The following is a 144179-nucleotide window of genomic DNA, read 5'->3' on the forward strand; positions in this document are numbered from 1 at the left end:
ACCTCTTGATCCACCCGCCTCAGTCTACCAAAGTGCTGGGATTATTGGCGTGAGCCACTGTGCCCAGCCCCATAAACACCCTCTTTTTAAAGAGAATTCATCTTCAGGATGTTTTTCGATACTTAGAAAGGAACTCCTAATGAGGATACTTCTCCAACTTTTCTTTCTCCTTCTCATCTGAGCCTTATTATAATTCAAGCCTATACATTGCTTCTGACAGTGGTCTCTTTTCTTTACTTCTTTAATTAGTACTGTCATTTTTAATCCACTGGAAAGAAGAACGGGAGATTGAATATCCCAACAGACATGTTATTCTGAAACTCCAATGGTGACAAATTCAAAAACTCATAATAAAGATTTGTTTTCCTATGCTATCCTATTAGCTCAGAGTAGAGAGACTTAGGAATATTTTCCTCTTTTGGGGGCTAATTCAGAGCCATTCGTGGTTATCACGCATAAGATATTTTAAAACCGAGTTGTCAGGTTGTTAAATGTCTTTGCCATGGAGTGTTCCAGTAATTCAATCCCTCTGAGTTGCTCTGGGTGTCTTAAATGTTTTGATTGCAAATACAGGAGGGAAACTGCTGTCCTGAAGTCTCCCCTTAAATCTTCTTATGGATTAATTTGCTGTGTGGCCTGAAATAGGTCAAAAGGTTTTGGCTCAGGAGTAGAATTCTAGAAATAATCACCCTATAGACACTCTAAATCAATCATAATTAATGCACTTGCCCAGTCCTGTCAGCTGATTGCTGCTAGAGGGTGAAATAAAGAGACCCTTTCTAATACAATTTGAAAAGAGATCAAATCTGTCATTTCATCTAATAATTGAGCCAAATGAGAAAAGAGAAGGGTCAAAGTTCACTGGATGACCTTATGTAAACCCAATAATGCATAATTCATTTCCTTTTTATGGAATTTATAAGCTTCTGTAAATGGACAGGACAGAATCATCTGCCCTCCCTGGCTTCTCCCAAACTCTCCTTGCTTCTCCTAAAATGCCTTGTAGAGCTGCCCAAACTTTTCAGTGGCATATTCTGGCTGCATAATCCCCAAACCTTCAATACGGGCCGGCGTTTAATTCATTCTTCCAAGCGTGTGAAGTTAATAACTGAATAAATCACTGGCAGCTCTCTCTGAATGATATAAAACCTGTAATTTATTTATTGAGTGTTACAAATACAGTTACAACATGTTTTCATGCAAAATGCTTTCCCTCTTTTTAATATTATCCAGAGAAAGAATCTGGGTTTTGAGTTCTGGAAATGGAGTTTGGAAGACAGCATGTTTGTGGATTGTCCGTTCTTTCCTGGTGTAGCGATGTTAGGAAACTGGGTCTCTTCCCAGCTTTGGCACCATTTGGAATGAGGCGAGGGGAGACAGAAGGAAAGTGTGTTTCAGGAAACCTTCTAGCCACTGCTGGGGCTCCCCCAAGCATCTGTACTCAAGTTTACCAAAGCTCTGAACTGCGTGTGAACAAAACTCTTCTTTTAAATGCACACAGTCAGAGTTCTTGTCTCAAGACTTCTTGATAGGCCGGGTGCAGAGGCTCATGCCTGTAATCCCAGCACTTTGGGAGGCCGAGGCATGCGATCACTTAAGGTCAGGAGTTTGACACCAGCCTGGCCAACATGGTGAAACCCCACCTCTACTAAAAATACAAAAAATTAGCCGGGTGTGGTGGTGTGCACCTATAATCCCAGCTACTTGCCAGGCTGAGGTGGGGGAATCATTAGAACCCAGCAGGCAGAGGTTGCCGTAAGCCCAGATTACACCACTGCACTCTGGCCTGGGAGACAGAGCAAGATGCCGTCTCAACACAAACAAACAAACAAAACAACAAAAACTTGATAGCAGCCAGCCAATTACTTTTTTTACAAAACAAAACAAAAAAAGTTCATTTCATCAGATGGCACCATTAAAGTAGGATGCATTTGATTTTTGTGTGTGTTGTATGAAGGGATCGTATACTTCTCTCTAACGAAGTCAGCCCAAGATGCCTCCAAAACTTCTAGCCGCTATTGCATGTTCTTTTCACAGTTACCACATTGGACTGTTTAACTGAAGCCCTTCAGACTGGATGGAGAGAATCCCAGGGACCTAGCCACCCATCCACTCAGCGTGCTACGTGGCACTCACGACATTCACAAAACGTTTTTTTTTTTTTTTTATCTGTTGCTCAAGTCTTCCAAAACGCTGTTTATTTATTTGCTGCTTTTGTATTGCATATTCCTTTGCACCATTATGAGGATAAGCTTTCTAAAATACGGAAGTGATCTTGTCAGTTCCTGTTGTTGGAAACTTCCGTGTACTGTGAAAGGACAAGTCTAAATTGGCTCCATCATTCCAGAGAATGCTTTGTTTGACATTATGTAACAAAATTGAAATTTTACTTATTCATTGACTTTCAAAGTTCCACTTTTCATAATTTGCTCTAAATAAATTATGAAAAACTGATAAATATGGATAAATATATATATACTTACATATGATGTTAATTGTAATTTTAGAAATAACCTAAAGTCTCATTATTAGGAGATTGTTAAGTAAATTATGATAGTTGTAAATTAAAGGAATACCCTACAGACATTAAAAATGACGTCCTCAACCACATGGAAAGAAATTCTGGACATATCTTTAAGGAAAAATGCATGTCTGCGTGTCATAATACAGCCTGAGAAGTATGATCCTATTTTGCTTTTAGAATATCTTTCTTAATAAGTAGAGAAGAAAAAAATGAGTACTTTGTAGTTTATCATAAACAAATGTCACAACATTGACAAGAATGGGAAAATGACACACACTAAGAAGAAACCTGGTTTATAACTGGAGTAGCATTCCAATCTGTGGGGTGGATGATGGGATCAAAAAATAAATGATGTTAGGATATTTGACAATCCATAAAGAATCCATGATGAAAAAAGCTATAGAAAAGTCCAGATTTCAAATTTTGAAACCTGAAAAGTATATTTATTCTGTGTATATTATGTGTATATGTGCATATGCACACACACATGCAGATAAAATACATATACATACAGATTGATTTGCCAACATGTAATTAAAATTTTTAATATGACATAAAACAGCACAAGCAAAGTTAAAAGACAAGCCGAAGACTAAGATAATGTATTTTCAATAAATATCACCAATAGATGATATATAAAATCCTAAGATAAAAGAAATAACTCAATAGATGAACAAATCATGAAAGACTTACTGGCAATTCACAGAAGAGAAAATTCAAAAGACCCATGAACTCATGAAAAGACATTCAGCATCCTTAGTAATAAAGGGAATGCACATTTTTGAAAATAGCAAAGTTAGTGAAGTCTGCCAGTGTCAAGTGCTGGGAAATATATGGAGAAATGGGAACTCTTAAACATTGCTGATGGAATTCGCTTCACATTAGACAGCAATCTGGAAACAGCCATCGAAGTTAAGTATGTACTACAACCCAACAATTCCATTTGCTGGTGCACATGTTAAAGAGATTCATTAGGTGTACAGCACAAGGAGACAAGAAAGAGGATGTTCATAGTTGGGGAGAGCAAAAAAATGAACAATCTAAGTGTCCATGGATAGTGCACTAGATATATAGCAGTGGTATTTATACTATAAAGATACAATCGCTGGGGCAGACCCTTCAGGTTCAAATCCAGGTCCCACCATTTGCTAACAGTACAACAAAGGACATTACCAAACTGCTCTGTGCTTTACTTTCCTTATCTGTAAAATGGGAACAATAATAGCGTAGGATGAATGTATCTTAATGAAGAACAAAAGGTTAATGTGTAAAGCATTTAGAACAGTCTCTGGTACATAGTATCACATGTGATTTACTATTGTTATTATAATAGAATAATCAAAGTAAAAATAAAAATCCTAGGTCTTCATGCAACCACATTGTTAAATATCAGAACTTAGTGTTGAGAAGAAAAAGCAAGTTGTAAAATGATATGTATTGCATGGTACCTTATGAAAACATCTATGCCATCTTTAAAAAAGTACATAAAGCAATATTATTTGTTGCTATGACAATACTGATGAAAGAGAAGTATCAGAATATTCACAGAGAAATTTAATCTGTGCTCAGTTCCGGAGAGAAATGGGCTAAATCAGGAAAGGGTACTGCTTTAAGTATATCTATGTTGTTTTACTTTAAAAAAGAGAGATCTGAAGCGAAAAAAAACTAGTAGTGATTATAAAATTTCAGTGGTGAATATACAGGAGTCTGTTATGTTATTTTCCAAACTTTGTTTAAAGTTGAATGCTTTTATTTTGAAATAATTCTAGAGCCACATTCAGTTATAAGAAATAATACAGAGATATCCCATATTCTCTTTTGAAATTGGCTTCATTCACCCAACATATTGCCCTAGAAACATATCCAGCTTGTTGCATCTATAAATAGTACATTCTGATTGTTGAGTAGAGCTGCATAGTATGGATATACCACATTTAGTTTCACCATTCACCCGTTGAAGGATAATTAGGTTGCTTTCAGTTTGGGGATGTTATAAACAAAGCTGCTATAAACATTTGCGTACAGGTGTGTGTAAACAGTAGTGTTAATCTCAGATGAATGCACAGGAATGCAATTGCTAGACCCTATGGTGATTGCATGTTTTGTTCTTAAGGAAATTAACTGTTTTTCAGATTGGCTGTGCCATTTCACATCCCCACCAGCAATGTATGAATGGCCTAGTTTCTCTGTATCCTCACTAGCATTTGATGTTGTCATCCTTTTAATTGTAGCATTCTGACAGATGTGTAGTGATATCTCATTGTAATTTTTCTAATGGCTGATGATGTTGAACATCCCTAGGTCTCAAAGGTTATAGCCTTTTATTTTTGTTTTCTAAGTGTCGGCCAGTCACGATGGCTTACATCTATAATCCCAGCACTTTGGAAGGCCGAAGCGGGCAGATCACATGAGGTCAGGAGTTCGATACCAGCCTGGCCAACATAGCGAGACCCTGTCTCTACTAATAATACAAAAATTATCCGGGCATGGTGGCATGCACCTGAATCACTTGAACCCGGGAGGCGGAAGTTGCAGTGAGCTGAGACTACGCCATTGCATTCCAGCCTGGGCAAAAAGAGCAAAACTCCGTCTCAAAAAAAGTTTCATAGTTTTACATCTACATTTAAGTTTGTGATTCATTGTTTTTGCACATTTATTAATTTTAATTGAAATATAATTCACAAACCATAAAATTTACCATTTTTAAGTACACAATCCAGTGGTTTTTAGTGTATTCACAAGATTGTGCCATCGTCACTGCTATCTAGGTCTGGAACATATTTTTTGCCCCAAAATGAAACTCCACACCTGTTAGCAGTCACTCCCACTCTCCTCCCCGCAACTCCTGGTAACCAGTAATTCTCTTTCTGTGTCTATGAATTTTCTATTACTTGATATTCAAATAAATATAATTATGTGACATGATATGTGACATTTTGTGTCTTACTTCTTTCACTTAGCGTGTTTTCAATGTTTGTAAACTATAGCATATATCGATGCTTCATTTTTATGGCTGAATAATATTCCATTGTATGTCTATACCATATTTATGTATCCATTCATCAGTTGATGGGCATTTGGGTGGGCTCCACTTTTTGTTTTTCATAAATAATATTCTGTGATATTCTATGAACATCATGTATACATTTTTGTATGAGCATATGTTTCCAATCCCCTTGGGTATAGATCAAGAGTTGAATTGCTGGATCATATGGTAATTGTTTATTCTTTTGAGGAACCAACAAACTGTTTTTCACAGTGACAGCACATTTTATATTCTCAGGGTATCAGGGCTTTATTTTTTCCATATTCCTGCCAACGCTTGTTGTCTTCTTGTTGTTTTGTTTATTTTATGAGTGCCTGTGTTTGGGAATGCACTGTGGTGTCTTGTTGTGGTTTTGGTTAGCATTTCCTAAGGACAAATGATATCGAACAACTTTTCATACTTTTTGGCTATTTGTAAATTACCATTGAAGAAGTGTTTATTCATATCCTTTGTTCATTTTAAAATTTATTTTATTTCTTTTTATTGTTGAGTTGTAAAAGGTCTTCATAAATTCTGGATACTAGACCCTTATCAGAGATACGATTGGCAGATATTTTCTGACATTTTGTGTATTATCTTTTCACTTTCTTGATTGTGTCCTTTGATGCACAAAAGTTTTAAATTTTGTTGAAATCTAACATGTCTATTTTTCTCTTTGGTTGCTTGTGCTTTTGGTGTTGTATCTAAGAAACTGTTGCCTAATTTAAGGTTGCAAAGATTTAAACCTATGTTTTCATCTTTATTATTTTAGATCTTAAATTTAGATCTTCGATTCCTTTTATTTTCTTTTTTCTTTTTTTTCTTCTTTTTCTTTTTTTTGAGACAGACTCTCGCACTGTCACCTAGGTTGGAGTGCAGTGGCGCGATCTCCGCTTGCTGCAACCACTGCCTCCTGGGTTCAAGCGATTCTCCTGCCTCAGCCTCCAAGTAGCTGGGATTACAGGTGCCCACCACCACGCCCAGCTAATTTTTTTGTATTTTTAGTAGAGACGGGGTTTCACTATGTTGTCCAGGTTGATCTTGAACTCCTGACCTTGTGATCCACCCACCTTGGCCTCCCATAGTGCTGGGATTACAGGGTTAAGCCACCACGCCTGGCCGATTTATTTTCTATATATGATGTGAGGTAGTGGTCCAAATTTTTTTTTTTTCCCCATGCAGCTACTTAATTGTCTTATTGCCATTTGTTGAAAAGAATAATCTTTGTCCATTGAATGGTTTTGGTATCTTTGTCAAAAATCAATTGACCATAGATGTATGGGCCCATTTCTGGTTCTCGAGTCTATCAAATTGATCAATAGGTCTATCCTTATGCCATTACCACACTGTCTTTATTACTGTAAAATAGGAGTAGGTTTTGAAACTGTAAATGGTGAGTCTTCCAACTTTATTGTACTTTTAAATCAATTTATTCATTTTTGAGACAGGGTCTCACTCTATCACAAAGACTGAATGCAGTGAGATAATGACAGCTCACTGTACCCTCAACCTCAAGCTCAAGTGATACTCCCACCTCAGCCTCCTCAGTAGCTGGGACTACAAGCACATGCCACCATACCTGGTTATTTTTAAAAAATTTTTTGTAGAGACAGGGTCTTGCTATGTTGCCCAGGCTGGTCTTAAACTCCTGGATGCAAGCAATCCTCCTGCCTTGGCCTCCCGAAGTGCTGCAGTTACAGGCGTGAGCCACCGGGCCTGGCCTGTTTTACTTTTCAGGTTTTTTAAAAATTCCATATGAATATTAAAATGAGCTTATCCATTTCTGGAAAAAAAGAAGTTGGAATTTTGACAGACAATACATTGAATCTGTATATCAATTTATAAAGTATTGGCCTCTTAATAATTTTAAGTCTTCCAATACATAAACATAAATGTCTTTCCATTTATTTAGGTTTTATATTTCTTTCAGTAATATATTGTAGTTATTAGTGTATGAGACATATGAGTCTTACACCTCTATAGTTAAGTTGATTCCTAAGTATTGTATTATTTTTTATGTATTATAAATGAAATTGCTTTTTTCCCTTCGCTTCCCTTCTATTCTCTGCCCTTTGCTTCCCTTCCCTTCCCTGCCCTTTGCTTCCCTTCCCTTCCCTTCCCCTTCTCCCTCCCTTCCTCTCCCCCTTCCCTTCCCCTGACTTCCCCTTCCATCTCTTCCCCTCTCCTTACCTCCCCTCCCCTCCTCTTCCCTTCTCTTCTTTTTTTGACAAGATCTTGCTCTGTCACATGGGCTGGAGTGCACTGCCATGATCATAGCTCACTGCAGCCTCAAACTCATGGGCTCACAAGATCCTTCCACCTCAGCCTCTGGAATAGCTGAGACTACAGGCATGCACCATCATATCTGGAAAAGTTTTCTATTTTTTGTTGAGATGGGGTCTGCCTATGTTGTCTAGGCTCAAACTCCTGGTCTCAAGCAGTCCTTCCACCTCAGCCTCCCAAAGTGCTGAGATTACAGGTGTGAACCACCATGATTGGCCTGGAATTGTTTTCTTAGTTTCATTTTCAGATTATTCATTTCTAGTGTATAGAAATACAATTAACTTTATACATTAATCTTGTTTCTTGCAAACTTGTGGAACTCATATATTAGCTCTAATAGATTTTTGGTGAATTCTTTATGGTTCTCTATATACCAAATTAGGAGAGAGAGAGTTTTGCAAAGAGAGATAGTTTTACTTCTTCCATTCCAATCTAGAGGTCTTTTGTTTCTTTTTTCTTGCCTAATTGCCCTGACTAAAACTTCCAGTACAATGTTGAATAGAAGTGAGAGTAGATTCCCTGTACTGGTGCTGATTTTAGGGGGAAGGATTTTACCACCATGTATGATATAACTGTGGGTTTTTCATAGATGCCCTTTATCTGGTTGAGAAAGTTCCTTTTTATTCTTAGTTTTCCAAGTGTTTTCATTCTGAAAGGGTGTTAGATATTGTCAAGTGCATTTTCTACATCAATTGAGATAATTATGTGGTCCCCTGTTTATTCTATTAATATGCTATATTGTAGTGATATATATATTGGTATATACATGTAATATGGTATATATATATATATCTTCATATGTTAATCAATTTTGCATTCCTGGAATAAATCCTACTTGGTTATAATGTATAATCCTTTTTATGTGCTGCTGGATTTGATTTGGTGGTATTTTGTTAAGGATTTTAACCTATATTTAAAAGGGAATTGTATCATTTTCTTTTATTCTGATGTGTTTATCTGGATTTGGCATCAGGGTAATGCTGGCATCATAGAATGGGTTAGAAAGTGTCCCCTTTTCTTTTATGTTTTAGAAAGAGTTTTTGAGGAGTTAGTGATAATTCTTCTTTAAACATTTGGCAGAATTTGCCAGTGAAGCCATATGGTCCTGGGCTTTCTTTGTATAACATCTTTAAAATTACTAACTGAATCTCTTTACTTGTTGGAAGCCTACTGAAGTTTTCTATTTCCTCTTGAGTCAATTTTGAAAATTTGTGGCTTTCTAGGAATATGTTCATTTCATCTAGGCTCTCTAATTTGTTGGCATATGATTTTTCATAGCATTCTCTTATATTCCTTTTACTTATGTAAAGTCCATAGTACTGTCTCCTCTTTTATTCATGAATTTTAGTAATTAGAGGGTTTTTTAAATTGACCACTCTAGCTAAAAGCTTTTCAATTTTGTTGATCTTTTTAGACAACCAACTTGGTTTTGTGAATTTTCTCTATTTTTTCTATTCTGTTTTATTTAGTTTCACTCTAATGTTTATTATTTTCATGTCCTGGCTTTGGATTTAGTTTATTCTTCTTTTTCTAGCGTCTTAAGGTGGAAGATTAGGTTGTTGATTTGAGTGAGTTTACAATTAGAAGTTTTCTTGGAAAACTTCTAGGAACTACTTTCACTACATTCTATAAGTTTCCATATGTTGTGTTTTCATCTTGTTCATCTGAAAGCATTTTCTAATTACCCTTGTGATTTCTTTTTTAACCTCTTGGTTATTTAGGAATATGTTGTTTAAGTTCCCAAATTTCCTTCTATTATTAATTTCTACTTTCGTTTCATTGGAGCTGTAACACATACTTTGACCTTAACCCTTTTAAACATATTGACACTTGTTTTATGGTCATCCTAACTTATAGTCTAGCCTGGAAAATGTTTTATATGCATTTGAGAAGAATGTGTATTCTGCTGTTGTTGGTTGCAGTCCTCTCTAGATGTCTGTTAGTTCCAGTTGGTTAATAGTGTTGTTCAAATTTTCTATTTCCTTGATGATCTGTCTAGTTGTTCTATTCATTATTGAAAGTGAGGGATTGAAGTGTCCAACCATTAAAGTTGAATTGTGTGTGTCCCTTCAAACCTGTCAGATTTTATGTATTTTGAGGCTTTGTTGTTAGGTACATATATGTTTCATTAATTTTAAAATATTCATTCTACCAATTTCTGCCTTTAAAATTTTCTTTATTTTAATTGACATAATAATTGTACATATTTATGAGGTACAGTGCAATGTTTTCATACACGTATACATTGTGTAATAATTAAATCAGGGTATTTAGCACACCACCTCATATATTTTATCGTTCTCTGTAGTGAGAACATTCAAAATCTTCTCCTCTAGCTATTTTGGAATGTATAATACAAAATTGTCAACCATAGTTGCCCTGTTGTGTGATAGAACATCAGAACTTATCCTCTTCTCTAACTGTAACTTTGTACACATTGAACAATCTCTCCATATTCCCCTTCCTGTTACTCTCCCCAGCATCTGGTAACCACTCTTCTACTCTCCACTTCAGTGAGATCAATTTCTTTAGATTCCACATATGAGTGAGATCACTCAGTATTTGTCTTTCTGTGTCTGGCTTATTTTGCTTTACATAATGTCCTCCAGGTTTATCTATGTTGTCACGAGAGACAGGATTTCTTTCTTTTAATGGCTGAATAGTAGTCCATTGTGTATATATACATTTTCTTTATTTATTCATCAATTGATGGACACATAGGTTGATTCCATATCTTGGCTATTATAAATAATACTGCAATAAATATAAGAATACATACTTTGACATACTAATTTCATTTCCTTTAGATAAATATTCAATAATAGGATTGTGGGATTGTATATTTCTACTTTTAACTTTTTGTGGAAACTTCATACCATCTTCCGTAGTGGCTATACCAATTTACATTCCCACCAGCAGTGTGTAAGTATTCCCCTTTCTTCACATCCATGACAGCATTTGTTATTCTTTGTCTTTTTGATAGTGGCCATTCTAAATGGGGAGAGGTGATATCTCATTGTAGTTTTTATTTGTATTTCCCTGATGATTAGTGCTGTTGAGCATTTTTTCATGTACCTATCCTTCTTTTGAGAAATATCTACTGAGGCCTTTTGGCCATTTTTAAATTGAATTATTTGGTTGTTTTGCTGTTGAGTTATTTGAGCTCATTATATATTCTGGATATTAGAATACATGTCAGGTGCATAGTTTTAGACTATTCTGTAGGTTGTCTCTTCACTTATTGATTGTTTCTTTTATTGTGCAGAAGATTTTTAGCTTGATAGAATCCTGTTTGCCTATTTTTATCTTTATTGCCTGTGCTTTTTTTTGAGGCAGAGTTTCACTCTTGTTGCCCAGGCTGGAGTGCAATGACACGATCTCGGCTCACTGCAACCTCCACCTCCTGGTTTCAAGTGATTCTCCTGCCTCAGCCTCCTGAGTAGCTGGGATTACAGGCATATGTTACCACGCCTGGCTAATTTTGTATTTTTAGTAGAGACGGGCTTTGTCCATGTTGGTCAGGCTGGTCTTGAACCCTCGACCTCAGGTGATTCGGTTGCCTTGGCCTCCCAAAGTGCTGGGATTACAGATATGAGTCACTGCAGCTGGCCTGCCTGTGCTTTTAAAGCCTTATCCAAAAATATTTTTATTTATTTTGTTTTTTATTTTTATTTTTGATTTTTTGAGACAGGGTCTTGCTTTGTTGCCCAGGCATGGAGCACAGTGGTGCAAACATGGCTCACTGCAGCTTTGACCTCCTGGGCTCAAGCGATCCTCCCACATCGCCCCCTCCCCCAACCTCTACTTTAGCTGGGATGGGACTAAAGGCACATGTCACCATGCCTAGCTAAGTTTTAAAACTTTGTGGACAGAGAGTCTCACTATACCCAGGCTGGACGTGAAGTCCTGGGCTCAAGTGATCTTCCCATCTCAATCTCCCAAAGTGCTGGGATTACAGGCGTGAGCCATCATGCTTTGCTGTCTTATCCAAAAATTATTTGCCCATACCAATGTCCTGAAGCACATTTCCAATGTTTCCTTCTAGTAGTTTTACCATTTGGGGTCTTACACTTAAAACTTTAATCCATTTTGAGTTGATTTTTGTGTATGGTGAAAGACAGATGTCTAGCTTTATTTTTCTGCATGTGGATATCTAGTTTTTCCAGCATCATTTATTATCTGACTTTTAATTAAAAACTTTAATCAATTAAAATAAAATTACTGATATGATAGGATTTTTAGGTGCCATTTTGTTATTTGTTTTCTATGTCTTTCTTTTCTGTTCATCAGTTCCTCCACTGTTGTCTTCATTTGTGTTAAATAAATATTTTCTAGCATACCATTTAAAGTTTCTTGTTTTCTTTACTACATATTTTTGAGTTATTTTCTTAGCGATTCTACTGAGGATTACCATTAATGTCTTAATTTATTAAAAAAATTGGATTTGTTTTAATACCAACTGAATTGAAATAGAATATTAAAACTTTGCTCATATATAGCTTCATTCCTCTTCTCCTATTTTGCTGTTATTTTCATAAATTAAATCTTTATATATTATGTGCCCTTCTTTAGATTTATTGCATTATGAAGTTGTCTTTTGAATCAGGTTGAAAACAGAAAATACATTCATACTTTGTCTTCATCGGTATAGTTGCTTTTCTGGTGTTCTGTTTATTGTGGATTCAAGTTACTGTCTGGTGTCCTTTTATTTCAGCCAGAAGGGCTGCTTTTATTATTTCTTGTGAGACAGGTCTGCTGGTGACAAACTCTGTCAGTTTTTGTTTATCTGGGAATTTCTTAATTTCTCCTTTCTCTATGAAGTTTGACCAGATATAAAAAACTTGGCAAACAGTTTTTTTCTTTCAAAAATGTCATCTCAATATTTTCTGGCCTCCATGGTTTCTGCTAAGAAACCAACTGTTAATCTTATTGAGGGTCTTTTATACATAATAAATTGTTTCTTGCCTGTTTCCAAGATTCTGTCTTTGACTTTGAATTTTGCAGTTTGAAATAATGAGTCTATGTGTGGATCTCTTTGAATATATGCTACTTGGAGTTCACTGAGCTTTTTCAATGAGTAAACTAATGTTTTTTCATAAAATGAGGGAAGTTTTTAGGCATTATTTCTTCAAATATTCTTTTTACCCCCTCTCTGTTTTCCCATTAAGACTTCCATTATGCATGTTTGTATACTTGATAGTGTACAACTATCAAGTCCCGTAAGTCTCTGCTGGACTCTTTATTTTTATTTATTCTTCTTTCTGTTTCTTAGCCTGGATAATCTCAATTTACCTACTTTCAAGTTTACCTATTACTTTGCATGCTGAAGTCTGCTATTGAGATTTTCCAGTGAATTTTTTATGTTAGTTTTACTTTGGTTTACAAAATTACTATTCAATCCCCAAATTTCTATTTGATTCCTTATCATTTCAGTCTCCTTATTGGTAGTCTTTATTTGGTAAAACATTATTTACATAATTTCCTTTAGCTTTTTAGACATGACTTCTTTTAGCTTTTCAAACATATTTAAAATGACTGATTTAATGTCTTCTTCTTGTAAGTCCAGCCTCTGAGCTTTCCCAGGGATGGTTTCTATAGATTGCGTTTTTTTATTTTTCTATGTAAGGGTCATAATTTCTTGTTTACTTACAGGTTCTATAATATTTTTATTGAAAAGAACACATTTCCAATTATATAATGTGTGACTCTGGAAATCAGACCATCCCTATTTCCCAAGATTTGTTGTTGCTTCCTGTTGTAGTTGTTACTGTTTTTTGTTTATATGTTTCTGAACTAATTCTGTAAAGTCTGTATCTTTGTTACGTGTGGTCATTGAAATCTCTATTCAATTAGCTTCATGGTCAGCTAATGATTGGACAAAAATTTCCTTAAAGGCCTGGAGCTAATAAGTCTCCCAGTCTTTTTTGATTGGCTCTGTGTAGATGGTAGGGAATGCCTTTTACACTCAGCCAGGTGATTACAACTCTACCTTAGCCTTCACTTCCTGCTTGGGCAGAGACTCAAGGTCAAAGGTGAGAGATTAGAACCTACACTGGTCTTTCATAAGCATGTGCATAGCTGTGCACAGCCCTGGTCATATATGTAGACTTCTAGCTTCTCAGAAATATGTCAATGACCCTAAAAGTATTTCATTTTTCAGATTTTCCTGTCAATCTTTTTTGCTAGTTTATTGTTTTCCCCGACTGTTATCCATCACTTCAGGTAGCTGTGATGTTAAGACATTTGACAAATGCCCCCAGAAAAAGGTGTTTAGCATTGGGCAAATTTTAGTAAGCCCCACCAAAAGACCAGCCTTTCCACTTGGGTATTTTAGGAAGCCTTTAAACAGATGAAACTATAAATTTTGAGGGAATATGGTAGTTCTATTTCCTCTGGTGCTGGGATTCAATGCCTTTATTTTTCTAGGCTAACAAGGAGCTGGAGAGTGGTTAATGGGACTAATATAAGTGAAAATGCCACAAAGCTCACTGTTTTTATTAAGATTCAGCAATTTTTCTTGCCTAAACATCTCTTGGGTTGTTGCAAGCCTTTGGTTAATTTCCAGAGTTCTGAAAAAGTTGATTCTGACCACTTTTTTTTTCTTAGCTTTTTCATTGCTCTTCTATAAAGGGACAAACTTTTGGTGGCTCTTAGGTCACCATTTTTGCTGACATCACTCTCTATGATTTATTTATTCTTTTCTGTAAATTATGAGCCTTAGATCAAGAATCTTTTGCTTTTTCTTGTTTTTTGTTGTTGTTGTTTGTTTGTTTGTTTATGGGTGTCCACTGGTCTAGCGGTGTTTATTGAAAAGGTATTCTAGTTTACTTGCACTTACATATAAATTTTAAGATAATCTAGTTTATACCTACACAAAGTGTTATTGACATTTTGATAGAAATTAGGTTAAATCTGTTCATCCATTTAGGGAGTATTGACATTTTTATGTTGAGTCTTTCAACCCATATATGTGATATGTCTTGCCATTTGTTTAGATCTTCTTTGATTTTTTTCATCTGTGTTTTATAGTTTTCAGCATTAAAGTCCTGTGCATATTTTGTCAGATTTATAATTAATCATTTAAATTATTCTCAAGCAATTATAAATGGTATTGTATGTTTAATTTTGGTGCCTATCTTTTTATTATTAGCATACAGAAATATAACTGAGTTTTGTAAGTGGATCTTGTATCCTGCAACTTTGCCAAATTTACTTATTATTTCTTTTCCCACCTTATTATATTAGCTAGAACTACCAGCACTATGTTAAATAAGAGTGGGGAGAGTGAACATCTTTGACTTTTTCCCAATCAGAGAGGAAAGTATTTAGTCATTCACACTTAAATATAATATTAGGTATAGATTTTTTTACACACATTATCGATGAAATTTCCTCTATTTCTAATTTTTTAAGTGATTTTTAAAATCAGAAATGAATGTTGAATTTAGTCAAATATTTTTTACACATTGACTGATATAATCATATAATTTACTTCTTTCACTTGTTAATGTGGTGGATTACACTGATGATTTTAAAAAATTGAGCTAGCCAGGCTTTCTTCCTTGGAATAATCCCCAAGACCATGGCATATAATTCTTTTTATATATTGCTAAATTCTACTTGCTAATATTCTCTTAAAGATTTTTGCATCTATGTTTATGAGAGATATTGCTCTGTAGTTTTTGTTTTTGTACTGTCTTTGTCTAATTTGGATATCAGGGTAATACTAGCTTCATAAAATGAATACAGCAGTGTTTACTCCTTTTCTATTTTTTATTTTTATTTTTGGCAGTGATTAGGTAGACATAGTGTTAGTTCTTCCTTAAATGTTTCCTAGAATTTTCCAATGTAACCATCTGGAACAAGGTATGTTGATGGCAGCGGATGGGGGGCAGTGTTGGGGGAGGGGCAGCATTAAAATGATCAACTCAATTTCCTAATAGTTATAGTTTTATTCAAATTTCTATTTCATATTAGATGATACAATACTTTGTACTTTTGTGGAATTGCTCCATTTTTATCTAAGTTGTCAAATTTATGTGGATAGAGACGTTTCTAGTATTTCCTTACTATTCGCTTGAGGTCTACAGAGTCTGGATGATATTCCTTATTTAATTTCTGATACTGGTAATTTGTGTTGGTCTTGTTGGAGGATTGTCAATTTTATTGATCTTTTCAAAGAACCATCTGTTAGTTGTAATGATTTCCAATATTGTTTTTCTGTTTCTAATCTAATTGATTGCTATTATTTTTATTATTTCTTTCATTATCATGCTTTGGATATACTTTGCAGTTCTTTCTCTAGGTTATTAAAATGGGAACTTAGGTTATTTGAGAATTTCGCTCTTTTCTAATCTAGATTAATTCATGCTGTAAAGTTCTCTCTCACCACTGCTTTAACTATTTTCTACAAATTATGATGTCATATTTTCATTCTTACTCAGTTTGACTTTTTTTAAATTTTCCATGAGAATTCCTATTTGATTCATGGATTGTTTAAAAGAGAAGTGTGTCTTTTAGTCTTCAAGTGTTTGAAGATTTTAACTTCATCTTCCTGTGATTGATTTCCTGTTGGATTCCATTGTGGTTGGAAAACATGGTCTCCATATAAATTCTATGTTTAAAAAGTTTGTTGGTTTTTTTTTTTTTGTAGTCTAGAATATTATCCACCTTAGTATATATTTTTTATTTATGTACTTATTTATTTTTTTTGAGATGGAGTCTTGCTCTGTCTCTCAGGCTGGAGTGCAGTGGCATGATCTCAGCTCACTGCAACCTCAGCCACCCAGGTTCAAGCAATTCTCCTGCCTCAGCCTCCCAAGTAGCTGGGATTACAGGCATGTGCCACCACACCTGGCTAATTTTTGTATTTTTAGTAGAGATGGGGTTTTACCGTGTTGACCAGGCTGGTCTCAAACTCCTGACCTCAAATGATCCACCTGTCATGGCCACCCAAAGTGCTGGGATTACAGGTAAGAGCCACTGCACCCAGCCCACATCTTAGTATATATTTCATAAACATTTGAAAAGAATGTGTAATGTATATTCTGTTACTGTTGAGTAGAGTATTCTATAAATGCACATTGATAGTGCTATTGAGTTCTTTCTTTCCTGACATTCTATATAGTTTTTCACTAATTTTTGGTAGAGTGATGATGAAGCCTTTCACCATTTCTGTTTCTATGGCTATTTCCCCCTTTAGTTCTATTAAATACGTTTAATGTATTTTGTAACTCTGCTATTTTGTAACTCATTTAGAATTGCTACATCTTCTTGGTGAATTGACCCTTTTGTCATTATATAGTGTACTTCTCCACCTCTGATAATTTTTTTTCTCTGAAGTCTAATTTATATGATATTATATAGCTACTTTGCTCTCTTTTGTTTTAATATTTACATGATGTATTTTCCCACTATTTTGTTTTTAATATGCTTATATCATTATCAATGAAGTGAGTTTTTGTAGACAAGATAGAGTTTGGCCATGTTTTACAATATAACTTGCCAATCTCTGTCTCTTAATTGGTATATTTAGACCATTTACAACTAGTGTAATTATTGATGTGCAGACTTTTTAAAAATAAAAATTCTGCTATTTTATGTTTTCTGTTTATTCTGTTTCTTTCCTCTGTTTTACTTTTCCTGCATTCTTATGGGTTACTTGAGCATTTCATTTAGAATTCCATTTTATCTATAATATTTTCAAGTCTATTTTTAATAGCATTTTAGTGGTTGCTTTAAATATTACATTATGTATACAAATATACATACGTATAGTCTACTAGTGTTATTATTTTACCAGTTCAAGTGATGTGTAAAAGTGTAAAAATCTTGTACCCCTCATATCTCTTTACTCTCCATATTTATGATATAATTATTGTAAATATTTATGTACATTTAGCATCACATCAGGCAGTGCTATAATTTATATTTGTCAAGCATAACATAGATAACTGAAGAGTAGAAGAGGCATCTGTTATATTTTCCCAGATTTTTGTTTAATGTGTACTTTCTTCCCTCCCAATATTCCAATATTTCTTTTTCTATTATTTCCTTTCTGCTTGGAGAACTTCCTTTAGCTATTTTCTCATGTTAGGTCTACTAGTGACAAATTCTTTTAGCTTTTTTGTCTGGGAATGCCTTGATTACCCTTTATTCTTGAAGAATATTTTCACTGGATATAGAATCCTGGGATGATGATTCTTTTCCTTCAACTTTTGAAAAATGTACTACTTCTTTCATTGTTTCTGATGGGAAATATGCTTCACTAAAATTGTTTTTCTTCTGTAGGTAAAATATTATTTCTCTTACAGCTTTCAAGATTTTTTTCTTTAGCTTTGGTTTTCAGAAGTTTGACTATAATATGTCTTGATGTGAATTTCTTTAGGTTTAACCTCAATATGTAATTTGTGTCTTTTGCCAAAATTGGGAATTTTTCAGCTGTTACTTTGAGTACTTTCTTAGCCCTGCTCTCTTTCTTTTTTTTTTTCTCAGAACTTACATGACATGAATGTTAGATATTTTGTTATAGTCCTGAAACTTCCTGAGAGTCTTTTTATTTTTAAAAATCTATTTTCTCTCTGTTCAGTTGGGTAATTTATTTTATTCTATATTCAAGTTCACTGATGCTTTTGTCTGTTCCTTCCATTCTGCTATTGACCCCATCTATTCAGTTTATTATTTTGGTTACTGTATTTTTCAGTATTAAAATTTCCAATTGGTTCTTCTTTACATCTTCTGTTTCTTTGATGAGGTTATTTTTTTGCTTATATTTTTCTATTTTATTTGCTTAAAGTATGCTTGTAATTGTTTGTTAAAACATTTTTATCATGCTTTCTTTAAAATATATTTGCCAGATAATTTTTTGTCATCTTGGCATTGGCATATATTCATTGCCCTTTACTTTCAATTTGTGATCACCCTGCTCTCTTTGATATGATGAGTAATTTTTTAATAAAACCTAGATATTTCATGTATTATGCTATAAGACTTTGGATCTCATTTAGACCTTCTGTTATACTCAGTTTCCCCTGACACTGCTCTGCAGGAGAAGGGAGGATGCCACCTTATTATTGCCAGGTGAGGGTTGAAGTCCAGGTTCTCTGCTTGCCTTCACTAACCTCTGAATGTGTATATATATGAATCCTAGTTACTTCTGGCTGAGAGTGGGAGTTCCAGCTTCCCACTAGACCTTCACTGATACCTCAATGTCTGGAAGGGTAGGAATGCGTCCTTACTGCTTCCCACGTGGTCTCCACCAACACCAGAGTGGAGCAAATTGGGCTTGTTACTACTATGCAGTGGTGAAATTCCTGACTCTCCACTAGGGTCCTCTGATACCATCCCAGAGGAGAGAGGTTGAAGTATCTATTATTGTTGGAAAGAGTTGAAAATCCAGGTTTTCTGTGTGGGTCCCACTGACATTGTGATGGTGTGGGGAAGAGGATTGTTCCTTTCCACCTGGTAAGGAGGAAAGTTCTGGTGCTCTACTTGACATTCTCTGATGCCAGCCCTATGAAAGTATTGGGGTGCTTCATTCCAGCTATATATCTTAGCTCTCCCCTTAGCCCTTGCTGGTGTGGATGAGATGGGGTAACCATTTTTTTCTGTGGTGTTCGGTTAGAGTAGAGTAGTCACTGTCTGAAAGTTTTTCTTTCTGACTACCCACTTCCTGATTCTTTTGTTATGGGATCTTTGGAGTGTCAATTTTCTACCCAGAAAACCCTGTGGCTGGTGGCACCTTTGCCCGAGTTCTTGTCCAGCATCCAGGAAGAATGAGGTACATAGAGAAGTGAAGAGTGAAGAAGATGAAGAAGAGCTTTATTTAGTGTTAGAACAGCTCAGAGGAGACCCATAGTGGGTAGCTCCTCCCTGTAGGCAGGTCATCCCGTCAAGTGTTCAGCTCTCAGCAGAGGGAAGGCCCTGGAGAGGGTAAATCCTCTTTGCAGGCCAGTCATTTGGACCACTCTGCAGGTCTCTGAAACTCTAAGCAGAGAGGGTAGCTCCTCTCTGCAGCTGATCATCCTGTCATCTCTCTGTCCTCTGCCCTCTGCCCTGCTCTACCTGAACCCGAGGCTTTTACGGACCTCAGAAGGGAGGAAGTGCATGCATATTGATCCACGGGTGACAACGGGCAAGCAGCAGGAGGCACTACAACTCCCTATTCCAGTCTGTGGACTGGCAGTCGTGCCCCCAGCCTTCAGCCTTTCCCTGGCCTGAAGGTGAGGCCTTACCCTGGACTACTGTTTTCCACCCAGTAATCTATCTGATTTCTGCTGCCATTCATGGCCCCTGGGGCTCAGTGCCATCTTTGCTTCAAGATTGGAGCTGGCACAGGGAAAGGTGAGAGGCCAGGCAGCAGGAGTAGACACCCCTGAGCCTGCAGGGATGTGAAGGCCCTTCCTGGTCCCCAAGGGAGTAAGCTGCAGAGATGCCCAGGCCCTGTGCTTGGGAGGGCTGCTGCAGCAGCACCCAGGGAGCTTCTACTCTGCAAACTCAGAAGGGACAGGGCTTCCACTTGTCCCCAGCTCCTGTATACTCTGTGGAATGGGAGGCCCAGGTCTGCAGCCATGGGTTGGGCACCCAGGAGGGCAGATCCTGCCTACTCCTGGTTCCCTGCAAGAGCACAGAGAAGCTCGGGATTCACAGCCAGTTTGGGCAGCTACAGCTGCAGTTTGGGGTCTGCAACCTGTGGTTTGGGCAGCTGCAGCAGTACCCTAGGATCTCCTGCCCCAACTCAGAAGGGGTGGAGCTTCCACTGGCTCCATGGAGTGTGCAGACCCAGCCGTGCCTCCCTGCTGCAGCCGTCGTGTACTGTGATCACTTTGGCTAGAAACAGCAACTTGTTATTATTGTTGTTTTCATCTGTATGCATTGACCATTCCAGGGTGCTGGCTTCTTCAGCTTCAAGTCTGGGGTATACGAGACAAAGAGATAGCCCAGGGAACTTGCCATCACGTTGTTCCGTGGGTCCTAAAGTCTCCAGCTTATCTGCCTTCTTCTCTTCAACTTTTACAGTCTTTGTATGTTGGTTTCATGTATAATGCCCAAGGATGTTTTAGCCATAATTAGCAAAGAATAGTGAAATGTTCATCTGCTTCATCTTCTCTACAGGAGAAACTTTCCAAACGTACAAACTTATATTTCAAATATCTTATAATTAAAATAAGTACCAAAAAGTGAACAAGAATTTTGGGGAATTGGGGGTTAATACTAGGTGGAGTGAGGAAGCAGTGAGTTTGATGGAGACAGGGAAGAAGGCCCAGCAACAGTGACAGGAAGGCACATGGAAGAGAGAACTGGTGAAACAGTTTCCAGTAATGGAAACTGACAAGGTAAGAACTGCTTACAAGCAGAGCCAGGTTTTGAAGACTTTGGGGATACATGAAGAATGTTCTTTAACTGATCACTTCTATAGCAGAAACATGGGCGTTGCTTTGCCCCTCAGGGCCTACTTTAACCTCTGTTCTCACCCTTTTGGAGTAACATAAAATGACAGTAATAGTTGAATCCATCGTATTATTTGAGAGTGACCCTCTGACCTAGAGGTCAAGCTTTTTGCTTACCCGTCTGATTAGAACATTCCATAATTTTTGAGGGAACTCATCTCCGGGCCCTTTCCATTAATTAGTCCAGCACTAGCAGATCCTTGAAGAGGAAAAACCAGTGTTGAAGGCTCTCAAATCGCTCTTTGGCGATTAGGAAGTGAGATAAGGAAGGGAAGCTTTTAACAACATGACAGTCGTCCTGCAAGCTCCAGAGAGGCGGCTCTCTGCAATCTGAGAGGAGCCCAGCCACATGAGAAAAGCAAACAAACAAAAATACCTCTGTGATGCTTGGATTTTATAAAGCACTGATATCTGATGGTTAATCTGCCTGGCCCTGCCAGAGAAGACAGTGTTAAATTGCCTTCTATTCTTGGGAAACTTAACTTGTCATTGTTAAGCCTGCCTGCATGAGAACCTTTGAAACAAAATCTGGATGTATAGAAAAGTTGTCCTGGTTCAGGTTAGGTGAACTCTGCACCAGTGGAAGTGGCCTGAAGTTAAGTGAAGTGCCCCCAAGCCAAGTGAGCTCAAGAGAAATCTGCTAGCTGGAAGGCACAGTCAGAAGACCCTTCAAAGTCTACAGAGGGAAACTAGGGGCATCTCTAGTACCTAAGCCCCTTCTGCATTCCAGAGATTCCAGGGAAGTGGTGTGAGACAATGGTGATGCTCATGGCCTTTGAATATACTCACGCTTCAGCCAGCTGGTGACACACGAGAATGACTCCATCTCTTCAGCTTCAGTTTCCACATCCATAAAATGGAAACTATAATGGGACCTGCTATCTCACAGGTTTGCGGTAAAGATTGACTGAGAGAGTTCTTGCATTATACATGGGGAGTGTTCAACGAACAGTAGTTGCTATTACTTTAAAAATCACTGGTCTAATAGAATGTTTACAGGGGGCCAAAAAACAAAAAACAAAAAACAAACAAAAAAAAAACTCGGCCGGGCGCGGTGGCTCAAGCCTGTAATCCCGGCACTTTGGGAGGCCGAGACGGGCCGATCACGAGGTCAGGAAATCGAGACCATCCTGGCTAACACGGTGAAACCCCGTCTCTACTAAAAAATACAAAAAACTAGCCGGGCAAGGTGGCGGGCGTCTGTAGTCCCAGCTACTCAGGAGGCTGAGGCAGGAGAATGGCGTGAACCCGGGAGGCGGAGCTTGCAGTGAGCTGAGATCCGGCCACTGCACTCCAGCCCGGGTGACAAAGCGAGACTCCGTCTCAAAAAAAAAAAAAAAAAAAAAAAAAAAACACCTCATAGAATTGAGACTAACCATTTCATTTTAGAGAAGGGGTAGCTGAGACTCAAAGATGTTGCCTATGATGCCCCCACTCACCCCTCAAGGTCATATGGCTAGTTGGCGGCAGAACTACCAAGAGAACACCATTCTTCTAAACTCTGTGGTCTCTTTCCCTGTTTTTTTCAATTGCCACATCAAATCTAGATTTTAGTTTGTACCTGATGAACATATTATCTGACTTTATAAGAAGTTTCTATTTTAATTTTTCTTTTTGAGACAGGGTCTTGCCCTGTCACCCATACTGGCACAATCATAACTCCCTTCAGCCTCAGCATGCTCAGGTGATCCTACCTCAGCCTACCCAGTAGCTGGGTCTACAGGCATGTGCCATCACACCCAGCAAATTCTTTAAATATCTTTCTTTTCTTTCTTTCTTTCTTTTTTTTTTTTTTTTTTTGAGACAGTCTTGCTCTATCACCCAGGCTGCAGTGCAGTGGCACGATCTCAGCTCACTGCAACCTCTGCCTCCCAGGTTCAAGCAATTCTCTTGCCTCAGCCTCCTGAGTTGCCAGGATTACAGGTGCCAACCACAATGCCCGGCTAATTTTTGCATTTTTGGTAGAGACGAGGTTTCGCCACCTGGGCCAGGCTGGTCTCGAACTCCTGGGCTCAAGAAACCTTCTCTCCTTGGCCTCCCAAAGTCCTGGGGATTGCAGGAGTGAACCACCACACCAAGCTAAGATTGTTTTGTGTGTGTGTTTTAACATGTGTCTCAAGAAAGTTGCACCAAATGAGAAACCAACAAACAACTAAAAACAAAAATAATAACACTAAATGAAAACAACCATCAAAAGAACAGATCTAATTGCAAACACCAGAAGCCATGTCTCAAACAGAAGGTCCTGTGTCTTGTCATAATCACACCGCGCATAATATCGGAGCCTTCTCTGTCTCATGAGGTGAGTGATCCCACGTGCATTCTAATGCATGTTTTATTTCTCCATTGATTTTAATTAAAAGGATATTGTCAAGGTTGCTAGGCATAAATATTGACTGCTTTTGACACTACAGTTGTCCCAGAGGGTCAGGCTTGCTTTTTCAAGCTTCTTGAATCTCTTTCGGTTCCTTGCAGTCTCTTTTTGGTATGTTGGAAATGTCAAAAAAAAAAAAGGAACTATTAGGGCATGCCTGATAGGTTTTTTATTTTATTTTATTTTTTTAAATGCAAGTTGAAAAAGAAAAGAAAGTCCTGGTAATTTGGAATAATCATTCACAAATGAAATCTTGGGCCTTGACTTAGCTAGAATGGTTCCATGAGTGGTAAAAAATTACTGAATAATGATCTTCCTATTCAATCAGTTTGGTCAGTGTATACGCGGATGTATCTCCAAAATCTCATATGGACATCATTCGTGCTTTTAATAAACCAAAGAGATATGTTCTTTTAAAAGAGAATTTTACTAAAAGAGATTCTTGGGGTCCCAACCCCAATCCCCTCATCCAGGCCTGAGTTCCTTTGTAATTTCTAAATGATCACAGCTCCCTTGCCTAAGTAGGCTGTCAGTTCAGCACTGATGAACATTTCTATCTGGAAACTGGAAGGCCTCGAGATGGTGCTGGTATTTCAGGGTTAACTCAAGCAGAGTCTAAAACAGCAGGGGTTTAAATAGGCCCAACACGATATCAGGAAGAGGTGGACTGCCGAGAATAAGTGGTGTGAAATGCATTATGAACATTCTCAGGAAAGAGAAATTGTCTTTTCCTTGTTGATAGTAGAAAATCAATACAGTTGTTTTCTGTTCAGTTTTCAAGGGCACAAGTTGCTGCTACTTCAGGCTTGAGAAGTTCATAGGATGGTTAACAAAATGTCAGCAGTGATTGAGCAGTTCAAGCAAAATTGACATCCCTCTGCCATAAGTCTACCCTAAGTGAACTGGCAGCCATGGGGGATGGCAGAGCATCCCAGGGCCACAGGGAGCAGGTGGGTTAACGCGTCAAGCTAAAAAAATAATTGCTGGCCCCACACAACAGGTGGAAAGACGATTCACATTGTTATTCTCCTTGGTTTGGGTAGCTGACATGAGGAAAGAAGAAAGACTGTTTGATCAATAAAAGGACTGCCCAGAAGCTGATACAACTCCAGTTACCCTAGGACTGTGTGCAATCTCTTTTCCTCATCCCATCTGGCAGCATGGGGATTCTTTTCTTTCTTGGCACTGTCTGGCTTGTCAGATATATTATTTTCCTTTCTCCTCTCCAGATGCCCTTCCTTCCCTACTTTTTCTACTTTCCATCTCTACGTCACCTTTTCTAAGTAGCTGAAGGTCATTACTCAGCATCCATGCTGGTTAAGAGGCAATCTCTGGAGACCCAAAGCCCTTGATATGATTTGGCTCTGTGTCCCCCACCCAATTCTCATCCCAAATAGTAATCCCCATGTGTTGGAGGAGGGGTCTGGTGGGAGACCATTGGATCATTGGGGCTAATTTTCCTTTTGCTGTTCTCGTGATAGTGAGTTCTCATAATATCTGATGGATTTAAAGTGTGGTACTCCCTTCCTTGCTCGCTCTCTCTCCTGCTGGCTGCCTTGTGAGAAGCTGCTTACTTCCCCTTCAACTTCCGCCATGACTGTAAGTTTCCTGAGGCCTCCCCAGCCATGTGGAACTGTTGAGTTAATTAAATCTGCTTTCTTTATAAATTACCCAGTCTCAGGTAGTTCTTTATAGCAATGTGAAAATAGGATAATACAATCCTGAATTTGTCATTTAGTAAAAATGTTTCTTGAGCCACTCCCCCAGCCCCAAGCCTCAGTTTCTTCAACTGTAAAATGGCTGATAATTTCCCTCACTTTATGAGAATAGGTGCTCCCTGTCAGTCCTGCAAGTACAGGGTTGATGCCTGAGAGTGAGCACTTCCTTAAATTATGTGCCGAAGGCATCTCACTCATCTCACCTTCATAGTAACCTTGTTGCAATAACATTGTGAGTTAACCTGTTGATCTCCTTAAAATGTTTTGCACATTGACTGAATATGACCTTTTGTTTGTATAAATTTTCACAATTTTGCCAAACACATTCCCAGACAATCTTCTGACTGTTTGGGGCTTTATCACTTGCTTCCTTTTCCCCTCCACTCTGACTACAGGCAGATAAAACAGTTTTTCTTCTACACCAGGCACTTTAGCAGTTAGCACAGAAACAGTCACTCAGGAGGCACTCACAGAATAGACTTGGGCTAAAAGAAAAAGGTAATGAATAGTCTTTGTTTAGCCAGATTACCAAAGGACTATGCAAATCTTTCAATCTCTTACTCCTATCCAGTTCTATAGACAATGGATCAATAGAACTTTTATGAACAGATGAAGAAACCATGTCTGCAGTACCTCTGTGAAGTCCCAACATGGTCAGGGATATTTCTTTTCTCTTCAAATGTGATGACTGGGTCTTGATTCAAAGGCACTGTTTGGGAGTAGCATGTCTGCATGAGAACAAGCACATATACATATTCACTTTTATGTTTGTACACAGAAGCATGCATCGGTTTCTATGCGTGTGATATAATTAAATGATGGTCAAGACAGTGATTCAAATTTGCTAAGCTCCAGGGTCTCTGCATGACACACAATCTGGGATGGAAGGCTTAGTCTCATGAAAGACCAGTAGAAATAAAATACAGTGAAATGCAGAAATTCAAAATCATCCAAATATGGCTGCTTCCTCCTTCCTTAAATATTTTCCTATGCATGTGAATCTCTCTCCCACCAGGTACCAGCCACCCCCTCACCGTAGCATTTTAGAAAGGCGAAATAGATGAAAAAGGCCAGTCTCAAAGGAAAATGAGGACATCCTCTTAAAAAGCAACCTAAAGCAGAATCCTATTACTAAAGCTTTTCTGATGTTTGATTTTTTTTTTTTTAAGCCAAGGCATTGTAATTTATTCAGTTAGGAAAATCCCTGAGCAATTTCCCTAACTTTTCTGTGGCTTAGAAGCATTTCCCTTTTTTTTTTTTTTCTTGTTGGGTGTAGGGAGTGAGAGGGTATATCTTTGTCTTTTCTCCATACCCAATTTTCCACGACTAAGAAATGGGACATCAAAGGGCTCATTGAAATAGATAAAATGTCCCATCAAATAGCGCTAATAAAACAGCATCTTGATGATTCTTGAGAAGATGGATCAAAGCATATGGACTCAATTTCCCTTGGAAAAATCTATTGGAAAAAAGGAAACCAAGTGGTGTGGGTAAAGTGTTTTCAGTATTTTATTCTTTCCAATCCTGAAATATAGCTCTAATTCTCTGTCAATTAAGGAAGCCCATTGGGAATTCATACCAGCTCTGGATCTACATTATATTTTGACTTCCAAGGAGTCTAGAAAAATAAATTGAGGAAGTCCAAAAGGATGATAGCTTAGTTATAATATATCTTTAAAACCCCCACTGCATTTTTATCTCTAAACACAAGAATTTGGTGTGCGGAGGGAGGACGGGGAGAGGGGAGCAGGATTGTAGAAAGAACTTGGCGTTTCCAGCTTATAACCTTTTGTTCTAGGCCTTCCATCTTCAAATGTCATCAGCTTTGAAATGATCACTAATCTTCACTATATCTCTTGCAATTGTTGACCATTCTTTTGTTTGGTGTCAATTAGATAGGAAAGAATTTTCAATAATTCAATAGTTCTGTATTAAAGGGCAGCTCAACTGCACATAACTTATCTCCTCAGTTATCAATTGTTTTTATGGAACAGCCCAGGGAAGATCACTTGGCTAACTCACCATCCATCCATCAGGGCTCAGATTCATCTGAGTAAATGTAGAGTTATGATTTAATTACCGAAAGGTTGGGTTCAAATACAACAGAATGAGACTTGTTTATAGAATGACGGCTTGTTTTTCTCAGTTACTAATCGTGAGCTTAATTTTTAATGGAAGAGCATTGCTAGCATAATTAACACCCAATTTACATGTGCATCCATAGAACCAATTAATTAAATTTTATTGATGCCTAGTTGCTCTTTAAAATGCTTTCCAAATGCCTCCAAATTGATTTTAAACTGTTGATAGTGGAAGTCAGTTTACACTTTTCTTGGGTTTATGAAATACTAACCTCTTCACTCATTAAAATATGTTTTATCTACTAGAGGCATTCCATAATTTGCTAAGGATACTTTGCATGGAGTGCATAGTGTGGGCTGATGGCACTGCCAGTTTGAACAGCGTTTAAAACAAATGCTGTAGAACTTGGGGACTACAGTTAGACAGCCCTGAGGATCTGAAAATGAAGAAAGAGTACCCTCTGAAAACAGAGCAGCGATAGGCAAAGTCAACCGCAAAAGACAAAAAAGCTCCCAGAACCTCTAGAGGAGACTTAACGTGGAGATTTTTATGCGTCTAAAGAAAAAGTATTTTACCACTAAAAGGCTGATCAGCAATGAAAGCTTTGAAGAGGAGGGCTCTAGAATGTAATTCAATGCTGCAGAGACATACACACACTTTGGGAGATAAACTTGACTTTATCTTTTTGACTTTCCGATTCCTTAGGGATGACAATCATTACTGCAAATTAAAATCTCTGGCAGTCTCAATCCAATGCCAATAGATATTAACTTCACAGAAGTCCTCTTCTTTTTTTTAAAAAAAAAAATGTGTATAAATTTTGGGGATGCAAGCGCAATTTTGTTGCATGGATAAACTGCATAGTGGTGAAGTCAGGGCTTTTAGGGTATGCATCACCCAAATAACATACATTGTACCCATTAAGTAATTTCTTATCATCCACTGCCTCCCACCCTCTCATCCTTCCAAGTCTCCATTGTCTATCATAAGTCCTCCTCTTCTTTTCACCAAGAAGTCTTCTTACTATAATATGGCTTCCATGTGGAGACATAAATATGTTAACAAAGAAGAAATGAGTTACCCCTAAGGAGGAATTCAAGTGTTTTGAATCCCTGTGATGGTGACTTTGCATGGTCAATGAATCAAAACACATTTGGATCACATTAAGCTCCACTAGATGGAAAGAATGACCAAGCATCTTTGGCAGCTCTTCTCTTTTATGAATTCTCCAAAAACAACGCTCCAAATATTGCTCCGATATGATCGTTGTCCTCATCTCTATAACCTTTATCAAGGGACCCTACTGTCTTGCCTGGGCTATTTTAGTAGCCTTTTAATGGTTGGACTCACCTCCAGCCTGGATGCCTTCAGTCTGTTCTCTGTACTGTGGGTGGCATGATTATACGAATGGCCACCCCTGCGCTCTCAACATGCGCGCACACACACACACACACAGCTCCCACACCACTATATGTGATTAATACTTCAATGTCTTCTAATGCTCTCAAGCTCAAAGCAAACTTGCTTAACATGTCAACACTGCCCTATATGGGCAGGCCACTACCTATCGACTTATATATACTCCTGTCTCTGCTCCAGCCACCCTGGTCTTCAATTCCTTGTGCAAACAATCCCCCCTTTTGCTATAGGGCCTGTCAAAGTAACATTTTATAAAGGCAATGAACAAGGCTCTTACGCAAATACAAAGTAAACAGGTACAAAGATTTATTTAACTCATTAAGGAGGAAACCTATAAGCTAGCCCAAGCAGTGTTTGAGAACTGTGTAATTATCAGCACAGGAAAAAAAAGTTAGAGTAAGATTGCTGGTTTAGGTAAAAAAAGTGGTTAATGGATTAAGACTACAGCACTATGAAACCATAACCTTTATTTTCTTTTTTCACCAGCAGAAATCATTTGCATCTCTTGTAGACAAAAATATCTTCAAATTAATCACGACTTCCCAGAGTCTGGGCCTTAGTCAATAGTAAAGAAAATAGCAAACAAAGGTGGGTTCTCCTAGAACAGGGGTTGGCGAACTATGGCCCACAGGCCAAATGAAGCTTGTGGACTACTTTTGTACAACTTGAGAGCAAAGGATGTTTTATTTATTTATTTTTTTCACATGTTTAAAGGATTATGAAGACAATCCTGCGAAATGGGCCAGGCACCATGGCTTACTCCTGTCATCCCACCACTTTGGGAAGCCTCAGCAGAAGGATCGCTTGAACCCAGGAGTTCCAGACCAGCTTGGGAAACATGGTGAGACCTTGTCTCCACAAAAAACAAAAAGCAAAATTAGCTGGGCATGGTGGTGTGCACCCTGTAGTCCCAGCTACTTGGTAACCCGAGGTGGGAGGATGGCTTAGCCCGGGGAGGTCAAGGCTATGGTGAGCCGTGATTGCACTGCTGGACTCTAGCCTGGGTGATGGTGAGACCTTGTCTCAAAACAAACAAACAAACAAACAATCCCCCCAAACAAAGAAGAATACTTCACAGAAATACATATGGTTCGGTTTTAAAATAAAGTTTGAAATATTTACTCTCTGGGCCTTTACATAAAAAACTTGCTGGTCCTGCCCTGGAGAATTAAATAATCCTCAGGTGAGCCTTTTAACCAGCACTCCATTGGGACTTTGAAAAGACAAGCATTTATCCTTTTGCCTTACTTCCAAGTTTTTGGGCATTTTTAAAAAACAGCCTTTGCAGTTATAACCTTTCTGTGTAGAATGTCTTTCCCTCCCTCTTCCCTGAGTTTACTCCTTTTGCAGATGTCAGCTCCAAGGCCATTTCCTCAAAGCCTTCCCTGACTTCGAGACTGAGCCATGTCGCTCTATCTCTAGGCTGTCTTGGCGTTGTGAACCTTCCTGTAGAAGCACATATCATTGTTACAGCTCTTATTTGATTAATACCTGTACCCCAACTAGTATGCTGTCTCCATTAAGGTAATGACAATGTCTGTTTTATTTTCTGTTTTCTGCTATGTCTGTAGTATCTAAGATAGTGTCTTTCTGTCAGTAGGCAGATAATAAATATATGTTAAATACATGAACAAATGTATGACATTATCATGGTTCAAATTAGTGTTCTGGTGTGTAACTCAACTGTGTGTGTGTGTGTTAGTGGTCATGAATCAGTTTCTCACTTTTAGGAACTCTTAGACATTGATATGTGTGATTCTTTGGGCTTTTGAAATACAAGATTAATGCAAGAGATGTTATAAAATAATCAAGAGGTTACCCAGTGAATCCTTCCCCAGTCTCAGCCAACTTTTCTCAGGCTTAGATGATTAGTAGTTTTCTCCTAAAAACTACTGATTGCCATAAATGGGTGAAGACATGGACTGGGATTATATCAAGGGAGCTTTCATGGTATAATCACTGCTAACACCTTGTAAAAGAGGAGTAACACCCCATATTAAGCTGTGACTATGGAATACTATCCAGTACACCAAGGAACATTGGGATTAAAATAAAAATAGAACATGTTAATATGGAGACTTTCATGAGTTTCTCAACAATACGTGTAAGTTTGTATTTGTATGTGTTTTCTGGTCTCCCTGTGAGTAAAGCGGATGATTGTAAAAATGGCATCACTTCACTGTAAGATTATTTAGAATTTAGTGTAAAGCTACTGGAATGTAAATTGCTTTCCTTTGGCTTAGCACTAGGTACAGATCTGAACTTAATAAATATTTGGGGACTCAAGAGTTTCACTTGAATTTATTTTCAAGAGGTCAAAGACAAGTGAAATTTGGTAAGCTCATGGGATTTGGAGGTGGGAAGCCTTCTGAGAAATTCTGTGGCTTATATGGTTAGCTCTCCTTGGAAAACAGAGAGAGATGGCATCACCAGGAACTTCTGCTGGAAGTAAAGGAATTGGGATGTTGAATCTAGACCCATAAGCCCCTTGAAAATATCCTTGAGGAATGAGTTTAGTTGCTTTGTTGAGTTGATGGCCAAAGGCCATCAAAAGGCCCAATAGTTTGCATGACTCAGAGGCAGTAACTCCAAAACGTAAGACTAAAGTGAAAACCTAATAGAAAAGCATATAATTTGTGGCATGATAAGTCTGGGTTTTCTTCCTGCTACTTATACTACGATATTGGACAAGATACTTACTCACTAAGCTTTGGTTTTATTATTTGTAAAGTTGATATGAAAATATCATAATCACAGTATCATTGCTAATATTTGTGAGGAAATCACATGTGAGACATCTAACAAAGTGCCTGGCCCTTAGAGGGTATTCAATGATAATAACTACCTTTTGTTTGGCTCTTATTATGTGTTTAACTTTATACCACTTACTTTACTTAAAATAAAACATAAATTGAAATATGAGGGAGAACAGTAATTTGACAAATAAGAAAATTATATCAGTGGGGTCTGATGGAGAGCATAGTGGCAGAATTGAAATGTAAACACACGTTTTCAAAGTCATTCTTTTTCTGCTGCATCACATAACCTCTTAGAAAATGTCAGTTTTCTTCTTTTCAGCCTTCAGCTTAAGAAGAGTATGTTCAGGGATCTCAGCCCCAGAGCCCATAGGCTTGCTACTCAGTTTCTAGCTAATTTCTAACAAGTTCCCGAGGACCACAGTTTAAGAACCTTTGCCCTATGGCATTGTGGAGCAACTAATGGAAGAGACCTGGGTCCCTGAATGACCACATGCAGCAGAGCTACCCATGATATAGAGATCCATTCTCCCGTGGACTTTTATGCAAGAGAATAATCTTCAGTCTCCTTTAAGCTACTGAATTTGGGGGTCTTTGCTCATGGTTTCCCCCCCCCCCCAGTCTTTAATCCCAATTCTGTCTCAGATTTAAGACCGAGTTAAGTCCCACCTTTCCCCGTTGCTTCTCTACACTGGGATTTTCTCTTTGTTGAACTTCTATCATACTCAGAGTCTATCACAAATCTTACTAATTTGTTCTCCAATTGTTCCAAAAATGTTAATGCCATCTCTTTCCTTCAGTATACTTTTCTATATCTTTCATTCTGTTCAGCACAATTCTGAGCATACGGTAGACGGTCAGTAAAGAGCTCTCAATTAACATTTTAGTAAACTGAGAATTCACGTACACACTGTAAACAAATAATCATTTTTTAAATTAAAAAAACGCACATATTAAAACTGCCTCAAAACACACTCTGTTTCCTTTAATGACTCAGAGGGCAAGAAATAAAGTAGTATTGTTATTATTTTACAAGGCATCTCTCATGCTTTGTAGTTACAACCCACAGACTGGTGATGAGAACTGACACAGAGTATGTACATGCAATGTGCCAATGTGCCTCTTCAGAAGACAAGCAGGCTTGAAGTTAACAAAGAGATACAGTCCTTATTAGCGTGGGCGTATCTCCACTAATATTTATCATGCGTGGTCAAATGGTAAAGCTGCTACACATAGACCTTGCGTTTAACTATACTTAACTTCAAAGCTTTAAATCGTTGGAGATGGAAAAAGAAATTTCAGCCTCTTATTTGAGTTGTCCCTGATTTTAATCACAGAACATCGGCCTTAACATAATGGAAGTTCCAGTTACTAAACTATCATCTTCCTCCCACAAGTGAGTTATCCTTGGAGTTAGGCATCATTCCAAATAAAGGCTAGGGCAAATCCCACATTACTTTTTATCTTTTCATGATAAGGGACACAAATATTATTTTATAATCAAGTTAAAACTTTATAGCTTAATTTAATTTCTCTTAAATGTATCACAAATGATGAGTATTGACAATAAAAAGTAGTCCCTATATTACTTTATGCATATGGTAACAGGGAAAGACTTAGAATTTTATTCAATATGCAGACTGTTTGCAAGATCCTAAATGAAGTGAGGCAATATACTTGAATAAGTGTTTAATCACACACTTATAAATCCATATTAATTTTTGTATACTTTTTGTTTGTGTAGTGTACATGGAAGAGAGTAAAGTTATATTCAATAGAGGATTTATATCCAGAATAAATAAATAATTCCCACATGTGAATAAGCAAAAATATCCAAACAAAACATAAAATGGGCAAAATACCTGAATTCTCATTTGTGAATGTTTGATGGGACAAGCATTCAGAAAGGAAGTTATAAAATAACCAATAATCATATTGTACAACAGATACATTCAAATTAAAACCATGATAAGGGCTGGGTGTGGTGGCTCATGTCTGTAATCCCAGCACTTTGGGAGGCTGAGGCGGATGGATCACAAGGTCAGGAGTTCAGAACAAGCCTGGCCAACATAGTGAAACCCTGTCTCTACTAACAATACAAAAATTAGTCATGCATGGTGGTAAGTACCTGATATCCCAGCTACTCGGGAGGCTGAGGCATGAGAATCACTTGAACCTGGGAGGCAGAGTTTGCAGTGCGCCACGATCGCACCACTGCACTCCAGCCTGGGAGACAGAGTGAGACTCCATCTCAAACAAAACAAAACAAAACAAAACAAAACAAAACAGGAAAACAAAAACCACAATAAGATATCACCACATGGCCACCAGAATGGCTAAAACTAAAAAATAACCCTGACAATACCAAGTATTGACATTGTTGATGGCATATGATGGGAGCCATGATGCGTGCAATGACAAAGCATAAGACTAATCCTGATGTGCTGAGGACAGAGCTGCAGACCGATAGGAGCTAGTTCCTGAGAGCAGCATTGGCCATATTTCTGAGCCTCTGAACCAACACAAGCTCTCACCTCTCCCTGGATCCCTTGTTACGGAAAAACTTAAATCAGTGGACAGATAGCTAGATAGACAAACTAACTTCTGTTTAAGCTACTGTTAGGTCAGGTTTTCTGTTATTAGCAACTGGATCAATTCCTCACTTATTCAGAGGTGTTACTAATTGATAATGGAACTGTGTCCTGGAACTCTTTCTGCACTGGCTTTAGATTTCTTCTAAAGGAAGCATCCTTTCTTGCAGTCCCTTGAACATCCTCTCGCTCATTTCTGACTCTCAAATTTAATCTCTGAGTGGCAATTTAAATTGTAATCCATACAGTAGAGTACTACTTGGCAATAGAAAGAAATGAACTTTGATACACGCAGCAACTTTGATTGATCAAAAGTAACATAACGGAGTGAAAGAAGCCAGATTGCAAATGCACACTGTATGATCCCATGTATACACAATTCTAAAAAATGCAAACTAATCCTTATAGAGGCAAGAAGGAAGGCTTACAAAGAGGCACGAGGAAATGTTTGCGGGCAATGGATATGGTCCATGATGAGTATGTGTCACATGTGCAAATATATGTTAAAGCTTATTAAATTGTACACTTTAAAAAATTGTAATGCACTATAATGCATTTTCCCTCCTTACTCATTTGCACTTATTTGCAGATTTCTTGGACTATCCATATTACCTTACAAAGAAAACTGAGGGAAGTGTAGGAAACAAGGACAAAGAAAAAGGAACAAAACCCTGAGTTCCTACCAGCTAGATGTAACAGCTGCTAACTTTGGGAGATTTCTGTATTCTTCCCATCATTTCTGAATGCATACAAGCACGTATATAAGCACACGAATGTCAGTACTCTCATTGCGGTACTCTCAGTACCCTCATTGCGGTACTCTCAGTACCAAGCATTGTGAGATGTGCTGTGGGAAGAGGTTCTGACGATTTATATACTCACAACCCAACTACCAGAGTTCAGATAGATCTTGACTGTGTTACTTGGGACAAATTTCTTAGCTTCTTTGTGTCTCAGTTTCCTCATCCCATGTATATGGGATGAGGAAGCAAAATAATTGTGCCTTGCTTATAGGGTGGTTGTGAGTAATGAATGAGTTATATATAAAAAGGTTTTAAAATGCCTGGCATATATAAGTGTGAGGTAGGAGTAATTACTCGGAAGTCAGTATTTGTCAAATGAATTATCCATCACCATTCTTTTAATAGTAAATCAAAAATAGGTGGATAGACTAAGGGAGAGAATCTCATCCTCAGAGTTTTAGTGGATGAGCAAGCAGAAATTCCTTCCTTAAATAAAGTCATAGAATGTACTAACTAGGTTCTATACCTTTGTCTTACTGCAGTCGGTGGCCTGGAGAGGATGAAATGTGTGTGTGTGTGTGTGTGAGAGAGAGAGAGGGTTGTGTGTGTGTTTGTGTTATGTGTGTGGTGTCATTATTTTTTTAGACACATGATTTGACCTTGGCTGTGGTCAAAGCCTTATAAATAACAAGCTAGGATACAATGCAATTGTGTGTCCTAAGTACCTTAAAAGGCAAAGGGCTGATGAGGGAGATGTCACTCTTCTGACATCCTCTTGTGAGCCAGCCTTTTTCTCGGGAGAATCTGATGATTGGGAGTTCATGGACACCACAGAGAACATATTGACAAACCAACCATGAGAAATATATCAAGATTTATCATCTCTTGGAGTAAAAATTGACCCCAATTTAACCTCTATTAATATTTATTTCTCAGGTCAATAAATCTAGAATTTGTCTTAGTAAAAGTCAGTATCAGTTGAATTCTGCCTACTCTTCTTAGGGGGCAAAGAAGAAAGGGAAACTGTAATTTGAATGTTTTAAAAATAAAATAATAAAAGCCACACACAACATTCCCAGGGTGGGGGGAAACCCACAACACTCCTGCCACTTCTGATTTTAAAACAAATAGACATTGCACCCCAAACATAAATTGCCTTGATTCCACAATTCCCATCTCTGGTGGAATGGGAGGTCAACCACAGGCAAGAGGCATGGGGCCCATAATGCTCAGACACCAGACAACAGAGACCTTTCTCCCATCATCTCACTGCACCAAGTTGCTGTTTCCCAATCTCAAAAAAAAAACCGAAAAAACAAAAAACAAACAAAAAAATACTGGCTGGGCATGGTGGCTCAGGCCTGTAATCCCAGCACTTTAGGAAGTCAGGGCAGGCTGATCACGAGTTCAGGAGATTGAGACCATCCTGGCTAACACGGTGAAACCCCGTCTCTACTGAAAATACAAAAACAAAATTAGCTGGGTGTGGTGGTGGGCACCTGTAGTCCTAGCTACTGGGGAGCCTGAGATGGGAAAATGGCGTGAACCTGGGAGGCGGAGCTTGCAGTGAACTGAGATGGGGCCACCACACTCTAACCTACACAACAGAGCATGACTCCGTATCAAAAACAAACAACAAAAAACAAACAAAAAAACCCCCAAAATATATATGCCTATCTATATTGTTTTGTTCATTGTGCTTTTCACTTAAGAATTTCATCTCTTTTAGACCAGGTAGTCATCTTTCTTTTGTATGCATTTTACTGACTGTTACTGAAAAAAAAGGTAAAATGATGTCACTCTATTATGTTTTAAGGAAAACATAAATTATTTTTCATGTTTGACCTGATTTACTTTTATTTATTTATTTATTTTTTTCAACTTTTATTTTAGGTTCAAGGGAGTCCATTGCATGTTACTGAGGTTTGGTACACAATGATCCTGTCACCCAGGTAGTGAGCATAGTACTTGATAGGCCATTTTTCAGCCCTTGCCCTCCTCCCACTCTCCCTCTTCTAGTAGCCCCCGGTGTCTATTGTGCTCCTCTTTATGTCCATGTATACTCAATGTTTAGCTTCCACTTGTAAGTGAGAATATGTGGTATTTGGTTTTCTGCTTCTGCATTAATTTGCTCAGGATAATGACCTCTAGTTGCATCTGTGATGGTGCAAAAGACGTGATTCTGTTCCGTGTTTATGGCTATGTAGAATTTCATGGGGTATACGTACCACATTTTCTTTATCCAGTTCACTGTTGATGGGCACCTAGGTTGATTCCATGTCTCTGCTATTGTGAACAGTGCTGTGATGAACATACAAGTGTATGTGTCTTTTTGGTAGAATGATTTCTTTTCCTTTGCGTATGTACCTACTAATGGGATTGCTGGATTGAATGGTAATTCTGTGAAAAGATAAAACTTAATAATAACTAAGGGGCAATATGTGAAGCCAGCAAATCTTCCTTCCATCCTTTCTTCACACTGCCTTGTGCCCTGTGATGATTTGTGTGGGAGGGGTATTTAGATGTCAACAACCACGTGTTTGATGCATTAGCTTCCATACCTCTTGCCAACCTACAAAATCTTCTCTACCTCTCATCCATTACCTGATTCTCATTATTTTCTTTTTCTCCTGGAGAGTAAACTTTAGTCCTCTTGGGACCATCCTTCTCCCTATGCCTCACATCATCCTCTATTACCCATGCTTTGCTATCTAATTCCTACCCAGACTATTGACAAGAAACACCATGAAACTCAAACGATGCAATAGTTGAAAAAACATATTGTAAATGTAAGGCATCAGATAACTATGAGGGCTTTTAATATTTTTAATACTCCTGGGTTAATCAACATGTTTCAGGACTGGCATCAAATAAAGTGGTGTACAGCCAGCACTAAAGGTTGGGTTTTCATGACTTCACTACATACATGAATCAGGTAGCAGATAAATGGAATAGGGAATATGAGCTTCTCTTACCACACTTTTTGAATTAGCCACCTCATCTCTTCCATTATTGCATTATTTTTATCAATGTTCTTTATTTCCTTCACAGAACTTATGATAACGTTCTATTGTTTTAGTTATTTGTTTATGTATTTATTATTGTATGAAAATGCAAGTTTAGAGGTATGGTCTTGCTATGTTACCCAGGCTGAACTTGAACTCTTGGGCTCAAGTGATCCTTCCGCCTCAACCTCCAGAGTAGCTGGGAGTACAGGTGCATTCCACCACACCTGGCTCATGTGTTACATTTTCTGCTCAGTAAATATTTATTGAAAGAATGAATAAAAAAAGAATGAATAAGGGGAAATAAATATATGAATAAATATTTTTAAATTAAAATAATAGATTGAATTAATAGCTCCAATTCTTCATTTTATCCTCTCTGCCTGTCCTTTGCTGTGTGACCTTGAGGTTCCTCCACAAAAGGGGAGACGTATATTTTGCAACCCTTGGTGCTTGGCTTGGCCACGTGACTTACTTTGATCACTAGCATGAGGCATAAGTGATGATATGCCAGGTTGAAACCCAGGCCTCAAGAGGCCCTATTGTTTCTGCTTGATCCCTTTCACTTCTACTAATGCCATGAGAAGGGCATGCCTGGGATAGCCCATTGCTCTCAGGAGAGGATGAGAGACTTGTGGTGCAGAGCTGCCTACAGCCCATTAGTCTAGATCAGCTGACTCCCAGGCATTCGTGGCTGTTTTAAGCCAGTGAGCCATGGGGTTATTACATAGCAATACTGCTGATATACTAAATAAGACAATTAACAATGATAATCATGCTTACATTAACTCAAACCACCTGTATCTAGGTAACGAGCTTGGTTGCTGGAATGTAGATCAAACACTTCTAGAATTGTGATTTTTGGATATGGGGCTTTCAAGATTACTTCATGAAGGCACAGAGTTAGGAAATTCCAGAGGCAAACATAGAGTCCTTATTGCAGCCCTGCTCCCTTTCCTCCTCCCACCTCTTCCCTACACACATATAATTGCCTCAGGGATGACTATTATGCTAGCTGGATCCAGAGCTGACATTTCTGATGGGGCCTTGCATTGTATATAGCAGAAACCAGAATCTTTCCAATCACTCGACTGAAGGGAAACAAATTGTGCTTTGCTATTTGCATTTGTTTTTGCATTTTCACCATTTATGAGATTGAGCAAAGCTAATTTGACAGACATTTATTCATCTTCTGTAATGAAATTGTAAAGAATGTTGTGAATTTCTTTCCGCAGGCCTCTGAGAACATTATTTTCTAAATGTGTGTGTGTGTGTGTGTGTGTGTTTTAATCACCTAAAATGTTTATCTGCCCTGAGGTTTTAAGACTGAAAACTTGGCATTCTAAATCATCATGAAGAAAACCATAATAAATTTACTATTAATTGGAGAGGCAGGAAAGTAGATTATAGAAATATCCAATCTTTTTTTTATCAACCTTTTATATTATAACTACCCATTTTTCTTATCATCTGGCATCCAACATTTGGTTTTCGAGCACAAACAATGTTTGCACTTATGCATTTAATTTACTTTCTGGAATCTCCTTTTTGTTTGGTTCTTAGAGCATTTTTAAGAAATATCTCTGGCTTCCATCTAAACTGGTAATGCTTTAAAACTTTAGAACATTTTAATTTAACTAATGTTGCCATGACAATAGTGATGTTTCTAAAATGATTTTCTGAGTTCAAGAGGTAAAACTGTAAGAATGAAGTCACTTCATGACTGAGAAGTTAGAGAGAAACCCAGACTGATAGTGCCATATGAAACTTTTCTCAGAAAGTGATGTGTATGTAGGGAAAGAGGTTGGAAAGGCTTGAAAAACAGGCCCTGAGGCCCTTGCCAGAAGCAGATGCCCAATCTTTAACTTTCTTTTTTGGATCAGAATCATGATCCAAAAATAAACCTTTTTTCTTTATAAATTACTCAGCCTTGGGTATTCTAACAACACAAAATGAACCAAGACAGTTACTAAATTTTATTTTCAAACTTTAACATGCTGTGCATATTCAGAAAGAGCTTTTTAGGCAGCTTTATCCAAAGTCCCAAGCTTGGCTTCTATTGCCTCATCATAGGTCACATGCTCGTCCCTGAATGAAACCATAGGGCCAAGAGGATGAATTCCTCTGATTGGCCAGTCTCCCATTTCTTGTTGTTTCCTAGAGGCCAGAGAAGATCAGCCCTAACTAAATTATATATAGAAAGGGGACGGGTAGTTCCCCAAAGAGAGATAGCTATTATTATCAGAATTAGGCAAACAAAAACTCTTGTTAATAATGTTTTTTCTATTTTCTGGGTCTAAAGAAAAAAAAAAAGCACTATAGCACTATTTGGGTAGTATTGGCTCTCTGCAATAGACTTAATTATGTCTCTATGTCCTCATTCCTCCAGGCTATGATTTGAATGTTTGTGTCCCCCCAGTATTATTATGTTAAAATCCCAACCCTCAAAATGATGATATTCAGAGGTATTGCCTTTGGGAGGTAATTAGGTCATGAAGGTGGGACCTTCATGAATGGAATTTATGCTCTTACAAAAGAGACCTGACAGGAATCTCCTGTTACTTCCACCATGTGAAGATGTCACAAAGAGGCACTGTGTCTAAGCCAGAAAGTAGGCCCTTACCTGACACTGAATCTGCTTTGCCCTTGGACTTCCCAGCCTCCACAACTGTGAGAAATAAATTTCTGTAATTTATAAACCATCTAGTTTATGTTATTTTGCTATGGCAACTTAAGGGACTGATACATTCCATAGTAAATTAGTGTAACTACAGCCTTATTTTGTCCTTAAAGTGGACAGAGTAGCCTTACCTACTTCTTGACCTTGAATTTAACTATGGGATTTACTTTGGCCAATGGGACATTGGTAGATGTGACAAGCATAGAAGTTTGACATGTGTCAGTGTGTTTGGCTTGCAGTCTTAACGCCTGCCACCACCATGAGAAGACCATGTCTCAGGTACCTGCCAGCCTCGGGAGAGTAGAGAAATGGAGAACATACCTGAATCTAAATTGTTGCCCAGAACCAGGCCCAGCTAGGTTCAGACAAGATCAGCTCAGCTCCGATCAAACTACAGATGGATGAGTGAGAAATAAAGCTTATTATTAAGCGCCATTGAGACTTTATGGCTCTTTCTTACATCGCAATAGGCAACAAAGATGCCTTCTCACTCACATCTAGCCATGTAGAGGAATGAGGAATTGGAACATACTAGATTGTTTCTGTCTGCTAGTGGCATTTACGGGAAAACCATCCATCTTCCTTCTCCTTTGTCAGTCTGGACACCATCCACGAAGTGAGTAAAACTGATTTCTAATTTGGTTGAGCAATTTCTCACCATTATTCCCCCAAATTAGATTTTACTTCTATTGTCTCCTTTTCTATAAACTTCCCCCAAACTCTAAGAGTTTATAATTTGTGTTCTGAAGTGTTTGACGTTGAACACGATGCTATAAATAATCCACCGCTCTGAGCATGTTCAATAAGAATTACAACACTATTATTATGACTACACTTAGGCATTTACAAATTTGCCTTTAAATAGAGATTTATCAGGGGTTTCAGCTGCTCAGTGATGGAACAATATTAATGTCTTCACAAGGACAAATGAGTTAATCCAATCTTTCTATATGCTTGGAGACTGGCGATCTCAGTTTGGACAGCTGGGTTTCTAGATACAGTAACTTCTCTGTTACATGGAAGGGCTGGGGGATGGGCTGTTTTCTGTGTGTGTGTGTGTGTGTGTGTGTGTGTGTGTGTGTGTGTTTTAATAGTTACACAGGGCTTGATGTTGCAGAGAAAAAAACCACTAAGATAAAAACCATTTAGTCTGAGGTGCAGATATTCAAAGAATATCTGCTTGAAAAGGGGCAGAAGTGTGGACCCTAAAGGAACATCATCAGCTCCACAGTCTTGTCCACACAAAGCCATATTTTCCTCAGTGAACTCATTAGGGAAGGCACCCCAGTAGTTAGAGAGTGGACTTTGGAGTTAACCTCATCTGGGTTTGAATCCCAGCTCCAAGCTTAGCGGACTTGAGCATTTACAAAAATTATGTAGTCTGAATGCAGTGGCTCATGCCTGTAATCCCAGCATTTTGGAAACTGAAGTGGGAAGATTGCTTGAGACCAAGAAGTTCAAGATTAGCCTGGGCAACATAGCAAGATCCTGTCTCTACAAAACTTAAAAAAAATCATCCAGGTGAGTTGGTGCCTGCCTGTAGTCCTACCTACTTGGGGGCTGATGCAAGAGGTTTGCTTGAGGTCAGAGGTTGGAAACTGCAGTGAGCTATGATTATGCCAATGCACACCAACCTGAGTGACACAGTGGGACCCCATTTCTAAACTAAAGAAAGAAAAATAAAGAAATAAAAAATTTAAAAACTTATTTACACATTTATTTTATCCACTGGTGCACTTATGGTTTTAGGTCATGCTCCATAAAAGTGGAGTCTGAGAGAAGGATTAAAATGCCATTTTTTAATTGAGGGAGGGACTGCTCTTAGGAGAAACCTGAAAGGGAGAGAAGAGTACCAGATAGGGGAGAGGAAGAGCCGAGCAAGGATGTGCCAGGTAAGGTCTAAAGTTGGCCTGATCAGTGCGGGATGCTGGAGCATGTGTCCAAACACAGGGCCATCTTTGCCTTGAGGCAGCAAAGTGCCAGCTCTTTCTAAAAGTTGTCACATAATAGCAAACAAATGGAATCAACCTAGGTGCTCATCAGTGGTGGATTTTACAAAGAAAATGTGGCACATATACACCATGGAATACTATACAGCCATAAAAAGGAATGAAATAACATCCTTTGCAGCAACATGGATGTAAGCAAATTAATGTAGAAACAGAAAACCAAATACCACATGTTCTCACCTATGAGTAGGGGCTAAACATTGGTTACAAATGGACACAAAGTTAGGGTAACAGATACAAGGCATTCTTTTTTTTTTTTTTTTTTTTGAGATGGGGTCTGACTCTGTTGCCCAGGCTGAAGTGCAGTGATGCAATCTTGGCTCACTGCTGCAACCTCCACCTCCTGGGTTCAGTGATTCTCCTGCCTTAGCCTTCCAAGTAGCTGGGACTACAGGTGTGTGCCACCACACCTGGCTGATTTTTTTGTAGTTTTAGTAGAGATAGGATTTCACCATGTTAGCCAGGATAGTCTTGATCTCCTGACCTCGTGATCTGCCACCTCAGCCTCCCAAAGTGCTGGGATTACAGGCATGAGCCACTGTGCCCGGCTGATACTAGGGATTCTAAAAGGGGGAAGGGGAGGAGGGGAGCAAGGGTTGAAAGCTACCCATCTGGTACTAGGTTTGCTGCTTGGGCAACAGGATCATTAGAAACTCAAACCTCAGCAACACACAACATACCCATGTAACAAACTTGCACAGGTACCCCCTGAATCTAAAACAAAAAAATTGTTAAAAAACAATACAAATTGTGATAAAATATACGTAAGATGAAATACCATTTTAACCATTTTAAAGTGTACAATTGAGTAGTAGCATTAGGTACATTCACAATGTTGTGCAACCAGAATCACTGTCTAGTTTTGGTACTTTTTCTTCACCCTAAAAGGAAATCCTATATCCATTAGTTTTCACTCCCATTCTCTCCTCCCTTCAGCCCCTGGCAACCACTCATCTGCTTTCTGTCCCTATGGATTTGCATATGTACTCATTTCTTTTTAAGACTGAATAGTATTTCATTGCATGCATATGCTACTTTTTTTTTTTTTTTTGAGATAGAATCTCACTTTGTCACCCAGGCTGGAGTACAGTGGTATGATCTCAGCTCACTGCAGCTTCCACCTCCTGGGTTCAAGTGATTCTCGTGCCTCAGCCTCCTGAATAACTGGAATTACAGGTGTGCACCACCACACCTGGCTATTTTTGTATTTTTAGTAGAGATGGGGTTTTGTCATGTTGACCAGGCTGGTCTTGAACTCCTGACCTCAAGTGATCTGCCCTCCTCGGCCTCCCAAAGTGCAGGGATTACAGGTGTGAGCCACAATGCCCCAGCACATTTTGTTTATCCATTCATCAGTTGATGGACATTTGGGTGGTTTCCACATTTTGGCACTACTGAAAGTTCTTCTATAAATATTTGTGTACAAGGTTTTTGTTTAAATACTTCTTTCAATTCCCTTGAGTATGTACATAGGAGTAGAATTGCTGAATGATATGATAATTCTACATTTAACTTTTTGAGAAACTACCAAACTGTTTTCCACAGTGGCTGTGCGTTTTACATTCCCACCAGTAATGAATGTGGGTTCCAATTTCTCCACATCCTCACCAACACTTGTCATTATCTATCTTTTTCATTGTAGCCATCCTAAAGGGTGGAAAGTGACATCTCCTTGTGGGAAACCAGCTTTTTGTACTCATATCAACAGTCATTAGCTTCAGACTGCTCTAGGGCATTTATTCTTCCATTGAGGTGACCTTTATCAGCCAAAGGCAATTCTCCAGGGAAGGGGTGCAGTTGTGAGCCATGATCAGGTCACACTCACAGCAGCTGATAAATGGGTCTGCCACACTCATTCATTCAAGAGACATCTACTTACCCACTCATACAAGAGACATTCAAGAGGCATCTTCACGACACTGAGCACAATATTAGGTACAGAGGATGCAAAGAACAGACTTTTTTTTTTCGAGACAGTCTTGCTCTGTCATCCAGGCTGGAGCGCAGTGGTGCAATCTCGGATCACTGCAACCTCCGCCTCCCAGGTTCAAGCAATTCTCCCCGCCTCCCAAGTGGCTGAGACTACAGGCGCATGTCACTATGCTTGGCTAATTTTTTTTGTATTTTTAGTAGAGATGGGGTTTCACCATATTGAGCAAGCTGGTCTCAAACTCCTGACCTCGTGATCTGCCCGCCTTGGCCTCCCAAAGTTCTGGGATCACAGGAGTGAGCCACCGCATCCGGCCAAAGAACAGAGTTTGACTTAAAAGAGTAAACATTCCACTGAATAACCTTGATGAAATGACCACACAATGGTAGACACACAATTCTGATAAATATGGGGAAGAAAAGGAACTTGGTGCTATGCATGTAATAAGAGTTGACAAGTAAATAAAAAGATTTGACCTCAGGAGGATGGTCAGAGGAATCTTCTGCGAGAAATTAATGATTGAGGTGTATTCTAGAGAATAAAAGTATAGGGAAACTAGATGCCTAAAGAAGAACCAGGAAGGAGTTCTGGGCTGAAGAATCAATATGCGCAAGGAATGATGTGTTCTAGAATCTGAAAAACTTGTGAGGAGATGGAGTTGACAGGTGTTTTTGAATCCAGCTGGTGAGGTTGGGAGGGCCCACACCTACAGGATAACCTAGAAAGCTTACGTTTATTCTAAGCACAATGGGAAGCCATCGCAGAAGATTAAGCAGGGATGGGATGTGGGAGGTATCTGATTTGTGTTTTTTGATAATATCGCTCTTTCTACCCTGCAGAGAGTGGACTGGGATTATATTTGAAGGAGCACATATGTCATATACAGATTTTTCTGTTCTCTCTGGAATCAGGGCAGTGCATTCTCTCATTGTGGCACATGCTGACTCTCCCTCATGGTGGTTTGTTTCTTCATCAGTTTGTAAGCATTTTCATCAAGAGGTCACCTTCAGCAGGGGTTATTATCCATGAGAATCCTAAATGCCTTGGATTGTGGAAGTGTTCCTTCCAATACTGTCCTTGGATTGTGGAAGTGTTCCTTCCAATACTGTTTTGGAAGCTTGAAGTCTCTGCAATATATGGGTAGGAATTTGAGAGGGACACAATAAATAAGAACCTTCTTTCCCGCCTGAGTTCAGAACCAATTGACAAAAGCAGAGAAGTCACACAAATCAAGATTGGCTTCGTTGCTGTGAAAGTTGAACTGGAATAGCATGGCTTAGAAGCATGAACACAGGAGCAAGAAGCTTCCTAGTACTGCGCCTGAAAATTAGGCTCACCCACCTAGTCACAGATGATAGCTAAAAACTGCTGACTCTCACTCTGCCTGTGTTGACTAGATCCTTGCTGATAAGTTGCGGGCCCAGGAACAGGCAAATTATTCTCAAGAAGAAAAGATGAAGAGCAAGGGGCTATAATTGAAGTGCAAAGTGTTCTGGGAAATTTAGAAAGTATTTCTAAGGGAAAATTACAGAGTATTTCTTTTTTTGTGACAGGGTCTCACTCTGTAGCCCAGGCTGGCGTGCAGTGGCACCAACACCACTCACTGCAGCCTTGATTTCCCCGGGCTCAGGTGATCCTCCCACCTCAGCCTCCCGAGTAGCTGGAACTACAGGCATGTGCTACCAAACCCAGCTAATTTTTGTGTCTTTTGTAGAGACAGGGTTTTGCCATGCTGCCCAGGCTGGTCTCAAACTCTTGGGATCAAGCAATCCACCCACCTCAGCCTCCCAAAGTGCTGAGATTACAAGTGTGAACCACCGTGCTGACTTAGAGAGCATTTCTTGAAGGAAGTGAGATTTGAACTGGGCCTTGAGTGATATGTTATTTGTTTATTTGTTTATTTAAAAAATATTGATGGGTTATTTAATCTGTGGTTGGCTTCCTAGCTATGATGCCTGTGAATTGACAGAGAGAGAGAGAGATAATAGTGTCCTATGCTGAGATTACAGATTAAGCAACAGTACAGAGGCATTTCTGATGTAGATATCAAAAAAGTAGTAGTAAATTACTTGATATGCTTGTCAGTAGCAGGTACAGAAGATGCCTCATCCATACGACCTTGACACTCGCCATTCCTACTAAAGAAGTCTTGCTGGTCGTATGCCTCTGGAAATGGGAGCAGCTGAGCTAGAGTCCAGGGCAGACTGGAATTGCTGGGCAGTTGCCATCCATGGGAGCATCCCTCAGCCACCAATAAATGGGAGTTGGTGCACACCCCAGCTTCCCGACTTCTTGGGTGGGCCAACTCTGAAACATGTTTTCCCATATGGACACTGACTCCTGCTTGTCTATAGTGGAAACCTCCTCATCTATGTCCCAAGGATTGCCTTTTCATTCACTCTCCTCTACTGGTGTCTCCTGAGATCACCTCTCAAATCAAACACGTGCACTCACACCTTTATCTCAAGATCTTCTTGATATGTACCCTTTTTAAAGTAAAAGTTCATGTTTCTGTTTTTTAGATAACAACATGAGTTAATTATGTACAAACATAATTAAATAGGAAGTTACAAAGATATTTCAAATGCCTGTTCATTGGATCATCCATCCATCAAATGTCATTGACAATTATGGTTGAGCAATGTTGGGCATTATTTTAAGGAACAATAAATAATATCGAACTCTGCATGTAGGAAGTGCTCAATGAATATGACTTCCATATGAGTAGGATTCTTGCTAAACTCAGCTTGTCTTTTTCCTTTTTTTCCTTTTTCCGAGACGGAGTTTTGCTCTTGCTGCCCAGGCTGGAGTGCAATGGCACAATCTCAGCTCACTGCACCTCTGCTTCCCGGGTGCAAGTGATTCTCCTGCTTCAGCCTCCTGAGTAACTGGGATTACAGGCATGCACCACCACGCCCAGCTAATTTTGTGTTTTTAGTAGAGACGGGGTTTCTGCATGTTGGTCAGGCTGGTCTTGAACACCTGACCTCAGGTGATCCGCCCGCCTTGGCCTCCCAAAGTGCTGAGATTACAGGCATGAGCCACCACACCCATCCTTCTTTTCCCTTTTTAAAAACAGATTTGGGAGTTGTGGGCAAGATGGCAAATAGGAACAGCTCTAATCTGCAGCTCCCAGGGAGATCAATGCAGAAGGTGGGTGATATCTAGCATTTCCAACTGAGGTACCTGGCTCATCTCACTGGGACTGGTTAGACAGTGGGTCCAGCCAATGGAGAGAGAGCCAATGCAGGCTGGGGCATTGCCTTACCCTGGAATTGCAAGGAGTTGGGGAACTCCCTCCTCTGGCTAAGGGAAGCCACGAGGGACTGTGATGTCAGGAATGGTGCTCTCCAGCCGCAGATACTACACTTTTCCCATGGTCTTCGCAACTTGCAGACCAGGAGATTCCCTTGGGTTCCTACACCACCGGGGCCCTGGGTTTCAAGCACAAAACTAGGTGGCCATTTGGGCAGACACCGAGTTAACTGCAGTTTTTTTTCATACCCCAGTGGCGCCTGGAAAGGTAGCGAGACAGGATCATCCACTCCCCTGGAAAGGAGGCTGAAGCCAGGGAACCAAATGGTCCAGCTCAGCAGATCCCACCCCCACAGAGCCCAGCAAGGTAAGATCCACTGGCTGGAAATTCTTGCTGCCAGCACAGCAGTCTGAAGTTGACCTGGGATGCTTGAGCTTGGTGGGAGAGGGGCATCTGCCATTACTGAGGCTTGAGTAGGCAGGTTTCCTGTCACAATGTAAACAAAGCCTCTGGAAAGTTTGGACTGGATGGAGCCCACCACAGTTGGCAAAGCTGCTGTAGCCAGACTGCCTGTCTAGATTCCTCCTCTCTGGGCAAGGCATCTCTGAAAAAAATGCAGTAGCCCCAGTCAGGGGCTTATAGATAAAACTCCTATCTCCCTGGGACAGAGCACCTGGGGGAAAGGGTGGCTTGTAGATGCAGCTTCAGCAGATTTAAATGTTACTGTCAGCCGGCTCTGAAGAGAGCTGGATCTCCCAGCACAGTGCTTAAGCTCTACTAAGGGACAGACTGTCTCCTCAAGTGGGTCTCTGATCCCCGTGCCTCCTGACTGGGAGACACCTCCCAGCAGGGGCTAACAGACACCTCACACAGGAGAGCTCCAGCTGGCATCTGGCAGGTGCCCCTCTGGGACAAAGCTTCCAGAGGAAGGAACTGGCAGCAATCTTTGCTGTTCTGCAGCCTCTGCTGGTGGTACCCAGGCAAACAGCGTCTAGAGTGGCCTTCCAGCACACTCCAACAGACCTGCAGCAGAGGGGCCTGACTGTTAGAAGGAAAACTAACAAACAGAAAGGAATAGCATCAACATCAACAAAAAGAATGTTCACACAGAAACCCCATCCAAAGGTCACCAACATCAAAGACCAAAAATAAATAAATCCACAAAAGTGAGGAAAAACCAGTACAAAAAAGCTGAAAATTCCAAAAACCAGAATACCTCTTCTCCTCCAAAGGATCACAACTCCTCGCTAGCAAGGGAAGAAAACCAGATGGAGAACGAGTTTGATGAATTGACAGAAGTAGGCTTCAGAAGATGGGTAATAACAAACTCCTCCGAGCTAAAGGAGCATGTTCTAACCAAATGCAAGGAAGTTAAGAACCTCGAAAAAAGGTTACAGGAATTGCTAACTAGAATAAACAGTTTGGAGAAGAGCATAAATGTCCTGGTGGAGCTGAAAAACACAGCACGAAAACTTCTGAAGCATATACAAGTATCAATAGCCAAATCAATCAAGTGGAAGAAAGGATACCAGAGATTGAAGATCAATTTAATGAGTTAAAGCATGAAGACAAGAAAAATTAATAAATAGATAGACTGCTAGCCAGACTGATAAAGAGAAAAAATAATGAAAAGGAAAGAACAAGGTCTCCAGGAAATGTGGCACTATGTGAAAAGACCAAACCTATCTTTGGTTGGTGTACCTGAAAATGATGGGGAGAATGGAATGAATTTAGAAAACACTCTTCAGGACATTATCCAGAAGAACTTCCCCAACCTAGCAAGACAGGCCAATGTTCAAATTCAGGAAATATGGAGAATACCACAAAGATAGTACTTGAGAAGAGCAACCCCAAGACACATATTCATCAGATTCACCAGGGCTGAAATTAAGGAAAAAGTGTTAAGGGCAGCCAGAGAGAAAGGGCAGGTTACCCACAAAGGGAAGCCCATCAGACTAACAGCAGATCTCTCGGCAGAAACCCTACAAGCCAGAAGAGAGTGGGGGCAATATTCAACATTCTTAAAGGAAAGCATTTTCAACCCAGAATTTCATATCCAGCCAAACTAAGCTTCACAAGTGAAGGAGAAATAAAATCCTTTACAGATAAGCAAATGCTGAGCGATTTTGTCACCACCAGGCCCACCTTACAAGAGTGCCTGAAGGACGCACTAAATATGGAAAGGAAAAACGAGCATCAGCCACTGCAAAAACATACCAAATTGTAAAGACTATCAACACTATGAAGAAACTGCATCAACTAATGGGCAAAATAGCCAGCTATCATCGTAATGGCAAGATCAAATGCACATATAACAATATTAATTTTAAACGTAAACGGGCTAACTGCCCTAATTAAAAAGACATAGACTGGCAAATTTGATAAAGAGTCAAGACCCATTGGTGTGCTGTATTCAAGAGACCTATCTCACATGCAAAGACACACATAAGCTCAAAATAAGGGAATGGAATAATATTTACCAAGCAAATGGAAAGCAAAAAAAAAGAAAGAAAAAAAAGCAGGGGTTGGAATCCTAGTCTCTGATAAAACAGACTTTAAACCGACAAAGATCAAAAAAGACAAAAAAGGACATTACATAAGGGTAAAGGGATCAATGCAATAAGAAGAGCTAACTTAAATATACATGCACCCAATACAGGAACACCCAGATTCATAAAGCAAGTTCTTAGAGACCTACAAAGAGACTTAGACTCTCACACAATAATAGTTGGAGACTGTAACAACCCACTGTCAGTATTAGACAGATAAACGAGACAGAAAATTAACAAGGATATTTAGAACTTGAACTCAGCTCTGGACCAAGTGGACCTAATAGACATTTACAGAACTCTCCACCCCAAATTAACAGAATATACATTCTTGTAAGCACCACATCATACTTATTCTAAAATTGACCACATAATTGGAAGTAAAACACTCTTCTGCAAATGAAAAGAATGGAAATCATAACAAACAGTCTCTCAGACCACAGTGCAATCAAATTAGAACGCAGGATTAAGAAACTCACTCAAAACTGTGCAACTACATGAAAACTGAAAAACCTGTTCCTGAATGACTACTGGGTAAATAACGAAATTAAGGCAGAAATAAATAAGTTCTCTGAACCAATGAGAACAAAGACACAACACACCAGAATCTCTGGGACACAGCTAAAGGCGTGTTTAGGGAAATTTATAGCACTAAAAGCTCACAAGAGAAAGCAGGAAAGATCTTAAATCGACATCCTAATAGCACAATTAAAAGAACTAGAGAAGCAAGAGCAAACAAATTCAAAAGCTAGCAGAAGACAAGAAATAACTAAGATCAGAGCAGAACTGAAGGAGATAGAGACACAAAATCTCTTTGAAAAATCAATGAATCCAGGAGCTGTTTTTCTTTTGAAAAAATTAATAAATAGATAGACTGCTAGCCAGACTAATAAAGAAAAAAAGAGAAAAGAATCAAATAGACCCAATAAAAAACAATAAAGGGGATATCACCACTGATCCCACAGAAACACAAACTACCATCACAGAATACTATAAATGCCTCTAGGCAAATAAACTAGAAAATCTAGAAGAAATGGATACATTCCTGGACACACACACCTTTCCAAGTCTATATTGGGAAGAAGTTGAATCCCTGAATAGACCAATAACAAGTTCTGAAATTGAGACAGTAATTAATAACCTGCCAATAAAAAAAGCCCAGGATCAGACGGATTCATAGCCAAATTCTACCAGAGGTAGCAAGAGGAGCTGGTACCATTCCTTCTGAAACTATTCCAAATAATAGAAAAAGAGAGATTCCTCTCTAAATCATTCTATGAGGCCAGCATCATCCTGATACCAAAACCTGGCAGAGACACAACAACAACAAAAAAGAAAATTTCAGGCCAATATCCCTGATGAACATCGATGCAAAAATCCTCAATAAAATACTGCAAACCAAATCCAGCAGCACATCAAAAAGCTTATCCATCACGATCAAGTTGGCTTCATCCCTGGGATGCAAGTCTGGTTCAACATATGCAAATCAATAAATGTAATCCATCACATAAACAGAAGCAATGACAAAAACCACATGATTATCTCAATAGATGCAGAAAAGGCCTTCGATAAAATTCAATGCCCCTTCATGCTAAAAACTCTCAATAAACTAGGTATTGATGGAATATATCTCAAAATAATAAGAGTTATTTATGACAAACCCACAGCTAATATCATACTGAATGGGCAAAAGCTAGAAGCATTCCCTTTGAAAACTGGCACAAGACAAGGATGCCCTCTCTCACCACTCCTTTTCAACATAGTGTTGGAAGTTACAGCCAGGGCAATCAGGCAAGAGAAAGAAATAAAGGGTATTCAAATAGGAAGAGAAGAAGTCAAACTATCTCTCTTTGCAGATGACATGATTGTGTATTTAAAAAAACCACATCGTCTAAGCCACATCGTCTAATATCTCCTTAAGCTGATAAGCAACTTCAGCAAAGTCTCAGGATACAAAATCAAGGTACAAAAATCACAAGCATTCCTATACACCAATAATAGACAAACAGAGAGCCAAATCATTAGTGAACTCCTATTCACAATTGCTACAAAGAGAATAAGATACCTAGGAATACAACTTACGAGGGGTGTGAAGGACTTCTTGAAGGAGAGCTACAAACCGCTTCTCGAAGAAATAAGTCAGGACACAGAAAAATGAAAAAATATTCCATGCTCATGGATAGGAAGAATCAGTATCGTGAAAATGGCCGTACTGCCCAAAGGAGTTTATAAAATCAGTGCTATCCCCATCAAGCTACATTGACTTTCTTCACAGAATTAGAAAAAACTACTTTAAAATTCATGTGGAACCAAAAAAGACCCCAATATAGCCAAGACCATCCTAAGCAAAAAGAACAAAGCTGGAGGCATCATGATACCTGACTTCAAACTATACTACAAGGCTACAGTAACCAAAACAGCATGATACTTGGTGCCAAACATATATATAGACCAATGGAACAGAACAGAGGCATCAGAAATAAAACACACATCTACAACCATGTGATCTTTGACAAACCTGACAAAAGCAAGCAATAGAGAAAGGATTCCCTATTGAATAAATGGTGTTGGGAAAACCAGCTAGCCATATGCAGAAAACTGAAACTGGACCTCTTCCTTACACCTTATACAAAAATTAATTCAAGTTGGATTAAAGACTTAAATGTAAGACCTAAAACCATAAAAACCCTAGACGAAAACCTAGGCAATACCATTCAGGACATAGGCATGGGCAAGGCTTCATGACTAAAATACCAAAAGCAATTGCAACAAAAGCCAAAATTGACAAATGGGATCTAATTAAACTAAAGAGCTTCTGTACAGCGAAAGAAACTATCATCAGAGTGAACAGGCAACCTACAGAATGGGAGAAAATTTTTGCAATCTATCCATCTGACAAAAAATATCCAGAATCTACACAGAACTTAAACAAATTTACAAGAAAAAAACAAGCAACTCCATCAAAAAGTGGGCAAAGGATATGAACAGACATTTCTCAAAAGAAGACATGTATGCGGCCCACAAACGTGAATAAAAGCTCATCATCACTGGTCGTTAGAGCAATGCAAAGCAAAACCACAACGAGATAACATCTCACGCCAGTTAGAATGGTGATCATTAAAAAGTTGGGAAACAACAGATGCTGGAGAGGATGTGAGAAATAGGAATGCTTTTACACTGTTGGTGGGAGCGTAAGTTAGTTCAACCATTGTTGAAGACAGTGTGGTGATTCCTCAAGGATGTAGACCCAGACATACTATTTGACCCAGCAATCCCATTACTGGATATATACACAAAAGATTATAAATCATTCTACTATAAAGACACATGCACACGTATGTTTATTGCAGCACTGTTCACAATAGCAAAGACTTGGAACCAACCCAAATGCCCATCAATGATAGACTGGATAAAGAAAATGTGGCACATATACACAATGGAATACTATGCAGCCATAAAAAAGGATGAGCTCATGACCTTTGCAGGGACATGGATGAAGCTGGAAACCATCATGCTCAGCAAACTAACACAGGAATAGAAAACCAAACACCATATGTTCTCACTCTTAAGTGGGAGTTGAAAAATGAGAACACATGGACACAGGGAGGGAAACATAATACACCAAGGCCTGTCAGGGGTTGGGGGGCTAGGGGAGGGATAGCATTAGGAGAAACACCTAATGTAGATGACGGGTTGATAGGTGCAGCAAACCACCATGGCACGTGTATACCTATGTAACAAACTTGCACGTTCTGCACGTGTATCCCAGAACTTAAAGTATAATAATAATAATAATAATAATAATAATAATAATACTAAACAGATTTATCTTGCTTTTCTCTTAATCATTCTAATATGTTCTTAACAGCCAGGTGCAATGTTAGCTCAGTTGCCCTTTAGCTGCCAAATGCCTTCCATGTGCTATCAACAAGATGATTACCTATGACCCAAAGTGCAATGCTTACCCAATATAGAAACTGTGTCAACCTGGTGTTGACTACCACTGCCATTGTGAGGTTAGGACTTGGGCAATCACCTGGACAATTTAATCAGAAATCAGCTTACTTTTGAAGAACAGGTCAGGATTAATAACTTACTGCAAAGTTCCCTTGGATGATGGTACAATCTTTTCATAGTCTGTTATTCTCCACACACGCACGCTCACACATGAGCATGCATTCACACACCCACACACACAAGCCAACAACAATGATCAGTAGGTATTTTTAAAAATTCAAATTGTAATACACTAAATAATAAGCCATTTTGATATTTCATATTCCTTTCTAGTCTTTGGCCATAAACAAATGTCATTTTTATGTGATTATAATAAAATTTAAATATTTCCTTCTTTTTTTCTTACATGATTTTGCCAGCATTTTTCTCCATGAGGATTTTCCAAATGCTTTGTAGATGTCAACAATGGAATCCTTCCAGCTGGAATGAGTTTGTACTCTGTGCTGAAGTCACAGTTGGGGACTCAAAGAAAGAGCCACTTTTAACCTTTTGTGTTTTCTACTCTAAGGAATGAACTCCTGGCTGCTCTTTCTTTCAGGAATTAATGTGTTTGGATAATTGTCTCAAATGGGAGCTCGCCACAGGAGAGCAGGTGTAGGGGCTTGACTTTTGGCAGAGGCTTAGTTTATTTGTCATTTATTCACTCATACATTCATTCAACAAACACTCCTTGAATATCTATCCATTACCCAACAGACTTTGGTAACAATGCTATCTGCAGACAGGTGATGGAGGCTGGAGACTATCACGTATCAGGAGCAGGAAGATGGAAGAAATTAATGACCATGAGAGCTGAGTGTAAGGATTCACATCTGCCCTCCAAAAACAGAGATATCAGCTGAGCAGAGAGGAATGAAGGGCACGAAGAGAGGCCTGTGGTCCAATCAGAGCAACAAACAAGAACTAGAAAGACTGAACATCATTGCACAGCAGACATCCCAGATCAAATAAGCAGAGGCCAAGCATGAAGACTGTAAGATTTGGGGCCTTGGAGGCAAGGACAGATCCTGAAAAGGACAGCAAAGAATTACATGAGCCCATCTTGAATGTGACTCCTGGGAAAGCAATGTATTCTAAGCACTTTGTATCCAAGATCTGCTGCCTGAGTCTTGGAGAGAGGCCGTGAACTCAAGCAGGGCTGCCTGCGTGTGAATCCCACGTGGAAGCTAGGTGACTTCAGGTAAGTGACTTAACCTTCCAGGACCACATTTTCCAGATCCTGAAACAGTGATGACCTAAAAGTGCTTAGCTTATAGGTTTGTAATGAGGCCGAGGTGAGCTCATACTTGCACAGCGTTCAAAACAGTGCCTGATACAAAGTAAATGCCTATATAAGAGTTTTTAAATAAAATTAATGGACAGTGGAGGAAAGCATTTCATGACAAGGACTTAATTCTTTTCAGTACCCCTAACCATCCTCATTTTTAGACATTTACAAATCCATATGACACCATGGTCTTTTTTCTTCTTAATTATTCATATGTGGTTTCAACTATGGCTTCCTTCCCCAACCATGATGACCACAGCCTCCTACTCCTCTTTCCCCAGCAATGGGTACCTTCACTGTTGTGTCCTGTTGGTTGCAAGCCAAGCTGAAGCATCGTCTAGGTGCTGGGCCGGGTATTCAAACTTCACACAAATCAGAACCTTACCTTTTGGCCTGCCCTGTGTTCTCAAGCTCTAACATGCAATAATACCTCCCAGCTTCTCTAAAACCTCCAGACCTCTAAGCTGGTTACATACCAGTGTGGTGCCGAGTTGTATACCAATCTGGCAACATGTTGATGCTTCCATGCAGGGATCCTCACAGCCAGGCTTCACAGCTCAGCAGGGGTCCTTCTACCATCTCTGCCTGAAGATCATTTTGCATTTTTTAGCTGGTATCCAGCGTGTTGACTAAGAACAAGAGGGATTTCTTTGAAAGAACAATCAGGATGCCCTAGCTCCCGGGGCCTTTTCCCAGCTCCCAAGCCTGGGATGCATTGCCACGGATGGCCCGGTTCTTTGGTTGAAGGCCTAGGAATGGTGCCATCATTTCAGCGGTTAATAACAAAACAGAAAGATAGACTGCATGACTCATGTACACTGCCACCTGCCGAGGCCTGGGAGCAAAGATTTGGCAAGGACTAAGGAAGAGGACACAGAATCTACTTTCTTTCCTCTTCTTTTTCTTTTACAGAAAGACTCTTTGTTTTTGCCATTCTATACACAAGCTAAACAGATTACAGTCAAGAAAAATGGGGGCAGGCCCAGGTGTCTAGGAGATGGGAGAGAATTTGCATTCCAATTGTAGAACGTATCAAAAGGCGATTCTTTCTGCCTCAATTGGAAGGTGCAGCTCAGTTTGGGGGTGATTTCAACAGGACCATACCTTTTCTCTCCAATTCAGACTGAGGGCACTCCAAGGATGCCCTGGGGAATCCTGGAAGGAAAGGGCAGCACCTTTATGAAGGCAGATGTTTTCATTTCCTCCCCTCTAGATCCTCGAAGGTTGAAAGAGGCTCATGTTTTTTTTTTGGTTTTTGACTTCTAGTGTATTCAAAAATGGAGAAATACCGTAAGTCAATTGCAAAATAAATAAATAAATTTGAGTATGTTAAATGTTAACTTTTGTCAAAATACCACATTTAGTGTACACACACTACAGTGATTGTGTGTGTGACTTCATTTATGGATAACGTCAAAAGTTTGCATTTAAGGAACAGGATGGAAATGAGGCTCCCAGCAGATGGTTCCTGTGCACCGCCCCCAGCCAGATGGTTCTGACAAGATGCTTCTCAGAGAGAATGCTTCCTCCCTCCACCACTACATAAATTGCCCCCTGGCCAGGCATGGTGGCTCACGCCTGTAATCCCAGCACTTTAGGAGGTTGAGATGAAAGGATCAATTGAGGCCAGGACTTTGAGACCAGGCTGGCCAACATGGGAAAACTCCATCTCTACTAAAAATACAAAAATTAGCTGGGTGTAGTGGCGTGCACCTGTAGTCCCAGCTACTTGGGAGGCTGAGGCACAAGAATCGCTTGCTGCAGGAGGTTGCAATGAGCAGTGATCGTGCCACTGCCCCTCAGCCTGGGTGACAGAGCAAGACCCTGTCTTAAAAATATAAAATAAACAAATAAAATAAATTGCCCCCCAGTGAAAGACCCCTATCCCTAATTTGTCCGGCTCCCTAAGAAACATTATCTCAATTCCAACTCTTCCTTTTTTGTTTATCTCATTAAAAACAGACAAAAAAAAAACCAAAAAAACAAACAACAACAACAACAACAAAAAACAAAAACAAAAAAAAACAACTATAGAACTCCATGAGAGACTTCACTTAAAAGTAAAGTATTCTGTGTTACTTTGGAATAAGCCAGAGAATCGAAGCCTCCCTATCCTCTCCAATCTCCACCTGCGTTCAGACACCTCCGCCACACACACACTGAAACTCAGCTCCAGCTCTCTGTCTGCATCGCCCGCTTTCTGCCCCCCTCCACACAGACTTATTTCATAAAAATGTCAGCTATTAAGTTAACATTATTTAAGGGGCTTTGGGTTTTAATTCCTGAATGCAACTTAAGCTGGATCCGTAAAGGCCTGACATGAAGTCCCGGCTGTATAAAACATGATCCACAGAGGTACTAAATAAATAACCTGGCTGTGGGCTTCCAGGCCGCTCCATTTATCACTGCAGTGAGGATAAGGATCTGATTTAGAGTGAACCCTACTGAGGGTCGAACCCGGCACAAGCTGTAATATGATCTGCAGGGGAGGGCTGATAACCCGAAACAATGTGAAGAAACCCTGTCAGATAAATAAAACAAACTGTTTGTCCATTAAATAGCACTGTCAGGAAGAGAACAGGGAAGCCAAACAGAGCTAAATCCAATTCTTTTATAGCCACACAAAGCCAGGAACACCTGAACTAAGCTGGGGGAAATAAGCTCCCTTAGAAATAGGTTGTGGGGGGTGGTGTTTGGATGGAAGGGGATTGTGGTCTGATTTATTGAAGTCACTATGGTAGGAAAAATTGCTCTTTGATCCAGGGCAAATCCTGCCCCCTTCCTGGGTCTTGGTCTCCCCATTTGTGAAATGTGACCTGTTTGCTGGTCCTGCCCACCTTGCTGGATCACAGAGGTGGACCCAAGGAAGAATTACAGAAAAAGGATTCTGAAGAAGAAGGGAATGACTATATAAGGCTCAGAAATGCAAGTGCCTACAGAGGCCAACCTTGAAGCAGAAGCCCAGGGCAGCGGGGACAAGAGAACGAGGGACTTATCTCAAGGGGCCGAAGTCACCCGGCACCACCAATGCTGCTGCACAGACATACAGGCCCCTGCTGCCAACTCTGAATTTTTTTCAAAAGGAAATATATGGTTGTTAATGTGAAATCCCAAGAATTCTAGATGTTGGAGATAGTTATTGTATGAATGTTTTTAGAATACTGTATGTGTTTCGTTGGAAAATGGTGTGGGTAAGATGTAACCTATAGTCTGAAACCTGTGGACAGAAGCAAAACCAGGTGGAATATTTTTGTGATGACCACGTGGCTACTGCTGTTGATGCTGGACACAACCCCAAGACACAAAGGCAGCAGAAACAACAGTGCTCTTTCTCAAACCCACGGTTAGATCTCCTGTATGTTTGCCTCAGCTCTTTCAAATTTTTGATGTACTTTTACTGGATCTGTGTGGCATCTCACTGAATACTACATCGAATCTTCAAAGAACAAAGATTCTCATCAATTGTGCATGTTCTAACTGTCCTCTGAGCTTTCCATTCCTAGATAGAGAACACTAGTCCCTCCCCTGGCCATTGCTTCTCAGTGGGAGTGCCACTGGCATTTTGAGCAGGCACTAAATGTCGACAGTTCCCCTGAGGCCCAGGACAACCGAACAATTGCCCTCACACTTTAAAAACAACAACAACAACAAAACCCAAACCAAAAACACTTTGATACTTTACCTTTGTGGAAACCAGAGTCTCTTTGTCTATCCTTGAAGACTGATATGGTTTGCCTGTGTCCCCACCCAAATCTCATCTTGAATTCTAGCTCCCATAAGTCTCATATGTTGTGGGAGGGACTCAGTGGGAGGTAATTGAATCATAGGAGTGGTTTCCCTCATACTGTTCTTGTGGTAGTGAATAAGTTTCATGAGATCTGATGGTTTTATGAGGGGTTTTCCCTTTCACTTGGCTCTCATTCTCTCTTGTCTGCCACCATGTGAGATGTGCCTTTTGCCTTCCATCATGATTGTGAGGCCTCCCCAGCCACATGGAACTGTGAGTCCATTAGAGTTATTTTTCTTTATAAATTACCCAGTCTTGGGTATGTCTTTATCAGCAGCATGAAAATGGACTAATACAAAGACCAAGCAGGCTAATTTGGCCCTGTCATGGTCAACATGACAGGTCCAGGTCTCTGGATGGACTTCCTGAGGCAGCCGGGAGTGAGGCCTGGGCTTCTTAGGACAATGAAGACCAAGTCAGCAAACAGGAACAGAAGGCATTCTGGAATATCAGAATGGCTTTGGTTTCCGACAGAGGTTCTGAGTCACCAGTGTTACTTGTTGAACAGACACATTCCCTGGCCTTATCCTGACAGGCCTGAGGGTGTGGCCCAGGGATATCTCCTTTTATATAAAGCTTCGCTGGTGAATCTAGACCATCTTTTGAGCCATCGTTTTAATAAAAGCACTAGTGCTTCCTTCATCTAAAACAGTGGTTCTCAAACTTGCCTGTTCTTCAGAATCACTTGGAAAGCTTGCAAAATATGCTTCCTTAGGAACCATTGTAGAAGACTGGTTTGATTTGGATAGTGGATTAAATTTTTATGAAACTGTTGTAGGCAGGGAAGTAGATAAGGATCTCTTATATCTTTGCTATGTATTTGAATAAGTAAATCTGCTTATCTGCGCATTGCAGATGGCAAAAGAGAGACCCAGAAATAGAAAATGACCATTATGATCTTAGACCCAAGACTAGAATAAGATTCAAAAGTCTAGTCTTGCTCTTGAGGGTATTACCATCACCTTTTTCTGCAGAATCTGAAGCTGACTTGCTGCATCCAAGCTGTTTATTGTTGGGCTAAAATTAATTTTCTGAAGTAGTTACAGTGAGATTTTTCTTTTCATTGAATTATATTTTTTCCTTGCACAGTATATTACTGAATAATTCACCTTCCCCCATCAGGCAGGAAGCAGTTTCTGTGTTTCCTTGGCTTTGGGATGGTTTGTGGCAGAGCCTCCTGGCTTTAGTTTCCAAAAATCTCATGTTCTTTGAGGAGCCCACGGTATGAGGATAAAGGGATTGCTTCTCAACTAAAAAGCAGTTCCAAGAGACTTAGGAAGGAGTAGATAGAGTCTCAGAATAAAAATTAAGATGACTAAAACAATAAAAATGTGAAATATTTTTCTTAGTGAGCCTTTAGATCAAAATTCAGATGGATAGCCTTTAGTTCAGGTATAAATAAACTATTGGCCTTTCAATTTGAGTAATCTCAGAGAAGGAGGTCAGTGTTGTACAAGAAGATAAAATTATATGCAAGGAAATAAAATATTTCTTTTTGTTCTAAGGGATCCCTTAAGAAAATAAAATTCACTTTAAATTCTTTCTTTTTTTTTTTTGAGATGGAATCTGGCTCTGCCACCCAGGCTGGAGTGCAGTGGTGTGATGTTGGCTCACTGCAACCTCCGCCTCTGGGGTTCAAGGGATCCTCCCACCTCAGCCCCCTAAGTAGCTGGAATTACAGGGGTGCACCACCACACCCAGCTAATTTTTTGTGTTTTTAGTGAAGATTGGGTTTTGCCGTGTTGGCCAGGCTGGACTCAAACTTCTGACCTCAAGCAATCTGCCAGCCATGGCCTCCCAAAGTGCTGAGATTACTTACAGGCATGAGCCACCATGTCCAGCCTAAATTCTATCCAAGTGAATAAAAATACAACCTAAACAAGGCTTAAAAAGGAAAATAAATAAAAGTAATATGTTAGTTTGTATGAGTGGAAAACTCAGGGGTACAAATGATGACAGGTACAACCTAATCCAGAGCTTCAAATAACATTGTCAAGAATGACTTTACCTATCTCTGTCTCCACCTCTGTACCAACTTCATTCCTCTGGCAAGTCCTTCCATGTGGTGACCATCACGCTCCCGACCTATTTCCTACAGCTCAGCAATTCAGGTGCTACCAGCTCGTCTTCTCATTGACCTGCCTTGGGACACGTGCCCATTCCCATAGCCATTATTGTGAACAAGGTATGTATAGAACATTTCTAAGTGGCCATCCTGGATCTAGGAAGGTGGGGGTCAATCTATCTAACCTTCACACACAGACAGGGCAGATGTGGTGACTCCCAAAAGGAGGAAAAAAATCAGGACTGTGAAAGAAAAAAGAAGGAAATTTATCCTGGTCAAGAATGAACAACAGATTTTATTTTATTTTTTTACAAAGGGAGACAAGATGGATATAGAACCAAGTCCATTTTCTCTTTTCTGTCTCACATTAGCGTTCATTAAATAAAAGCAGGAAGTCAAAACCGTGAAACAAACACTGAGAATAAAATCAAGGAAAGGGCCCTTTTATAATAGTGAGAATTCTGACTTGATATTGTTTTCAAGAAAGCTTTTTTTTTTTCTCTCTCTCTCTTTTAAGAACCTACAGTAACTCAGCTTGGCTAATAAAGTATTTGTCTAGTACATTATGGAAGTCTTTTGGGAGACTATTGAATCAATTAGAATGATTTGTAATTAGCACACCAACCTAATGACAGGGTGTCTCTAAATTGCTGGAAAAGAGTTTTCTCTCTTAAGAGACTTGTATGATCCTCTTGTAAACTTATTTACATTAGTGATATGCTTGCTAGCTTTTTAAAATTTTTCCGGAATATAAATTTTGACCAGATCCTGTATCAAATATTACAAATTCTCAATTAAATGGTTTTGAATAATTGGGAAGTTACCATATTAATTAGAAAGATGTCCCTCTCTGTATAATTATTCACAAAGGCCTTGGCACAAGCTATCACAAGCCAGCATTTTTGAAAATTCTGATTGATATGAAGTTACGTCAGACCCTGAAGTCATATCAAACAGAATAGAGCTAGATACAATAGAACTGTTTTTACAAGGTGTCATTGCCTGTAATTCTAGGGATATTGACAATACAGAGGAGTGTAAAATAATGCCTTATGTATTCCCCCCTCCAAAAGTTTGAAAGAAAGTTGGGAATTAGCAGAACTTTTAAAAAGTTTTCCAGATTCAAGTGGGCAGATGTCCATTCATGTGGCACAGCATTAGCCTTTTAAATTTCTAGTACCTAATTTTAGAGTTGTGTCAACCCACAGATGTGGCATTTTGGTCAACAACATGGGTTCTGAAGTCAAGCAAAAACCTGGATTAAGGCCACTTGCAGTGGCTCACACCTGCAATCTCAACACTTTGGGAGGCTGAGGTAGGAGGATCCCTTGAGCCCAGGAGTTCGAGAACACCCTGGGGAACATAGCAAGACTTCATCTCTACAAAAAATTTTTAAAAAATTACCTGGGTGTGGTGATGGATGCCTGTAGTCCTAGCTACTTGGGAGACCAAAGCAGGAGGATGCTTTGAGCCCAGGCACTCAAGGTTGCAGTGAGATATGATTGCACCACTGCCTGAGTGACAGAGTAAGACTGTATCAACAAAAAAAATTAAAAAAGAAAATTACCAAAAAAAACCCCCTCAAACTCCCAAAATAACAGAAAAGGCCCTCCAAAATCCCAACCTAGATTCATATCGTAGCTCCTTCTTTATTACAGATGTGGAATTTCAGGCAAGTTACTTAAATTTGACCGTTCTCAGTTTCTGACATATTTGTCAGAAAAGTGGACAGGATGGTAATAATCATATGTTTTGTGGAAAAATGGAAATGACAATAATATATTTAGTGGGATTAAATAGAATGCATGTATCTTGTACATAGTAAACCCACATTGGTTGCAGCAAGACCCCTGGATTAATAGGGATTTGATTCTGAGGAGTTACTCATTTTTATCTTATTCCAGTGAAAAATCTGGAAACTACAAAGAGGTCTCCATAGCAGGCTAGAGCAAAGGTTGAGGAGTGTAGAATATGCAATAGTAGAAGTGTGTTTTCTATCAAATCATGTTTGCAGCACCTCTGAAGAGTAATCAATTTCCATTCATTCTCTCATTCATTCACTTGTCCCATAGATATTGATGCCTACAGATATTAATTGATATTAATCAAGCCCATATTAGACATTGCAAATACATTGGAGATTAAAACAATAAGGTAGCCATGTACTTAGAGCAACTTAAATTTATTTTCAACTTGTCATCACTTCTCTTGAGTCACCTGTGATACTTTGTCATAGCCATCCAAGAAAAACAGAAAACAAAATAGCTTCCCACCTCACAATTGTTGTTAAAAGAGTTAATACATGTGACATGCTTAAGATAGAGATTTGCTTATGATACAAGAAATAGCTTAGTACAAATAATTATTTCAACCACTACTACAATGATCATTTTGTGATTTTTTAAGCATTGTGATGCTGTTGGAAACATTAGACCAAACTCAGTTCAGACCTGAGTCTGCCTTATAATAGCTACTGATTTTAGATGAATTATGTAACCTCTCCGAGTTTCAGTTTCCTCATGTATAAAATGGGCATAATCTCAGTACCTGACTCATAAGGTAATTATGAGTCTTAAGTGAGAGATTGTCTGTAAAGTGGCTGGCATAGCACCTGGAATGTAGTAAATATTCACTAGTTACCATAATCAAAACAGTAACCAAAGACTGTGTAACCATTTTGAGTTGACACAGTACTTTTACTTCGACATTCTCCTTTAAAGCTCAGGGAGTGAGAGAAGGGTCATTAATATTATTGCCACCACTATCATCATTATACATACTTATAAAGTAAGGAGGAATTCGGTGACTTGCCTAAGATCACAGGGCAGGTAAAGGGTCAAGTAGGGTCTTTGTCCTAGTAGGTATTACAAGTGATTTTCAAAGTGATCCTTTGGCCTGGAGAGAATTCTTATTCTTGTTTGTACAATGAATCAGCAGTGATGAGGAGAGGTCTGAGCTGGCACTTCCAGATGCATATTTTGATGGGGTACATAAGTTCAAGAATTGGGGGCTATGGCAAACTGATTAGTCCATGCCTCTTTGTGGGCAAAGTCACTGCTGTCATGAAAAAATCATCATCCCTTTATTCACAACAAACAGACATTTTCACGTAACTAAATACTCAATAATCTTTTGGTCTTGCTTCCAGAATAATTTAAATCACAGCCATGCTAACATATTTTCTTTAAAAAAAGTTGAAAAGGCAGGGTGCTGTGGCTCACGCCTTTCATCCCAGCACTTTGGGAGGCCGAGGTGGGTGGATCACCTGAGGTCGGGAGTTTGAGACCAGCCTGACCAAGATGGAGAAATCCCATCTCTACTAACAATACAAAATTAGCCGGGCATGGTGGCGCAACTACTTAGGAGGCTGAGGGAGGAAAATCACTTGAACCTGCGAGGTGTAGGTTGCGATGAGCCGAGATCGTGCCATTGCACTCCAGCCTGGGCAACAAGAGCGAAACTCCGTCTCAAAAAAAAAAAGTTAAAAAGATGCTACTTTTGGAGAATATCCTCTGGAATGTCTGGTGAGACTACCACTCTCCCTGATTCCTCTAGCCAAAATTCTGTGAGATGCAGGTCTAGCATTAATGTATCTTCTGATTTCCAAAAAGGAGCTGGTAATCTGGATTGTTATATAAAATACACAACTTTTAAAAATTTGGACTCAAAACAAAAAAGGAAACAAGATGATTGCCTGGATGAAGCATGGGGTCAGGGAAGAAGTCCATGAACAAGTGGCTTTTAATCCAAATGCAGAAAATGGGTAGGTATCTACTGGAAGAAGGACAGAGAGTTGCTTCTGAGAGCTGGAGTGTAGACTCTGTACTATAAGAGGTTGGCTGGTGGGGAGTGAGGAGCAATGAGCCTGGAAAGGCAGGCAGGGGCTACATCCTGTAGGGCATTATTGGGTCTGCAAAGAGCAATGGGAATGGTTGTATGGTTGATTCAATTGGCTTATTAGAAACATGGCACCCTGATAGGAACTGACTGGAAAGAGGCAAGAAGGGAGCTGGGAGAGTTTGTAAGATGTTGTTGGAATAATTTAAGGAGATATTTCATATTCTTAACCCTATCTCATCCCCTGTTGGACCCAGTTCCAACATTCTACCAAACTAGTTCTTTTTTGTGTTTTACTAAAGATCACTATCTTTCAACTTCACCCTCTCTAAGGACTGTTTCCAAATCCTCTGACATCTCTCACCTACTCTGGTCCTTTTTTAGTTCTCTCTAATTATTTTCTCCTTGTATTTTATTTTTACACCTAAATGCCCAATTTTCAACTGTCATTGAATAAGAATTAGGAACACACTACATTAAAAAAAAACTTATCGGTATATCAAACCTTCTGGCAAACATTAGGGCTTGGCTATTGCCATTTCTTTTCTTTCTACTTAAGGAAACATTTCCCCCACCTCCTTGCTGCTGACATATATATATTTATTTCGGAAATGCAGCCCTCAGGTTGTTCTTCTGCACTCTTTGAAGTCACTGTGAATTGCATGAAACTAGTTTGATGGCAAAGTGCCAGGATAATTTAAACAACTTGTGAGAGAGGATATTAACTTTTTTTTTTTTTTTTTTTTTGCCATTTTAAATTTCCCAAGGCCATCCCATGGAGTAGGGGGAAAAGGTATTGATTAGTGATGACTGTCCTTCAGTGTGGGTGCTCACACTCCCAAATCGCGATGTAAAATTCATGAGAACTAGGACAGCTCTCTCTACCCTAGAATCAAAACTTTAAGATCATCATATTTACTCAATGACTTTGAAAGTAAAGGGATAGGGATAAGTGAAAAAAATAAAGTTTTGAAGAAACTGTCTTCCTTTGATTTCAGCAAAACAATGCTCTTATTATAATACACAATATATATGTAATAATATGTAATATGTAATACCTAATGGGCAATTATTTAGAGGGTGTTGGATTCTTTGTTGACTGTGTTGTGAAGCTATTTTTTTGTTTCTTTTTCTTCTTCAATGTCTTCAACTTCTTTCCTCTCTTTGCCTTTCTTTCCCATTTTGAAAAACAGAGCAGGCATCTACCTTAAAGAGGCTAAATGCCCACACTTCTGTGCCCTTGGTACATAGTTGTGGGATTCATGTTACATCACACTGGGCGATGTATGTGTCTGTTTGGGGCAGGACACATTTTTATGTTGAATCACGGCTTGCATCTGGTCCCTTTGCCATGCACCAACTTTTGCATTTTTTAAAGATGGCAAATAAATCATTTCTTTCAGATTGGATAAAAAATGGGCTATGGTCTTTGGAAGTAGAAGACTTCCAGATAATTCCATGTTTGTACTATAAACTATACCAGTCAATTGCACATTCAGGTTTAGATTTGGGCCAGATTTATGCCCCTGAGAAAGTTCTATTTTTGCATGATTTAGACAAAAAAAAGTGTCTGAACAGCATTACCCCGCCTAATTTATATGAAACTGTGATTCTGCCACCTGGAGTTTCGGGTCTGCTCTGTGAGACGTGTCTGGTATGTGACTAAAGGACCAAGCAAGGAGGAGGCGGCGAGGGGGAAGAGAGAGTCCGCTTAAAAGGGAGACGGCCATCCCAGCCAACTGAATGGGGCGTGCACAACCAGCTGGGAGGGAGGCCTCTTCATTGTGTTTCATTATTGGCTCTTGTGTACAACCAGAAAGGCACCCCCCTCCTCGGGGCATGCTTGGTTGCTACGATCTGTTCCTGGGGGATGGTGTGCATCCCGAATGGCATCCCCCTCCTCGCCAGACAGGCTTGGGTAGCTCAATTACCCAAGCAGCATTTTGATACCAGACACTTCCAAGTTCCACCTGCATCTCAGCCTGTGTAAAAAAAGACAAGCTGAGCAGCTCTCCCATCACCACGCTTGGGGAATATCTGCAGGAGAACTCGCTCCCCTCTAGACAAATATTGCTCATCTCTTCCTAAGCAAGAGATTGCAAAGTGATTTGGTTTTGCCTTGCTTTTAACTGTCAACATCCTCTTCTAAGGCTCCAGGGGTTCTTAGTTTGCTGCTCTAACAAGTTAGGGTTATTCACCTCCTCATGGCATGGAAACTGGCCCTCCCTGGTCTGTGCATTTCACAGTCATTGGAGGCCTCTGCAAAGGTTTGGCAAATATTTTTTGAGCATTGGCTTTATGGCAGGCACTTGTCTGGGGATAAATTGCCAGGGATATAGTACTGTGATGAACAAGACAGACATGAGCAACAGGAAGGCTTGCAGTGTAGTGGAAAAGAGGACCATGAATTTAATACTCACATAAATATATAGACAGATAAGTGAAAAGGACAGTCTACAATAAGGGTTTGCCTTACTTGGAAGTGGACAGGGCAGGGCAGAATTGAAGAGTTTCCTAAGGAGGGCCCATTTGAGCTGAGAACTGAGGGGTGAACAAAAACGTCTGAAATGCCAGTCTGGGAAGGAAGCAGGGATATCCACTAGCTCAAGAGAGGCACTTTTTTTTTTTTTTTTTTTTTTGAGACGGAGTCTTGCTATGTCACTCAGGCTGGAGTGCAATGGCACGATCTCAGCTCACTGCAACCTCCGCCTCCTGGGCTCAAGCGATTCTCCTGCCTCAGCCTCCTGAGTAGCTGGGATTACAAGCACCCACAACCACGCTCAGCTAATTTTTGTATTTTTAGTAGAGATGTGGTTTCACCATGTTGGCCAGGCTGGTCTTGAACTCCTGACCTCATGATCCGCCCACCTCGGCCTCCCAAAGTGTTGGGACTACAGGCGTGAGCCACCGTGCCTGGCCAAGAGGGGCACTTTTTAACTGGGTAGGGACACTGACTTACCCAAGGCACTCAGCAAGCCAGTGGTAGGGTCACAGCAAGACTCCCTGCAGTCAAGGAAGATGCTTAAACACAAGGACTCTTCATCAAAAGGAGCTAGGGCTGACACACTGCGGAATGTCTCATCCCTTAGTCTCTGTGTCTTCATTTCCTCACCTGTGGCGTGAGGATGATAGCAACCACTCCACACAGGAAAGTTTTGAGATAGAGTAAGTATGCAATGTGCTTGAGCACAAAAAATATTAGCTGTTACAGTCATTCATTCTTATTTCGTCTTTGGAAGCAACTCTATAAGACTGAAAGAAAGAGAAGTACCACCTCCCCAGATACTGGCCCATAAATCTTTTATTTTAAAAGACAAAGAAAGAGCCACAGAGGTCACCCCATCACACAGGCATGGATCCATTCAAAATATTTATTTATTAAGTTCTTACTATGGTAAAGGCATTATTCAAGGTGGTAGGAGAGAGAAAGGAGACTGTGAAATAGGTTCCCTGCCCTCAGGGTCAGATTACCTGTTTGAGGAGCTCCCAAGTTTCAGAAAATCAGTTGTGAGGGCTGAGACATCATCTTGATTAGCCCATCATTTCATAGGTGGGGAAACTGAGGCCTGGATCAGGAGGTTGGTGGCTGATCTTAGCACTCTGGCCACTTTCTCTGCATCTTCTCTCTGTTTTTACCAGCTGCAGCCCTTTGATCTCAGAATCTGCTTTATGCCCCTCACTGAGAAACTGCCTTTGCGGAATTGTCAAAAGATGCTTGTAGAGAGTTGGAAAAAGCCCCCACCCTTGTCGTTCTGAGGAGGAGCAGAGGAGGCTGAGCTCTTTCAGCATCCTTTGAAATTTTATCAGTGTGTATCAGAGAGCCACTGCATAGGGAGCTGGCTGGTGGGTGCTTTTTTTTATGTAGCCTTCTTCTTCCTTTCAATGGACAGTTCTCAGTGCTTCCCAGCCTCCTCCTTCTAATTCAGGTATCCTGTCCCCATTGCAAACCTGCCCAGAATGGGGTGGGTTTCAATTATCACAAGTTGTCCTTGCCCATATGGATATAATGCATGATTTCATCTCTTAAAGGGGGCATGATGTGGCTGGGCACAGTGGCTCACGCCTGTAATCCCAGCCCTTTGGAAGCCCGAGGCGGGTGGATCACGAGGTCAAGAGATCGAGACCAGCCTGGCCAACATGGTGAAACCCTGTTTCTACTAAAAATACAAAAAAAATTTATATAGCTGGGCGTAGTGGCATGTGCCTGTAGTTCCAGCTACAGGAAGGACTTGATCCCGGGAGGCAGAGGTTGCAGTGAACTGAGATCGTACCACTGCACTCCAGCCTGGGTGACAGAGCGAGACTCCATCTCAAAAAAACAAACAAACAAAAAAAATGCGGGGCGGGGGACGTGATGCAAGGCAGAGCTGCTTGAGGTACCTCCTGGTACAAAAATGGTTTCTCCAAGATAATAATCTCCATTTTCCACAGCCAGATTTGACTTAGCTGATGGTTTGGAGGTGCTGCTTGCCAATCCTTGGACTGAAGTTGTTAATTTCCAACAGCATGGCAAACAACACTTTATTTCTGGTTTGTTTACAGATACATTTTCAGGGGCTGGACTGAGTGGGAGCATTCTTGGACTAGGGTGGTAGGGAAGCCGGGTCAGCCCACAAAGCAACACGGCCCCGGGCATGAGGCTTCTCTGAAGAACCCATTTGGGGAGCCGCCCAGCCCCCTGTCTCTGGGACAGTGTCTGGGGACCGTTTTCAAATGGCGGAGAGCTACCTTCCTAGCCTGTGATGCAAGGCTCTGCTGCCAGTGTTATGTATCGACAATTACCCTGGAAGTCCTTCCTGTAATTAACCCCAGCTTCAGGGACACTGCTATTTGCACATCAGTTCCCTCCTAAACACCGCCTCTTTGCCATTATTCCGTAGGAAGATGAGTCACTGAAGGAGATGGCTTATCTCAACTCAGTTTTTAACTAGCTTTTGTCTCCTGGAGATATTTGTCGATGATACTTAAAAACATTTCAAGCCAGGCACTTCTTTTCCCCTTCAACTTTCTTTTAATAACATTTTCTTCCTTTCTGCTTTTATATTTCTTCCTCTCCCTCCCATAGCCTTTCATGCATTCAGGATGTAAAAGAACCGGCATCAAAGCCCAGAGCCCTGCTGAATCCTCCTCCCCTATAGTAAGCGTGCCCTTTTCCTGTCTGATCATTGACTCATAACCACAGAGAGTCCCAGGCACAGGATGGGGGAGAGGGAGGGCTGAATAAGAGGTACCACGGTCTGCAGCCCCGGAGGAGACAAAAGTTGAGGATTTGTTGAACAGGACTTTTTTTCCCCTTTGGGGATAATTGTTCAGGACACTCAGAGCTGACCCAGTCCAGGGTGGGAGTGAGGGGAAGCCAGCACCCCACCCCCAACCCATCAACTGGTGACTCCAACCAAGTGAGACTCCTGTGGTCAGGCTCCAAGTCCCAAGGCCAGGCCAGTCACCAGCCCATGCCCTGGGCACCACCAAGACTTTTGATTACATTATTTAATTTTAAGGTGATTGAACATATGTGTACTGATTGCCTACTAGGTGCTGGACTTTGAGCTGACAGGTGACAGATACAGGCAGGCTTAAACCCTGTGGAAGTTACTGTCCCCCTCCTACAAGACAGAATTTCCAGGCCAGAGACAGCCCTGAGCCCTGCGCTCCCCCCACCACCCACTGCCCGGGTCCTCCCTCCCCTTCTGTCTCCATTAGGGATGAATGGGGATCACATCTGTTTCTTTTCTTGCTGAAAAGCAAGAGGCAAAGACCCTAAAATGGGGACAGACCAGCACACACCTGGGTGGTCTTTAAATTAGAAAAAAGATTTTTTTGCCAGAGTTCCTCATTTAAGCCTGCATTCTCAATATTTTTCATTGCTCTCTGCCCCTGTAGGTTGGGAGAAATGAGGTGGGCGGTGGGGAGGACTCTGCCCATAACAGGGCACCCCCCTTCGCCCCCCGCATTGTCCAATTCCTCTCTGGGGTTCATGCACGCTTCTCCCCACCACGTTTCCAGGACTGGATTCCTCACTGGGCTGGCCAAGCATGGTCCAGGCACTCACAGCTCACGGGGAGAGGCAGGGGCGGGTGCAGGCAATGATGCTGCAGCCATTTCCATTTTAGCATACGTGTGCAGTTTAGGTCCTTTGGAAAATTACATTGTTTATGTTCTGGCTTGGTATTATTTGTATTTTAAGTGTAGACTCTCAAGCCAGACTCTGTGGGGCAAAATCTCTGTGCTATACCTGCCTGGTTTTGGAAACTGTATCTCAGTTTTCTTATCTGTAAAATGGAGATAATAAAAGTCTGACCTCATTGGGCTGTGGGCAATACTGGAGACTAGGTGTGAGCTCTGGTTTGTTGCTGGGGGCAGCCTCTAATGGTCTGCTTCTGCCTTCCTGCCCCACATTGAGACACCTTCCTCAGAGAGCTGTTGTGTCTTCTTGAGAAACCTGGACATCTGTGGTGTCACTCAGCACTTTCTTTGTTAATTAAAATCACAAAGTAAGAAATAAGATGCCAGGGTGAGTCACTCTCCTGGAGTCACCACGCTCGGGCTTTCTCAGGGTAGTGGAGTTAGAGAAGTATACACTAAATATTATATGGGGATGGAATTATACTAACAAATTATTTGGTTACCGGAAATTCAAGTTGAACTGGGACATCCCATATTTTTATCTACAAAATCTGACAATCCTATCTGAGGATTTTTCTTTTTAAACTGGTGATTTGGTCAGATAACCAGCATCCCTAAGGTAGACAGAGGCCAGACGGGCTTCTAGAGATGGCTCTTCTTACCTGGCACAGTGGCTCACATCTGTAACTCTAACACTTTGGGAGTGTGTTTGGGAGGTGGAGATGGGAGAATTGCTTGAGCCCAGGAGTTCAAGATCAGCTTGGGGTACATGGTGAAACCCTGTAGCTACATAAATAAACAAAGAAATAAATAAATAAGCTCTGTGTGGTGGCATAGTGGTTCATGCCTGTAGTTCCAGGTACTTAGGAGGCTGAGATTGGAGGTTGCTTGATCCCTGGAGGTCAAGGTTGCAGTGAGCCATGATCCTGCCACTGCACTCCAGCCTGGGTGACAGAGGGAGACCCTGTCTCAAACCAAACAGACAAGCAAGCAGAAAGGCTCTTCTCAGGAATATTTGAGAGCTTCAGAGCAGATGGAAAGAGGAAGGGGTGTCAATAGGAACTCATCTTTCCTATTTCTTATGAAAATAGTGAGAGCCATTCTTAAAGTAGCTGCCTGTGGCTAAGAGGACAGAAAAATATGCCTTCTGGAGGTGTTGTGGTTTTTTTAGGCTTCAATATAGTTTGTGTGTGTGTGTGTGTGTGTGTGTGTGTGTGTGTGTGTGTTATTAGGAGAGCAGGGGCCATGGGAGCAATTCAATTAGTGGCTTCTATACATCTGAGGGTCCTATGAACTATGTGATGCACAACATATATGCCATTCATTTTTGTATAAACATATACAATGTTTAGCCAAACTGCCTGGTATAACAGTTTAAGTTTCCAAGTTCTTCTTGCTTAATTAACATATTCTGAGTTACAGAAAATTTGAATTCATTCATGAATGGGAGAGATTAAGTGGAGGAGGAATCAGCTGTAAGGCATACTCCTGTGGTTGCTTTTTAGAATTTGCCAAAGGGGCCATCAAGTGAGCCTAGTTAGGCTTTTGTGTTTGTTATGTGAGGGTGGGCTGATAAGAATTATTATTATTACTTATAATTGTGAACAAAAAGTAAAATTACTGTCTTATGGGAGTTTTATTGAGTGTTCATTTCATAGACCATGCTTCTTAATGAGCCAGATCGTGATCCACTGGGCTTGTAATGTCAGTGAGTGTAGCTTAAGTAAGAATGTTGTTTAGAAAACGTGTGTGTGTGTGTGTGTGTGTGTGTGTGTGTGTGTGTGTTTCTTTTTCTTTCTTTCTTTTCCTCCAAAGAGAGTGATGAGAGAAATTTAGTCTCTGGCCACAACAGTGGCGTGATTCAGATCCCAGCATTTATAGAGGCAAATTAGTCGGTGCACCAGCATACTAATGTGGCAGACACCAGCCTGAAGGCAGAGGGGCTTTCTCTAGGAGATGCTTTAAGGTGACCAGAGACCCAAAGAGGAACTTTTAGGATGGAACAGCCCTCTGAGTCAAAAGAGGAAGTTTGCTTAGGTCGTTGTGTTTTCCAAATGTTCTTTTCTCCTTTCTTTGCAAAACGGCAGATCAATATAATTTTCTGTTTGTTACATCAGTAAGTTTTGATCCAAGTCCCACAGTGAATAAATAACTATATAAATAAATCCATACATAAATGAGGTCATCATTTCCTATTTAGATTTCTAGAGGAGATGGCTAGGAAATACTTTACCAAAATGAAAATTCCAATCTACATTTAGAGTGGCTAGATGATATTTCAGCCACTCCGTGCCTGATCTTTTCAAAAGCATGAGCTCCTTTGCCTATTAATTCCACAGCTTCTCTTTGAGAGAGAGTGAGGGATGAATTTGTAGGCTGGAGTTTGTGGCATGGCAGGAAATCAGAGACAAACTCTCAGAGATTAAAGGAGCTGGGACTTAAGGGTAAAAATATAATGGAAGCCAGTTTTTGACAGAAACTTTTTCCAACCCATGTGCAGCCATCATGGCCAAAAATAACATAATTTACATTCACCTCTTTACCTGCAAGACAAGTTACTTTGGTTCCTTTCATTAATTGGATTGACAATGCATGCTTTTATGAATTATAAAGTAGTTTGATTTAAAAATACCTCCTTTTCCTTTCCATCTAACTTTATCTAGGATTTTCAAATCTCACTTTTGTGAATAAGTCACTCCAGTTTAGCTCCTAAGCATTGCACAGGATCATCTGCCACATGGGTCGCCACTCGCCTCACCCTATTTTAAGATTTTTTAAAACTTAATTACGACAAGATGGGATATCCCTCTGTCAACAAGTCTTGGTACCTGCTGGCTCGCTCTTTTTCTTCTTACCCAGGGCCCATCTTTTTTCTTCTCAAATCCTATTTAATTTTTGCATTTCCTGATTTTTATCTTGGGAAAACAAAAGCCAGCTGCAGTCAGTTAAGGAAACAGCTGAGGGATGCTGGCAGGTAGAGGCCTTGCAGGTTTTCATCCTCAAATTGTGAGAACTGAAATGCAGCGTGTCAGGTTGCAGTGACTTCTCCACCTCCGCAGTTCTCTCCCTTCTGCCTGCAAACACACACACACACACACACACACACACACACGCACATACACACACATGCATACGCACACACTCATGCACACACAAGTCCCTTTTTCTCGCCTCTTGCCCGGCGTCCCCCTCACTTTCTACAGCTGTATTTCTAATCAGCAGAAGATACATCTTGCTTGGAGTCAACACTCCTTTTCTCTGCGCATTCTTAACCTTCTATCTTATGCATGGATCACTGGTTAGCTTAGAAATGCGCAGACACAAAGGGGGAGCTGACATGTGAGGTTTGACGGCCATAATGGCTGTTTATAAGCCTAATCCATCACGTTTAGTGGACACCTCCATTTTTGTCCCTCTGAAAAGGTATAAATAATAAAATGGGATAGCTCCAGCTCAGAGGTGCCTTGGTAAATATTTTAACTATTTACAAGATTGCACCAATAACAAAAGAAGCATCTGTACCCCAGAGGGGCCCCCGGTCATTAAGAGAGACCCAGATGGTTCCTACCATTCAAACAACAATAACATTTCTTGATGACAGGGCTTTTGTAACATAGTTTACATTTTTTTCCATATCACATTGTGATATTCTGAATTTGCGCTCCTTTTCCGTCATTGTCCCCAGCAACGCTTCTAAAGAAAATCTCGCCAAATAGCCTTTGCCCCTCAGAAAAGAACAAGGCCTTGGAAGAACACGGCAAATGTGGGATTCAAAGCCCAGTTCAGAGACAGTTCTGAACAGTTATAAACCAGCCCTTCTTAAAGTCCAAATATTGACATGAACCCACTGATTCTGTGGCCCAGTTCAAGGTTAGCTTTGGGTAAACACCCCCCTTAAATCCTGAATGAGCTGTGCCATCTCAAACTGAGCGCGTGAATCTGCCGCACTGGGTTTGATTTTACTCTTTCGTTCCAGGCATAAAGAGAGTAAAACGGAGGTCTGGGAACCCCAAAGGAGACTTTTGGCGTTAAATGTCTTTTTTCCTTGAGGACCCTATATGGTTGGGGGCACAGTGGCAGTGAAGACACTGCGTGGCTTTTGAAATCTTTCAGTAAGTCCGGCCTTTTTTGTTCTGTGCGCATCAAAGCAGGGGGTATCTGCAGCCCGCAGCTGCTTAGTAACTGTTGGAAACTTTAGTTCTCTCTAAAGCACTGGGAAAGTCAAATTTTTCGTTACACAAAAACGGCAGAGAGAGAGGCAGGAGGGTGGGGCGGTTAAGGAACCCAGGTTCTCGTGTCAGGGTAGACCTAGTTTTCAGTTTTCTCTCTGTCCACACTAGCTGTAGGGCTCCAGGCAAAGGTTTCTCCGCATTCTCTTCATTTTCGAAACTATAATACGAGGTCAACAATGATGTGAGCTTCAGATAATAACTGTGTGGATTACTACAGATGATATATGTTTAAAGCAGAGTGCTAAATGCGCTACGAAGGTTGCTATCATTAATACGAACAAACCTCTCATAGGGAAAGAAAATCTTTTAAAACTAGAAGATGGGGGGACAGCAATTTCACTTCATGCTTTCTAAACAGCACTGGCCTCTGAAGTTTCCTACAGGGAAAAGAAACCAAAAAACAAGACCATGTAACCATTCTCTAGGTCTTTCAGAAACCTAAACGTTCATTTCTTTTCCAAAGGCCCTATTTAATTTTGGAGCTCCCACTTTCCAAATTTGGTCAATAAAATTAACAGCCTCCTTTGGAGTGGAACATCACACCTCCAAATGAGTTCAAGCTGGCCCTGCGATTGTCCTTCGGAATGTGAGGTTTACATTTCACAGCTCCTCGCCAAGTAATGAATGAATCGGAGCTCGTAAACAAACGGGATCCTCGCTTCCCTTGTTCCGTGGCCCCCAACGTGGGGTGTGTGCTGCAAAGAAAAATATTTATCCTGTTTGTGTGGCGCTGGGTCCCTGAATGGTCCACCAATAAAACAACACCATAAAGGGCATTTCACAGCTGAGCTTGCAATTTAATAAACAGATGCAAACAGAAGGCCTTGGAGGTCAACAATTAAAAATAAACCAGCCGAGGTTCTCCTTGGAATTCCCTTTCTCTATAAAGCAGAGAGGACCAGGCCCCCGCAGCTGTGGTGGGGGAGGGTGAGGGGTGGGAAAGAAGGCTTTCCAGCCCGTATGAGCTTGGGGGCAGGGGTGGGGTCCTACCTGCTCTAAATGATTATTCCAAAAACTCCCTTTCTAGCAAGAAAGGGAACCTTTGAAAGCAGATGACATATAACTCATGGACCCAAAATGGGCTAGAAAATAATATAGTAACCTTGGTTGACAGCAAATGCTATATCTCAATTTCTCTGTTTTATGCACCAAAGACAGTAAATATTGGAGCCAATGATCTGAAACAGTGGGAGAATCAAAGAATCACTTCTGTATAGTTGCTTTTGGAACGGGTTTTCTACTTAAATTTGGAAATGTGTTTGTGTTTGTGTCTGTGTCTGTCTGTGTGTATGTGTGTGATGCCTATACAATAGTAAAGCCACTAAATAAAGGCCTGGAAAGTTGGCGACAGTCATCATTCTGTACCCATTTCCAACTTCTCCGTGTTCCCCCTCTCATTGCTGCTCAAACCAAGGCTGTCCACAGCATGGATACACCTGTGAGATCCATAATCTGCCATCTACCTGTGTGACCTCAGGTTTCTATGTCAATTCCTCCTGGCTCATTTTTCTGTTAAAAAGGGGTAACAATAGTACCTGGCTACTACTGGCTAAAAAGTGTTGGGTGAAGATTCAGTGAGGTTGTTCATGTGAGTCTGTTAAGACAGTGTTTGCACAAAGCAAGGACACGAAAATGTTAGTTCTTGTTTGCGGTATCTGTGAAGTCTGAGAAGGTTACACTTTCTTTCAGGGACCTCTGCTGGGGCAGATTACACTCACTTGATTTGCGAATGTGTTGAAGGCCTATAAGCCTCCCATTCCCACACACTTACCCGCACAAAATCCCAAATGCCTACACAGCTAATGCCTGCAGTCTTCCCACATTCCTCCACTGATAAGAGGGTGAAGGATGGGTTTAAAGATAACCATTTGCTATGGGGGTAGACCTCCCACCGGGACCTAGGTCCATCTGACAGGCAGAATGGAAAGAAGCCCAGTGTCATGTGGCTGTTTGCGCCAAACTCCTCTCCTGCATCAGCTTAAGGACCCCAGCGTCACGCTGCGAGTCCCAGTGTAAATAACCACTGTGATGGTTCTGACTTTCGCAGTTAGGAGCTTCCCAGCCCCATCTTCCTCACATAGGGGTGGTAGAGGCTGTGACCTCAGGAAATCACTCAAGTACTGGGTATTCAGTTGAATCCCAATTTTACCAGGGGGCTCCCACACAGGCTTGAGGCAGAGAGAGCCATGTGGCTCACATTTGGAGACTTGGATGCTTTATGCATATCCAGACCCTCCTTCCTCTTGAGTTAGTTACTTGGGAATTACATAGGCTTGGGTTTGAGTTCTTCCACTGCCTTCTTTCTCTCCTTGAAACAAACAAGAGAAAATGCCAAGAGCATTACTAGGAAACAGAATTCAGAACTAAAGTCTTCCTCTCATCTACATGTCAAATACCAATATTTTCCACCTTTGCATCTAGTTTATCAGTATTGAAAAAATTCTCTTCTAGGCATCTTTTTATCTACCCCTTGGAACAAGCTCAAGTGAGACTGTTATCATTCTACTGTCACCAAAGACAAAACAGATGTTCAGAGGTGATGTAGCCGCCTCCCAGCACATCAGGGTTAAATAGCAAAATTGGATGTTATGGGTAACATAACTTTTATTTTTGCATTTTGATTTAGATCTGAACTTTAAAAATCCAACTGTGGTAAACTATAATGCCCATACAGAAAAATGCCTAAAATATGAAAGCACGGTTTAACAAATAATTGTGAAGTCACTGCCTGAATTACTGTCAGGCCAAGATATAGGTATCTGCATCTCCCCTGGGTTCTCCTTTCTAATCAGGACACCCGGAATAGATAGAGGCACTGTTTTGACTTTTCTGGTAGCCATTGTCTTCCTTTATTTTATGATTTTACTACCTATATGAGTTTTCATAAACAATACTGTTTAGTTTTGCTTCTTTTTGACTGTTACAGGAATAGATGCATACTGTATTTATTTATTTGAATTTGCCTGTCTTTTCGCAATCATAGGTTTGTAAGATTCATGTATATTGCTGAATGATGCTGTGGTGCATTCATTTTCTTTATTGCTGTAATGTATTTCACTTTGAGACTGCAACCTGATTTATTTCCCCATTCTAAGTTGGTTGACTCTAAGCCATCTTCAGTTTTGTTTTGTGATGTACATTGCAAAAATTGTTCACACCTCTATACGTCCAGGCCCTCTGCCAAGCAACTTACTTTGGGTAATTTTTTTAAAAGGCAGTGGTTTGCCAGGTGTGAGCCATGGCTTCAAGAGGGCTTATATGCCTCTCCCTCCTCTCCTGCAGCTCTCCCATCACCATGAGAAAAATAAAGGCAGGCTAGGCTGCCAGTGCAAGGAGGAGGGTGAGAGATGTGGAAAGAAATAAACCTGAAAATAAATGAACAAGGCCAACCAAGATCAGCTGAACCCTGTAAATACACAAGCTATAAATGCTTATTGTTATATAATGCTAATATCTTGTAATTGTTTGTTATGTGTTATTTAGCAATAGATAAGTGATACAAGCTGCTGTAAGTGATATGCTTACACATCTTCTTGTCAAAATTAGAAATTTGCAGATTTTCCAACTGCAAAGCCTAAGTTCTTTCCATTGTACTGGATCTTAGCCTTTATCAAGTAGTTTTGGTGAAAAATGTCAGCTAGAATTTAAAACCTTACTCCCAGCATACGAGTCTAACTGTGAATAACCCACCCATGGCTCTCATAGAACTTCCTCTGTACCTTTTTTGTTCATTTGTTTTAGTTTGTTTTTATTTCTATTTATTTATTTTACTTTAGAAAATTTCAGCTTTTAAAATATCTTCTTTGATTAACTGGGAATACTTCTTGCCCATGGCATTCTCTTTCTTTGTTTTTATTTCGGAGTCCTTCAACAGCAAATGTGGAATGATCATAGAGTAAAGGTGTCTAGGTATCCAGATTAATACATGTTCTCAATCAACTGGAATCCAGAGGTCTCAAACTGGTGGCCCTGAGGACAAATTAAGTCCACAGACATGCTTTAGTCTACAGAGTTTAAAAGTTGTTATTGAGACAACAAGAAAAACAAAACAAAAACAGACATTTTACATAAAAACATAGATTTTACACTTTTCTAGAATCATCATAATATTTATTAACTTTGGGCCTGCAGTCCTACTTGGTAAATATTGAATGAAGCTGAGAAGCAGTTTTCCCTTTTAAGGGGTACATGGCCTCTAATTTGCCACCATCCCCATATCTCCTATTCTGCTCAATACTGGGACCGAGTACTGGTTGACATTGATAATAGTCCATATGACTGTTTTCTAATGAAAGAGAACTATTTCTCTAGCAAAAAATGGGGCAAAAAGGGGGGATTAAAAGGGAATTCTAATTTATGTTTCTGGCCACTAAGGCTCTAATAAGTCTACACTCAATGATTAATGTGCATTAGATCTTGTCACTCAGTTCTCAGCTCCAGAACCTTCAATGGCTCCCCACCGTCTATGGGATAAAGTCCAACTCCCTTAATGTGGCATTCAGTCCCTTCACAGTCCCAATTCAAGCTTCCTTGACAGCCACACCTCCTACCCTATACATCTGTGAACTGTAGGCTCTAGAAACCCTGCACAAATTAGAACTTCTGGATCTTCTGCTCATTTCACATCCCCTTATTTTAGTCCATGCTGTTCCCTCTTCCTGAATTGTCCATCATTCCTTTTTTTTTTTTTTTTTTTTTTTTGAGACGGAGTCTCTCTCTGTTGCCCAAGCTGGAGTACAGTGAGCGTGGCACGATCTCTGCTCACTGCAACCTCTGCATCCCAGGTTCACCCCATTCTCCTGCCTCAGCCTCCCAAGTAGCTGGGACTGCAGGCGCCTGTCACCATGACTGGCTAATTTTTTCTTTCTTTCTTTCTTTTTTTTTTTTTTTGTGTGTGTGTGTTTTCAGTAGAGACAGGGTTTCACTGCGTTAGCCAGGATGGTCTCAATCTCCTGACCTCATCATCCGCCCACCTCAGCCTCCCAAGGTGCTGGGATTACAGGCATGAGCCACCGCGCCCGGCCTGTCCATTATTTTTAAATGCCATTTATCTGCTGTTGTATTAAAATGCTGCTTATCCACTAAGGTTAAACCAAATTCTTCTTCCTCTCTGGACCCCATTGTCAGTGTTAATGGTTGGAGTTCTTTTGAATCTTGAGCTCTATGTATCTTCATTTTGAAACATAATTCCTTCTGTCCTGATGTATGAGAATGCACAAATGAATAGTGAACATCTCACTGAGTATTCACTCCATGCCAGGCACTACGTTACATACTTCATGTGTGGTTCACTGAGTCTCACAACTGGTACCTGTGACGATGTGAGCCTTATCCCCATTTTACAGAGAAGGACACTATGATCAGAGAGGCCCAAGGTCACAGCCACATAAATCATATAGCTGGGATTTTCATCCTGGTGCTTTGGCTTTAGACCCCAAGTTTCTAACCACTATGCCACAATCCCTGTCTAGCGTCTCCTACCAGATGACCAGATAAGTAATTGCCTATTATTTGTTTCTTTTTCTCATTCCATCCTAGCATGATGCATTAAACATAATATGTATGCAATGAATGTTAACTGAATGATGGAATCAATGACAGAAAAGTGTGACCATCTTCCTTTGCTTTTGAGAAACTGATGGCGCTACATTACCCCCAAAGCGTTTGTTTCTTGGTGGTTTGGGGTTGGACATCTGAGACAACCTATCCAATCATCATCCTCTAATCTCCTGGTAACACTGGGTAGCTCCAGGATTGGCAAATAGTTGGCGCTGAACCAATTGGAATTCTTCCCTTGAACTTTGCAGACTGTAAGCAGGAGAAATCAGCAGTCTGTGTCATCAGTGGTCGGAGCTGTAAGACCTAAAACCTGGATGTTCTTGAAGACCATGTTTCCTGCCATGCCAAGAAAACCAGGCTGCAGACAGTGAAAATTAACAGAAGAGGCAAAGAGAAACAGAAAGGTAAAACACAGAGATTCTGGACAGCATTCGCTATTTGTTACTGTTATTGTTCATAAAATTAGTCACCTTCCTTGACCTTCCCCCAGCTTCAATGGTCAATCTTTACTGGAATCCATGAGCCAGTATTTTCCCTTTTGCAGCTAAAGTGGTGTGAATTTCATTTCTGTTACTTCCAACTGAAACAGCCCTGATGGATGTAGGCAGAAGTAGAATGTGGACTAAAAAGGGATTCTGTGTCACAAAGCTATTTTCATGAATCTCTGTGTCACCCATTAAAGAGATTTTATAAAGAGAACACATTCTGTATTTATTATTTATTTAGGACTACAAACGCATTATTCTTGGAAGTTAAAAAAAAAAATTAGATAAGACACTTGCTGTCCATGAACTCACAGTTATCAATAATTAGAATTTTTATTCACTTCTGTACACTCAGCACCTGGCCCCAGGACTGGCACCTAGCAAGATTTCATAAGTATTTGTTGAATAAATAGATGGGATACCCAGAATTATGGAATGATCGCAAGGTAATGGGGGCATAGAGGAGGAAAATAAAATTCTGCTAGGGTAGGGGAGTTGTAAATGGTTCAGGCAAAGTTTCCCAAAGAGGAGGATGTATTTGAACTGAGCCTTGAAGGATGTGTAGGTGTTTGGTAGGTAGAAAAGGAAATATGCAAGATTGAAGTTCAGACAGAGGGAAACATACATGTTACGGCCAGAGGCATAAAGTGCATGGCAAATTACAAAAACCAAAGTTCCAGGAGGCTGGATGATGGTGTTAGAGAAGGCTGGGAGAAGGGACTGGTGAGGTAGGCTGGGCTGAGTAATGCAAATAGAGAAGATTAAATATTTACATAAGCTCATTAGTGACACTGTGTGCATGTGACAAGTATGATTTAGTTTAAACCTCCAAGGTTTAAATACCCTAAGTGCAACTGTATCTTTTTTGAAATTCATTACATGACATTAATAGGCTCTTTCTCAGCTTCAGTAGTGATCATATTCATGATTTACTCCATCTCTCATCCCTGGGGTCAGGGACAGTCCATTCTGACCTCCATCCGTCCTCTTACACCTTCCTCAGGAACTAAACATTGGCTGCTAGAAAGCTCCCATTTTTTGTCCCACATAAAGGGAAGCAATTTTGTTTCTAAAGATTTAACAGGAGAATTCCCATTATTATGAGAACCAATAAAAAAAGGGACTCTGTGTCACAAAGCTATTTCCTTGATTTTCTGTGTCACCCATTAAATGCAATTCTATAAGAATCCTTTTTTTTTTTTTTTTTTTTGAACGAAAGGAGGTTTAATTGGACTTACAGTTCCACATGACTGGGAAGAATTCTTTAAGAACTTGTCAGGAGTCCTATAACATGGTAGGTATATCCTAGAAATATCTAAGCTCTCAAAGTCCTCAAGGACAGAATCTCTTCTTCTAAAGACCTTAGCCTTGTTGAGGGGACAAGATCAATATCATTAAGTTTGACAGAATCACTTGCTTTTCCAAAATGTTTGTAAAATGTTTATAGATTACAAAGCACTTTTGTGTGTCTTCTTATATTTGACCTTATCTGTGCAGTGGATGGTAATTAAGGATTATTATGATATATTAGGCAATGGCTAAGGGCTCTGAAGAAAGGCAACACTGAGCCCAAACCCTAAATTTCAATTAGGTTATCAGTTCAATTGGGTTAAGTTTTGCTGTAGTAACAAAGAACCCTGAGATCTCAGTGATTTAACACAACAAAAGTGTATTTCTCATCGATGCCTGTGGCCACTGAGGGGTGGTTAGGGGCTCTTCTTCTCACAGCCTTGTACCAGAACTCAGGATGATGGAGGAACCACCTTCTCAAGTGTTGCTTTCAGAGGGGAAGAGAGCTCTGGAGGGTCTCAAATCAGCAATTAAATGCTTTCGTTCAGAGGTAGCATATTAACCACTCACAACTCCTTGGTCAGAACCAGGTTCATGACCTCAGCAAAATACTACCAGGTGGGCCACTTGCTAAAGATAAGCAAGTCATACTTTTTGCTATGAGGTTTCTAGTAGTTAATGCAAAGAGGTTTATCTTTATTATATCTGTAATTTTTTGGTGTCTATCAAACTTAAAAACAAAATATTGCTCAAGATAAGTAGATAAGCAATTACTCCTGAGGCTGAACAAAATTTTAAACTTGCTGAAAATACAGATTCCTGAACCTCACCCCCAGAAAGTTTGACTAATAAGACTAATCAGAGATGGTTCAAGTGGAACATACCAGGACAGATGAACTGATTATTGAAATATTAAAATACTTCTTTATTTTTATTTTTATTTACTTTATTAGACAGTCCCTCTGACATTTGTCTACCCCCTAATCTGACTAACTGTCCTGACCCTAACCCAGGACTCCTTGCAATTCCTCAGTGAATGAAAGAGTAATGTTTTGCAGAGTTGAGTGTTCTGAAGTCCCTTATGGCTGCAGGTGATGTTCTGCTTGATTGGTATCATTCCCCCCAGTTGTTAAATGTTTTATATATGACCTTTGATGGTGAGGCCTGGGAACCGGAATTATATCAAGTACCCCAGAAAATTCTGATTCAGAAGAATACTGTCCATCCTTTTAGAAACACTGATCACACGACCTGATGAGCCAACCATGATAGTGACTGTATCAGAAATGCCCTAATGGAAGAGTGCAGAGGATGCAACAAGGCCACAGGAACGGGACCCAGGCTTCTGGCAATGGGGAATTGTCATTGTTGGAGAATCTTCCAAGCAGAAATAAAGTTAGCAACACCTTGAAAGCCACTCCAGAGCTCTCTAAGACCCAAAATAAGTAGAAGCCTTGGTTGACTTTCTCAGCTTAACAAGAGATGCAAAATGTCTATATATGCAACGGCCAGAGATTATGAAGCAGCTGCCTGCAGAATGAATACAAAATGGCAGCATGGAGGAGGTAGAGAGAGGGACTTCCTTCCAGCTGGTCCGGGAACAGAAAAGGACCATTTCCCCCTTTCTGCACCTACCCAACATGCATCACATATGAGAATGTCAGAAGTGCGTGTTGGAGTACTGTGGGAATTAATGGAATTTGGAGTGATGTAGTGGATTAAAGAATTCCTTTTCAGAAATAGTTGCTCCCTCTCTTACACTTCCATGAGAGAAATATACTTCATTTTGAATCTTGGGTATCATCACCTGACTTATGTCTGCCAATGGAATCTTAGCAGACGGGATGTAGCAGGGACTTGAAATGTGTTCGTGTGCTTGTTTGTGTAAGTGTATTCTGGTGTGTCTCCCATGACTATGAGAAAGACATGCCCAGACTAGCTCACTGACGCCACAGGGAGGATGAGATCAGCTGCTCACGGGCATGTGAACTAAGTAAGTGCCTATTGCGCTATGCCACTGAGATTTTGTGTTTGCGTGTTGTGCAGCTACTGCTAACTACTGGGGAGGTTTATAACAAAATGTGTCAAGGGTCAGAGAAGTCCACCCAAATCAGACTGAACTGTCTTTCCTATTTTGCTCCAAGGTAGCTGAGCTATTGGCCATGGTTCCAGGATATTCTCTTAATAATAGAAGAAGGCCAAGCAAATAAAAGCCACAGGATTTAAAGTCTACAGATAATCATAACACTGTATTTTCACAATTTATGAAGCACTATGGTGTGCCAGGTTCCGTGGTGTGTGCGTTTGTTAGATGGATTAGTTCATCAAAATAAAGTTCCTCTGTCAATCAGCCCCATGTCCCTATACTCTTTTTGGAAAAATTGTGGGGCCCACAGGGGGACCCATATGCAGACTGCGCATTTTTTGGTTCCTGTCTAGACCATTCAACCCAAAACTGAAATAGCTGAACTGAACAAGGGGCTGAGCGTTAGGGAGTTGAAGTAGGGGAAAGGCAAGGCTGGGGAGCTTAAAAATAGTGGGAAATACATTGCATAAGGCCTTGGAGATAAACAATGCAGTAGTTTCAGTGTCTCTTCCCATGACCCAAATCACGGGTCTTGGGAGTGTGTGATGGTTGTTTCTGGGTCACGAAAAGGTATTCACTTTCCAGTAAAAGGAAGGGTCCCACACCAAATAGCCTCTGGCGGTCTTATTAAAAGGCCATGGTGGGGTCAGCGTGGGACTCTATCAGTATCAGAAGAAGAGTGTAATAGTGGCTGACATGCCCTGAGCTTTAATGTTGTGCAAGTCAGAGGAATAAATGCTTTGTATGAATTATCTGCCTTAACGCTCGGGAGCATGTGTCCAAACTCTCCCAATTGTACCCACAAGGAAACTGGGGTTTGGGGACGCGGAATCCCTTCCCAAGTAAATAACTCAAAGGGCTGGAGTTAGGATTTAGAATCAGAATCCATGATTTTCTAAATTTCATGCCATCATTAACAATTAATTATATCTTGAGAAATGATGCATTTGAAGTCTAAACATCAAAATTCAATTTCAATAATGTGTTTCTGAGGAATAAGGCAAGGGAAAAGTTAGACTCTCAGCAGAAAGTAAAGCTACTGTTAGCCTCTTAGATGGTACATTTTACCTCATTTCAACTCACACTGAGAAACTCCAAGTCCCTGGTGACTGGACAAAGTCTCATGTGAGCCAATTGTTTTAGGACAAGGCAAAAAAGTAGAGAAGCCTTTATAAATTACATGAACCCCCAGTTCCTACAGACTCCAGAGCTCCTGACACGTGAGGTATGGGGGGAGCTTTGAGGTGGCTGTGAGGCACAGGCTGGTGTGAAAACCCAACCTCCCCATTTTAGGGAAAGAGAAACTGAAGTCCAAGAGGAGAAGTGATTTTCCCAAGGGTCCACAGTGACAGAGTGGGGACTCCCACCCTGAAGCCAGGTGGTCCCACACCCAGACCAGTGGTCTATCTGCTGTGTCATGCCCCCTTCTTTTGTCAGTTCTGGGGTGTGACTCATGGGAAGAGCTGATTTGGGACTCTGCCATCCCAGGAGCTCTCTCTAACAAATGTCACTTTCTGGTTTTGAGGAATGAAGGAAGAGTTCCAAAAAATTAAGTGTTTGTAAACTAGTGTATTTTGTATTGTTTCTTAAGTTGACTCTTCATGGATTTCCTCTGTCGGTCTTTTTAAATATTTTTTCGTTGGAAGAAGGGGCTTGCTCACCACCTCCATCATGACGATATCAGAGCTAGAGCTAACGAGAACATTTAGAGGTGCATCAGCCTGAGAAAGTGAGAAAAAAGAATCTCTTGTATGTGATTCTTGGTAGAGAAAATTCTCAATATGTTCTTCCACATGTGAACTTGGCTTTATTATCTTTGTGAGTGTGCACGTGCGTGATGGGGCTACAGTCCACTGTTCATTGAACATGTGGTTTCTGAGGAGCTGTAAGACCTTGCAGGGATTTAAGAGATGGCAACATAGTCCCATCCAACATGTCCATCAAGATTGGCTTCATCAAGCCTCTTTGCTTACAAGGAACAGAAATCTGCTCAGAACAGCCCAAGTATACCAGAGATACTTTTGAAAGGATCCAGGGATGTCTCCCAGAAGGAGATATGAATGGGAATCAGGACTTGGCAAGTCAGGAACAGGAGTACTTCAGTGTTTCTCCTAGGGTGTCGTGGTGTCTCCATTTTGTTTCTCTCTATGAAATTTCTATGAATCTCCTTTTGTGGATTCGATCAGTCAGTTTTCTCAGTTGCAAATAAGAAATTCTAGCTGTATCGGGAGGGGACAGTGGTGTTCCCATCGTTTTTAATCCAGTCCAAACTGACTATGTGTGGGTCACCCTCCCTGTAAAGCAGTGAATGGTGTTTCCTGCAGCTTCTTGTTCACATTTTGACATTTCACAAGATTTTATTCTATGCTGCCTTCTACCAAGCCCTTTGCAGGTGCTCAGGCAAGCTGCCCTTGCCAAAGGAGAGAAAACTGGAGTGATCAGAATGACGGGTTGAGTGTGTTTCATTTCAGGAGAAAAGGTGATTTGATGATGAGCAGGTTATTTGGAAAGCAGCAGCTTCGCAGATGGGAAGTCTTGTGACTACTGTAATCTTAACAGCTAACACTTTTTTTTGATAGTGTGCTACGTGCCAGAAAGGACTCTAAGCATTTCCCACATATCAGCTCATTTAATCCTCACAAAAATCCAATGTAGCAGTATAATTATGGGCTCCCATTTACAATCCAGGAAACTGAGGTACAGGGAGTTTAACCTAATTTGTCCAAAATAGAACTGGGATTTGAACCCCAGGCAGTCTAGCTTCAGAGCCTGCATTTTTAACCACTATTCTAGTCAGTATTCTATGGTAGCATTAGTGCATTAACTATTTGCCTGGAATACAGTAGCACCTTGTGCATACAATATTATTTCATTAAATCTACACAAAAGCCATGACTTGTAGTCAGAACCAACCTGCATGTGAAGAAACTGAGGCTCAGTGAGATTAAATGGCTGGAATCAAGTCATGAAGTGAATAGTGACAGACCAGGTATGTGGGCTCAAGTCTAACTGGACATAGTCTGGGCTTCAGCCCCCAGCTTAATACTGAAAAACAGAGGCTAGAGTGTTAACCTGCGATATGTTAGGGAATAAATAGTCAAAAACGAAAAATGTTTTCAGGGCATTAAAAGAGCAAAGCACAGATTAGTTTGAAGCAATTTTCTGCGTAGAGAAGGAGAACTTAAAGAAACAAAACCTTTCCTCTCCTCTTATCCAAAATGGATGCAGGAGAGAGAAAATCTGGTAGATATTGAGCAACTTACAAGTTCCCAACAGCTGAAAAGGGTTCAGCTTCAAACTCATCATTGTCAGAAAAGCAAATACAAATTTGCCCCAGAGCAAAATAACTTTCAGAAAATCAGGAAGAGTAAATGGATAGTAAGTTATGAACATAAAACTCTTTGTACTCGGCCCAATTAACCCTAACCCAAGGCAACCCTGTGCCCCTAAGCTATTCATTTAAGGGTTTTACGATTTATAGGCAGCCTTTCTCAGGGGAGGTCCCGCCTGGCTCTGATTTCAGGTTTCACAGCAGCACATGTGTAATCCTGCTGCGTCACAGCTCCACAACTCAGAAAATGCATGTTTCTCAGGATGGAAAGAGACCCGGGGAGTCCTCGGTGGGTGAGCTCTGCTTCCCTCCAAGTGGCAGGAGAGAGCCCTGTGGAAGAGTGTGCACTGAGACCTGTCAATTTCCACTCCGGGGATGAGTAAGGGAGCTGGGGCTGCTCCACCCTTGGCTTCCATTACACAGTATACACATGTACCCCATAAATATATACAATGATTATGTATCTGCATTTGGCACTATGTTATGAGTGCCAGACACAGTGATAAATTAAACCTAAAGTCACAACTGCTACCTTCAAAGAGTGGCAATCTATTATTTGATGAGATAAGAGCACCCAAGACTGCTACATAGACACAGAGGCAAGGACAAGGAGAGATGAGCATCTCCAGATCATTCTTCAGCTGAAGTGTCATTGTGGCCACAGAAGATGTGACTGAGTGGAAGAGCAGGGGGAAAGGGTTCCTGAAGGGTATGTAGAGGACTGGAGATAGGATGGAGGCTGGAGAAGAATAGCTTGAGGAGCTTAGACCACAGCAGATGCCTCATGCCCTGCCCTGGTGGGGGCTCATGCTGAGAAGGCAGGGGGTGACTAGAACATAGAAAACTTTGAAATCAAAGTAGAAACATTCAGACCTGATGGGTTGGGCAAAAGGGAGTCACAGTAGGCTCTTGAGAAAGAAAGAGAGTCAAGAGCTTTCAATTTTCATTTTACTCACAACGTTGTGCTATATAGGCTTATTTCTGCATTTTGTCAATTGCATCAAAGGGAAGAGATCAGTTTGCTGAGAGTGTTCACCTCTGTTGGAGGAGTAGAGGAGTTGTGGAGGGGGGAGGTTGATGGTAGAGTGCTGGAAACCAGGTGCTACTTGTAAGCTGTCATTGGAATCAAGTAAGGAAGGGCAAGGACATCAGGCAGTGAGAAAGAGGCTTCAAAAGAAAATTGCCAGGGCCTGGGAAAAGCAGAGTGCCGAAGAGGACCGAGTCTAGTTTTCTGGTTTAAGATTTAGAGAAATCTGACCCTCTTGTTTTAGTCTCCTGGAGCTTTGCCTGAATGCATTAAATAATTAAAATGGAAAAGAGAAAAAGAAAGAGAAGAGAAAAGAAAGAGTAGAGATGGAGAGAAGGACAGAAGAGAGAGGGATAAGAGTGGAGGAGAAGGGAGGGGAGGGGAGAAGGCTGGCAGGAAAGAGACAGACACATCACACCTGCAGACACCTCCCAGTCAGTAAATCAATCATGCAGAAACAAGCCACATATGGAAATGTGTGGAGGAAGATGGTCAAAAACAGACCCCATGTATCCCTCATTTCCGTGGGTCATCACCCAATCCTTTAAAGTTCAACTGAGACTGTAACCAATGACTACAGGGAAGAAAAGAAACCAGCCTGTGTATCTGAGTCAAGAGCTTTCAGTTTTCATTCTACTCACAATGTTGTGCTGCATCGGCTTATTTCTGGGTTTTTCCAATTGCATGCCCTCTGATATCTCAGGCCAGCAACCTTGACTTCATATTCACATCTTCCTTCTGCTACTGGCTCATACAAACACGGTTGAAAAGCTGAGTATGATGGTTAATTTTTATATTTTAACTTGACTGAACCATGGGGTGCCCAGACATTTGGCCAAACACTATTGTGTGTGTCTGTGAGAGTGTTTCTGGATGAGACTGACATTTGAATCAGTAGACTGAGTAAAGCAGGTTGCCCTCCCCATTGTGGGCACATCTCATCCACACAATTGAAAACCTGAATAGAACCAAAAGGCCGAGTAAGAGGGAACCCCCTTCTGCCTGACTGCTTGAGCTGGGACTTGCGTCTTTTCCAGCTTTTAGACTCAGACTGAAATTTTGGCCCTTTTTGGGTCTCAAGCTTGTCAGCTTTCAGACTTTAGCTATACATCAGCTCTCCTAAGTCTCCAGTTTGCTGACTACAGATCTTGGAACTGATTTCTTTACCTCCATAATTGAGTAAGCCATGGATAGTCATGGGCTGCCTAATGATGTGTTGGTTAATGATGAATTGCATATACAATGGTGGTCTCATAAGATTACACTATTCTATCTTTACTGTATATTTTCCATGTTTAGATATGTTTAGACACACAGACACTTACCATTGTGTTAGAAGTGCCTACAGTATTCAGTACAGTCCCATGCTGTACAGGTTCATAGCCTGGGAGTAATAGGCCATACCATAGAGCCTCGGTGTGTCATGGGCTACACCATCTAAGTGTGGGCAGGTGCATGCTAGGATGTTTGCACAGCCTCAAAATCACCTAACAACACATTTTTCAGAATGTATCCCCCATTGCTAAGTGACACATGACTATATATACACAGCCTTTCTTTTGGTTCTGTGTCTTCTGAGAATTCTAATACACTCAGGGAGATCTCTCTAGAAAAGGGTCAGGGTAATAGTAACAATGGTGCTGAGATCCAAGAAATATTTGAAATTAACAAGTATAGGAAGCTTAGAAGGAAGAGAGTCCCCAGCAGAGGCAATGGCCTAGGCAAAGGCTTCAAGAGTGGAGGGAGGCTGGTGGAGGGAGGGACTGACAGGTCAGCGTAGTCTGAGTGAGGAGTAGAAGGGGACACTGGCATGAGATTGGCTGGAGATTCTGCAGGCACCAGGCCACTCCAGGCCGAGGTAGGCTGATCATAAGATATGGTTTATCATCTTCCCGGGACATGTCTGAGAGAAGAAGGTGCTATTGAAAAGCAGAATAACACGTTGAAACCAGAACTATTCTGCACAAATTGAGGCCCTCCCTTTCAGGCCATTAGGAGTTTGTAATTTATTCTACAATCAATAAGGGATTCACTGAAGTATTCTAATAAGAAATGTCACATGATCCTATTTGCATTTTAAACTCACCGTGACTGCTATGTGGGGAATGGATTGAAGAAGGCAAGAAAAGATAAGGGCAGACCAGTGGGGACTAAATCTATTTACGACTGCAACAGTGAAAACCTGCCTGAGTTTCCAGCCTGCCGCTCTGAGAATTTTAGACTCAAAATTATGCCATCAACTCTTACCTGAGTTTCTAACCTGCTAGTCTGCCCTGTGGATTTCAGACTCGCCAGCCCCTACAGTCACATGAGCCAATTCCTTAAAATCTCTCTCTCTGTCTCTCTCTCTCTCTAAGTTTGAGTAAGTAATATATGTAGGTATGTATTTACTATGTATGTATGTATTGTGGAGGAGGGAAAATGGTTCCCTCTACCTTTCTAGGTTCCTTGGCTGAGCTACAACTTAAATGGACACAAGACAGATCAACAGGAACAAAACCACATTTATTACATATGTGAGCACAGGAGTCCCACAAATATATGAGACTCCAAGAGAGACCAGATGATTGAAGCTTATTTAATATCCTGGGCTATAGAAAGGAATAGGGGCTTTGGCTTCTGAGGGGCGGTAGAGACAAGTTTATGGAAGGGCGAGAGGAGGAAAGTATAGTGAATACAATTTGTCTTGTTATGCAGGTAAGTCTTTCAGGTAATAAAAGTTGTAATGGAGCTGCTCTTTCTGATACAGATACTAATGCATATTTTCTTTATAGATGTAAATTTCTTTTACAAAAAAAAAAAAACAGCTTTTCAGAGCTACTCTTGTGTCTGAAGTTTTTCAGAATAACCATTTCCAAATATGCGAAGCAAATATATTTTGGGGTGGCATATCCGGTCTCCTATAGTCATATTCGGGGTAGTATGTCCTGAACTCAAACATTATACACACACACCCACAACACACACACACCCATATATGTACATATCCATATTATATATAGTATGTGTATTTTGTATATATTGCGAGAGTTATCAGTATCAAAATGGAGTCACTGATGTCAAACCCTAATAAAATGGAGAGACAGGAAGCCATGAAGGAAGGGTCCCCTCACACAAGCCTGTGACGGGGATGATGCATAGAACTCTCGAAACCTCCGTGTTTCAGGTAGGCCAGTTGCACGAAGAGACTTCGGTAGCAATGGCTGCCTTCATCAATTTATATATAAATATCTATCTATATACATCTATATATTTATATGTAAATATATATGAGGTGAATATATAATTATATATGTATATATAATACACATATGTGCATAATATGTATGTGTATAATACATATGTATATATAATTATATATATTCATTCCTCATGTTACATATAGAGAAATAATGAAGATATATAATTATAATTTATAATTACATATATAAATTATATATGGTTACATGTGTATTTATAATTTTATATATCTGGAGAGAGAGGAAGACAGAGAGAGAGAAGGAAAAAAATAATTTTTTAAAAATATATTTCCCATTGGCCCTTTTCTTTTTCTTTTTTTTTTTTTTTCCGAGATGCAGTCTCACTCTGTTCCCCAGGCTGGAGTGCAGTGGCGCGATCTCGGCTCACTGTAACTTCCACCTCCCTGGTTGAAGCAATTCTCCTGCCTCAGCCTCCTTAGTAGCTGGGAGTACAGGTGCACGCCAGCATGCCTGGCTAATTGTTTTTGTATTTTTAGTAGAGATGGGGTTTCACCATGTTGGCCAGACTGGTCACGAACTCCTGACCTCAGGCACTCTGCCCACCTCGGCCTCCCAAAGTGCTGGGATTACAGGCTTGAACCACTGTGCCCGGCCCCATTGGTTCTTTTTTCTGGAAAACTCTGACACAGATTTTGGTGTGGTGGCACACAAAGAATGCCATGTGATGATTGCAGTTATGCTTTTTATAAAAAAATTTTATTTATTTATTTATTTTTTATTTTTTGCTTACAAGCCAAAAGACTGCCAGAAGGCAGGAAAGAAGTCTGGGACACATCCTCCCTTAGCTCTAGTACCATCAAAGAGAAGATAGCCCTGCCTATACCTCGATCATGGACTTCTGGCCTCCAGAACTTTAGACAGCACATTTCTATTTACTAAGACACCCAGTTTGTTGCACTTTGTTAAAGCAGATCTAAGAAACAAATACAGATTTTGGTGCATTAGTGAGATGGCAGAGAGTTTGCAGAGGCTACGGGAAGAAGGGAGTGGATTTAAGTCAAATCTAGAGGGCCCAGGGAGGGCTTGGATATGGGAAAAAGGAGGGGGATAGGTTTTGACTTCCGCTGATCTGCTGCCTCTGAAACCCTGCCCCTTCGCCTGATCCCCATGCTAAACTACACATGTATCTTGAGAATTCTGTCTCAAGCAGTATTCTTGATGTCATTCTCTGCTCAAAGTGCTACAGTTACTATGTGGGACTGCATGCAGTTATTTGAGAACATAGGCTATTTGGTCATGAGGTAGACATGACCACAGGGGACCTGGGTCTCTGTCCTGGGGTTTCCATGTGCTGGCAGTCAGGTCCCCTTGGAAGCTCTTGGAGAAAAATGGAATAAGTCTTCTCCAGTGATTGCAATACTTCTGCTACTGAGACAGTCAGTAAATTATTTTCCACATTCACTGCTGAGAACTACAACAAAACCTACATGAACATTCTTTTGGATATAATCATATAATAGACCAGCTAACATTTGGTTAGCGGTTGCCATAGTCAGAAGACTGTGTTTCATGCTTTGCAAGAATTTAACTCTCATGGCTAACTATATAGTGAGTCCACAAATTACTCTCATTTTGGAAGTAAGTAAGTAGAGATTCCATGAGTCCTGTTGAGGTGATCAGGTTCACCATGCTGAGACATGGTGGATCGAGGGCTGGTACCCAGGTCTGAGGCAGAGCAAGCACTCTTAATCATCTTTCTGTCCTCTGTCTTTATCCCACTGTCTTTTCTACACACACACACACACACACACGTGCACACACACACTCACACACATGCATGAACAGTCACAGATAAACCCAAGGGAAGTGGTTCTGCCATTGTGGTTTCCAGCATTCTGAATGCCTCTTCTTAGACTAAGCTGACTCGAGAATAGTTTTATTATCTTAATGTTCTGCTATTCAGTACAGAAGATGCTGTTAAAGACAGAACTTATTCTTTTCCCATCTGCCACCCCTAGGTTTGAACCACAGCATGCTTTCTGTGGGTCCCTTCTCTGGGAAATCATCTCGTTGGGCTTCCTGGGTTGGATTTTTCACCTCTCATTCTCCACCACTGAGAGCTGACTTTTTTCCCACTGGGTTAGGGGTTCACCATACTCTTTAGCGTTTTCATCAGGTTTGTTGGTAGTCCCCATCACCACCACACTGGGATACAGATGACAAGAGTTTAATTTTTTGATAATTATATACCCATCCCCATACTCTTTTTGCAACTCTGGCTCAAAGTGGGCAACTGTCTAAGGTAGATCAACTAGTTGTTTGCTATGCCCCTGTCTTCCTTGCTCTCACGTTCTGTGGTTTGTTTGAGAGTCAATGTCCCCAGCCCCAAGAAAGACTTGCAAGGGACATAATCAATCTGAGTCGGGGTTTCCCAACCCTGGCACTAATTTGGCCTAAGTAATTCTTTATTGCAGGGGACTACCTTATGCACTGTAAGATGTTTAGAAGCATCCCTGGCTTCTACCCACTATACATGCATAGCATGAGCCTAAGTATGGACAATCAAAAATGTCTCTGGGAGGCAAACTCACCCCTAGCTGAGAAGCACTGATTTAAGCTGGTACAACCTCATTCTGTTTTCCTTTTGCTCTTAGAGCTGGTCATGAAAGCTTTAATACAATATTTTACCCAATGTAAAAAAAGGAGAACTTCTCAACACATGGCTCCTTTTTCCTGCCTTGAATGTAAACAGGAGATGCTTAGAACTGTGACAAAATATAATAATCAACTATATTTTTACCTCCAAGCTTAGGGAAGCAGTGAAAACATACAGGAGGAAGGTCAGGTAGAACCTGGACCATTGATGACATTATAGAACCACTATATCAAACCTGGAACCAACAACCTCACCTATTGTAGACCTTGCTATATAAGAAAATTTAGTGGTGCAAATGATCTGGAATACTCAAAGTAATTTACTCAAAATACTCAAAGAACAAACTTGGGGGACTCACATTACCCAATATTAAGACTTTTCATAAAACTATAGTAACCAAGAAAGTGAGAAAGGATTATTCAATAGATTATTGATACAGAATAGAAAGTCTGGAAATAGATCCACACAAATAGACTTGACTGATCTTTGACAAAAAGACAAAGGCAATTCAATAGAGAAAGAATGTTTTTCTTCAACAAATGGGCCTGGAACAATTGAATATTCAAATATGAAATAATATTAGTTATAATAATGACAATAATAATCAACATTGACCTATACTTCATGACTTATACAAAAATTAACTCAAAATTGATCATCATATACCTAAATATAAAACATAAAACTATACAACTGCTAGAAGACAACATATGAGAAAAGTTCGGTAATCTTGGCTTATGCAAAAAGTATTGAGATATGACATTGAATGCATGAGACATAAGAGAAAAAACCCAACATCCTTCAACTAGAAAATGATTAGAAAATCCATTCAGTAGAATGCTATTCAGCAATGAAAAGGAACAAACTTTATTAACATAATGTAGATACATCTTAAATGCATTTTGCTAAGAGAAAGAAGCTAGACCATCACAAGGGCTACTTATCGTATGATTCAATTTAATGACATTCTGGAAAAAGCAAAACTATGGAAGCTGAAAAGAGATGAGTGATAACCAGGGGTGGTGGGATGAGGAGATGGGTTTGAAAACATAGGCAACAGCACGAGGGTGATGGAAATGATCTGTAAGTGATGAATGCACAATTCTATGCATTTGTCAACACTCATAGAACTGTAACTACAAAAAAATGAACCTTACTTTATATAAATTTTTGAAAAAGTCAACCAGGATGGAGAAGAATCCAAGATGGATTTCAGCCTGTGACAATGAATCAAACTGTTACAAATTAATAATAACCACACTGAAGGCAGTGGAGATGAAGGAACTGATTTAAGTCACTTTGGAATACAGTGTTCTCACTGGATACTATCAGGCTAAAGGCAACAGGAAACACACACATTGTACTCAGTTGGTAAATGTGTTTTTCATAGGGGAAGGGTTAGTAATTCCGAAACTATATGTAGAGTAGCACTGGACAAATAGTAAATATATTGTAGATAATGAGAAACAGGTTTCCCATGGTTGGAGGAAGAAATTATAATACAAATGAGGAAGTGAAGAAAGCTAGACTAAACTGTGTGGTGGAGATTTAGAGTCAGAGCTGTTAGTATAAACTCATGATTTTAAATATATATGTGTGTATATATATGTATATATATGCAGATAGTTCAATAACAAAGTAAACATAAATATGTGTGTACACATGGGCTAGTGTTTATATATAGGTTTACATTTCCTAACTCTATCTCCTTAGAAGGCATAAAAACGGTAATGTCCCAGTATCAAGCAGCACTCCTAGCACTTAAATATCATTCTCCAATAAAAGAAACCAAGGTTCTTTGGAAAAGTGATTGATTCCTGGGCTAGGGCAAAAAAAATCAAGATGAGCCTGGGGCATATTGTGGTGCTATAAAGCAATGAGTTAGACAGGAAGACTAAGTTCTAGTGATCTATTACACAGCATGGTGATCCATAGTTATTAATACTATATTGTGTATTTCAAAATTGCTAGGAGGGTAGATTTAAATGTTCTCATCACCACAAAAGACAAGCTGGTGGATATGTCAATTAGTTTGATTTAGTCATTCCATAATGTATACTTATATCAAAATGTCACATTGTACCCCATCAATATATATAATTATTATTTTTCAGTTAAATTTTTTGCAAAAGGAAGTACTTTGAAAGAAAAAAAAAGTAATGTGCATGTTAAAAGGGCAGAGGAGACCAGGCATGGTAACTCATGCTTGTAATCCCAGTACTTTGAGAGGCCTAGGCAGGAGGATGCCTTGAGCCCAGGAGTTTGAGACCAGCTTGGGTAACATAGTGAGACCCCTAACTGTACAAAATATTTTTTAAAAAATTAGCCAGGTGTAATGGTATGCACCTGTGGTCTCAGCTACTCAGGAGGCTGAGGTGGGAGGATTGCTTGAGCCTGGGAGGTTGAGGCTGCAGTGAGCCATGATTGATTGTGCCACTGCATTCCAGCCTGGGTGACAGAGTGAGACCCTGCCTCAAAACAAAAATGAAAAAAGCAGGAGGGCACAGGAGCCAACCTGAAAAATTTCCCAATGATCTACATGATTGGGGAAAATTTCAGCAACAAAATAAATAATGATATGATTGCTATAACCTAAAGAATAAATATCCTTGTGTCTCTACTGATAAGCAAATAGTCAAATAAATAAAAAGATAGAGCAGAAAAGACACTTTTTCCTTACAGAAAAATTCCAATTAATAGACAGACAGAAGCAAGAAAAAGAAAATCACCATCAGAATACCTCAGTGATAATTACTGCAAGTAAGATCCGCTGATGGATGTTAAAATTAGTGAGCAAAAGTTTAATGAGAAGTGGGATATTTCTCATTAAATATCTCTCCCCACATAGATGTATTAATTGCAAAGAGAAAACAGCAATTTTACAGTGGAGCAAGCTGGCAGTCACTACCTAATCCAAGTGATCCAGATTAACATCACCAGTGATGAGACGTCATCACATGCCTGCAGGTATAGAGCACTTTGCCTTGATGGCATTCTTCCCATTAAGGATAACCCTAGTCTAGTCATGGAAGAAGACTATATAGCCTCAAATTAGGGACCATTATACAAAGCAATTGGCCAGTACTCTTCAAAAGTTTCCAGGTCATAAAAAACAAGGAAATACTAAGTTGCCATAACAGATTGGAAAAGAAAATGAGGAAAATGAAGTGCAATGTAGGATCTTGAACTGAATCCTGGAACAGAAAATGACATGAGAGGAAAATCTGGAAAAAAACTCCAAATAGTTAATAGTATTGTACTTATGTCAATTTCTCATATTTGACAAATGGATCTTGGTTATGTAAGATGTTAATGTTACAAGATGCCAGCTAAATGGTATATGGGATTCTCTGTACAATGCTAGCAGTGCTCTGTTAGCTTAAATCATTTCAAAATAAAAAGTTTTGTTTTTAATTTATTTTAAAAAATTATTTACTTATTTATTTTAGACACAAGGTCTTGCTCTGTTACCCAGGTTGAAGTGCACTGACTTAATCATGTCACTTCAGCCTTGAACTCCTGGATTCAAGCAATCCTCTCACCTCAGCCTTCTTAGTAGCTAGGACTAGAGGCACATGCCACCATGCCTGGCTACTTACATTTTTTTCTTTTCTTTTCTTTTTTGTTTGTTTGTTTGTTTGTAGAGACGAGGTCTTGCTATGTTGCCCAAGCTTGTCTCAAACTCCTGGCCTTAAGTGATTCTCCCATCTCGACCTCCCAAAGAACAAGGATTACAAGTGGGAGCCACTGCCCCTGGCCAAAAGTTTTGCTTTCTTAAGCTACTACTAGTCAATGTTTGTTGCTAGCAAAAGCATCCTGAAGTAATACAAAGGTCTATTTTGGAATCTGGTTGTGGTGACAAATATAACCTGACTGCATTGTTGTAAATTAAGGGTACAACCAGGAAAACAGAATTTTGGGGGACTCCTATAGGGACAGTCAACAAAAACTTCCTAAAGCAGGGATATAAACATTTTATTCAGTGGTAGAGAGTGAATTAGGTCTTCTTTATAATTTTCCCCATCTCTAAGTTTATATGAGTCATTTGTTGTATTTGCAAGTGTTTTGCAGCCAACACTTACCACTTTTTTTTTTTTTTTTAATGGATCAGAATCTATTGTAGGAGGGGGAATGGTAAGCAGTGGAATGTAAAACGCAAACCAATCTATAGTTTCCAAAGGGCCTAGGGAGGCTGCCAAAATTAAAGTTGGCAGCAAACAGTTTACTAAATCTCTAAAGAAGAAAAAAAAAAGGTTATATTACAAGTCCCATAAATATTCCAAGAGTGGTAGGTAAAGTGTGTTTAATACTGATGAACAAAGTTTTAGCATGTATTGGAAAAACAGTTTCTAATATAAAATTACCGACAACTGGAAGTTATCTGCAAAATTTTATACCTAAGTACTTGCAGATGTAATTTATTTTTCTGACAGCACCGCCTGTGTAATGAAAGTTGCTTTTAATAAAACATGAATGCAGTTAGGTTTTGCCAATTAGGTTCAGAGGAGTTGTAATCAGTCTGATTCAAGTTGATATGTAGCTCCTTAAATTCAGCACCGACCCATAGAATGGCTTCAGTATTTCTAAAGTGTTTGTGAAAGATGAACTCCCAAAGCTCCGACTGCCCAGGCAGAAGGGAGGTGATCCTGGCCAACTCAGGACAGACGCCCCGCAAATGGACTACAGTGGTGGTGGCTATAGAAAGTCATGTGTTTTGGGTTGGGTGTTAACACAAGATTACAATTGACATGAAAATAAGCCCATTCTCCGTTTCATTTTATTCATGAAAACATGAGCAAACGTCTAATGCATGCAAACATCTAATAGCCATAGATCAATTATTATTTTTACAATATCAGCCAGAAGGCAAACCCTGGTTACTACTATGTTAGCACACTTCTTGATACTGGGTGAGATTTCAGGATCTATAAAGACAAGTCCTGTCACCTTGAGCACCTTAATAACCTGTCATCAGAAGAAAAAACACAACAAAATGAAGTTTTGGGATCTAGAATGAGGTCATCAGTATTTTGAGCTTTTCATCTGGGTCCCTGAAGTCTATACTCAACAAATATTTGTTGTTTAAATATTTGCAAAACACAGGGGGCAAAAGATTTGAAACATTAGTTGCACTCAGCCAGAGTCCTGTTTCTAATAGTTGCTACGTTTTCACATTTAAAAACGGTAATAATAATTCTTGCCCTGCCTAACTTATTGGAATGTTGGAATGACACAGTATAATGATTTTAAGGGAAAGTGCTTTGAAACTTTAAATGCACTATGCCAATGTAAGTTACTGGTAAGTACCAGGAATAACATAGAGGGCTCCTGTCAGTTGGAAATCTCACAGGTTGGTTGAAAAGGATGCTTTTTGCCTCTTGGGTTTCAAGTTCTCTCTTAGGTCACAGATTAAAGCATTTCATAAGCATGATCTCATACCAGTCCTGCAAGGAGGAAGGCATTGATGCCTGGGATAGTGCAGACACTCAGGTGAATGGTTGAGAGAGATTCTGATATCGCATCTATTTTGCTACAAAGTTCGTCTGTTTCATCTGACCACCTCATTTGCTCCCTCATGAAGCCAATTAGCAACGGAAGAACCTAGAAATGTTCTGCGTAAATGATGCAGACATAAATGCCGTGGGGATATCAAGGCATTGCCTCCCCAGAGCTGCAGTTCAGGGCACACTTTGTCAGCTCTTCCTTCTCCGTTCCAGCCTGCACAGAGTCGGCAAGAAAAGTTAGTACTTTCTTGGTATCTGCAGCTGGAACTCCCCAGACAGGAACTGAAACACGCCTAACGGTGATTCATTCATTCTCAACTGAGTTTTTTCTTTCCTGTACCCTAGGGCACTTCCAGGTTCTGGCCCTGAAAGGGAAGTTTATGTGTAAAAGAGACACAGAGCGGCAGCTTCCCAGCTATTTTCATCTCAGCTGGCTTGCCAAAGCCCCATTTCAAACCTCTCTCATCCCCCGAAGTCACTGGAATATCAAGCACAGTAAAGGTGTGTTTCGTTCCTTAATGGTAACTCCGACTTTTGGTTTGGCGTTTGGATAATGTTCCTTACTATCTGTCCCTTAGGCAGATCATAGGGACAAAAGATGGAGACGGGCTGGCTCCCTGCAAAACCAGAAATTATAGTAGTAAATACATTTTATTGTCTTTTAGCCTGTTGGACTGAAGCATCTTGAACCCTCCTAGAGTTGGCATGAAACATTTTTTCCAACTTGAAAAGCATTTTTTGTTAAATTTATTTTTATAGCTTTGAAAGTTTACTTCTTGTTCTGTGGCTTTTGAGGGACAAGTATGAATAGCAGGAGACAATGGATTACAGAAATACTTAAATTGGCATGAACAGAAGCTGAGCTGGAACTAGGATGAGGCGAGTTGGAAAATTATGATATTTTGTGTATTGGGTTTCTTTGCATTAATTTTAATTAAAAAATTATTGCATTAAAGTATTATTGAACTTGATTACTAGGTATTTTGGTACCTCTGTAAAATTTGCACCTTGGACAAGTATCTTACTGGCCTCAACCTAGTTCCATCCCTACATAAGACACGTTTATTATGCTACCCATGGACCTGTGGACTTCAGAAGACATTTTGTGGCTCCCTTGAGTCAACTCAAACAGGGCTCTGTTGGAGCAGGATACTACCTCCCTCTTCTCCAAAAAACAACCCATGCTCTGCTTTGGTAACAGAAAATTATTCTGCCTGTCTGCTCTGGGATATAGAGGAAGAAAGTATGCAATCTAGGCTCTGTGCATGAGCTTATTCAAGCCGACACTGCTCAGACTCTAGCATGGATATCAGTCACCAGGGACCTTGTTAAAAATGTAGGTTCTGATTAAGCAAGTCTAGGATGAGGCTTCAGATTCCGCATCTCTAGCAAGTTCCCAGGCGATGCTGATGCTGCTGGTCCCTAGATTATATAGTCCCTGGTAAACCAGCGACTATAGCAGTAAATACATTTTATTGTCATTTAGCTTATTTGCCTGAAGCATTTTTAATCCCTCCTGGAGTTGGAATGAAACATTTTTTCTTACCTGAAAAGCATTTTCTACTGAATTTATTTTTATAGATCCTTTGAATAGCAAGGGTCTACATACTGGTGGTTCATGGGCTATGTCCACAAACATGGTTTGTTTGGACCAGATTTGTTTTTTTTATTAGCCAGATAGTCACCTATTCTTTAAAAATCCCCTGGAATATCTAGTAGCCTTGGACCAGCCTTTCTACATAGTAATGAAAGGCTAGAGAATGGTAGGAACTTTTTTTTTTAGACAGGGCATAGGTCCTTTATTTTCCTGTAATCCTCACTACACAAATGCACAATGTGAACTTACTTAAACTTTTCCACTTTATATGTTATTGGTCTGGACTGCATAGGCCTTTGAATTTTGCAACCTCAATGTACTATTTAGCTTGTCAAAAACATTGACTGATATTCACTCAAATCAGAAACAAGCATGTTGTTATTTGTTGACTCTTATTCTCAAGCAATTGGTCTAAATATTTTTGTGGCATTATTACCAACTTACAGCATATCCAAAGGCTATGTTTAAAATCAGCCTCATGAACAAGAGGAAACAGCAGTAAAATTAACTCTCTAAAAGGCTTAGACCTTACTTACTCTTGGATTTTGAAGCCATTGGAAAATTTTATGTGTGATTAAGTTGCGGACTAAAGAATTAATGGAAGCACCATCTACTAATTTGTGTTTAAATTTGGCCAAGGTGTCGTGTAGCATTTGGAGCAAAAAGCATGGAACTATTACTTTAATTTGGAGTCTAAATATTAAAATGGTACTCAAGCTAGTATAATTTGAATGATGATTACCAACTAAGTGACTTTTTAGGACAGATATTTTAACTACCCTAGTTTTTGTTAATCACTGGCCGTGCCCCGTTGCTCCTCAAATCCTGCCAATTCTGTTCCCTAAACAGATCCCCATCTATTCCCTCATCTTCCTTCTCCAGCCACTACCCTGACATCCTCTCTCACATGGATCATTGCAAGGATCTCATCAATGTCTTCCTGACTTCCAGTATTCCAGTATTATCCCTCTGCAAGTGGTCTTCCATCTTCCTGTGGAAGTAAAAAGCAAAAATTTACCAAGTTGCCCTCTCCCTAGACCTCCTCAGTGACTGTCCGTCACCGACAGGACCAAAATTTAAAATTCCTTCCTGCCATGCAAGGCAGCACCAGCTCCCATCTGTCCACCTCCCACACCGCACAAACCCCCTGCCCCATGATGCATCCATGCTAAAGACCCTAGAGCTCTACGAATTTTCTGCCATATATTAAGCCTCTTTGCTTTGTACTTACTGGTCCCCAGGCACATTGGTTACCCCTTCAAGGTGTTCCCCATAGTACATATTATATAGAGTGGAGTTCCACATTATATGGGCGTTAAGCTCTAATATCAAAAAGCATAGGGCAAAAATGAAGTATGGTTAAAATTGTCTTGAGAAATTCTTTCTATCACCCATACCACGGAGTACATGTGGTTTGGGAGATAAGCAAAGCCAATAATTCTCCATGTGGAGCAAGGAGCTTTTAAAAAAGTTAATTACTGATTGACGTAGCTGAACTTTAAGAACTAGAGAGAGGAACTGAATTTGTGTTGGCCCTCAGTTTCCCTAGCTATGAAATAAGCAAGTTCAACTAAGTAATCATTAATAATTTCATTCAGCTTTACTATTCTAGACTAAGAATCAAATGCAAGTGTCAGGCAGAAAAGATATGTGGGTGCCATATTTGGGGTGCTAGGTACTTGGGAAGACCTGCAACAATATTTAAGTGCAGCAGGATGGACACATTTTTGTGCATTAGAACTCAAGGCACTTGGGAATTCCAGGCAGATCAACTTGGATGGTTCATTCCCCAGAGAGAAGCGATTAAAGCGATGGGTCCAAGCTACTCTTCTCGGATGCGTGCCAGAGAAGGACATGGGTGAGAACATAGGCTTTTGGAATGTGCTGACACCCAAAAGGTATAGGAGGGCAGCAGGATGGCAAAAGGCTCTGTGGCGCAATATGGCACCTGTCCACACTTCTTCAAGGCTTCAGGGAAATTACTGACCGAGGCTGTCAGGTGATTGGAGTTTTTGAGGAACATACCACAAAGGGTGCAGTGTGGCATAAATCTAAACCAAGAAGGCGGTTGAAGAAATAATTCAGGAACAATCTTTTAAAACAACGATGCCAGGAAATTTGCAAGGGATTGAAGAAGGACTGGAAGCTTATCCAACTCTGGGTGATTCATATCAATCTTAGACATCCTCCAACCCTTTCTGGAAAAAGTTTCCGAAACAGAGTAGGGAGCAGAAGGTGGGAGGGATATCTCAAGTCGAAAGCTGTGACTTTCTCTCCTGATGAATCGGTTTTCCAGAGTAGTGAGTTTCAATTCCCCCCAGACGATGTCCAAGGGGCTCTTCTGTTCATGAGAAACTAGAGCTGGAGGAAACTCATTTTGACTTTTTTCCCCCAGAATTGTTACGACAGTTTCCATTTGTGACCTGTGGTTACTTTTCTTTCAGGCTGTATGCAGCTCCGGCTATTTCTAGCATAGCTTTTTTTTTTTTTTTTTTTTTTTTTGCCTCCTTGTTATATAGACATCTGTGGTGTGTATTAGTTTTCCTTTCTGTGAACAACGTTCTAACTTTGAGCTCTGGAAAACAATCATTTAATCAATAAATCTGATATCAACTATGCCCACGTATGTTTATGACTCTGGTAAACTTAATCATATGAAGCAACCAGCAAACGAATATTAGGTCATAGCATTTTACACCTGGACTGAACCTTTGAGATTATCCAGCGTAGCACTCATTTAACAGAAGCACATGAACTTTAGCAGGTTTCAAGGTTTGTCCTTAGGATCATTTCATGGCAGAAATGGACAAAACCCCTCTCTCCCTCCCTTGTGTTCTTTGCCCTTCATTCTGGGAATCTGGGGTTGTTTCTGCTAGACTGAAAACAACATCTGATGAAGAATATCATTCCTTGATTTTGCCCATAGATCAAGAATCCAAAACTTTAATTTCCATGGGTGCCAAGAAGACAGCATAAAATAGGGAAGTGGCTAACGTATGATGTATTTTTGTAATTCATCCACTCTGTTATACATTAATAGGTAAAATCAAGCTTCATTCTCCCCCATCCCCAAGAACTTTTCCTCATTTTTTTCTTGAAATATTTATTCTTTTAGGTCTCTTTAATTTTTCCATTTTTTGGTAGATACATGAATATAGAGAACTGTTCATTAAAAAAAAAAGAGAAAAACAGACTAGCAACATGATCAATGGCAATTATCCCTAGGCTCCGTGGCAGGGATTGCCCAGGGATGGCGCATGCAGCAGCAAATGCCAAGTGTCTAAAGTGCCCACCGCTCTCCCACTGCAGCCACTGTGCTCATGTGACAGAGGAGAACTAGTGAGACTGGCTATTCTGATTTTCAAAATGAAGTAGGAAGTCTGTATTTTTTTGTGAAATCTGCATATTTCTCTTTATTTTTTAAAAGTTTTAGTATTTATTTTCTTTTGAGACAAGGTCTCACTCTGTTGCCCAGGTTGCTGGAGTGTAGTGGCTTCATTACAGCTCACTGCAGCCTTTGACCTCCTGGGCTCAAATGATCCTTCCACCTCAACATCCCGAGTAGCTGGGACTACAGGTGCACGCCACCATGCCCGGCTAATTTTTGTATTTTTTTATAGAGACAGGTTCTTGCAAAGTTGCCCAGGCTGGTCTCAAACTCCTGGCCTCAAGCATTCCACCCACCTCAGCCTCCCAAAGTCTTAGGATTACGGGCACAAGCCACTATGCCCAGCTGAAATCTGCTGTTTTTTAAATTCTGACCATCTGTTTTTAGAGTGACATGAAACAAACAAAACACACCTGTCTGAGATGGAAAAGATGGGTGAGCTTTGGATGGAAGAAAAGCAGTAAAGAGAAAATACCACAGTCTTTGAACTGGCTACAGATGCACTCAAGCCCCAGCTCCACTACAGACTTGTTCCTTATTTTGGGCAAATAAAGCCATCTTCCTTCTCAAGTTGGTTTCTCCAGGAAATAGACTCTGAGGTTTTGAAATCTGTGTGTGGGAGCTGTATCGGGGGAACTTACTAGAAGTGCTCTCAGGAGCAATGTCTATGAGGGGAGAGTGAAGCATCACTGGGCAGAAAAAGAAGCTGAACCTCAATGAGGTGATGCTTGAGTCCTTAGCTGATCCACGGGGAGCTCTCGAGCTGTCATGGTTTTTCACCAATGTCCTGAACTAGGCAAGAGGGCTGAACCTTCATAACCCTGCACCAGTGAGTCATAAGATTTGGGCTATCACTGAAGAGGGAAAAGCCCTTCCCTTCTAATTCCTGGGGAGGGTTGAAAGTGTGAGCTGTTTGCAGCCAACACCCGCAGCAGCAAGGAATATGAGAAAATGAGTGTCTTGGTCCTGAAAAGGGAGTAGTGCTTGGGGTGGCACCTCAGCATCCACAGCACTCTCTGAGCCTCAGTCTCTTGTTTGGTGTAAGAGGGATAAAAATACTTATCTTTCTTGGGCATTATAAGGGTAAGGCATTATACCATATGCAAAGGGACTAGAATCGTACTTGGCACATATCCAGCATGCAATAAAATGTAATTATCAGCGGATATGAGCATGAAGTCACTTGACAGCAAGGACCAGAAGCAGTGTGAGAGGAAAGTAATGGAGGTAGAAATAGTTAGGACAAGTTTAGGATATTAAGAAAAGCAGAGGCCCAGCATAGTGGCTCACACCTGGAATCCCAGCACTTTGGGAAGACAAGGCAAAAGGGTCGCTTGAGCCCAGGAGTTCAAGATGAGCCTGGGCAACATAGCGAGATTCCCATCTGTACTAAAGAAAAAAATTAGCTGAGACAATTATAGTCTCAGGTACTTGGGAAGCTGAGGCTGGAGGATTGCTTGAGCCCAGGAGTTCAAGATTGTAGTGAGCTGTGGTTACACCATTGCACCCTACTGCACTCTAGCTTGGGTGACAGAGTGAAACCTTGTCTCTCTCTAAAAAAAGAAAAAAAGAAGAGTAGAAGAAGAAAAGAAAAGCATGGAGAGCAGCCATGGGTTTAATGTAAGTGATCACTTGGTATATAGCATGGATTAAATATCTTGAGACCAGATGACAGAGATTCTTCAAATTTAAGCAAGGGAATCAGGGCTGATGCAGTGGATGCTAAGGCTTGAAGATGGTTGCAACTTGCTGAAGGCAATCTGTGCTCTGATTCTGCATGCTTTCCTATTGTGGCAGAAGATGGTCAGTGGGCAACCAACTTCCCTGGCTCTATGCTTAATGAGACATTAACTGCAAGCAATGTAGGGTGGGCATAAAGAAAAGCTTACTTAAAATGGATAACAGAAAGACTGTCATGCTGCCTCTCAGAATGAGACATTGATTACCTTAGACTTATCGACTGAACTGAAAACTGTTCTTTTATCCATTGAGGAAGAGGAGTAACTTGAAGCTTTGGAAATGTGCACAAGGGCCTCTTGGGATATACCTGGTTGCTTAGAGTAGATCACTACACCCCACCATGTCCCCAGAGGGATATATAAGGCTAGGGTGCAGCATTGTTGTCTTCAGCAAAATTCATGGAAGTGTGGCACAAGCAGAGATGTTCAGGGCATCCTGATCTGTGAAAATTTCTAAGAGTATCACACATCAGAAGGTTGTCAGCCTAGTGTGACCAGGCGTCCAAAGTCAACTCAAAGCCAGCAAATAAAGGTGAACTTTCCTGTTTTCACTCTGGGACAAAAATGTACCGTGTACCACTCAGAACCAGCAGAGCCATGGACAAGATGGGCCGTATCCTGTTTAACGGTGGCTGCAGATATTTCCTGGCTGAGAGCTCAGGTCAGAGTTATATATGAGCATGCGATTATACACAGAACTCATTTATACACAAGCAGACGAGACTTTCTTCTTCTTTTTTCTCTTTTTGTGCCTCTTGTAAAATGTCACTTGTGATCTGGAATTGAAAAATTGCTGGCTCCCAAAAGTTGGCCTACTTAGTCCCCAAGGGACATTTTTAAATGTTGAGGATATGCCTGTTGAAAATATTCCCTTTGCAAAACTGGAGGAGAACTTCCTGCAGGTTTCCACTGCCTTGCAGCCACCCCTTCTTCTCCTAATGAAGAAATCACTTTTTACAGTGTTCGTTATAAAATAGGGAATGGCTTGAATTATCTCTCTCTGCAGGGACTTTCATTTATCTGGAATATTCAACCTAATTAGCTAACCCTACTGGTCAAGACTCAAGTTGATCGCCAGGGGCAATCTTAATACATTAAAAAAAGAGTATACAGTAGCTCTTTAAGCAGATCCATAGTGAATATTTGAATACTTAATATATTTACTTGAACAACTAAAGAAAACATTGATGACAGAGTTTCTAAACTCATCACCTGGAGATTGCGAGGGGTGATATTTCAAATTAGTGCAGATGCATCTAGAAAGTTAGCCAAGGCATGTCAGTGTTTCCTCTTAAATGCACTATTTCATGTGTATGTGTTTTAAGTGGACACAATGATGTCTGTGCTGTCTTGTGGCCCAGCAAACACAAACCAGGGTATTATCTGGTTATCACGGGTGTGAAAATTCAAGTACGGGTCAGAGACTGAGCATCGGAAACAGTGAGCTGTTTCTTTGACAAGCGTTAACCAGCTTGCCAGGCAGGGACCCAGAAGCAAATGTTTCCACTCCCTTCACCGGATAGCCTGGAAAGATAACTATGCATCAGGTAGTTACTTAAGTGGAACCGCTGGTGTAGGGTTACCAGAGTCTTTTCCTTTTAGTGCCCAAGGGCAAAGAGCATTGTTAATGATGCCTACACCGGAAAGTAGGTTAAGAGGCTTGACACCGAACTGTTGGCGGTATTACAGTTTAACACTTGGCGTCCTCTGACTCAATGTGTAGATGCCAGTTCATGCTTTGTAGCTTCACAGAAAACTGAAGTTTAGACATCTGTAGGCGGAAGGAGTGGAACTGATGAATCATCTGTAGAAAAAAAATGAAATACATCTTTGTTTCTTTGAACTCAATAATACCCGGTGCCTGAAATGTGAATGTGTTAATTACAGAGATTTCAAAGCAAAACCATAGCTTGCAAAGGGTAAGTGTGTTTTTACTCAGCATATTAACAATACCTTTAGAGTAGGTGCTGTCATCTCCTGAACAAAGGAATGTTTATGGAATTGAATGACAACAATGCATGGGAAGCCAAATCATAACAGGCACAATCATAAAATGTCTTTCTATGATTACATTTAACAGATTATTCTCTTATCTGTCCCTTTATTAAGAAGATGCCATTTTCCCAGGAGAGCCGAACACTGCATCCAAAAAGATACAACAAACAACACTTTCCTGAAATGCATGCTTAATTTTAGACAGAAATAAAGAGAACCTTGAATCTCATTCTTCCCTACAATTAAGCTCATACGTTGTTTTAAATACTTCTTGAATGCTACTAAATTCACATGGATGCAGGATGGTGTGATGGTTAAGAGGCTGGGTTTAGCGATCAAAGTTTCCTCTTTTCACTCCTTTATTTGCAAAATGGGAGTAAAAATGCTGACTTTAAAGACTAAAGTATATAATACACAAAGGCTGTTTAGTGCCTAGCATATAGTGTATATTCAGTAAACATTGCTGTCCCAAATATTATTATTTTTTCAGGTAGATGAGTGAAAAGCTGAGCAAGTTGTAACAAAAGGAGGGCAATTTTTTTTTTTTTTCTGTTTGCAAACATTTTTATGCAGGAGAATCTGAAAGAAGTCTTAGGTTTTTTTTTTTTGTTTGTTTGTTTGTTTGTTTTTAACAGTAAGAAGTGGTTCTAAGATTATCTGATCCAATCCATCATTTTACACCACAAGAAACTGAGGCCCAGAGAGGGGGAAAGGCCTTGCCCGAAATCCAATTGAATTCACAGAAGAAAGAGGACTAAGCCCTAAATCCTGATATTCAGGGCAATATTCTTTCATTACATTCCTTGTCAATCTTTGAGCATGAAACTATGTTGATCTGGAAATGTATCATTATGTGTTATCAGTTAATGCGAGCATTGAGTCTAACTTATTCTAGCTGGTAACTGGGGTGAGTGATAACATTGCATATTTCACTAAAATCTTTAGATGGCTATTATTTTAAAAGTTCATTTGTACATGTACTTGAGTTCACATTATGTATGAGTTTGGGAATATGTAGTGTCTGTCTGTAACTCTATAGGTGTAATTCAAGTGGAACTTACAAATTGAGAGTAGGGGCAGTTTTTTACATGAATATTAGAGACTTTTTAAATTTCAAGGCATTTGTCCTAAAACTTTTCTATTAGATTGACTCTTAGGGGTTAAGGTAGACTCTCACTAAGAAGTTCATGATAAGATACTGCCAGGATATATTTTAGGTAGGAATACATTTTCCATGGGTTTGTTTGTCAACTTCCGTTAGCTGTGAACAGTACAAGCCAAGGAATTAAGGAAATAAAACAGGAATATTTGAAGCAAATGAGGGGATGTTTCTAAATAGGGTGCTTTTCCAGAAGAGTAGATCCAGGGAACAGTATTAGGACACTGGACATTAGAAAAGTTAACTGAAAGTGGTAAATACCAAGACAAGAGGAATAATGGAGGTCCCAAGCATCATTGAATTTGGAAGACTTAGCTACAATAAGCCTTTTCTTGCTGGTAACCATTGGTTGTCATGGTTCCCATAACTAACTTTTTCATTTGCAAGAACACAGAAAATGTTGGTTTGCGTGTTACAGGTCAATTTCTGGGGTGGTTATCACCATGACTGATCATCAGTGTGTTTTACAGCAGGGGGATCTTGAAACTCAACCCACCTTCTGAAACACTATAGGCAAGGAAAAAAACAGAAAAACTGGCTGGGTTTTGTTTGTCTTACAGGAGAAAGTTTGTCATTTTGATCAGGTAGAAATTACTCCATCATCATGGGCAGTTAACTTGCAGGAATATCTTTTTCAACCTCTGTCTGTGACCACTCTGCTTTAACGACTTGCAATGTCTTTCAGGCTTCCACTGACCTGAGGCTGCAAGAGAAGACTGAGAAGGCAAATATGACACACTGTAAATATTGTTTACAAATAGCACCATCTCCACATTCTTCTTGGCAACACACTTTGATTTTATTTGAGGTCCAGCTCAAGGGAATGAAACATGATTGTTCCAAGTCCTGTGGCCATGTGATTTTTTCTTGGCAAAAGTTCTTTTTTCACTGGAAATAAACAGATAGAAGGAGAAATCCAACTTTTCAGGGAAAGTTTTTCTTCCAAAACGAAAAGGCAGAAACTTATGCTGACAGTGCCTTGTACCTATGCTCCACTCCCCTACTTGAAGGAACCATGACGTCTGGAGCCATTGTAACCATCTTGGGAGCATAAGAGAAAGTTTAAGAGATTTCCAGAGAATTCTACCTGTGCTCTGACGTTGTTTAGCTGCTGAATTAGCTCTGGAGGGGCTGTCTGTAAATTCTTGAGATATTAAGGTGTATAACCTAGATGTCTAGGTTTTTTGTTACTTGCAGCTAAATGTCTTTAATTGGATATAATGAGACTTTAGAGATGGCCTTAATTTTCTCGTGGTCTTGTTCCTAACTTCCCAGATACTGGATGTGTGGTTATTGGAGTTTGGGAGATAAAACCCGGTCTCCTTATGATTTTGTGAGTTTGGCCAAAGTTGAAATTCTTCCAAAGGTCTGAGGACCATGGTTTCAGAGTAGGAGCTCTTCCTGTGACTACACTTAAAATATAAACTTAATCATTTTTCTATTCATATTAGTAATTGTTTTTTTTTTGAGACAGAGTTTCGCTCTTCTTGCGCAGGTTGGAGTGCAATGGCATAATCTCAGGTTATTGCAGCCTCTGCCTCTAGGATTCAAGTGATTCTCCTTGCTCAGTCTCCCAAGTAGCTGGGATTACAGGTGCACACCACCACACTGGCTGATTTTTGTATTTTTAGTAGAGATATGGTTTCCTCACGTTGGCCAGGCTGGTCTTGAATTCCTGACCTCAGGTGATCTGCCTTGGCCTCTCAAAGTGTTGGGATTACAGCTGTGAGCCACCACGCCCGGCCTTGTATTAGTAACATTCTGCTTATTAAAAATTGGACAAGGCTGATAAAGCAGGCAGATAAAAATTACTCAGAAAACTATTAACATTTTAACATGTTTATCAGTTTTTTTCCCTGGACATATGTATTTCTATAAGGATATACCTAAAATGGGGCCAGACTAAATCCTCTGAAGTTTTTCTATTCTAGATTATTATGAAATGTGTTATAATTATTTTATTTTAGATTACTAAAATATTCTTAGAAAATTTGATATTTAATGAATGCTTATAATACCTTTTAAATAATTACCATATTTCAAAATTCACTTTTCCATTTTATAGTATATTGGTGCTGTTTCTGAGTATATTGGTGCTGTTTCTCTTGTAAGTTACACTGTAGTGAACATCTTTATGCACCAATTTCAACTATGTATTTTATTATTTCTTTAGAATAAGTCATAGGAGTGGAGGGATTAGGTTAAAAGGGATGAAGTTTTTAATGATTTTAGTTGGAATGTAAATGTTACAAAATTTTCCCTCTTTTAAATTGAGGCATAATTTACATACAGCAAAACTTACAGCACTTGGATCTTCCAGTTACAGAACATTGGTGTGGACATTTTAAAGTCTCAGTATTGATTACATATTACAAATTGCTTTCCAGGGAGGTTGTACCAATTCACACTTCTTCCAGCAGGCTATATTATTATTGCTGTCATTAAAAACTTGCCAGTATTGACCCCTAACACCTTAACATAGCTGATAATTTGGTGGACAAAAGTATCATTTTAATTGCATGCCATCTTCTTCCTTACTTATTTGTATTTTTAGTGTGAATCATCCTTTGCCTTTGAAAATTGGCAAGTGAGTGGCATCACAAGTTTGGAAGAGTTATTTAAATTAAGGTTATTAATTACTTGGCAGTTATTTAATCATCCTTTTGAGTTTGTTGTTTGCCTTTTAATTCATTTATATTGCTTACCAACTAGCAGTTTTAAAAAGTCTCAGATGTTTTACTTCTCAGATATATTATTCATCTTTTATTTTATTTATTTTATTTCTTCCATTACTTTTATGCTATGGAATTCCTTGCCCATTTAAAAATAATCACCTACATTTTCTTTTAAGAAAAGAAAGACTTATAGGTGATTATTTAAATCAGGATCATTTTTCAACAAATAATTTTGTTTTCCATTTAATCCACCTGTAATTTATTTTAGTAATGGTATAAACAGAGGCACAGGTGCCCTGTGAGGCTGCTTCTCATCATACACTAGGAATTCATCCATACAAAAGGTCGATTTAAGGGTTTTCTCATTTGTTTATTTGAACTTGCCCATTTAAACTATTTTAGATTTTTAATACATTTTGATATTTGGTAGGGAAAGTCTTTTCCCATTGGCCTTATTTTTTGTATTTTTCTCCACTGGTCTGGACCATTTGTTCCCTAGATGAAAATCATCATTTTTTCAAAACTCTGGTTTGAATAAACCTATACGACACTGTCTTCCCAACCAAAAACATGATTCATCTGGTTTTATTTTATTTATTTTTAAATTTTGAGATGGAGTTTGGCTCTTTTTGCCCAGGCTGGAGTGCAATGGTGTGACCTCAGCTCACTGCAATCTCTGCCTCACGGTTTCAAGGGATTCTCCTGCCTCAGCCTCCCAAGTAGCTGGGATTACAGGGGTGTGCCACCACACCTGGCTAATTTTGCATTTTTGGTGGAGAAAGGGTTTCACCATGTTGGCCAGGGTGGTCTCGAGCCCCTGACCTCAGGTGATCTGTCCACTTTAGCCTCCCAAAGTGTTGGGATTACAGGTGTGAGCCACTGTGCCCGGTCTCATCTGGTTTTATATACCAAAACCTAGTGTGGCTGACACATAGTGTTCACAGATGCTCACGTGGTCCCCCACATCCCAGACCCTTACGTAGCTGGCTTCGGATTAGATGACTAGTTCTGACCAATACCCTGTAAGCAAAAGTGACCTGGGTCACCACTGGACAAGGAAGTCTCAGCTGGAAGCACCTCTCTCTTCCCCTTTTGCAGTGACCCCCCAGAGTCAGCCCAAGCTCACAGGAGGCTTTGCCTAAATAAGCAATAAGCATTTATTTCATAAGTCACTGAGATTATTATTTTATTTTATTTTTTATTTTTTGAGACGGAGTCTCATTCACTCAAGCTGGAGTGCAATGGCACGATCTCATCTCACTACAACCTCTGGCTCCTAGGTTCCAGCAATTCCCCTGCTCAGGCTCCTGAGTAGCTGGGATTACAGGCACCTGCCACCACGCCTGGCTAATTATTATTATTATTTTTTGCATTTTTAGTAGAGATGGAGTTTCATCACGTTCGACAAGCTGGTCTCGAACTTCTGACCTCTGGTGATCCACCCGCCTTGGCCTCCCAAATTGCTGGGATTACAGGGTGAGCCACCATGCCCAGCCTGAGATTAAAATTTTATTTGTTATTGCATCATCAATTCCCTTATACAGATCTCTTATTGTACTACACTTAGGTAACATCTTGGAATCCTTTTATCTCATTTATACCCTATATCCACTCCACCCTCAAGTCCTGTGCTCCAAGTCCTCTCACCACTCTCATTGATAAAACCTACATCAGTGGACTTGAAACCAGAATTTTTGCATCTGTTTGGTTACATAAATGTTTTCCCAGAGGTATGAGGAACAATTAATTTTTTTTTTTTTCAAGATGGAGTCTCACTCTGTCACCCAGGCTGGAGTGCAGTGGCGGGATCTCAGCTCACTGCAAGCTCCGCCTCCTGGGTTCACACTATTCTTCTGCCTCAGCCTCCCGAGTAGCTGGGACTACAGGCACCTGCCACCATGCCCAGGTAATTTTTTTTTTTTGTATTTTTAGTAGAGATGGGGTTTCACCATGTTAGCCAGGATGGTCTCGATCTCCTGACCTCATGATCCGCCCGCCTCAGCCTCCCAAAGTGCTGAGATTACAGGCGTGAGCCACTGTGCCCGGCCTGGAACAATTAATTTCAGGCAATCCATTTCCACATCCGCAGCTCCCCTCTTCTCTTTCCCCAGACACTCTGCCCCAGAAGGCTGCTAAGCTCATGCCTAGCCTTGGTGCTCTCCCTCTCCTCTGGCCTTTGCTTTCTGTGACCCTTCTTTTTTTTTTTTTTTTTGGACTGAGCCTCGCTCTATCACCCAGGCTGGATCTTGGCTCACTGCAACCTCTGCCTCCCGGGTTCAAGTGATTCTCCTGCCTCAGTCTCCTGAGTAGCTGGGACTACAAGTGCCCGCCACCATGCCCAGCTAATTTTTGTATTTTTAGTAGACACAGGGTTTCACCATGTTGGTCAGGCTGGCCTCGAACTCCTGATCTTGAGATCTGCCCACCTTGGCCTCCCAAAGTGCTGGGATTACAGGAGTGAGCCATCGCACCCAGCCTCTGTGACCTTTCTTACCCTAATCACAACAGGAAAACCGCTGCCATCCCTTAGTGGACTAGGGCACCTTGCCCTGCAGTGGAAAACCCCTACTGTTCCTTGGCGAAGGGATGAAAAGGAAGGCATCTAAGGACATACAGACATCCTTTAGCAAGTCAGGTCGTTTCCAACTCCTTGTGCTCAACCAAACTGAAGGAAGAACTGGATGAATGGATACATCAGTAGAGCATATTTTGAAGATAGATTTGCTTGTCACATTTTGGCATATAACGCAGGAGTTCAAAATATTGGCAGATTTTGCCGCAAAATACTCCTTTCATTCTATTTACATATTTTTGTAAAGAAGTTTTCTCATATATTGTGAATACATGTCCTCAGCAACGCTTATTATCAATAAAAACATAAATAGAAGTAGAACTGAGCCAGGGCAGTGGCTCATGCCTGTAATTGCAGCACTTTGGGAGGCTGAGGCATCAGGATCACTTGAGGCCAGGAGTTTGAGACCAGCCTGGGCATAAAAGCAAGACCCTATCTGTACAAAAAATTAGCAAACTAGCCGGGTGTGGTGGCATGCACCTGTAGTCCCATCTACTCAGGAGGTTGAGGCAGGAGGATCGCTTGAGCCCAGGAATGTCATGCTGCAGTGACGCTTCGATTCCACCACTGCACTCCAGCCTAAGTGACAGAAGGAGACTATTTTAAAACAAAACAAAACAAAACAAAAACAAAAACAAAAAACAAAAAAAATTGATACTGAGCGTGTAGCAGTAACTAAAAATCATCCAAGGGGAATAAAGCCTCATAAACCTCTTGAAGAGATACATTTCTAATAAAACCCATTTTAAATGTCTAATCATTATTAAACAGCATTTGTAATGTGATTACGTTATTTTGATCAATTGTGTGTTAGTAAGTATAATTATAATTCAGTCAGAAACAATTAGTAGTTAGAGCTTTATAGCCATAAAAATTAAAAAAAACAAATTTCCATTTCCACACATATTTTTGATGCAGAGAATTATGCCAAGATAATCAATAAAAGATATTCAAATATTAAACTATATTACATTTGGATAAAAATCGGTGGGGAAAATATAATGGAAAGCAGAATGAAAATACAAATGAAAAGATAAAAGACAATGAAAAAAATTGACTTATGGAAGAGCATGTTAATATACTTTTAAAATCAATGTACGCATTAGATAGTATTTAATATGTTACAGTATGTAGATTCGATTGAGTATATATTGAAAGTGGTTTTATTTTAAAATGTCAACATTTATAATAAGAAGAACTTTGTAACTACTTAGACCTAGATTGGCAAAGGTTAGATTTCAACTTAAAAATGTGGAAAGGAGCTCATAATTTTTTCAAATCCTTTTAGGGTGAACAGGAGAAAAATGCTTGGAAACTCTTGCCCTGGGAGAACACTCTTGTCTGTTGCATGTTTAATTCTCCACGATCACTCCCTAGCTGCTTTCTAAACTTCCACATTCCTACTTTCCACCATTAATCTTCCCCTTCCTATTCTCAATTCTCCAGTCAGCAGCCAGAGTGGTCTTTTGGTTTTGGTTTTGGTTTTATTCATTTATTATTTATTTATTTAGAGACAGGGTCTCTCTGTGTCACCCAGGCTGGAGTGCAGTGGCAGGATCATAGCTCACTGCAGCCTCGACCTCCTGTGCTCAAGTGATCCTCCCACCTTGCCCCCCGAAGTAGCAAGGACTACAGGTGCATGCCACTGCACCCAGCTAAGTTTTTAATTTTTTGAAGAGACAAGGTCTTGCTTTGTTGCCTAGGGTGGTCTCAAACTCCTGGCTTTGAGCAATCCTCCCATCTTAGTCTCCCAAACGTTGGGATTACAGGTGTGAGTCACTGTACCTGATCTTTTTTTGTTGTTGTTTTTTAAGCGCAATCAGATGACGTTACTCACAGCTCTGCTTGCAAATTCTCCAATGTCTTTTCATCCAATGCAAACTCCTCATGGGCTATAACGTCCTATGTAACCTGGCAGCAGTCATCTTTCACCTCCTCTCTCCTTATTGTCTCCAGTCATATTGGGCATTCCGATCCCAGCACACATAAGCTTGTCTCTGCCTCAGCACCTAGGCACTTAGTGTTCCATCAGACTGTAAAGCTTTTCCCTCCCATCATTCAGTGTCACTTACTCAGAGATCCTGTCCCTAATAACCCTATCTGAAATTGCTACCTATCTACTGCCTCTCCCTTTACCTGCTTTACTTTCTTCCTAGCACATAGTACCATCTGAAATTATAATACATGATACTTCCTTCTAAGTCATTTGTATGTCTCCCTCTGTAGAATGTAAGTCCCATGCAGGCAGAAGCTTCCGTCTGTCTTGTCTCTTTGTCCCCAGCCCCTCGAATAGAACGTGGTACATACTAGGCATTCAGTTAATATTTGTTCATAAATGAATGGTATAATTAGAAACAATTAGATAATTGTTTATATAATTAAACAATTTATGTATTTAGATATTTATATACTTATATATATAAACAACTTATATGTGGACAATTTATATAAATAATTATATAAAGGTATAATTTGAAACTATACGTCCACAAAAAAGATAAATATTTCTTCAATAAGATAATATTCAATTTTAAAAATCATGTTTAAAGTAATTTATCATAAGAGAAAAAGTTAAGAACATAATTTCAGTGGAAAAAGGACAGGATGCAAATATCTTTAGTTATATCTAAACCTGTATCTATATCTTTCTCTGTATCTCTTTATCTATATATATATCTATATCTTCATCTATATCTGTATCTTTATCATCACACTGGAGAAGATTAGATACCATCCCATAAAGAGGATAACACTAGTTTTGTGGGCATGGATTATTTTGTGCTGTTGTTATAAAAATCATACCTCTATTGTGTACGGGTTTAGGAAGTTGGGGACGAATAAAGAAAGAAAAAGGACACAATTTGGCAATAACTGGAAAGCATCCTATTCAGTCACAGGTCCTGTTTTGGAAGTTCTTGCATCCATCAAACCCAATTCCCAGGACAGGGTATGAAGTCCACGTGCATAAGGAAGGATAGAATACAGTAACAAGCAATCCCAAAATACCAGTGACTTAACATGAACCAGGCAATTGGGCTCATGGGCAAATCTGGCCTGCAACCCATTTTGGTATGGCTTCCAAATTAAGAGTTATTTTTATATTTAAAAGTTTTTTATTTAAAAGGATATGTAATAGAGATATGCCTCACAAAGCCTAAAACATTTACTATCTACACCTTTATAGTAAAAATTTCCTGACCCGTGGGTTAAAATAACAACTTCCTCAGCCTTCCAAGTAGTTGGGACTACAGGTATGCGCCACTGTGTCTGGCTAATTTTTTTGTTTTTTGTTTTTCATAGATATGAGGTCTTGCTTTGCTGCCGAGGCTGGTCTCAGACTCTTGTCCTCAAGCAATCTTTCCGCCTCTGCTTCCCTAAATGCTGAGATTACAGCGTGGGCCACCTGTAATCCTGAGGTTCATGCCCCTGTGGGTTTGGAGGCTATTCTCATCCTTGTCCCTCCTGAACCTGGGCTGATGGAGCAGCCACCATCTTGAATGTTGCTGGTTGCTGTGATGGAGGGAGAGAGGGAGCTTTAGGCATTGCATACCTACCATTAAACCTTTAGCTCAGAAGCAACACATGGCATTTCTATTCAACATTTGCTGACCATAAGTTATCATGTGGTCCCTCATAATCATAAAGGGACCAGGAAGTATGGTTATACCCTGCCATAGGGAATGACTGCCAGGCCTTAAGAGGAACCATGAGATTCTTTGAGGCCCAGAGAAGTTAAGTGGCTCTTCAAGGCCTAATATCCAGATAGAGGCAGAGGGATTAACACTAAATCTGCTTCTAGTGTTTTCTGGAGAGTACGACTGCACCTTAGAGGGTGAAACTAGGCAATGAATTATTGGAAATCACTTTAATCTCTACTGCTTATTTAAACATTTGGGAAATACCATATTTACATAATAAAAGCAAATGATAAATTGGAATTACAACAGAAGTTGTAAACTCTGATACCTCCAGGGATCAGTTAGGTAATTAGGACAATGGAAATAAATGACCACTAGAGAGAGGTGAAGACTGCAGTGAGCTAGAGTGTACAGGCCCTTTCTAAAGGAGGGTGGTACCAGGTGTGATGGCGTGCACCTGTAATCTCAACTATTTAGGAGGCTGAGGCAAGAGGATCACTTGAGCCCAGCCTGAGCAACATGGGAAGATCCTGTCTTTAACAAAATTAAATCAAAGATAAAATACAGAGTGTGGCTACTACTCAGCTCCAGCTGATTGTAGCCAATGCTACACTGTTTTTTACTTTATTTTATGTTGAAGGGGAAAACAGTAATCTGGGTTTTTATGTGAGACCATCCAAATTTTAAAATTGGCAACAGATTTTGAAAGTTTGCAAAAAATGATTGGGTCCAATAAGCCGTATCTGTGGACTTTTATCGGAAGAATTCTACATTGCAAACTCCAGAGTAGGAGGACTCAGTTTTTCTTTTAGAATAAGTTCTGTCTGCTTGAGCCTGATGCCTTTGAATGTCAGAAACCTAGTTTTCCTGCCTTTTGAGTTAACTTCTGGTTCAAAGTAGTGAGTGTGTGTCTCTTAACATGTCATGGTCCTTCTCTATCTCTCCCATGTCTATGGATGAGGTTTGCAACACTATTGCAGTTTCTGGATAAAGTTTGCAAGGGATTTGTCAAAGCTGGTCTTAGAGAGTGACTCAACCCTAAAATCTCGGGCTCTCCGAAGAGGAAGTAGCCTGGCACTAAGCTTCTCCTGGAGCACCCAGTCAAACCTATCAAAGTGCCCTCATTGCTGACGGGCCAGATGGTGACAGTGACAGTACCTTCTGTGTATAGAGTGATGATTTGACTGTCAGTTGGTGGCTTTTGCTTTTACAAGGTCTCTTGCTAATGTATTGCGGTGCTTGGGCATAGCCTTGGGGGGTATGATTAAATATATCAGGAAAATCTAGGGATTACAATTCTAAATTGCGTAGAAAAAAACCCCCACAGATATCCTTGGGATTGTGCCACCAGGATAGATCTCCAGCTTTTTCAACAGACCACTCTTCTGCCTCTTATCTTGATCCATCCAGGAATCAGGTTTTCACTTTCCTTCTCCTCCCTTCAACACATCCCTTGTTTGTAGATAAGGAAGCCACTAGGCCAGGGATAAAAACTGCCAATAGGTTGTTACTGGCTGGCTGGAGTCCTGGATGGAGGAGAATTCTGAGGCTGCACATGGCCTTTGGGAGGGCTCTGATCCCATAACCAAGTCTGTCCTGCATAGACCTGGGGGAAGGGAATATTGGCCTTCCATCCATGAGGCTGTCTTCTGAGATTCTTAACTGTTGTCCACGCCTATTGTAAACACCCTCTTCGAAAGCAGAGTTTAAGATTATTTTTATCAAATCATATATTTTTGGTTCACTAAGGACAACTTTGGACCTGATCTGTCCTAGCATTTTTCCTTCCACCACTATCATTTTGACATCATCCCCAGTTCTATATTACCATTTGAACCAGTTTGTTTTTTTTTAATCATCCCCAAAACAGTCTGCTGATCTTAAGGAATTACAGTACTTGGTCCAAATAACCCAGGAAGATGCCACATGCATTTATGTGTTACAAAAACAGAGGCTCCTAGAATAGCAGGCACAGAAATGAGAGATGGCAGATATCTAACAGGTCATTGGCAGTCCTGTACAATTTAGTTAAATGCCTGGTATTTTTTACAGAATGTCTTTTAACACTCTCTACCTCGCTACCTAGTTCAGTCACACCTGTTACATAACTCCATTCATGTCTTCTATTCAGACATAGTTAGAATTTACTCTTTCATGCCAGTTCTCTGTCTTCATCTTAGTTCTCAGAAAAATTTCTGAAGCATCCCTAAGTTGGTCTGTTTAAATAACAGCAACAATAATAACACTTTAATGCAAATATTCACCCAGAAGGTGGTTTGCTGAAGCAGTTTTCACCACACACACAAGGTTGAAGTAGTCTGAATGTCTAAGAATGAAGGATTGATTAATTAAGCCTTCATACATCCATGAGATAGAATACTAGGCTGTCATTAAAAACGATGTCAGGCCAGGCGCAGTGGTTCATGCCTGTAATCCCAGCATTTTGGGAGGCCCAGGCAGGTGAATCACCTGAGGTCAGGAGTTCAAGACCAGCCTGGCCAACATGGTGAAACCCCATCCTCTACTAAAAATACAAAAATTAGCCGGCCATGGTGGCAGGCGCCTGGAATCCCAGCTACTCGAGAGGTTGAGTCAGGAGAATGGCGTGAACCTGGGAGGCGGAGGGTGCAGTGAGCTGAGATTGCACCAATGCACTCCAGCCTGGGTGACAGAGTGAGACTCTGTCTCAAAAAAAAAACAAGAAAACAGAAAGCAAAAAGATGTCAATGCAAAGTTATCAATTTCAAATAACAGCCACAATAAAGACTCCGAAGCAACAAGGGTATATTACAAAATAGTGTGCACACCATGGCCCTGACTTCTGTTAAAAATTGAATAACTATTTTTTAAGTTTGAAATGATATATGCCACAGTTAACAATAGCTAATGTGGAATGCTGACATAATGGATACTTCTTATTTTTAATTTTTTATTAGTCATATTTCCTAATTTGACTATAATGAACATGTACTGCTTTTATAAAAAGAGAAATAAACATCCATTTTAATAAGCAAAAAGCCTTACATCTTTTTTTCTTTAATTTTAATTTCTGGTTAAGAGGGGTCATTCTCCATGAGTTCATTCAAAGACAACCACTGAGCTAGAAACTTTACAAATCAGTATTTACCTTCCTGGCTCACCCCAACCTGTGCTAATTGATAACCGCTCTGAAGAATGTTCTGAAGTCGAAATTGCAAAGGTCTCAATAGGGGTCTTGCCTGCTTCAGTAAAAGCGTCTTCTAGTTTTGTTAATTCTGCCAGGTACATCTTCTGACCCTTTCAAGTTCTGGCAGGTTCATGCTCATTTGAGCTACAGATATCCAGGTGCAAACCAGGTAAATAACTGCCCCCAAATGCAAGGTTGCAGTCCTCTAGCCTCCTGCAAACCTGATCCCTCACTCCAGGGACAAAGGAGACAGCTTCCCCTATAAAGTTGCCCCACGGGATTGCAGCGTCTTTCTGTGGGCTCAGCTAAGCTCTGTTTATATCCCTGCAAACAAAGACGCAGAAAGTCACCGGAGTAGCAAGGTGTGTCTGGCGCTGAACATTTCTCTAGGAGTGCTGCCTGGGCTTAGTGTAATGTAGTTCTTTCCCATCCCCTTCTCCCCCACTTTTAAAACCAAACTGATTACAAGTGTTGTTAAAGGTTACTGAACTAGAAAAACAAACCATGCCATGGTTGGTGCATTCCTAATTACAGATGGGAGTGCATTGGGAACAATTGTTTTTGTACCTCAACATTTCTCGGAGCCCCAATCAGGAAGTAGGCTGTTTCTCTTTGGCCGCTCATAAGAAAGGATTACTGACAATCTAGAAACTGCTATCAGCTTTCTTTTCTATCCCAAACTAATGCAAAACAATTTCTCAAGTATCAGCTTTTTCAACAAAAGTCTTCAGCAACTGACATTGCATCATAAAAACAAACTCAACAGATTTGACCCTGAGGTATGCATTACTCTCTTCCGATCATTTTGCAGCTGAGAATATAGTCTGTTGCTGATAGCAAGGGGAGAGGAAGAAGAGGTAAGCCAGGGCTGTTGAGAATGTTCTACCCTGAGCAGTGGCCCGTAAGTGAACACCGGAGTTTCCTCTCCTTGTCGTTTGCTGTTGTGTTTGCACGGTTAAAGGAATCAGGGAGCCCGCCTGTTAGGTCTGCTTCCATCCTCTGAAGCTTAAAATGAATCAGCTGAAGAAAACATGATGGATTGACATCATTCATGATAAAGTCCTCAGTGAGATGAATCAGAAGTTATTTTTATTTTGCAACTTTCATTACCTCCCAAAGCATGGAAACTACTACCCATGCTCTCTTTACTTGTACAAGAATCTCAATGCCCTTCAAATATCAGGGAACCGTTTGTGCGGTGGCCCTTAACCTTACCTAACTGTTAAAAGGATACACAGAGAGAAAGAGAGAGTGAGAGAAGAGAGAGAGAGTGAGAGAGAGAGAAAAGAAAAAAATCCCACTATACTCCACTAACACTGAAAGGAGACATGGAGAATAGGAAAACACCTGGCCTTATGCTTGCTAGATGTTTGCTGTGGAAACAATCTGTTCATATTTAACGAGAAATGACATCATAAAGCATTTGCTGCCATCATTTCAGCTGGCGGATCTCAAGAGTCGTGCTTTCTCAGATTTGAGTAAAATTTAGGATGCAAGAAGAAAGATTTCCATACCAAAGAAAATCAAACTTATGGAAAGAAAAATGGCCCTCAGGACAGGGCTTGTGACAATTGCATCTGGACCGTCTTGTTACTGCGCCAAGCCTCCATCTTCACGGAGTCCTGCATCCTTGCCAAAGGGCCTAGGTACTATAAAATGCTTTCAAAACATTATATTTTAACAATGCCGAGCAGCAAAACGCTTTGCTTTTAATGGCCATCTGTATAAAGTCTCTTTTTATTTAGGAAAATCTATTTTAAATTAAATATCATAAGCCCACAAGCCATAGCAAACAATATTTTTCGCCATATGCTCTGAATTAATAAGCCAAACATTGCAACCTCTATTTTTCTTCATAAAAAGCTGCCCCACCCTGATGTGGGTATGGTGAGCTGGAGGGCGGGAGGGTAGGAATTTTCAATAAGGCCACCAAGGATAGGATGACGGCAAGGAACCAAAGAGAAAAAAAAAGAGAAAAAAAGAGAGAGATGTCTCTAGGGTTATCTCTCTTCTGCATCTTCTCAATGCCGATCTACTCCCCTTTTAGGAAATTCCCTTTGATCCAATTTCCTCCCTTGTCTAGAAACTTTGCACTCAAGTGCAAGCAAAGCTGGCCACACCTTGAAAGACTTTGGAAAGCTGCTGTAATTCCTTTCACCTGTTATGTGCCACCCTCGAGGGTGATATGGTTTGAAAGCACGTTTCTTTCCTCAGATGCTGGGCAGACATGGAAACTTGGTGTGACGGTCCCTAGTGTAGGCCATTCTGCTCTCTGCCCTTGGCTGGCATCCTTCCATTTCCTCCCTCAGTTTCCTTCTGCAGGTCCCTTTCTAATGAATGTCAAAGAGTGGGTGTCCCAGGATGTGGAGCCCCAAAATCACCAAGAATCCAGTAAGCTTGATGAGATTACGGAATTAAGGAGATTCACTTAAGGGTGATCTGGCTGCCTTTTGTCTTTGCGAAGGGATCATGGGATGATTTGGGAGACAGTTTCATGGGAGTCTCAGATACTCCTAACCTCTGAACATGGACGTTTGCTGCTTGGCAAGGTCACAGGGCTTGACTGCATGGGACTGCTGCCTCTTGTGCAGGAGTGGTGGCACCAGGAGTTGCTTCAGGCTGTAGTATAGCTTTCTGCAGGGAGACTTTACAATCATCCAGCCCGAGACCTGATTTTCTTTGTCCTTGCCTCTCCTGTTCTCCCCTAACAATAGTTTTGTCTTTCTTTTGTCTTTTTCTCCCATTTTACCATGTGCCCTTACTTTTTTCCCCCTTTTTTTTTCTTGTCCCCTATGTTTTTTGGCCTCTGTCTATGCAACCTTGCGTGTTACTATAATTATTTTTAATACTTAGGATTACTTGTGACATTTTGATAATTAGTAAGTGCTATCCAATTTACAAGTATCATCTTCAAATCTTGTGACAGAGATTTGGGTATTAGCACCTGCATTTTAGAGATGAGAAAATGGATTCTTAGGGAGGTACATCCATATGATTTCAAAGCCAGTATTCTTTCTCCTTTGCCTTAATGATGGTCGTGTTCTATGTTTGGCTCTAATTTTTTGGTGGGGAGGTAAGCTGAGGTTTACGGCTTCCTACTATTATTGGGTTTTTCCAACTGGTCTGCTTATCCATTCATGAATTTCTCACTATTGCTTTCCTCATACTCTTCTCTCTATGTCATAAATTGTCTACTGGGCCATGGGGGAGATGTGGTAGAAATACAGGCATCAGAGGAACAGCTGAGTCAGACAGTAATCCCTGACCCTCAATTTTATTTTCCCTTAAATGGAAGCAGAGGTTGCACTTAAAAATAGGACTTATCTCTTCTTACTGAGGTGCAGATGAATGAGACAGTATGTATTAAGTACTTTTGGTGGCTTGGGACATACTAATCAGTTAATACTAATGTCCCTCCTTCTCCAACCTCACTTTGAGCCTCAGTCCCCTTCATTCCATGCACTTCAGCCTCACTAACTGTCCCAATTCCTCTTAAGGTTCCGGGCTCTTTCCTGAACGAGTCTGCAGGTGATGGTTTCTTCTCAGTCTGAAGTTTCTCTTTTTGTCCTTTGCAAGGGCTACATATCAAGGTTCTTTGATCATAAGAAAAGGAAACAAACTTCATTTAATTTTGTTGAGAATAAATTGACCAACAGGATGACAGTTTATAAAAATGAAAAGAGCTGAAGAGCTGGGTCATAGGAAAAAGGAGAATCCGGACTGCTGTTCTAGTGTCTATTGCTGGGTAACCAAACTTGATGGTGTAAAAGAACAACAATCATTTATTCCATTTATGACTATTCAATGTGGGCAGGGATCAGAGGGAATAAAGTCTCAGTTCCACGTAGCGTTGGCTGGCATGGTCTGGCTGGGGCTGAAGGATCCACTTTCAATATGGCTCCCTCACATGGCTGGTAAGTTGGTGCTGGCTTGCTGGGAGCTTGAATGCAGCTGGAACTGAGATCTTGGCTCTTAGGCTTCTTCACACTGTGATGAAGCTTTTCCTGCTGGCCTCATTGCTATGAGCCTGGAATCTGGAAGGTCATAGAACAAGGGCCAATGGATTCCATGCTGGCTGGGCTCCAAGAATAAGTATTCCTGGAGAACTGGATGGATATTGTAGAGCCTTTTTTTTTTGTTTTTTGACAGAGTCTTGCTCTGTCACCTAGGCTGGAGTGCAATGGCACAATCTCGGCTCACTACAACCTCCACCTCCTAGGTTTAAGTTATTCTCCTGCCTCAGCCTCCTGAGTAGCTGGGACTATAGGCACATGCCGCCATGCCTAAAAAGTTTTGTATTTTTAGTAGAGATGGGGTTTCACTATACTGGCCAGGCTGATCTCCAACTCCTGACCTCAGGTGATTTGCCTTTCTCAGCCTCCCAAAGTGCTAGGATTACACACATGAGCCACCAAACCTGGCCAGATATTGTACGCCCTTTTATGATCAAGCCTCTGAAGTCAGAGAGCATCATGCATACCATAATCATGAGGCCACTTAGATTCAGGTGGAGGAGGCACATCTCATCGGCAGCAAGTCGAAAGTCACATTGTAAGGAGAGCAGGTGAGATGGAAGATATTGTCGGAGCAATCTTTGGGAAGTACAACCTGCCACAGCTCCTCTGAAGAGGTTCCTAGGACAGGCCTACGGCATTGCCATCTAAGAACTCAGCAATTCCTGCTGCCTCTTCCCATGTGCCTGATTTGAACTTCACTTCTAGGGCAAAAGAGTCTGATTGGTCTAGGTTGTGTCATTCCTTCTAGGATCACACAGTGAGACAGGTCAGACCCCAGCAACGTATGCCCACTGCCCCTGCTTAACCCTCAGTTTAAATTTCACCCATTCAAGGAAGGCTTTCTTGAATCCTCCAATTTAACTCTGGAGCCTTGGCTATTTTCCTTTACTTAGTCTACTTTTTAAATTCACAGCACATTTAACTTCAAAATTAAAATTATTTTTATATAATCTCTATCTCTTTGATATTGTTTGGATCTGTGTCCCCACCAAATCTCATGTTGAATTATACTTCCTCATTGGGGACAGTATTGGAGGTGGGGCCTGGTGGGAGGTTATTGGATCATGGAGGTGGTTTCTCATGAATGGTGTAACACCATCCTCCTTGGTACTGTCTTTGAGATAGTAAGTTCTTGTGAGATCTGGTCATTTAAAAGTGTGTGGCACCTCCTTGCTCTCTCTTGGTCCTGCTTCCACCATGTAAGATGGTCTGCCCCCACTTTGCCTTCTGCCATGAGTATAAGCTCTCTGAGGCCTCCCAGAAGCAGATATCACCATGCTTCTTGTACAGGCTGCAAATCCAATTAAAATTTAAATCCAATTAAACCTCTTTTTTTTAAAAAAATTACCCAGCCTCAAGTGTTTCTTTATAGCAGTGTGAGAACAGACGAATACACTCTTCAACTAGTCTAATATCTCCATGGGCACAGATCATGTCTCTTTTGTTATCATTTACTGGCTATTTCTTAGTTGCCACTTCAAAATCCCCCAGCCCTACCTCTTATTCCAGTTAGGGTAACTAGTTCCACACGGCCTTGACAGGCTTAGAGCAACCGCAACTGAATATTCTCTATCCTTGGGGTTTGTGCTTTGAACATGGGGGGAAAGGACAGCTGACTTTTGCAGGAGAAGTTTCCCAGTCTCTCATGTCAGTTGCTTTCTGGCTATTCTGGCCCTTAAGAGACACTGGTGAGAGATTGAAGAACAAGAGGAAGGGAGAAAGGGTATTTCCCTGTCTGACTCTAGTGGCAACTATGGCAGTGACTGGAAGAATCTGTGGCTGCAGCTTTCCCTCAGGGTCCCTCTTTCCCTGGTCCTGACTTCTACTAGAACACAGGATCAGCCAGCGTTCTAGCCCATCCTGGATGACCTCAGCTCCTCATTGAGACCATATCTGTTGCAGGTTGAATTTTGTACCCCTGAAAGATATGTTCAAGTCCTAACCCTCAGTACCTGTGAATGTCACCTTATTTGGAAACAGAGTCTTTGTAGATGTAATTAGCTAAGATGAGGTCATATTGGAGTAGGGTGGACCCTAGTCCGTTGTAACTGGTGGCCTTCTAAGAGAAGACAGAGATGCAGGAGAAGGCCATGTGAACATGGCAGCAGAGTCTGGAATGATACCTCTATATCAGGGGTCCCCAACGTTTTTGGCACCGGGACCGGTTTTGTGGAAGACAATTTTTCCACAGTCAGGTTTGGGGTGGGAGAATGATTTCAAGGTGAAACTGTTCCACCTCAGATCATCAGGCATTAGATTCGCATAAAGAGAGCACAGCCTAGATCCCTCGCATGCACAATTCACAGTAGGGTTCAAACTCCTATGGGAATGCAATGCTGCTGCTGATCTGATGGGAAGTGGAGCTCAGGTCGTAATGCTTACTTGCCCACTGCTCACCTCCTGTTGTGTGGCCCGGTTCCTAACAGGCCAAAGACTGGTACTGGTCTCAGGGATTGGGGTCCCCAGCTCCACATGCCAAGGAACACCAAAAATTGCCAACCATATCCGGAAGCCAGCAGAGGAGCATGGGACAAATTCTCCCTCAAAGCCCTCAGAGGAAACCAATCCTGCTGACTCCCTGATTTTGAACTTCCAGCCTCCAGAAACATGGAAGAACACATTTCTGTTGTTTTAAATCACCCAATGTGTGGTCCTTTGTTTAGACATCCCAAGGAAATGAACGCAGCCTCCTTTCCACGTTGCCCCTGGAGCATCTTGCCAGTTGCTGATCTCTAAGCTGCTTCACTCATCTTCTGTGCTTTCCCCAGACCTTTCAACTGAGATTTAAACTGACATTCAAACTAAGTGTTAAGCAGGAGCAGTGGACGTATGTTGCTGCGGTCTGACCTGTCTCACTGTGTGATCCTGGAAGGAATGCCAATCACATGACCCTGGGAAGTCACATGATACAATCTAGGCCAATCAGGCTCTTTTCCCTTGGAAAAGAGTTACCCACAAAACCAGTCCCTTGTATTAAGTTGCCACTGTTTGAAATCACGGGAGTACTTTCAGGTTTCTTATTTTGTTTTAAATCCTTTTCTTTTCTTCCTTTTTTGTTTTTTTAGAGGCAGGGTCTGACTACATTGCCCAGGGCAGTCTCCACCTCCTGGACTCAAGCAATCTTCCTACATCAGCCTCCCAAAGTGCTGGGATTAAAGGTGTGAGCCACCATGTCTGGCCTTGGTTTTTCCTTGACAGGCCCTGAGTGATACTATTACATGACATCTACCATTTATAATATGCTTATTACATGCCAGGCATTGTGATAAGTATTTTACCTGGATTATTTCATTTAATCCTCATATCAATCCTATGACAGAAGCATAATGCTTGCTTGCACTGAACAGATGGAGAGAATGAGAAAAAGTATAACCCAAGAAGGCTAACTAGAGATGAATGGGGAAATCAAACCCAGGGCTAGCTGACTGCCCAACCCAGGCTCTTGAGCACGGCTCTGTTCTGCCTTCCCCAAGCAGGCTCTGAAGTCAACAGTTCAGGTGTGCGGCATCCGTGGCCTGTTCTGTGGCCCTGTTCTTCCTCCTGATCCCTGCAGCATCGCCTCTGCCAGACTCAGCACGTACCCTCTCTCGGCTTCTCAACGAAGTTGGATCTAATCTCACAGTGGTGATTCTTTCCTCACCACACATGCAAGAAGCGTTTCTCCCAGTCTTCCAGACATTTCTCTTCTCTGTTCAAGAACTAAAAATGATTCCTTATTCAAGAGTACATCCTGGCTGGGTGCAGTGGTTGACACCTATAATCCCAGAACTTTGGGAGGCTGAGGTGGGTGGATCATGTAAGCCTGCGAGTTTGAGATCAGCCTGTGCAACAAGGTGAGACTCTGTCTCTACAAAAAAAATAAAAATAAAAAAGGGTGCATCTTTGCTCAGAGTTGTCTTATAATAGAAAATATGAGGTACAGGCTGGGTGCAGCGGCTCATGCATGTAATTCCAGCAATTTGGGAGACTGAGGTGGGTGGATCGCTTGAGCTCAGGAGTTGGAGACCAGCCTGAGCAACATGGTGAAACCCTGTCTCTACTAAAAGTAAAAAATAAAAAAATGATAAAAATAAAATTAGCCAAGCGTGGTGGCATGCCTGTAGTAACAGCTACTCAGGGGTCTGAGGCAGGATATCACTTGAGCCCATGAGAAACCAAGTGGCAGTGAGCCGAGATTGTGCCACTGGCCACTGCACTTCAGCCTGGGTGACAATGTGAGGCCCTGCCACAAAAAAAAAAAAAAAAAGAAAGAAAGAAAGAAAGAAAGAAAAAGAAAGTATTTTGTACAGAAAAAAAGAGAGAATAATATTGTAAACACCTATTTATCCATACATATCTAGGTCAAATTTAAACATTTAAAAATATACTTGCTTCAGATATTTCTTCTGTTTGCAGATAGTTGAAGCTTCTGTGTATCCCTATTCATTCCCATTCCCTTCTCTTCCTCTCTAGAGGTTATCGTCATGTTGAATTTGTATGCGTTATTTCCATGCCTGTTTTCATACTGTTAGTATCTGTAAAGGCTCCTATAAGCAATATTCAATATAATTTTGTGCTTTAGAAAATTTTATTGTAATTAGTGTCATACTTTATGTGTTTTATAGACTTGTCAATGTTGAGTCATATAGCCCCAATTTATTTAACTACTATATAATATTTCATTATATGACTAAACAACGATATATTCATCTATTCTATTAATTGCCATTTAGGTTGTTTCCACAAACCGTGCTGGAACATTCTTTAACTTATTTCCTTGTGCACATAAGTAGGAGTTTCTCTAGGGTGTACACACATCTCCAAATTTTCTAAACTTTTTCAAATTGCCCTCCAAAATGTTTATACAGATTGAGCACTCCAAATCCAAAAATCTGAAATCAGAAGTGCTCCAAAATTCAAAACATCTTGAAAGTTTCAATGATCAAGAGAAAAGCTCATTGATACAAAAAAAATGCTCATTGATACAAAAAAATGCTCATTGATACATTTAACATTTTGGGCTTTTGCAGTTTGAATGCTCAACTGGAAAATATAACGCAAATATTTCAAAATCCCCCCCCCCAAAAAAATCCAAAATCCCAAACAATTCTGGTCCCAGTGATTTCAAATAAGGGATATTCAACCTGTATCAGTTTATCCCGTGATATAATTTTAAAACATTGGTCTTAGTGCCTTGTTCCTGACACACAGTTGTAAAAAGGCTTGGAAATCTCTTGAGTGATGAGTGTCTCAATTTGAATGCCAGTTAAATGGGGTGGCTGGTGAACCTTAGATAGCTTTAGGTTGAAGGTTGATCTCCGGAAGACCTAAGCATGATTAGAGGTGTGGCACTTTCAGCCTCACCTCCTGACCTCCAGGGAGGGGACAGAGGCTAGAGACACAGATAATCACCAATGGCCAATGATTTAATAAATCTTGATTTAATGGAATCTCCATAAGAGACCCCTATATAAAGGGATTCAGAGAGATTCAGGGGTGGTGAACACATTCAGGTATTGAGGTTACTCAGGGTGGTAACCTCAGAGACGACATGGAAGCTCCACTCACCCTTCCCCACCCATACATTCCCTGTGCATCTCTTTCATTTGGCTGTTCCTGTGTTGTAACAGGAACACACTGGTAACAATTTTGTTATCAGTAACAGTTGTAACAAACTGGTAATGATAAGTCAAGTGCTTCCTTGAGTTCTGTGAGCCACTCTTGCAAGTTACTAAACCTGAAGGGAGGAGGTTATGGCAACCCCTAGCTTTGTTGCAAGGTTGAACAGAAGTGTAGGTACCCTGGGTACTCAATATTTGAGACTGGCATCTGAAGTGAGGGTGGTCTTGTGGAACTGAGCCCTCAAATTGGGGAAATCTGATGCTAGCTCCAGGTAGTGTCAGAATTGACCTGAATTGTAGGATACTCGGTTGATGTCCAGAGAGTTGGCACACTGGTTGGTGTGAGGAAGATCCACTCATATTTTTGGTGTCAGAAATGTGAGTAAAAAGTTTGTGAAGCCCTCTCAGAATATATGAGAGTTGCATGCTCAGTTTCTTTAAGAGCACTTGGTAGTGGTAGAGATTAGAATTTTTATGAAATTCATTATGGTTTTAACTTAATTTGTACTTCCTGATCATTCTGAAAGTTGAGCATCGGTTTGCATATCTATTGATTATTTCAGTTTCTTTCTCTGTTTATCACCAGCTAGTACCCTTTGCTCTTTGTACATTCTGCATAGTCTCCTTGCTGTTTGTGTTTTGCAAATATCTTCTCATAGGCTATGGGTGGTCTTTTCAATCGGTTTAACAGAACTTTTTTGTTCTATGGAAATTTAAATCTTAATGACATCAAATTAATCAGTCTTTTATTTTATGGTGTGTGCTTTGTGTAACTTTTTTTGTTTATTTGTTTTTGCTTTTTTGAGACAGGGTGTCGCTCTGTTGCTCAGGCTGGAGTGCAGTGGCACGATCATGGCTCACTGCAGCCTTGAACTTCTGGACTCAAATGATCCCTCCCCCACTCCCCACCCCTGCCTCAGCCTCCTTAGTAGCTGGGACTACAGGCATATGCCACCACAGTCGGCTAATTTTTAATTTTTAAAAAATTTTATTGTACAGATAGGGTCTCACTATGTTGTCCAGACTGGTTTCAAACTCCTGGCCTAGAACAATCCTCCTGCTTCGGCCTCTCAAAGTGCTGGAATTACAGATGTGAGCCACCATGCCTAGCTGAGTATAACTTGTTTTAAGAAACTATTCTTCTGAATCATTCTGTTTGACCTGCAAAGACTCCAACATTTGACCACTTTTCTTCTTAACCAGCTTCTCTCCTAACCACATTCCAGAAAAATATCCGGGTTTCCAGGGGACTCTCATGGCTGCCTTTCATTATGTTTACTCCTTCCAGTGTCTAGAACTCTTCATCTTTTCATAGGTCTAACCTCAAAGTCGCACCTAGTATGTTCCAAAGTGTATTTCTCAGGACATAGATCCATAGACTATCTCACAATAAAAAGGATCTGTGGTCAATTAAGTTTGGAAAAAAATTGCAGACTATGCAATGAATATTTAGTGTACTAAAGGTTCTAAAAGATCCTACCGAAGAGAAACCTGTAACTTTGTTTAATCCAATGCTCCTAATTTTACCATGGTATCATCTTTGGGGTAATATCTATTAGCATTTTGTAGAACTAGTATTTCTTTGGATAAACACTCCTTGGATTGTTGTAAGCCTTTGATTAAGTTCCAGAGGTCTTAAAACTACTGATTTTAACAATCTTGACAGTATTCTCATTGCTTTTATAAAGAAGGAGATTTTTGGATTCCCACCATTCTGGAAGTCTTGCCTCATAGCAGTATATATATTTTTATTACTATTTCTTAAAAACTTTTCCTTTAGGTTCAGGGGTACATGTACAGGTTTGTTACATAGGTAAACTCAAGTCATGGGTGTTGGCCATACAGATTATTTTGTCACCAGGTACTGAGCCTAGCACTCAACAGTTATTTTTTCTGATCCTCTCCTTCCTCCCACTCTCCACCCTCAAGTAGGCCCCAGTGTCTGTTGTTCCCTCCTTTTGCTCATTTGTTCTCATCATTTAGCTCCCACTTGTAAGTGAGAACACAAGGTATTTGGTTTTCTGTTCCTATGTTAGTTTACTAAAGATAATAGGCTGCACTCCATCCATGTTCCTGCAAAGGATGTGATCTCATTCTTTTTAATGGCTACATAGTATTCCACGTTTTTTTTTCCAACCTGTCACTGATGGACATTTAGGTTGATTCTATGTCTTTGCTATTGTAAACAAGGCCGCAATGAACATATGCAGGCATGTGTCTTTAGGGTAGAATGATTTATATTTTTTTGGGTATATACCCAGTAATGGGATTGCTGGGTCAATTAGTAATTATGTTTTTAGCTCTTTAAGGAATCACCCACACTGCTTTCCACAAAGGTTGAATTAATTTACACTCCCATCAGTGGTGTATAAGCATTCCCCTTGCTTGGCAACCTTGTCAGCGTCTGTTTTTTCTTTTTTTTTTTTTAACTTTTTTAAGAAGCCATTCTGACTTGTGTGATGGTATCTCATTGTGGTTTTGAGTTGCATTTCTCTAATGATCAGTGATCTTGAGCTTTGTTCACAGGCACATTGGCCACATACACGTCTTCTTTTGAAAAGTGACTGTTCTTGTACTTTCTAGGAATAATATTTTAAGACACACTTTGACTAATGCTGATTTCTCCTTTTCTGTGAAACCATCCATCAGTGCTATATTCCTTACTGTTTTCTTCTTCAAATCTCTTTATTTATTTATTTTTGAGACAGAGTCTCTCTGTTGCCCAGGCTGAAGTGCAGTAGTGTGATCTCGGCTTACTGCAACCTCCTCCTCCCAGGTTCAAGCAGTTCTCCTGCCTCAGCCTCCCAAGTAGCCGAGATGACAGGTGTGTAACTCCACACCTGGCTAATTTTGTTATTATTATTATTATTGTTATTATTATTATTATTATTTCAGTAGAGACAATGTTGTGCCATGTTGGTCAGGCTGGTCTTGAACTCCTAGCCTCATGTGATTCAACTGCCTTGGACTCCCAAAATCCTGGGATTACAGGCATGAGCCACTGCACCTTGCCCTTCAAATCTGTTTCTATTGAGGGTCTCTCCTGAATTATCTTGGACTCCCAAGCACCTTCCTGATGTCCACGCAATTGACAGTGCTGTGAAAAGGATTTACATGTTTTGTTCTTTTAAAATTATATTATAATGTTCAACTTTCAAATATTTTTGGTAGAGGCCAGTTTACACCTTGGTTGTATGTCTCAAGTATTTGTTTTGTTAATTGGTGAGTTATTGTACCTCAGGACACATTTTCCTGTAGAAACAATGTTCTGCATCAGAGCTTATCAAATTTTAATGGGCATACAAATCACCTGGGGGGACCTTGTCAAATGAAGATTCTGGTTGAATAGGTCTGGGGCAGAGTGTGTTTTTCTGCTTTCCTAACCTCCCATGTCATGGTCATGCCCATGGTCAAGGTCTGCAGACCACAGTTTGGGTAGTAAGGCTCTATAAGGCTATCTATTATGCAGAATGTAGCCTTTATGAAAGACTGCATTAGGTTCTAATTTGGTGAAAGTGTGTTCCTGAAATACCAAATATAGGAATAATGCATGATGAAAAGGCTTGAGATTTCCGTCAAAGCTGCATGTCATCCAGTCATTCATAATATAGGTCAAGAAAGCTTTAGAGATCATCCTGGCTAACACGGTGAAACCCCATCTCTACTAAAAATACAAAAAATTAGCCGGGTGTGGTGGCAGGCACCTGTAGCCCCAGCTACTCAGGCGGCTGAGGCTGGAGAATGGCGTGAACCCAGGAGGTGGAGTTTGCAGTGAGCCAAGATCACACCACTGCATTCCAGCCTGGGCGACAGAGTGATACTCCGTCTCAAAAAAAAAAATAAAAGCTTTAGTGGGTTGCTGTGTGAACCAATAATTGGGTATTTTCTTAAGCCACGGACAGTCAGATGTGTAGCTGATATTCATATTCATGGAAGTACTGCTTCCTTTGTGAGTTTCCATCTAGCAAGACCTATCTCCTCACTGAAACAGGGAGGATCTTGTGCCTGCGACACATACTCACGACTTTTGCTTCTCAGGGCACTTAGCAGAGTGGGAGGAGCTGAATGTGGGCAGGTGGTTTAATTTCTAGATTCCAGTATGTGATGCTGGCTGGCTTAAGAGTATAGTGAGCTCTCTATAGACCTTACAATAAAATACAATGCCCTTTTCATGGCCTTCTATATGCTATATAATCTGATCCTAACTTGTTTCTTTGACTTTCTCCTGTATCACCCCGTCCATTGCTCATGGCACTTTAACCACCTGAGTCTACCTTCTCTTCCTCAAATATCCTGAGCTTACCATCCTTTGAAAGAGCCCACTCATGGGTTATTTGGACTTTTGTTTTATCTGCTTTAACAGTTGCCCCAGATCTTCGTATGGCTGGCTTCAGTTCCGATATTCTCTCTTTAGAAAAGCATTTCATGACATGTCCACCTACTATTGACCACTGCCTTTTATTTTATTCATAGCATTATTCCTGATTTAAAATACTGCATGTATGCATGTAGTAGGAACTATGTGCCCTGACTCCCTTGTCCAGCTGGCATGCCCACTCCCCAGCCAACATGAGTTTTGATGGCCAATGGCCAACATCTGCACCTTTCTTCCAAGCATTACTCTTGGTCAATAGGAGCTGCCTCACCAAGGGATGCCTAGGAGGCTGTGATGGCACACACCACAAGGTAGCGTACAACCAATGACTCACTTGTACAATGTCCCGAGGTGGGTCAGCTTGGTGGGGCCATTTGCACTCCATAGCTCCTGCTGAGATCAGACAGCGGCTAGACTCAACTTTGCTTGGCCTCTTCCTCTGTCTGGTTCTGCTCTCTACACCAACTTACAAGCCCCCCATACAACTTGTTTATTGGGTCTTCAATAAAACATCTTCACAAGAACCCCCATGTCAGATCCTGTTACTGGAGAACCCAGCTTGAACAATGTATTAGTTTGCTTATTTAAAATCTGTCCTTAACTAGGTGGTGGAACACACCTGTAGTTCCAGCTACTCAGGAGACTTAGGCAGGAGACTTGCCCTGAGCTCAGGAGTTTGAGGCTGCAGTGAGCTATGCTTGCCCTGTGACATTCCAACCTGGCTGACAGAGTAAGACTTCGTTTCTAAAAATGACAATAATAATGAATGAATAGATAAATAAATAAATAAATAATAAAATCTGTAAAACTCCATGGGAGCAGAGGTTTTGTCTATTTTTTTCACCACTCTTTTCTCAGGCAATATTCATTTCAAACTAGATGCTCATTAAAGATATGTTGAATGAATAAATTCAGGTTCACATAATCAGCTTCATAGTAACGGCGGTTCAGTATTATTAGGGCTACAATCCACCAATCCTGTTCCCTAAATGGACATACTGTGCCATGTTAGAAACAAGCGTAGATCTTTTTCCACGGAGTGAACTGCAAGTTTGCCTCTCTTATTTTTATCCTTATGAAATGCAAAACCATAAAAAGCTGGGGGTGGGGTGGGGATGTCAAATTCCACCCCACAATACGCCTCCTTCAAGTATCTGATTACACAAAGTCCTCAAAGAATATGATTAATGTAACTAAGCCATATTCACACTCTGACATTCTTCCCAGCCAAACACATATTTTAGCCTCACCCAATCCCTTTCAACAAATAAGCTGTTTTGAAAATGATTTCCAGGGCGATGTCTGTTGCCATAGGAATGACATTAAATGAAAAGGACAGAAAATATAGAGGGTGATAAACTGCATGCTTGGATGACACACTTGACTTGGAAGCCTGTGTTCAAATGAGGCATACATGCCAAGATTTTTATGAAAGACAAAATTAAAATGTATCGCTATCAAGCTGTAACTGACAAGGTATTGTGTGGAGGCTGTTAACATACTGCTCCATATATTTATTGTTTGTCATTTTACTGGCCCTGACAAAGGTCTCTCAGTGCTGTAAATCACACCATTAAATCTGCCACGAGCAACAGAGGCTGTTGGAAGGAAGAGAAAGAAAGCGTGGTGTTGAATCTCGGTTTCTGATACATGCTGAGCTTCTGGGTGAGCTATCCTGTCATCCAAGGAGCCTTCCCGCTTTGGGCTGACACTTTTACAAGTGTTAGATTGTTGGCTTTTGACCCTTTGAAAAGAGGAAAAAGCAAAACAAAAACGAAAACAACAAAAGCATGCACCCTTCCCCCACCCTGTTTCCAATTGCTCCTGATTTTTCTGCTGGGTAAGGTGCCCAGAAGTTGTTCAAAACCGCAGCCCTAGTTTACATTCATTTTGGGCATAAGACCTCAGATGCACCGGGGTGCACTGTGGATGGTGCCCTGCCAGAGGTGGCTTTTGTTGTTTTCTAGAAGATGCGCTTGGGTTACTATGAGCCTCTTTTCTACACCGGCAAAGACTTGTTTGTTCTTGAACTGGTAAATTAATAGAATCTGTACATCTGCAGCTGCAGACCAATGGGGGGATGTATAAGACAACATCAGGTAGCTAGGTGCTGCCTCTCTGTCTAGCTAAATCTCAGACGACTTGACCTTTCACCCACCTTCATCCTTTCTCTTCTAGATGTTAGCATTATGGAGACTCTGCCTGGGCACTGGGCAGCTTGAATTGTATTGTGGAAGAACAAAAAGGCAAGTTAAGAGCTGAGTTTGTATATCAGTTCATCTTCACACTGCTATAAAGAACTTCCCTGAGACTGGGTAATTTATAAAGGAAAGAGGTTTAATTGACTCACAGTTCTGCATGTCTGGGGAGGCCTCAGGAAACTTACAATCATGGTAGAAGGGGAAGTAGGCACATCTAACATGGCAGCAGTAGAGAGAGTTTGTGAAGGAGGAAGTGTCCAACACTTATAAAACCATCAGATCTCATGGAGTTCATTCACTATCACAAGAACAGCATGAAGAAAACTGCCCCCATGATCCAATCACCTCCCACCATGTCTCTCCCAGGACACAAGAGGATTATGAGGATCACAATTCAAGATGATATTTGAGTGGGGACAGAGAGTCAAACCATATCAGTTGGAATCTCAGATTCACTGCAATGAAATGTGTGTTTTGGGCAAGTTTTCAAACCTCTGTGGACCACAGTTTCCTTATCTGTTCGAATAAAAAGGGGGTAAAGGGTGTTAGATTTCAATTCCTTCTAAGTTGCCTTCCAGCTCAAAATTCAAATAAAATTAAGGGACTATGAGTGGCTATCTAGGGCATTCTACTGCCTCTGGGAAAGCCTAGCCTATATCATCCAGAATATATCTCAGTCAGAGGAGAGTCTCAATGAAGAGCAATCAGGCAATGTGTTTTTCTTCCAGTCAGAATAAAGGAAAGGAAAAAGAAAAGAAAAAAACAAAAACAAAAAACACCACCTCCAGCATCTAAACTTGGGGGTGGGAAAACAAGAACTCAATCACTAGTTTGGAGTGGGGACAGTGTTTTCAGGATTCACTAAATATGAGAGAGTTCTCTGCCAATGCTTCTCTGTCATGTCTGTATTTATTTTTGCAACACAAATGGATGTTTTAGGCAACAGAGTTTAAAAGGAAAGACAGCTTTCATCTACACACACTTATGTGCAGAGTCTCTTTTTCCTGAAGCCTTCTACGCTTAGAATCATGTCTGAAGACCTCCTTGCACAAAAATTAAGAAGTGCGTTTTTAAACATTTTTAAGGTATACCTTTTACATTTTTGTCAGTTATTGTCAGAATTGTGTACATGCATGCTTCAGAATCAGCAATCTATATATTGAGTTTGCAATCATCCTATAATTACAGATTTGAGGGAAAGTTAAAATTGTTTGTAATTGAGAGAAGGCTGACCAGTGAACCATGCCATTGTTTCCTCCACTGCCTAGCCTTAGAAGCCCCACCCTAGCCTTAGAGCTGCTTGGAGAGGCTCTTTTAAGATGCCCCTGTGATAAGACCAGGCAAAGAACAAAGTTCCAAGTATATGTTTGGTGTTGATTCCTAGGCCTTGGTTCTGGTTCTATAGGTAATACTGATTTGCCCCTCTTCCAGTGGGGTTAATCAGTGCTGCTTAAACGAGCAGATTCTAGAATCTGCCAGGGTTGAAGTCATGACTCCACCCTCACACTGTGACCTTGGAAAAGTCATTCCACCACTGAGCTTCACTTTTCTCATCTGTATAATGTGGTTGTTATGACTCAATGACATAAAGTATGATGGACCAGATTTATTGCATCATAAAGGCATAATTAATCTTAAATATCATTAATTGTTGTTATTCACCATGATTCCAGAAAAGTCATGTAACATCTCAAATTTCATCTTTCCCATCTATTAAAAAAGTAACTATATATATGCACTACTATTATTATAACATTAATATATTAAACCAACTTTAATAATAGGACAAAGTCATCTGAGATTTACGAAGTACAGGTAAAGGTAAAGAAGTGATTATTACTGCGATTTTTACACTTTCTTGTGTTTCAGAACACAAAGTCTTCAAGTGAAATAGACTAAAATGTTTTATCACCAGATTGATTACAAAAATTTCAAACATTATTTAAAAGTATTAAGAATAAAAAAATGCATCTCACATGTACAGCATGGGTCAATTAGCAAAAGCTTGAACCTGTGGTACTTCCCTTGACAATTATGAACAATTTTTAAAAATTTAAAAACATTTAATTGACAATTAGAGATTGTATGTATTCAAGGTATGCAACGTGATTCCATACACATAATTGTTTAATGATTATAACAATCAAATTAGTTAACATATCCATCATGTCAAAATTTTAGTGAGATTTTCTCTGTTAAGTATTGGGCCGGGTACAGTGGCTTATGCCTGTAATCTCAGCAATTTGAGAGGCTGAGGCAGGTAGATCACTTGAGGTCAGGAGTTCAAGACCAGCCTAGCCAACATGACAAAATGCCGTTTCTATTAAAAGTACAAAAATTAGTTGTGTGTGGTGGCAGGCACCTGTAATCCCAGCTTCTTCGGAGGCTGAGGCAGGAGAATTGCTTGAACCCTGGAGGCAGCAGTTGTGGTGAGCCAACATCATGCTCCACTGCACTCCAGCCCGGGCAACAGAGCATGATTCTGTCTCAAAAAAAAAAAAAAAAAATGCCCAGGTACCTGCTGTGAGAGAATACCTACATCAGTGATATTTCTAATACTTACGCACATTTTATTACTATTTTCCCAAGGTAAAAAATGCTCTATCAAGGAAGATTGTCTGAATTTATTTCAGCTGGGTGTGGTGGCTCATGCCTGTAATCCCAGCACTTTGGGAGGCTGAAGCAGGAGGATTGCTTGAGAAGAAGTTAGAGACCAGCCTGTGCAACATAGGGAGACCCTTTCTCTACAAAAAAATTTAAAAAATTGGTGGCTCATGCCTGTAGTCTCAGCTACTTAGGAGGCTGAAGTGGGATGATTGCTTGAGGTTGGGGGGTCGAGGCTACAGTGAGCTATGAAATTGCCACTGCACTCCAGCCTGGGAGACAGAGAGAGCCTGCCTGACTCTAAAAAAAATAAAAAAAATAAATAAATAAATAAATAAATAAATAATAAGATTAATTTATTTCAAAGGATTCACATGCATATTCTATTTAGAACTTTTAAAAACCAATGAGATAAACATTAAAAAAAAGTGGACAAAAGAAATGTGTATACGGTAAGCCAAAGGAAGCACACATAACTCATACTCCTAGATAATCAAATAAACAAACAATGTTGTGTTATTTCCCTCTTATCACCTTGGCAGAAGAAACTGCTTGAGATTGCCTGGGGTCAATGAGGTTTGAGGAAAATAAGTATCTCCTCCTAACAATGAAGTTGCCTCTGGGAGGTGAGATTATAATTTTGACTTAAAAAAACTTTGTGTATTATCTGAGTACTTTTAAAAGATGCATTTCTTTTATAATGAGGGAAAAAATAAGGTTTTTTTTTTGTTTTGAAATAGTACACTAAAAATATATTTGAAAATATTATGTAAAATAGAACACTGATTCATACTTTTGTTTGTTCATTTTCTTTAGTACCCCCTGTGTTGAGTTTTTAGTTGGGACAGAGATGTTTGAATGAACATGGATGCATCGTATTATCTCATTTCTCACTGACAATGGCCCTTTAATACCCTAAAATCATAGACACCCCATACCGTTGCTTTGTTACTGATTTCCTTATAATTTCCTTGAGGATGAAGCTAATTCCATAAATAGAATTAATTAAATGCCAACAACAATTTGCCTTATTTATATTTTACGAAAAAAATAGAGTCAAAATTTAAAATATTTCTATGGGGAAGAAAGTGGATTACATATTAAATTCTACCAAAAATTAGAAAGAAAAAGCTTAGAGAAAAAATTTGGGTGCCACTTAGAGACCTATCCAATTATTATAATCTCACATTTTAGTGGCTTAACATAATGTAAGTTTATTTTTCACTTATATGAAGTCCAGCTGTACAGTGTGGGAGTAGGAGTTGGGGAGGCTGTTCCTTATAGTCATTCAGGGGCCCAGGCTGATGGAGGCTCCACCATCTTTACCAAGGTGTCCAAAGGCATTGAGTGTGCTGAACAGCCAGCCACATTCTGACACAATCTCTACTAGCTATTACGTTCCATTAATCTATTATTTTTAAGACATTTGTGACATTCAGTGTAGTAAATTACTTTTCCTTTCCACCAGGGAATTCCAGGTGTTTCCTCAGAAAGTTGACTTTTTCTGTGCCTCACTCTGTCTCACAGGCCAGAGTACAGTGGTGTGATCATAGCTGACTGCAGCCTCTAACTGCTTGGCTCAAGCAATCCTCCTGCCTCAGCCTCCTAAAGTGCTGGGGTTACAGACATGAGTCACTACACCTGGCCATTCTCACAAAGTTTTAAACAGTTTCCAACTTTCCTAATTCCTAATTTGGCAATGGTGCTGTGTCATGTGTTGGCATTTATTTATTTTGTCAATACATTCCCTGAACCATTTTTTCCATCCTGTTCCATCATTGCGGACACTCTTGTAGCTGGGTATCACACCTCACAGTCAGAGCTTCTCTCTGTAGAGTACTTTCAGGTGCTACATTTAGACACATTATGTGCCTTTTCATTAGGACATCAGGGCAAACCTTCAAAGTAACCTTTAGTAACAAGTTGTATGAATGAGGAACTAAGCATAGGAAACAACAGACCACATGACAAGGGCCATGCAACTAATAATGGACAGCAATGGTAAATGGGCCTCGAACTTTCTAATTCCAAAGAATTTCTACTCTTCTATGCTGCCTCTTAACCTCTACTCTTATTTCTATTTTCTGCAGACCACCTCTTCTCTTAACACCTTGACTTTTTTGTTCAGCTCCCTTTCCCCCTGCCTGGTGTGAAATAGCTACCTGTAACTTTTCAGCTGAAAATTCTCTGAAGGCAAAGTGTTCCTGTGCTTCACAAGATACATTGCCAATCAGTTTTGCTAGCTCTGGCTTCTCTCCTCAGCCAGTAACATGATTCCATTTGTTTTGCAGTGTTCCCTCTGTAATAGTTAATAGCATTCATTGAGTTATTCCCATGTGCCATACATTCTGCTAAATGTTCTCCATGAATTATCTGAATGTAGCCTTAAAACCACTCTGTGGGGGTAGCAACCACGATCATCATCTCCACTTTATAGGTGGAAAAACTGAAGCTTCATTATCCTGCCCAAGGAGACCAGCTTGTCAGTCATAAGCCGATCTTGGAATCCAGGCCTTCCATCTTCAAAACTGCTCCTTCTCATGGTTTTGATACTCTGCTGGGGGCGCACTGTGAGGATGGAAGAATCACCCAC

This window comes from Theropithecus gelada, chromosome 20 (genome assembly GCF_003255815.1).
Source record: "Theropithecus gelada isolate Dixy chromosome 20, Tgel_1.0, whole genome shotgun sequence".
In the NCBI taxonomy this organism is placed as follows: domain Eukaryota; kingdom Metazoa; phylum Chordata; class Mammalia; order Primates; family Cercopithecidae; genus Theropithecus; species Theropithecus gelada.